Source organism: Cottoperca gobio, chromosome 8, assembly GCF_900634415.1.
Source record: "Cottoperca gobio chromosome 8, fCotGob3.1, whole genome shotgun sequence".
NCBI lineage: Eukaryota > Metazoa > Chordata > Actinopteri > Perciformes > Bovichtidae > Cottoperca > Cottoperca gobio.
In genome coordinates this window covers 6,182,297-6,323,369 of record NC_041362.1, presented here as the reverse complement: position 1 = coordinate 6,323,369, position 141,073 = coordinate 6,182,297, and the positions used below count along the sequence as shown (strand labels likewise).

The 141,073-nt window shown below is 41.0% G+C and overlaps 12 protein-coding genes and 2 long non-coding RNA genes across 23 annotated transcripts in view; 6 read left to right on the top strand and 8 right to left on the bottom strand.

Annotated features, from left to right (window-relative positions):
* The window catches only part of grna (granulin a), a 3,449-nt gene extending 2,940 nt beyond the window's left edge, over positions 1-509 (bottom strand). Inside the window, 1 exon segment of the mRNA XM_029436984.1 lies at positions 489-509. Coding sequence (XP_029292844.1) covers positions 489-509 — 21 coding nt within the window.
* Positions 510-635: 126 nt separating this feature from the next.
* On the top strand, positions 636-7,050 carry rundc1 (RUN domain containing 1). 3 transcript variants are annotated; one of them, XM_029438548.1, is made up of 6 exons: positions 636-1,166; positions 2,264-2,272; positions 2,757-2,915; positions 3,496-3,694; positions 3,832-3,927; positions 4,192-7,050. In XM_029438548.1, the coding sequence occupies exons 1-6, from the start codon at positions 780-782 to the stop codon at positions 5,049-5,051; spliced, it is 1,710 nt and encodes a 569-aa protein (XP_029294408.1). In that variant the 5' UTR covers positions 636-779; the 3' UTR covers positions 5,052-7,050. The 3 variants fall into 3 exon arrangements, with proteins under 3 accessions (XP_029294408.1, XP_029294407.1, XP_029294409.1); XM_029438547.1 differs by having other exon boundaries at positions 4,189-7,050; XM_029438549.1 differs by lacking the exon at positions 2,264-2,272 and having other exon boundaries at positions 4,189-7,050.
* Positions 7,051-7,786: 736 nt separating this feature from the next.
* Positions 7,787-10,656, top strand: rpl27 (ribosomal protein L27). Its single transcript, XM_029437705.1, has 5 exons — positions 7,787-7,862; positions 8,408-8,490; positions 9,021-9,190; positions 9,962-10,072; positions 10,571-10,656. The coding sequence occupies exons 2-5, from the start codon at positions 8,410-8,412 to the stop codon at positions 10,617-10,619; spliced, it is 411 nt and encodes a 136-aa protein (XP_029293565.1). The 5' UTR covers positions 7,787-7,862; positions 8,408-8,409; the 3' UTR covers positions 10,620-10,656.
* A 1,596-nt stretch (positions 10,657-12,252) lies between these two features.
* LOC115011621 (interferon-induced 35 kDa protein homolog) lies at positions 12,253-17,562 on the top strand. 2 transcript variants are annotated; one of them, XM_029436762.1, is made up of 10 exons: positions 12,253-12,378; positions 12,704-12,735; positions 13,164-13,244; positions 14,007-14,165; positions 15,271-15,387; positions 15,467-15,611; positions 15,914-16,023; positions 16,131-16,314; positions 16,715-16,830; positions 16,943-17,562. In XM_029436762.1, exons 2-10 carry the CDS (start codon positions 12,721-12,723, stop codon positions 17,147-17,149), a joined length of 1,134 nt encoding a protein of 377 aa, XP_029292622.1. In that variant the 5' UTR covers positions 12,253-12,378; positions 12,704-12,720; the 3' UTR covers positions 17,150-17,562. The 2 variants fall into 2 exon arrangements, with proteins under 2 accessions (XP_029292622.1, XP_029292623.1); XM_029436763.1 differs by lacking the exon at positions 12,704-12,735 and having other exon boundaries at positions 12,330-12,378.
* A 754-nt stretch (positions 17,563-18,316) lies between these two features.
* LOC115011757 (branched-chain-amino-acid aminotransferase, cytosolic-like) lies at positions 18,317-23,387 on the bottom strand. The gene is given in 9 exon segments (XM_029436982.1): positions 18,317-19,673; positions 19,889-19,963; positions 20,461-20,601; positions 20,887-20,972; positions 21,072-21,214; positions 22,830-22,993; positions 23,155-23,238; positions 23,240-23,275; positions 23,379-23,387. Coding segments are annotated over 9 exon segments (780 nt in total). The 3' UTR covers positions 18,317-19,631.
* Positions 23,388-31,010: 7,623 nt separating this feature from the next.
* On the top strand, positions 31,011-36,314 carry ifi35 (interferon-induced protein 35). 2 transcript variants are annotated; one of them, XM_029436781.1, is made up of 10 exons: positions 31,011-31,135; positions 31,460-31,491; positions 31,920-32,000; positions 32,763-32,921; positions 34,024-34,140; positions 34,220-34,364; positions 34,667-34,776; positions 34,884-35,067; positions 35,468-35,583; positions 35,696-36,314. In XM_029436781.1, the coding sequence occupies exons 2-10, from the start codon at positions 31,477-31,479 to the stop codon at positions 35,900-35,902; spliced, it is 1,134 nt and encodes a 377-aa protein (XP_029292641.1). In that variant the 5' UTR covers positions 31,011-31,135; positions 31,460-31,476; the 3' UTR covers positions 35,903-36,314. The 2 variants fall into 2 exon arrangements, with proteins under 2 accessions (XP_029292641.1, XP_029292642.1); XM_029436782.1 differs by lacking the exon at positions 31,460-31,491 and having other exon boundaries at positions 31,087-31,135.
* A 752-nt stretch (positions 36,315-37,066) lies between these two features.
* bcat2 (branched chain amino-acid transaminase 2, mitochondrial) lies at positions 37,067-46,104 on the bottom strand. Its single transcript, XM_029438276.1, has 11 exons — positions 45,837-46,104; positions 43,734-43,805; positions 43,122-43,322; positions 42,905-43,015; positions 41,894-42,013; positions 41,569-41,732; positions 39,817-39,959; positions 39,632-39,717; positions 39,206-39,346; positions 38,634-38,708; positions 37,067-38,418 (listed from the first exon to the last, which is right to left on the bottom strand). The coding sequence occupies exons 1-11, from the start codon at positions 45,852-45,854 to the stop codon at positions 38,377-38,379; spliced, it is 1,173 nt and encodes a 390-aa protein (XP_029294136.1). The 5' UTR covers positions 45,855-46,104; the 3' UTR covers positions 37,067-38,376.
* A 332-nt stretch (positions 46,105-46,436) lies between these two features.
* LOC115011834 (excitatory amino acid transporter 2-like) lies at positions 46,437-85,043 on the bottom strand. Of its 6 annotated transcripts, XM_029437069.1 has the most exons (19): positions 84,692-85,006; positions 80,037-80,164; positions 73,415-73,570; positions 72,589-72,741; positions 71,275-71,531; positions 69,181-69,286; positions 68,960-69,086; positions 67,219-67,452; positions 66,269-66,463; positions 63,340-63,474; positions 50,757-50,863; positions 50,629-50,667; positions 49,992-50,089; positions 49,658-49,724; positions 49,466-49,557; positions 48,963-49,067; positions 48,803-48,870; positions 48,060-48,156; positions 46,437-47,062 (listed from the first exon to the last, which is right to left on the bottom strand). In XM_029437069.1, exons 3-19 carry the CDS (start codon positions 73,563-73,565, stop codon positions 46,916-46,918), a joined length of 2,178 nt encoding a protein of 725 aa, XP_029292929.1. In that variant the 5' UTR covers positions 73,566-73,570; positions 80,037-80,164; positions 84,692-85,006; the 3' UTR covers positions 46,437-46,915. The 6 variants fall into 6 exon arrangements, with proteins under 6 accessions (XP_029292929.1, XP_029292931.1, XP_029292932.1 ...); XM_029437070.1 differs by lacking the exons at positions 46,437-47,062; positions 48,060-48,156; positions 48,803-48,870; ... (4 more) ...; positions 50,629-50,667; positions 50,757-50,863 and adding exons at positions 60,791-62,186; positions 62,723-63,158 and having other exon boundaries at positions 84,692-85,043; XM_029437071.1 differs by lacking the exons at positions 63,340-63,474; positions 66,269-66,463; positions 67,219-67,452; ... (5 more) ...; positions 80,037-80,164; positions 84,692-85,006 and adding exons at positions 54,119-54,253; positions 54,795-54,832.
* On the top strand, positions 52,386-53,588 carry LOC115011835 (uncharacterized). Its single transcript, XR_003832611.1, has 3 exons — positions 52,386-52,960; positions 53,162-53,196; positions 53,496-53,588. It is a non-coding gene; the product is annotated as an uncharacterized LOC115011835 (long non-coding RNA).
* Positions 85,044-85,079: 36 nt separating the features above from the next.
* LOC115011836 (uncharacterized) lies at positions 85,080-86,630 on the bottom strand. The gene is made up of 3 exons (XR_003832612.1): positions 86,556-86,630; positions 86,049-86,108; positions 85,080-85,198 (listed from the first exon to the last, which is right to left on the bottom strand). It is a non-coding gene; the product is annotated as an uncharacterized LOC115011836 (long non-coding RNA).
* Positions 86,631-86,757: 127 nt separating this feature from the next.
* Positions 86,758-95,939, top strand: ntf4 (neurotrophin 4). Its single transcript, XM_029438000.1, has 2 exons — positions 86,758-87,281; positions 93,767-95,939. Exon 2 carries the CDS (start codon positions 93,786-93,788, stop codon positions 95,175-95,177), a length of 1,392 nt encoding a protein of 463 aa, XP_029293860.1. The 5' UTR covers positions 86,758-87,281; positions 93,767-93,785; the 3' UTR covers positions 95,178-95,939.
* Positions 95,940-96,415: 476 nt separating this feature from the next.
* ppfia3 (PTPRF interacting protein alpha 3) lies at positions 96,416-121,375 on the bottom strand. The gene is made up of 31 exons (XM_029437692.1): positions 121,246-121,375; positions 119,446-120,167; positions 114,256-114,357; positions 113,806-114,045; positions 113,666-113,725; positions 113,126-113,254; positions 112,902-112,994; positions 112,287-112,339; positions 112,099-112,192; positions 111,760-111,896; positions 110,839-110,923; positions 110,451-110,582; positions 109,564-109,626; positions 109,367-109,446; positions 108,598-108,766; positions 107,965-108,158; positions 106,989-107,226; positions 105,728-105,861; positions 105,481-105,635; positions 105,234-105,333; positions 104,867-104,948; positions 104,559-104,759; positions 103,713-103,778; positions 103,222-103,248; positions 102,877-103,052; positions 102,543-102,640; positions 101,184-101,359; positions 100,178-100,246; positions 99,930-100,092; positions 98,998-99,059; positions 96,416-98,719 (listed from the first exon to the last, which is right to left on the bottom strand). The coding sequence occupies exons 2-30, from the start codon at positions 119,797-119,799 to the stop codon at positions 99,007-99,009; spliced, it is 3,723 nt and encodes a 1,240-aa protein (XP_029293552.1). The 5' UTR covers positions 119,800-120,167; positions 121,246-121,375; the 3' UTR covers positions 96,416-98,719; positions 98,998-99,006.
* Positions 121,376-125,103: 3,728 nt separating this feature from the next.
* On the bottom strand, positions 125,104-130,670 carry LOC115012224 (nucleobindin-2-like). Its single transcript, XM_029437709.1, is given in 14 exon segments — positions 125,104-125,494; positions 125,596-125,713; positions 125,894-126,064; positions 126,771-126,860; positions 126,955-127,047; positions 127,259-127,317; positions 127,398-127,488; positions 127,600-127,737; positions 127,739-127,786; positions 128,082-128,185; positions 128,749-128,881; positions 128,983-129,090; positions 129,178-129,301; positions 130,607-130,670. Coding segments are annotated over 14 exon segments (1,383 nt in total). The 5' UTR covers positions 130,627-130,670; the 3' UTR covers positions 125,104-125,408.
* Positions 130,671-131,470: 800 nt separating this feature from the next.
* LOC115012676 (G1/S-specific cyclin-D1-like) lies at positions 131,471-133,519 on the bottom strand. Its single transcript, XM_029438398.1, has 4 exons — positions 133,250-133,519; positions 132,931-133,146; positions 131,822-132,151; positions 131,471-131,599 (listed from the first exon to the last, which is right to left on the bottom strand). Exons 1-4 carry the CDS (start codon positions 133,517-133,519, stop codon positions 131,471-131,473), a joined length of 945 nt encoding a protein of 314 aa, XP_029294258.1.
* Positions 133,520-141,073: the final 7,554 nt, after the last annotated feature.

Genomic DNA, 141,073 nt, shown 5'->3' with positions numbered 1-141,073 from the left:
ATATTATATTTATATTATATATATAATATAAATATAATATATATATAATATATATAATATATTATATATATATATTAGACATATATATTATATATTATATATATATATATATATATATATATATATATATATATATAATATATAATATATATTATATATTATATATTATATATTTATATATATATTATATATATATTATGTATATATATATATATATATATATATATATATATATATATATATATATTATATATATATATATATATATATATTAGACATATATATTATATATAATATATAATATATATGTATAATATATATTATATAATATATTTATATATATATATATATAATATATATATTTATCATATATATATATATATATATATATATATATATAAATAAATATATTATACATATAATATATATATAGCACACATTCTTCGTGTTCAACATGTGTTATTTTAAATGTGGTATTGGTACTTTACATAAGGCGAGGATCTCAACATCGAGCTTCTCAACAGTTTAAATTATATTTTAAGTTGCACTTTTATGTAATAGGGAGGCTTTTATTGTGAAGTCGAAGTGCTCGACTTCCGGTATTTTCCAGTTAGTTTTGACATATGAATCATCCTTCCCAAGATGGCGTTACACCTGCTTCTCCGGTGGTAATCCTTGTTGTTGTCTGCGCAACGTAAGAAAACAACAGACATTAGAGACAGACTGTTAATAAGCTGGAGACGTAGATAAACAACTGGAGTAAATCTCCGTCATCTAAAATGTCGACAGAGGAGCTGTCAGCCTCGGACAGCGAGGCTCTCTTCGCCGTCGCAGGGGAGCGATGGGCACCGGTAGGCGCTGTGGCCAGCCCCGAGGATGAGAGCGGGAGCGCTGGCCAGCCGAAGCAGAGGGGCTCGTCCGCGGCCACCGAGGGGGAAATGGCCGTCAGGCTGGAGAAGCTGGAAGAGGAGCAGGACTTGCTGAACTCCTCTCTCCTCGCCCTCACCTCACACTTTGCCCAGGTTCAGTTCCGACTGAAGCAGATAGTTCACGCCCAGAGCGACGAGAAGGAGAGGATGCTGGCCGAGCTGGAGGAGTTCGCCTTCAGGGGCTGCCCGCATGTGGTGGGCTGCAGATCTCAGGATGCCAAACAGCTGGAGAACTCGGTGAGGCTCATTACTTCATACCACACGAAGTCTAACCACCATGGTGATGTTACACACTCTTTCACACACTCTGATTGCATGGCAGGAATATATGACAAAGACAGAAATAACAGAATATCCTAGATTTCCTATTTTAATGATCCTTATTACATATATTATGATTGATGCAGGCAGTGCAGTGTTTCCATCCATGACCACAGGTGTCTGCCAAGAAGCTGGCAAGTGTGTGTGTGTGTTTGTGTGTGTGTGTGTGTGTGTCAGGATTAGAGCTGAAAAGATTAATTAATTAAGTTAATTAATTAATGAGTGAATTTACAAAAACATAATAACAACTATTCTGATAATCGAATACTTGTTAAAGTTATGTTTGAGGAAAAAGTTCATAATAGTCCCTACGTCCAGCCTCTGCCTTTCTTTGTCTTACGTGACAGTTAACTGCATATGTTTGGGTTCAAGACTAATAGTTAGACAAAACCAGTAGTTTGCAAAGGTTACTTAGGGTTTTAGAAAAAAAATGGATTTATATGTTTGACTATTTAAAAAATAATTTAAACTAGTAATAATCAATGATTTGTGAAAATAATATATATTCAGACTCACAGAGATATTCATACACTTACTAATCTACAGTCAGACATGTAGACATATATGCCCAGATATAAATACAGCGTGAGTCTCTGTGCTGTTAAACGTGGTCACATTAACTGAAGTGATTCACCTCAGTGTTCGTGAGGTTTCTGATTAAAACTGATTAAATCGTGCTTGTTGCGTCACACTCGGGGCTGCTGCGCCACCTCTGCTGTGTTCCCATTGATCTCTTATCTCAGAGGGAAAATGTTGCTTTTGTGTTGACTCACAGCGCGGCTCAATTACAATGCCTCCAGCAGATCACTATCTGTTTAATAAAGGCTTTTGTGTACGGTACACAACCATGTTAAAGCAACCTGCTTCTTTCCCTGCAATTTTTTACGTTCAGTCTTAACTGATGTAAAGTCTCGGGCTCACATAATAATTGTTTGGACTTATTTCTCCACCATATTCCCCACCCTAAAGGTCTTTTCATGTAATTTCTCCCTTGTCGCATGCTTTACTTGCAGGGGGATCTGGTGAGTATAATACCTGATGTCTCTGTGAGAGTCTGCTTTCTATACTTTTGTGTAAATGTTGTGACATAAGTACTAAAAGAAGCAGCTGGGTATATGATGAACTGCTGCACAGACATACAGTAAACCCGTTTGTGCTCTCAGTGTTTTATCACCGTGTCCAACTTTATTATTAATAGTAACAAACTTTATTTGTATAACACCTTTCATATAAGAAATACAGCACCACATGCTTTACAATAAGGGAAAATAGACATAGAATGAACATAAACACCGGTGTAGAAAGCCATAATTAATGGAAACTAAAAGACACTTGATAAAATAAGGTAAACAATAAGATGAAATAGAATGCATACTATAAGATGTCAAATAAAACCCACTGAATAATAATAATATCACAATTAGTAGAGCATATTTGCAGCTTGCACACACATCACTCCGCTCTCTGTCTGTAGAAATTCAAATGATTGTGTTTTTCTCCCGTCAGAGTGAGCGGGAGAAGAGGGAGCGCCTGGAGGCTCAGAGGGAAAAACAGAAGGATCTCATTTTCCAACTGAAGACACAGCTGGATGACCTGGAGCGCTTCGCCTATCAGGAGGGCAGCTACGACTCGCTGCCGCAGTCTGTCGTCATGGAGAGACAGAAGGTGGGATTGTGAGAGTGTAACGATGCAAAACTCGCCACTGAAACTGGGTTCAATCCTGTCACGTGTTGATGTGTCAGACTGGCTGATCATACTTTAAACTTCATACTGAATATAATAATTACAGCATGTAGGAGGCCCAACTGATATAATCTGTAGTCTGGTGTTAAAACCAAATGATCACAACTTTCCTGTCAGACATAATAATGTGGTGTTTACCTGTTTCAGATCAGGTGTAACGAGTTGGTTCTTAAATTGCTTCAGGCTTTAATGTTTCTCATGTGGAAACCTGTCCAAATGCATTTGGTCCATTCACAACCTGCAGGTTTAATGTTTACCATATGTTCATCATCTTAATTTAGCGTGTTAACATTTGCTAATTGACACCAAACACAGTACAGCAAATACATTTTTGACCTGATAGTGTCGTCAGATAAAAATTCTGTCAAAGTTATTACAATTCATCTTGTGGAGAGCAGGAATGTTTGTACCAGATGTCATGGTGATCCATCCAATAGTTTCTCCACCTGTAGGAAACGGTGTACTCGCCTACAGTCCATTCAATCTTTCTTTTTTTTTTCAGGTCATCATTGACGAGTTGATCAAAAAGCTGGATGTGAATCTGAACGAGGACATCGGGAACTTGTCGCCCGAGGAGCTGAGACAGAGAGTGGACGCTGCCATTGCTCAGATCGTGAACCCAGCCAGGGTCAAAGAGCAGCTGGTGGATCAGCTCAAAACCCAGATCAGAGACCTGGAGATGTTCATCAACTTCATCCAGGGTACACGGTCTCATATAAAATGCAAACTATCATTCAAGTGGACATGAGTTTCTTGTTTTCTCTGCAGTTCCTGTTTGTTTTTTATATCATTTTGTTTTTTTTGGTTTAATGAATGACTTTGCTTTTCCTTCCAAAAGATGAGGTGGGGAATCCTCTTTTATCAGATGGTGCTCACAGCCAGCAGCCACAAGCAGCGGGGGCTAATGCCAGAACTCCAGGAGCGAAGAAGAAAGGTCAGTCAGTTCATATCAAACTCTAACTGCAGGTACCATTTAATGTTTGTAATAAGGAAACCGGTAGATTACTGTATAGTCGGCGACCAATTTGGGGTCTAATCTGCTTTACAGTGTTTAACTAATGACCTAAATGTTCGTCTTTAAAGATGTTGTAACGGTTAAACTTTAATAAGCCCTTTAATTACTTTCCACCACTCAGTGTCCTGTGTTGCTGTCCAGTGTAAGTCAATTCTTCTGGTTCTCCACCTCTCGCTGCAGTAGATCCAGAGCAGGCAGAGAAGATGCGAGAAACCGGCCTGCAGCTGATCCAGAAAGCCCTCGCCGTTCTGCAGATCTTCGCTGCGAGCCAGTTCGGCTGCGCCCCCGGCCACCTCCCTCAGAACATTTGGCCTCAGGATTCGGCGCTGCAGGACTACGGGCCCCTGCTGCAGCGTCTAGAGGTAGCTGTCGACAAGGTGCGGGTGCTGGGCTCGTGCAGGCAACCTTCCCTCGAACACGTCGTCAACTACACCAGCAACTCTGCGCTGGGACCTCGAGACGAGCTGACGTCGTCGGTGAGGAAGGAGCTGGCGATTGTTCTGAAAGATTTGTTGGCTCATGGCCTCTTCTCCCCCTCCCAGACGATGAGCCTGGTGCTGGCTCCCATCTCCTGCCTGCTTCCTTACACACCAGCCCCACAGACCGTGCACCCATGGGAACTCTTTGTTAAATACTACCAATCCAAAAACGGGAAGGCGTTTGTGGAGACGCCGGCCCGCCAGCTTTCACAGTCCTTCAGCCTGCCTTTAGGGGGCGGTCCGGTGACCGTCACCCCTAAACAATCTCTGCTGTGGGCCATTCACACGGTGCTGAAGGAGCACGGACGCTACAAACGAGGACCAGACACAGAGTTCAAAGCACTGGTGTGCATGGCTCTGAACGAGCAGCGGCTGGTGTCGTGGCTCAACCTGCTGTGCAAGTCTGGCACTCTGATACACCCGCACTACCAGCCCTGGAGCTACATGGCCCAGACCGGCTTCGAAGGCGCCCTGCGAATCCTGGGCCGCATCAGCCACCTCAAGTTCGACCTCCCAGTGGACCTGGCTGTGCGGCAGCTGAAAAACATTAAGGATGCTTTCTGAGGTGGCATCACAGCCATGAAAAGTAACGAAACATCAGTCTCAGAAATCCAGTATTTTATCAGCTAGACTACGCTGCTCTTACCTGGCATTCAGGACCAAAAGCATGTAACCTTTAAAGGTTATTTAAGTAGTTACTCATCAGTAAAGTGCAACTATGTGGTGTCTTCAGTACATGCATGAATGATTATGTCGTGTGAGCTTCAGCCAACCATAATCTGCATATCCCACTATGTTTAAGATGCCAAAATGTCAAGGTGATAATGCAATGTGTACTGTAAACATGCCTTAGAACGGAGATTGAGATTACCTCATGTTTAGAGAAGCCTTCCTGACCTGTGCTCATCTTACCGTTATCATTCCCCTGTGTACATGATAGTGTCCTAACCTATGCAGCGACGAGAGAGGTTGGATGTGTACAGTAATCAGTACTGTAATGTAATGAGCAAAAACCCGATACTGTGGCTTCTACACAGTAACAAGAGCTTGTGATGTGTCGTTCACAGTGAACTCAACTTTATACACCGTAGCACCTCTCATAAAAACATGCCGCCCAAAGTGCTTCACATGGCAAAATTACAACAAGACAAACACAAAATAAACAATAGATACAGTTTTGCAAGTAAAAAAATTAATATAGATAAACAGGATTTCAAAAAATATATATAAAAAACAATGAAAACTTAAAAACTAAAGTTATCACATGACCCCAAATTGAAAGCCGGATTAAAAAAAAATGTTTTAAATACAGAGAGCTTGCCCTTCTAATATCCAGAGGCAGTGAGTTCCACAGTTTAGGGGCATAACAACAGAAGGCACTCTTGTGGGACACATGAGGAACATTTAAAAGAGGAGGACCTTAGTTATATGGCTGGAACATAAAATGAAAGAAGATCTCTTATATCGGGTGGAGCAATGTCATATAAAGCTTCATAAGCAAGTAAAATGAAAAGTACAGTAACTTCTGCTATGGCATTTATTATTTTGGTGGTTAATCACTAGTAGCAGATGGTTGATCCTAAAGCACTCGGGTCAACTTGAAATGTAAAAATGTCTCCATCAATCGTGAAGTTAATGTGTTTCTAACATTGTCTACAAATATGCAGCTATCGATGACTCCATTTTAAACCTCGGAAGCTGTTATCACTTCTTTTTCACTTTGTGTTGCAGGTGTGTTAGACCCTGTATGAACTGCTGCTTTTCTCTTATCCCAGGTGTAGTTACATTTGAAATTACAGTGATATTGTATGATAAGAATGATGCAATGGCTTACGTTCCATATGTACATGATTGTAGGATATAAAAGGTTGAGTCTTGTTTCTTGTTTTGAAGAGAAATTTGTTTTTATCTTCCTGACACAGCGGAGTTGCACAAATCCTATCCTTAAATACTGAATGTACAAACCATAGATGCTATTAAACTGAGGTTTAGTTTGTGTCTGCTGTATGTTGCCCTGCTGTTTACGGGATTGAAACTTTCAGTGTTCCTGGGCCGACATGTATGTGTCAAAACCTGAGAGTAGACGTGTTAATAAAATATCACTACGTTTGTTTTTCCCAAGATAAAAACCTGTGCACTTTGTGACTTGAGTGCACCTGGAGACACATTTTTAGCATTCATTTTATGTTGCTGTCTAAATGGAAACTTTGCGGCCAGTTTGAGCTATCTGGATTAAATATAATGTTATATTTATATATATATTATATTTTCCCCATTTATGTTGTATTTGTTCAGCTGTTATGTTGTGATTTCTGTAAACAGACATTTATTTATTGCACAGCATGTTTTAACTCACCTCTGAAGTAGGCAACATATCAGAACACTTTGTTATAGACACACTGAGTCATTTAAATTGTGCTATTTATGTTGTTTTAATTTAATCGCTCTAATCACAAATAGTATATTGGGATATATGAAATGTGTTTATTTTCTGTTTGTTTTTATCATGTTTAATGCATACCCACAGCTGTAAAACAAATTAAACATAGTTAATGAACCACTGTGCTGCGTATGAGTCTGTATTCTTTCAGATTTTAAGAAATAGAGGAACAAAACTTTACACTATAGATTTTGTTTTATTTTATTTTAATGGCAAACTGGTTGTGGTTGTGCTAATGTTAACTCCTTTACATACTGTAGGTAGTTTAATCTACAGCAATGCATCATATTCTATAGACTTGTATGTTTGTAGCGTTGTAGTCCTATGAGAACAATGTATTTGTAAGAAGTGAATTTTTCCTCGGTTTTCAGCTTTGTGACTCCATTTTACAGTTGATCCAATAGGGTTTTTAAATAGTTTATTTAGCATAAGAAGTGGGAGAATTACCTCAATCCATATACATGGTTTTCACTGGACAGGAAGGGTATATACATATATAGTCTGAAAAATAACTCAAGCTGTCAGATGAATACAGTAAAAGTAAAAGTAAAGTCTATGAGATGTAGTGGAGTAAAAGTATAAAGTTGCATGAAACGGAAATACTAAAGTAAAGTACAACCTAATATGTGTACATGAATACAGTCCTTGAGTAAATATACTTAGCTAATTCCGCCACTGCTTTTAAAAAACATCTTTAAGCTACAAATTAAGCACATTTTATTTTTTATTTTATACAATCCTCAAAAAAAACTGTTCAGCATCCATGCGAAGTGTAATGCATTTTGTATATTTAAAATGAATAAATACTAATATTAAATAAAAAAAACGAACAAGACAATATACCCGGAAGTGACGTATGTCGATTTGAGGTGTCAAAGGTCACAAAATCCTTCTCGGCTTCCTTTCCTGTTAGCGGTGGCCGTTGAACAGCATCAGTGAGTGAAATTTCCTTTGAAACAATCTTCAACCATCGTCCCAAATCTGTCCAATTTAACAGTTTTTATTGTATCACACTTACGACAATCACTCATTTAGCTCAGATGAGTCTGTTATGTTCGTGTATTTATATTTTTAAAAGGGAGGAAATTAGGGTTTAGTGCAACGCTTCGTCTCCGTAGCGCAAATTTCAACATGGCAGTTTCATCAGAAGCGCCTGTTCAAGGAGCTAATGTTTCTATGTTCAGACTGTGTAGTGTCCTGTGTCGTCTCAGAATAATTTAGCTATCGGTTATAGTTTAATTTGCGTGTGTAGAAGTAAATTATATTATTTCAATCTCTGGAAATTGTGTGCGAGTCGTACCCTACCGGGATGCTAATGCTAACATAGCTAGCTAATCAGGCAGCAACAACGAGCCGGAAACTTAACATTTCCACAAGTTTCAGTGTTTGAGTTGGTCGTGTTCACGTCAGTAATGTCGCTTGTGAGGGTTTGTGTTTGCTGTTGTGATCCAGAGGTTTGACGATGTTTTCTGTGTGGCAGAAATGGGCAAGTTCATGAAGCCTGGGAAGGTGGTGATGGTCCTAGCTGGACGCTACGCCGGACGCAAAGCTGTCATCGTCAAGGTAATACACTGCTCTAGATGGATGTTATGTGCTGCTTATGTTTACCTGAATATGTACACGCTCAGCAGGGATGTAGTTGTTAATTCACTGGCAGGGCTTCCATCATCTCCTATAGCTTGACTCACTTTTTCAACGTTGTCATCAACTACGTGTATATATTGGAGCAACCTGTAACATTAATCCATTATTTTATAGGCTATGTTTTCTATACATAGCAATTAAATGTTTTCCTTTTAAGCTTTGTTGTCCTTGTTTTTAACTGTCTATTTCTGTATGAATAGATGAACAACAAACTAATCAAATTCGTTGTATGTGTACTAAGGCTGCACGATATTAGGAAAAAGTAACAATGCAATAACATTTTTCTGCGATATGATAAAACCAGAAGTTAAGCTTTAGTTAAATTCATTCTTTATGTCGCCACAATATTTTCATACAAGATGTCAAGTATATCAAATTGCAGGAATGATGTCAATGCAGCATCGTCTGTTTTTACGGTCAGTTTCACTAATTTCTTTGTCTCTTTGCAGAACATTGATGATGGCACAACAGACCGTCCTTACAGCCACGCTCTGGTCGCAGGCATCGACCGCTATCCCCGTAAGGTGACCACAACCATGGGCAAGAAGAAGATTGCCAAGAGGTCCAAGATCAAGGCTTTCGTCAAGGTGTTCAACTACAACCACCTCATGCCCACCAGGTCAGTATCTTTTCTTATGTGATGGGATAGTCCATTGTTTTACTGACATGAAGCAGCACATTTGTTTTGCTTTTGTTCTAACAAATGTTGATGTAAAATATGCCCTGTGGAATAATACTTATGATGATAGACATGAAGCGATCTTTGTGTAAAAGATTAGCTTTGTACATTTCCTCTTTTTTTTTTTTAAGACATTTTATTTAAAGAGGTTAAACAATTATTAGATTGAAATCCAATGTTTTTCCTATAGAAAAGGCAGCAAGCACTCTTTCAGAAACTGTTTGGAAGCACGTTAGTTCCCCAGGTGAAGAATCTGTTTAGCATAATTTCACATGTTCAACATTCACAATACAGCTGAACATCTTGTGGATCAAAGCTCAAGTACGTGTTTACACTAATAAGACGTAAGTTTAGAGTGGCTCTTAACTTAAATATGTTCCATGTTTAAAGTGTTTAGTTCCTAAAATGTTGCTCATTAATTGGCCGTATAACTTCTGAGTTTAATTCCTCTGGATGCACTGGAGTGAACTGAGACAGATTTGATGAGCAGTTTAATTATATCTGATCAGTGACAAAGTAACGCTGTTCTTCTCTCGGTACCTTCCAGCTGTTCTCGTGTGAGGCACTTTGAGGTTCTAATTTTAAAACTGCTCAGACGTATCGACAAGCTTCAGATGTAAAAACAGAATAAAGAGCCTTCTGCTCAATAAACCATCCTTGGATAAGTGGAGGAATTAAACAAACGTCCTCGCTGTGCTTCGTTTCCCTCAGATACTCTGTGGATATTCCTCTGGACAAAACCGTTGTCAACAAGGACGTCTTCAGGGATCCCGCTCTCAAGCACAAAGCCAGACGGGAGGCCAAGGTCAAGTTTGAGGAGAGGTGAGTTTGTGTAGTTATGTTTGATTCTCAAGTTCAGCGTGCATGTACCCTCAACTGAAATTTAAATTTAATTTTTGAAAGTGTTCTCTGGGCACAAATCTGAAGAAACTTTTACAATCGATCAGTTTGTTGTCGTAATAATAATGTATTTTTTTTGTAATGTAAGCAGTATTTCCATGTGCACGACGATATCTAGTATAAGAGATTGCCTTCACGGCATTACTTGTAGGGGGGGAAATGCCCGTCACTCATACAATCATGTCTTTTGTGAATGCATAATTTGTTTTTAGTGTAATAACCCTGATGACAAACATCATTAATTAAACCAAAAAGCCTTCCAGTTGCTGCAGTGTGGTTGTAGATTGTGAAATACTAGTTTTGATTAGTTGCCCTGATTGGAAGTAGTTAATTTTGCTCGCATATCAACAAGTTCACCTGTCAGTCCTGTGATGTCTCATCAGAGAAAATGTGCTTAACGTGTGTTTGTTCTGTTTTTAGGTACAAGACCGGCAAGAACAAGTGGTTCTTCCAGAAGCTCAGATTCTAACTTCACTCGCTTTCACAAATAAATGTTTAAAAATGGATTTTGACTGACTCTTTATTGACATTTTGTGTTATTTGAAGTATTTCTTTCCATCTCTGCCAAGTTCCCCAGTCTGGTTAAGATGAATGAAGGTCGTGGTGATCTGTAGATTCAGCTGGTTGGGTTCCTACAATATTTGTGAAAATCCTTTTCAAATGGATTATAACTTCCAAACTGTATAATGAAATTGTTTTCACATAATTACATGGTGACATTTAGTAGATTCTTAGTAGTTAATAATCGTTTATTTTATATGTGCAATACAATAAACTGGCTGCCAACTTAAATTTAATGTTGAGTAAAACATGTAAGTGCTACATTTGAAAAAAGCACTAATTGCGAAAGCTATTATTTAACCAATACCTTAAAGAAATGCTTTAAGTCCCTCCACATCATTTGTAAATGCACACAAGTGATTATGTTGAGGATTAACAACAAGTGGGCTAAACTTACTCTCCACTGCTGCTCATAAAATGAGTACAATTTAAGTTAATTTTTAGGTATCTACTTGACTGGAAGATTCATATTTTATACTTTATGCTTTTACTCTTATAACTTAAATTACTTTTAAAACTCATTTTAATTACTCATCTGAAGTTATCTCCACTTTGGTCCAGTACAACAGTAAACTACTGCTTGCATGAATGCATCAGTAATATTGGAAAATAAATGTAATTTAGCACTAATGCAGGCCTTTTTTTGGGAACTTTTGCTTTTTATACTAAAAGTACTTTTTAATGTTTACTTCAAAATCGGATTTTTAATGCAGGGCCTTCACTTGTAAATTGTACTTTTGTATATAATTATCAGCTTCACCTTTACCAGCTGCATCATTAAAGTGCTGAACCCATTAATGCATCAATAATTATATATATTGTATATTATAAAATATATATATTTATTTCTATTTATATATTTGGGTGATTCTTCAACTTCATCGTCAGTTTTGTGGCAGAAATAAGAAAAACAAAAACATATTGTTCATATTGTGTTCTTGCTGTATATCACTTGTCCCTGGGCCTGACTTTGAATATTCAAACCTGCTAAATTTTGAATTTAATGACATTAATTTTATCTACAAATGACACATAAATGGGCATTTTAATGAAATGTATCATGTGTTGTAAGATATATTAGTATTTCATGTCTTTTTTTTAAATAAAAAACATTTAAAAAAGGTTTTTAAACTTGGTGATCACAGCCACAGTCATGTGACAGGAGAGTACATGACTGCAGCACAGAGACAGCTCCATGGAACTGATATAAGATAACATCAAGATAAACATTTGGTAAATATCAGTGAAATTAATGTATATTAAATTAAATGTCAGTGCGGTAGCTGTTAGTGAGCTCCAAAAACATATCTGCAATTACCGACAAGGAACCACCAAAGAGAATGAATCAGGCACTAAATAGTAAGTGCAACATTTGCAACTTGCTTGTACGTTTCAGCACTTTTAAGCAATTTTAGGATATTTATGAGGCTTTATAGGTAAGTGGGCTCAAAGTTATGATTTTGATTTTGAGTGTACTTGCTAGTTTGAGGAGCTGATTGTCCCGCTGTTGTGATTTCTATCGCCATATTAAATTGTAAGTATAAGCTTTAGGTATTATAAATAGCAGCGCAACAGCGCCACGCGGATGGACGCGTTCAAGTTCTTCTGTGAAAATGAAACTGAAAGAAGAGCTCTAGTGTCTTCACAGCACACATCGTCGATTTAACGTAAGTTCCTATCCAATTGCTTTTTTAATAAAAAAATAAACTTAGTCACGTTTAGTTCAACACATCAATACCACGATAACGCGGAAGTTTTCAGATGTCTCTTTGAAAGTGACTTATTCAAAGTGATTCTCACGTATTGATTTACTAAGAGTTGTTGAGTCTGCGGATTGTTTATCTGAGAAGTAGGGCCTCAATGTTTCTATATAAGTTTATAGTTTGACTGTGTTTGTCCTCATTGACACAAAGTCTTCTTTAGGCAAATATTAATATGTTCATTTATTACACTGACTCCATGTAAAAGTTAATGTTTTGTGAATTATTTCAGATTACTTTCGTTTAGCTATGTCTTCAGATGAGGTAAGGCGTCATTTTGCTTCTTTATGATGTTGTTCTTCCTGCTTATGTTGTTACAAATTAAATATTACACAGAATAATTGACTAAATGTATCTTTAATAATGATAAACGCTATTCCTCTATGGCTTGTTGGATTTTAGTTTGTTTTTATCCCATAATTGTAATTTTTAAATAAATAAAAAAATTGTAAATAAAGCTTTAAAATAACTGTATTGATTTAGTGATGTAAACTTATAAAGTAAGACAAAATGAAAAAGAAACTTGTACTTGTACATTACTTCCACCACTGATTATAATACTACCTTATCTTGTAAGATTAGTCATTTATCCTCGTACAAATGTCTAAATAACTCACAATTTCTCTTGATGGATCATTAACATTAATATATAAAATCTGAGGTGTTTATTTATATATATGTTTGCGTTTCAGGATTTCTCTATGGTGTTGCCGGGCGCACAGCCGTCCGAGGAAACCTTGGAGGGCATCATGGTTTTAATCAACGATTACAAGGTGCACTGAATCTCATCGTTTATCAGACAGAAGTATATTCATGGTGTTTTAACACAGAGTAGATTATACTTTACTCTGTGGTTGAACGAGGAACAGGTTTGTAGGCACAGAGCGGCACATAAAAAAAATAGAAAGTACAGATTTAGATAAATATCTGTGACACTTAAATTAAATATGGGAAATAAGCATAGACGTTTACAACAATCGAAATGCTTGAGGGTCCTGCCTGTATGAACAATATAGTTGTCAAGTTTATTGTCATAAGGTTTTGTACAAAAGGGACTCTCAATATAAAAACATACAGTGAAATATCAATATAAAATGTACAGTATATGAAAGATGTCACTCGCATATAGCGTGGACTGTAAATACAAACCCACACAGTGTACATAATTAAACAGTAGACATTTAAATTGCTATTACACAGGTCAGGCAGGTTATTATTATCCTGTGATAGATTCCAGATGGTATTCTTTTTCTGTTGTCATGTTGACTCATGACTCATATTAACTAATATTTAACTTCTCATAGTTTCCAAAGATACCAAAGTTCTCATGTTGAACTACGAAGACTTATTTCCACTTAGTGAAGGGGAAATTTAAAATCTCATAATGCTAAAACATGTCAGGCTGAATTTGGGGAATGTGTATACATAGATGCACATGACTTTGCTTACCTGAGTAAAATATATTCATTTCTTATACATGGAAAAGAAAACAGAAAAGACAAAAGGTTTAGTGAACGCAGTTTGTGTGTCCACAGAAAAAATACGAGCAGCTGATCCAGGAGCAGGAGGATATGGTCACCAGCAGAGTCGGTCAGCGGGAGATGACTGAGAAGTTCAAACAGCGCACCGTCAAACTGACCCAGAGTCTGAAGGAGGACCAGCGCTTGCATCAAGAGAAGATTGGAATTGAAAAGGTATCTGTGCTTTGATGTTTGAGCGTCAGTGTGCAGAGTGGTGTTTATGCAGAGTTGTTCTCACATTCATCTGCTGGAGGGGTAAAAGTTTCTCTGTGCTCACCTTAGATCTCAGTTAAACACGAGTACGTAGAGATTACTTTTTAACTTGTCATGGTTCAACATGCAACTTAGACAATTGTGATGTGGAAACTCGAAACCTTCAGTGTACAAGAATGGACTTTACAGGGAAGTAGGAGACTTTTTGTATCTAATTTCAAAAAGGAAAAATATGCAAGTGAATTGAATATTTTTATGGAATTGGACACAATTTATTATTATAATTATCATTAATTATTATTGGGATCTTTAAGTTGGTCTGAATCATTGCAGGTAGTGTAAGTGTGGGATTTGACAACTTGTACAAATATATTATAGAATCAAAGTTGTGCTGCACTGCACTCTGGTGGTTGAACCTCTAAACCAAGCCACACTGTTGGCCCTGTCCCAGGTGTTTTCCCATCAGCTGTTTAAAGGTAAAACATGACTCTGATTAGGGTGCAATCAGAAGTGCATCGCACCGGAAGTTTCAACCAACAGAGAAAAGTACAAAAGCGGTACAGACATGAGCGTGGTATCATTCTTCTCATCTATAACCTGAACATATTAAATGTTCCTTAAAGGTTTACCATTCAAGTGTTTAATTCAGTGTAAGTATTCTTTCAAAAACTTTCTTTAAATACATTTAGGTTAAAACCTTCTCATAGACTTTAGTGTTTATCAATCCTATAATATGTAAACAATCAGCATGACTGCATCACTTTCATACTCTGACTCGAGAAGATCCTTTTTTTATGTCTGGAATTTTTCTTTTATCCAATTTTCCAAAAAGATAAGTACACAGTCTGAACAGTGTTTATGTTTATATTTTAATATTTAAACATGGTTAACAATTAAAAATGAAAAGAAAAAAAGGCTTTATAAGAAAAGCAGTAAATAGATGTAAAAACTAAAGAGACTAGAATAAAAACCAAAAGTCTTTTGCTTAAGAAATTATAATTTTCATTAACTGTACCGCTGAGTAGACGTAATAGGTTGCTTCTCCTGAAGTGTTTCTGTCTTGCAGGCTAAGGTGAAGTTGATGAAGGATGAGGAGTGTAAACTGATGAAGGACATCCTGAAAGTGGAGGAAGCACTGAAGGAGGAAGAATCCGAAAACAAGCATCTGACACAGCAGACAGAAGTACGTTTGTTAACTCAACGCGCCGCCGCCTGCAGTCAGTCCATCACACGTCCAGTAAACCTGCACCTTTTGATTTCAGGTGTTCACTGCTGTACCAGAGAGGAAGGTCGTATTCAAAGGCTCGACAGGAAAAGGAGTCGACTCGCAAACCTTCGACATGAAGCCACATATAGTTTACCCGATGGAGGACGGGACGGCACTCATTACATTTGCGGATGAAGTCGGTGAGTTTGTTCAGCAAGCTGCTGCAGGTGTGTTTTCATTCATCTGCATTTGTCGGAGGTTAGTGGTTGTAAGATTTTCCAATATGAGAATCATGGGATTCTGCCAAAAAATAAAGAAATGTCTTTGCTTGTAGTGTTTAAAAAACAAAACAAGCCACTGGTCACTTTGAAACAAACAAATACATTGAACCATTACTTTTGGGTGCAACACCCCAGTAAATGATCTCAATGAGAAACACTGCAATGTTTTATTACGCTCTTCTGGTCGTGCCGATATGACTCTGGAGTCATTCTGTCTTCAGTGGCCACTAAGATCCTGGAATTGGAGAAGCATCAGGTGGATCTGGGAGCAGAGTTCAGCATCACTGTGGAGGCCCGGCCAGTTAGGCTGATGCTGCCCAGCCTGGTGGAGGTACAACAAAGAGCCTTTAAAAACAAAAGTATCACTCCTTCTCGAGTCTGATCAGTATCCGTATTCATTTCCTGTGAGTGATCTGTGTCCGTCTGTCTGTCCCGCAGATAGACTCTGAGGTGAGTCCTCTGCACATATTAGTCTCCAACCTGCCCAAAATGGACATAGAGATGCTGCTGAGCAGGCTGGAGAACCACTTCTCTAAGACTAAACACGGAGGCGGAGAGGTGGATGATTGTGAATGGCTGCCTGACTCTGGGACTGTGGTCATCGCCTTCGTGAAGAATAACTGTGAGCAAGCTTCTCTTTTTATTTTATATTTAATACTGACATATTCATGGGATATTCATTTTATAGAGGTATTTATTCAGAATGCAGTAGTTATTGATTATTTTATCTTATTAACAGTTTTCCAAAAAAGAATGCACATACAAATAAATAAATAACAATAAAGCATTTACAAAAAAACAAAAGTTGGACCAAAAAGCTGTAGACTGAAGCGTATTATACTTCCCTTTTGACATAGCATATTCTAATATTCTATATACAACAGAAATACTATACACAATAATAATCAGTTTGCCAGATACAAATCTATCCTTTGTATTTGTCGCTACCTTTATGATTTTTTAAACTGGCTCTCTTTAATTACAAACAAATGATTTAATTCTATTGTCACCGTCACCGTCAGTTGCCAGAGGTTTGACAAATACAGAGTACCATGACGTGAAGCTGCAACACAATAAGCAGAAGATGGACAGAGTGAGGGTGACTCCCTTTCTCAACGGAAAGATTACAAACCTAAAGGTGAGCATTTGTTAGGAGAAACAAAGCTTTTCACTCTCAGATTCTCTGGGACGTTTTGTTGTTGCCACTTTCTATCAAAATGGAATAGTTTGGAGTACGTTTTCCCTTTCAGACCAAGATGTTGACGTGTCCTCGAACAGTGCTGCTGACGGGTATCCCTACCATCATGGAGCGGGAGAACCTGCAGGATCTGCTGGAAATCTACTTCCAGAAAATGAGCAACGGCGGAGGAGAGATTGAAGCAATCCTCTACAACCCGCTGGGTCAGCACACCTCGGCCCTGTTTGAGGGCGTCTCCACAGACGAAGAGCAGGAGTGAGATATGGCTTCATCACTGCTGCTCTTAAAGAGATTCAGCTTCAGGGTGAGATGTAACGAACAGGATCCACTCTCCATTTTTTTTCTTCGAACGAATCTATGACTCCGGTCAGAATTGTTGATATCAATTCTGAGAATTATAAAACCTCCTCTCTATTCATACATGAACAAAATATTTAATCTGTTTTGGGTTTTTTTCTGATTAGACATCAATGACGATGATAAATCGAGTGCACTTAGAATAACCTCATTAATCAACAAGGAATCTATACTTTCTTTTTATACACAAGAATGTAAACGGCTTGCTGTAACACTGTTGCTCAGTGAATGATGTGGTGTGACATGATGAAATGACAGACCTGCATGTATATATTGTCTTTAGAAATAAAAAAATATAACTCTTATATGAAATAACTTCACTGCTTTCTTGTGTCGTTAGACGAAGCTAACAAGCTAGCAGCCGGCTAGCTGGTTAGCTAGCAGCCGGCTAGCACACGCAGAAACAGCTAGTTCTGTCCGAAGGGTTTTAAAATCCATCCAGCGGCACCGATGAAGCTCACTTATTAAATCTCACTTATTAACTTGTTATATCTCTTTCATTTAGTTTTCACAAAAACAAAGTTTAAAACTGACATTTTTTGTAGGGTCATTCTTTGACTCCAGAAAGTTACTGCCTAGAAAGAGTCCAGTGTTGATGTCATTTTACACTTCTGTTTTTGCACGGAATAAACAAAGAAGATATAACATGTTAATTAATTAGCTTTAGAGGCGCTGGGAGATATATTTTGTTACCTTTGGAGCCAGGCTAGCTCTTCTTCTCACCCCCCCCCCGTTCCCAGTCTTTGTGCTAAGTGTCAATCTTAACATTTAACTGCTAACCCAACTCTAGAAACAAACATAATTTCCCAAAATGTTGAACAATTCCTTGAAATATTTTAATTTCAGGTGACAATTCTTTGGTTTATTTCAAAAAGTCAAAGTGTGGAATGCATTTTAGCGTTCACTTGGCAAATAAATGCCGAGATCATTTGCAAAAACAGACGAAAGTTAATCTTAAAATGAATAACCCAACTCCAGTTTGATTTTACCTCGACTGCACAATAACAATGAACACTAGTTCGATTGGCATTCTCTGGATTGCATACATGTAAAAAAACAAACAAACAACTGAACTTGGAGCAAGTTTATTGTAAAAACATTACAGCCGATTAAAAAGTAACAGCACATTTTAAACAACTAAACCGACAAAGAATCCAGCTACATCCCCTAGTGCACAAACTGGAAAGAATAAAAACAGCAGCTGAAGATCCACCAGACTGAGGTCAGGCACTTAGACAGAAGAGAGGGATAGCATGTGTGTAAAAGCAAAAATACATTCAAAGTGAGGAAAACTAGAGAGGAAGGACATAAAGGCCAGAAAACAGTCAAGTATTTTGGAAGACAGGCAGCCTAATTTCACATCAAGACAAAGAAAAATATAATTTAAAACCCTCTAAAACAACAACACTATGTTTTCATAATGATTACACACAAACTAGTGCAGGAGTAACCGTCCTCTTTCTTCTACAGCACGCCGTCTTATTACACCTTCTTAATCTCAAGATTTGTTTTTGTGCAGTCGTCGTCTTCACAAACAAAACCAACAAACATAAAAACCTCTCCAGGTTTGAAATCCAAACCTGACATTTAACAAGGTCTCAGTGCAAACTCTGGTGTCAAAGTGACGTGGCCCCATGAAAACTACCAGCGTTACTCTCCCGGATCATTATGTACACGACTGTAACAAAACATTATGCTATGATGCGTTTACAGGTTCTACTCACACGTAACAGTTAAAAGGTTTCGGGGGGGGGGGGGGGGGGGGAACACAGGTTGTAGTAAGTCGTACGGGTTATTGTTAGTAGAAGATTGCTAATGCCGAGAGGTAAACTGGCCTCACAGCCTTTTTTTTTGTTAATGCCAGAATACAATGTTTATGTTAATGAATGTTTGTGCTATGAACTGTAAGCCCCTCACAAGGAACTACTCCAGGTGAATGCGAGACAAATACTTGAATGGAGTGTTTTCTGTGTACAGATTTACTCAACTACATTAGTGTTTTGAATGTGGTTTAGTCTAATATACATTATACATCACCACCGCCCACCTCACATCTTTAAGTTTTAAGTTTTAATATTTGAACAGCAATTTGTCCTACTTTGTCTTACATACCTCGAGGTTAAGGGTCGGGGTCAGTCAATTCAAAACATTGCATATTGTTGTTAATATTGCTTTCCAAAGCTCCTGTGAGAGTCCACACAGAGAAGAAAGATGTAAAAGTTGCTTTCGAAGAGCGTCAGAGAGGCGTCCGTCTCCTCGGCAGGTAAGTATGCAGGAGTGCATTAGTGGGTTGAGAGTAGAGTAGAGTGGGGGGGGGCGGCTGCTGGTCGTCCAGACTGGAATCATGGGACTGTTGATACAATTGGCATGTGCAATACGGCCATTTAGACGACCAGTGGGGCCCATTCGCTTGATTTGCGTCCATACTGGGTGAAGCAAGGGAACAAGAGCAAAAAGGAAAACATTTTTATTTATTGCTTTTGTGAATGTAAAAGTTAAAGCTGCAATATAAAGTTAAATAAGGAACTATAGCTGCAACAGATGACTGATTGACAAGATATTTCAGAATCTTTCCAACAGTTCCCTTTTGTTGCCACTTGGAGCCGCCAATATGCAAGTTTGCCTGCAGCCGTACACTCACCTGAATATCAGTAAGCTCTTTGTAGAACCTCTTGGCCAGGTCCGGCCCGTTCTCCATAGTCGGGATCTGGTAAGTCTGAGAGAGAAACAGACATTTTGTCTTTTAGCCCAGCAGGTTTACAATCAATGCATTCAATTCTTAAACATCATGATCAGGTTGATCGCTGACCTGCTGCCAATACTGGAATTTAAGGTACTTGTACTTTACTTGTATTTGATGTCTTACTTTATACTTCTACAACACATCTCAGAGGGAAATATTGTACTTTTTACTACATTTGTCTGACAGCTTTTAGTTTTTAAATTACAGTTCCTTATCGCCTTCCTGTCCAGGTCAAAACCATTCATACATCGCACACACAATGAGTACTTAAAGTACATTTGAGTAAAACTTAAATACTTTCATGTAAGTGGGGTTTTGAATGCAGGAGCTTTACTTGTAGTGGAGTGTTTGAATACGTCCTGCACCACTGAGCATCTGTATGTATACTCAGATTTATAGTAACCAGGTGAAAATGAGCAAATCATAAGAATAAAGTGGACATTAGAAGGGAACAGAAGATGAACTCCTACCGTTCCTTTGTAGAGGAGGCTGCCGACAGGACACACGACGCAGGCCGTCCCCGCGCCGAACACCTCCAGGATCCTCCCAGACTCCAGAGCCTCCAGCAGCTCCTTCATGCCCATCGTGCGCTCGGTCACCTTGAACTCACCCTGACAGACGCACAGAAAGCAAATCATTTATTTTATATTAATCATTTTCAAAGATGGGATGCAACACACCAAGCGGACAAAGCTCGTTCCAAAACGGGAGTGAACCCGGGGTTGGCCTTTCACCCGCTTAACCCTCGTTGAGCTGGGGCCAAATTGTAACGTTGTGTTTAAAAACTAAAGATCAGAGGATAGATTTGACATAATTTATGGGAGATGTGAATGAAAACATCAGTGCTGTTGAGGTCTGTGAGAGTCTGGGTCTGGGCTCCTCTCTGGGGGTCTTACCCAGCTTCTGGACAGGTCCAGCAGGGACTGTCTGGTGACTCCTGGGAGAATGATGCCATCCAGAGAAGGAGTGAACAACTCTCTCTCTGCAGACACAGAAACATACAATTACAAGGTGTTTAAGTATCTCCACCCAGTACAGTAATGAACAGAACAACACTTCTCAAGACAGAAAGGAGTCTGACCTCCGTTATCATTGATCCAGTAGATGAAGAGGTTCATGGTGCCGACCTCAGTGATCTCCTCCTGCTCTCCGTACAGCCACAGGACCTGCTGACAGCCGCGCTTCACCGCCTCGTTCTGCACAGCTATTGTAGGACCGTAGTTACTGGAAAACACCGAAGACATGAGTGATGAATGATGAATTTAAAACAACATTTCCCTGAACTTCCTTGAACAAATAAAAAAGGAATCCAACTGCCATGATTTCTATAAACTTCATATCCTTGTGACGGCAAAGATTTCATCAAACAATGAACAATGAACAGTTGAGACTCACTTGCTGAGTCATACTTGGCTGTGCAGATTTATCATTTTGTCACTACGTTTAAAATGCACTATAACTAAATAAATCGCTATAAGATATTTCAAACTCTCAAACATCTATTTCGTATCAACAATTGCCACAAACGGCAAATATGGGTACTGATTTGAATATTTTTTTACTTTATTTGTATTATTATTCAGTGGGTTTTATTTTAAATCTTATGTTATGCATTCTATTTCATCTGATTTGAACAATTATCATCAAATGTATTTTGTTTTTCATTACATTTGTTCATTTTACGTCTATTTTTCCATATTTTAAAGCACTTTGTGGAGCAAAGCTGGCGTACAAATGAAGTTTATTATTATTATTATTATTATTAACAATATTTATCAGAACTTGTTGACAACCGCTGGAAGCAGAGCTGAAGAGAGCTCAGTTAATATCTTCTGATAAAAGAAACTCATGATATGGATCTAATGTTTGGGAACAGACTTTAGATTCAGTTCTTCGTCTCGCTTTCACACAAATGAAAGCCACATTAAATAAACATGGTAATATTATAATATAGAGCCATAGCGATTAAATATCCACCCTGCAGTCCCGTGACTGCTGCTGCTGCTAAATCCGGCTTGAGAGCAGATTTCGTTGGTTTAGTGAGTCGAGTGGCTGTTCGGCAGCGTTACATAATCCCACTGTAGCTGAGCAGACTCGTGTGGAAGCAGGCCTGTGATTAGAGGCTGTGTGGAATGAGCGGAGATTAGAAGCACTGATGGTATCTGTAGTACAAAATTGTAGGCACTCACGCTCTTTAACATTTACTCTGAGAGAGTCTTCTGCTGTGAGACAGCTGTAATACTGCCGTCTGTGAAGCTCATAAGTCAACTGTGTTACCATTTAGACTTGTCCTACGCAGCTGTGACTGTTGCCATTAATAACCTGTACTTTCCCTGCTATGACGAGACAAAAGGTCTGTCTTGAAGAAGGTTTATTGTTCCAACCATCTCAGATTTGAACCCAACACCAGTTGGCTCTGTGGTCTTCTCTACGCTTCATGAGCTAAGTGGAAAATCCAAATAGTTGTACTTCGTCCAGATCCACTGCTGAAGAAAACACAGCTGAGGTGCGAAAGTACTTTAGAGGCTTGGCCCAGAAAGGACAGCGTTATAAAGCTTGTGCTACAATCCAGACGTATTCATTGAGATCATTTCATTCTGCTAAAAACAAATATAAAACAGTTTTGTCTGTTTTTGGATTCTTCACAATGCAGTTTGGAAAATTACCAAATTACATTACATTAATTGGCATTTCTGGCCCTGCAGCTTAAACGAATCGGTAAGCAGCTCGCCGCTAAATGTAGCGACAGGATGAGCAGGAGGTCTTGAATCTCCCTAAACATTATCCCTTATACAATATATAAATAAATATCTTAAAGACACAGAGATACCAAACTCACCCGCCCATCTTATAGGACCCGACGCCTCCTTGCCAAGCCCTGACAAATGAAGGGTCCGCCAGCAAAGACACAGGATTGAATGACCCCGTAGCGAAGTACGGGCCCACTGGGCCGATGATGACGAAGATCATAGCTTCTCCTGCCCGAGACACGCCGAGGGACGGCTGGAGGAGGGATGAGGAAGAGGAGAGGATGGGTAATCATGAGCAGGAAGCAGTGCAACAGTAAGTATATTATATAACCACATTTAACACCAGCTCCTTTAATCACTTCATTTGAGATGGAAACCTGCACAAATATAATCAGTTCATCAGCTAAAGCTCACCTCAATTCCTATGAAGGTGGGTCTGATGTAGAGGCTAGCGTCCTGGGAGAAGGGAACCCACTCCTGGTCGACCTCCACCAGCTTTCTTGATGCACTCCAGAAGTTCAGTTTTGTCAAACGACTACAAAGAGAAAAAGACATTAAAACAATCGCTCCTCTTCACAGGATGAAGATGGAATGATATTAAGTTGTATAAATGAAAGCATTGACCTCTATAAAGTTACTGAAACCATAATGGTTGGCTGTTGCCTCTAAGAAAAGGTGAAGAGTTTCTCATTACACATGAAGAAAAAATACGAGAGAGCTGATCCAGGAGCAGGAGGATATGGTCACCAGCAGAGTCGGTCAGCGGGAGATGACTGAGAAGTTCAAACAGCGCACCGTCAAAAATGACCCAGAGTCTGAAGGAGGACCAGCGCTTGCATCAGAGAGATTGGAAATGAAAAGGTATCTGTGCTTTGATGTTTGAGCGTCAGTGTGCAGAGTGTGGTTTATGCAGAGTTGTTCTACATTCATCTGCTGGAGGGGTAAAAGTTTCTCTGTGGCTCACCTTAAGTTAAAACACGAGTACGTGAGAGATTACTTTTTAACTTGTCATGGTTCAAACTGCAACTTAGACAATGTGATGTGGAAACTCGAAACTTCAGTGTACAAGAATGGACTTTAAGGGAAGTAGGAGACTTTTTGTATCTAATTTCAAAAAGGAAAAATATGCAAGTGAATTGAATATTTTTATGGAATGGACACAATTTATTATTATAATTATCATTAATTATTATTGGGATCTTTAAGTTGGTCTGAATCATTGCAGGTAGTGTAAGTGTGGGATTTGACAACTTGTACAAATATATTATAGAATCAAAGTTGTGTGCTGCCTAGCACTTGGTGGTTGAACCTCTAAACCAGCCACACTGTTGGCCCTGTCCCAGGTGTTTCCCATCAGCTGTTTTAAAGTTAAACAGACTCGATTAGGGTTGCAATCAGAAGTGCATCGCACCGGAAGTTTCAACGCAACAGAGAAAGAGTACAAAAGGGTGTACAGACATGAGGCGTGGTATCATTCTTCTCATCTATACCTGAACATATTAAATGTTCCTTAACAGGTTTACCATCAAGTGTTTAATTCAGTGTAGTATTCTTTCAAAAACTTTCTTTAAATACAATTAGGTAAAACCTTCTATAGACTGTAGTGTTTATCAATTCTATAATATGTAACAATCAGCATGACTGCATCACTTTCATAACTCTGACTCGAGAAGATCCTTTTTTATGTCTGGAATTTTTCTTTTATCCAATTTTTCCAAAAGATAAGTACACAGTCTGAACAGTGTTTATGTTTATATTTTATATTTAACATGGTTAACAATTAAAAATGAAAAGAAAAAAGGCTTTATAAGAAAAACGTAAATAGATGTAAAAACTAAGAGACTAGAATAAAAACCAAAGTCTTGTGCTTAAGAAATTATAATTTTCATTAAGTGTACTGCTGAGTAGGACGTAATAGGTTGCTTCTCCTGAAATGTTCTGTCTGTGGCTAAGGTGAAGTTTTGATGAAGGATGAGGACTGTAAACTGATGAAGGACATCCTGAAAGTGGAGGAAGCACTGAAGGAAAGAATCCGAAAACAAGCATCTGACACAGCAGACTGAAGTACGGTTTGTTTAACTCAACGCGCCGCCGCCTGCAGTCAGTCCATCACACGTCCAGTAAACCTGCACCTTTGATTTCAGGTGTTCATGCTGTACCAGAGAGGAAGGTCGTCTTAAAGGCTCGACAGGAAAAGGAGTCGACTCGCAAACCTTCGACATGAAGCCACATATAGTTTACCGATGGAGGGCGGGACGGCACTCATTACATTGCGGATGAAGTCGGTGAGTTTGTTCCGCAAGCTGCTGCAAGTGTGTTTTCATTCATCTGCATTGTCGGAGGTTAGTGGTTGTAAGATTTCCAATATGAGAATCATGGGATTCTGCCAAAAAATAAAGAAATGTCTTTGCTTGTAGTGTTTAAAAACAAAACAAGCCACTGGTCACTTTGGAAACACAACAATACATTGTGAACCATTACTTTTGGGTGCAACCCCAGTAAATGATCTCAATGAGAAACACTGGCAATGTTTTATTACGCTCTTCTGGTGTGCGATATGATCTGGAGTCATTCTGTCTTCAGTGGCACTAAGATCCTGGAATGGAGAAGCATAGGTGGATCTGGGAGCAGAGTTCAGATCACTGTGGAGGCCCGGCCAGTTAGGCTGATCTGCCCAGCCTGGTGGAGGTACACAAAGAGCCTTTAAAAACAAAAGTATCACTCCTTCTCGAGTCTGATAGTATCCGTATTCATTTCGCTGTGAGTGATCTGTTCCGTCTGTCTGTCCCGCGATAGACTCTGAGTGAGTCCTCTGCACATATTAGTCTCCAACCTGCCCAAAATGGACATAGAGATGCTGCTGAGCAGGCTGGAGAACACTCTCTAGACTAAAACACGGAGGCGGAGAGGTGGATGATTGTGAATGGCTGCCTGACACTTGGGACTGTGGTCAATCCGCTTCGTGAAGAATAATGTGAGCAAGCTTCTCTTTTTATTTTATATTTAATACTGACATATTCATGGATGGATATTCATTTTATAGAGGTATTTATTCAGAATGCAGAGTTATAGTTATTGATTATTTTATCTTATTAACAGTTTCCAAAAAAAGATGCACATACAAATAAATAATACAATAAAGCATTTACAAAAAACAAAAGTTGGACCAAAAAGCTGTAGATGAAGCGTATTATACTTCCCTTTTGACATAGCATATTCTATATTCTATATACAAACAGAAATACTATACACATAATAATCAGTTTGCCAGATATCAAATCTATCCTTTGTATTTGTCGCTACCTTAGATGTTTTTTAAACTGGCTCTTTAATACAAACAAATGATTTAATTCTATTGTCACCGTCACCGTCAGTTGCCAGAGGTTTGACAAATACAGAGTACCATGACGTGAAGCTGAACACAATAAGCAGGAAGATGGAAGAGATGAGGGTGACTCCCTTTCTCAACGGAAAGATTACAAACCTAAAGGTGAGCATTTGTTAGGAGAAACAAAGCTTTCCACTCCAGATTCCTGGGACGTTTGTTGTTGCCACTTTCTATCAAAATGGGAATAGTTTGGGTAGTCGTTTTCCCTTTCAGACCAAGATGTTGACGTGTCCTCGAAACAGTGCTGCTGACGGGTATCCCTACCATCATGGAGAGGGAGAACCTGCAGGATTGGGAAATCTACTTCCAGAAAATGGACAACGGCGGAGGAGAGATTGAAGCAATCCTCTACAACCCGCTTGGGTCAGCACACCTCGGCCCTGTTTGAGGGCGTCTCCAGACGAGAGGAGAGAGAGGAGTGAGATATGGCTTCATCACTGCTGCTCTTAAAGAGATTCAGCTTCAGGGTGAGATGTAACGACAGGATCCACTCTCCATTTTTTTTCTTCGAACGAATCTATGACTCCGGTCAGAATGTTGATATCAATTCTGAGAATTATAAACCTCCTCTCTAATCATCATGAACAAAATATTTAATCTGTTTTGGGTTTTTTTCTGATTAGACATCAATGACGATGATAAATCGAGTGCACTTAGAATAAACTCATTAATCAACAAGGAATCTTACTTTCTTTTTATCACAAAGAATGTAAACGGCTTGCCTGTAACACTGTTGCTCAGTGATGATGTGTGGTGGACATGATGAAATGACAGACCTGCCTTGTATATATTGTCTTTAGAAATAAAAAAATATAACTCTTATATGAAATAACTTCACTGCTTTCTGTGTCGTTAGACGAAGCTAACAAGCTAGCAGCCGGCTAGCTGGTTAGCTAGCAGCCGGCTAGACACGCAGAAACAGTAGTTCTGTCCGAAGGGTTTAAATCCATCCAGCGGGACCGATGAAGCTCAACTTATTAAATCTCACTTATTAACTGTTATATCTCTTTCATTTAGTTTTCACAAAAACAAAGTTTAAAACTGACATTTTTTGTAGGGTCATTCTTTGACTCCAGAAAGTTATGCCTAGAAGAGTCCAGTGTTGATGTCATTTTACACTTCTGTTTTTGCACGGAATAAACAAAGAAGATATAACATGTTAATTAATTAGCTTTAGAGGCGCTGGAGATATATTTTGTACCTTTGGAGCAGGCTAGTCTTTCTTCACCACCCCCTTCCAGTCTTTGTGCTAAGTGTAATCTTAACATTTAACTGCTAACCCCAACTCTAGCAAACAACATAATTTCCCAAAATGTTGAACAATTCCTTGAAATATTTAATTTCAGGTGACAATTCTTGGTTTTTTATTTAAAAAGTCAAAGTGTGGAATGCATTTTAGCGTTCACTTGGCAAATAAATGCCGAGATCATTTGCAAAAACAGACGAAAGTTAATTTAAAAAATAATAACCCAACTCCAGTTTGATTTACTCGATGCCACACTAACAATGAACACTAGTTCGATTGCATTCTCTGGATTGCATACATGAAAAAAACAAACAACAACTGAACTTGGAGCAAGTTTATTGTAAAAACATTACAGCCGATTAAAAAAGTAACAGCACCTTTTAAACAACAACTAAACCGACAAAGAATCCGCTACATCCCCTAGTGCACAAACTGGAAAGAAAAAAACAGCAGCTGAAGATCCACCAGACTGAGGTACAGGCACTTAGACAGAGAGAGGGATAGCATGTGTGGTAAAAGCAAAAATACATTCAAGTGAGGAAACTAGAGAGGAGGACATAAGGCCAGAAAACAGTCAAGTATTTTGGAAGACAGGCGCCTAATTTCACATCAAGACAAAGAAAAATATAATTTAAAACCTCTAAACAACAACACTATGTTTTCATAATGATTACACACAAACTAGTGCAGGAGTAACCGTCCTCTTTCTTCTACAGCACGCCGTCCTTATTACACCTTCTTAATCTCAAGATTTGTTTTTGTGCAGTCGAGTCTTCAACAAACAAAACCAACAAACATAAACCTCTCCAGGTTTGAAAATCCAAACCTGACATTTAACAAGGTCTCAGTGCAAACTCTGGTGTCAAAGTGGACGTGGCCCCATGAAAACTACCAGCGTACTCTCCCGGATCATGTACACCACTGTAACAAACATTATGCTATGATGCGTTTACAGGTTCTACTCACACGTAACAGTTAAAGGGTTTCGGGGGGGGGGGGGGGGGGAACACAGGTTGTAGTAAGTCGTACGGGTTATTGTTAGTAGAAGATTGCTAATGCCGAGAGGTAATACTGGCCTCACAGCCTTTTTTTTTTGTTAAGCCAGAATACAATGTTTAGTTAATGAATGTTTGTGCTATGAACTGTAAGCCCCTCACAAAGGAACTAACTCCAGGTGAATGCGAGACAAATACTTGAATGGAGTGTTTTCTGTGTACAGATTTACTCAACTACATTGTGTTTGGAATGTGGTTTAGTCTAATAACTTATACATCACCACCGCCCACCTCACATCTTTAAGTTTAAGTTTTAATATTTGAACAGCAATTTGTCCTACTTTGTCTTACTACCGAGTTAAGGGTCGGGGTAGTCAATCTCAAACATGGCATATTGTTGTTAATATTGCTTTCCAAAGCTCCTGTGAGAGTCCACACAGAGAAGAAGATGTAAAAGTTGCTTTCGAGAGCGTCAGAGAGGCGTCCGTCTCCTCGGCGGTAAGTTGCAGGAGTGCATTAGTGGGTTGAGAGTAGAGTAGAGTGGGGGGGCGGCTGGGTCGTCCAGACTGAATCATGGGATGTTGATACAATTGCATGTGCAATACGGCCATTAGACGACCAGTGGGGCCCATTCGCTTGATTTGCGTCCATACTGGGTGATGAAGCAAGGGAACAAGAGCAAAAGAAAACATTTTTATTTATTGCTTTTGTGAATGTAAAAGTTAAAGCTGCAAATATTAAAATAGGAACTATAGCTGCAAACAGATGACTGATTGACAAGATATTTCAGAATCTTTCCAACAGTTTCCCTTTTGTTGCCACTTGGAGCCGCCAATATGCAAGTTTGCCTGCAGCCGTTACACTCACGAATATCAGTAAGCTCTTGTAGAACCTTGGCCAGGTCCGGCCCGTTCTCCATAGTCGGGGATCTGGTAAGTCTGAGAGAGAAACAGACATTTGTCTTTTAGCCCAGCAGGTTTACAATCAATGCATTCAATCTTAAACATCATGATCAGGTTGATCGATGACCTGCTGCCAATCGGAAGTTAAGGTACTTGTACTTTTACTTGTATTGTGATGTCTACTTTTACTTCTACAACACATTCAGAGGGAAATATTGTACTTTTTACTACATTTGTTGACAGCTTTTTAGTTTTTAAAGTACAGTTCCTTATCGCCTTCTGTCCAGGTCAAAACCATTCATACATCGCACACACAATGAGTACTTAAAGTACATGTGAGTAAAACTTAATACTTTCATGTAAGTGGGTTTTGAATGCAGGAGCTTTACTTGTAGTGGTGTTTGAATACGTCCTGCACCACTGAGCATCTGTATGTATACTCAGATTTATAGTAACCAGGTGAAAATGAGCAAATCATAAGAAATAAAGTGGACATTAGAAGGGAACAGTAAGATGAATCCTACCGTTCCTTTGTAGAGGAGGTGCGGACAGGACACACGACGCAGGCCGTCCCGCCAGCCGAACACCTCCAGGATCCTCCCAGACTCCAGAGCCTCCTTCAGCTCCTTCATGCCCATCGTGCGCTCCGTCACCCTTGAACTCACCCGACAGACGCACAGAAAGCAAATCATTTATTTATATTAATCATTTTCAAAGATGGGATGCAACACACCAAGCGGACAAAGCTCGTTCCAAAACGGGAGTGAAACCGGGGTTGGCCTTTCACACCGCTTAACCCTCGTTGAGTGGGGCCAAATTGTAACGTTGTGTTTAAAAACTAAAGATCAGGATAGATTTGACATAATTTATGGGAGATGTGAATGAAAACATCAGTGCTGTTGAGGTCTGTGGAGTCTAGGTCTGGGCTCCTCTCTGGGGTCTTACCCAGCTTCTGGACAGGTCCAGCAGGGACTGTCTGGTGACTCCTGGGAGAATGCGCATCAATAATTATATATATTGTATATTATAAAATATATATAATATATTTCTATTTATATATTTGGGTGATCTTCAACTTCATCGTCAGTTTTGTGGCAGAAATAGAAAACAAAAACATATTGTTCATATTGTGTTCTTGCTGTATATCACTTGTCCCTGGGCCTGACTTTGAATATTCAAACCTGCTAAATTTTGAATTTAATGACATTAATTTTATCTACAAATGACACATAAATGGGCATTTTAATGAAATGTATCATGTGTTGTAAGATATATTAGTATTTCATGTCTTTTTTTAAAATAAAAAACATTTAAAAAAAGGTTTTTAACTTGGTGATCACAGCCACAGTCATGTGACAGGAGAGTACATGACTGCAGCCCAGAGACAGCTCCATGGAACTGATATAAGATAACATCAAGATAAACATTTGGTAAATATCAGTGAAATTAATGTATATTAAATTAAATGTCAGTGCGGTAGCTGTTAGTGAGCTCCAAAAAACATATCTGCAATTACCGACAAGGAACCACCAAAGAGAATGAATCAGGCACTAAATAGTAAGTGCAACATTTGCAACTTGCTTGTACGTTTCAGCACTTTAAGCAATTTTAGGATATTTATGAGGCTTTATAGGTAAGTGGGCTCAAAGTTATGATTTTGATTTTGAGTGTACTTGCTAGTTTGAGGAGCTGATTGTCCCGCTGTTGTGATTTCTATCGCCATATTAAATTGTAAGTATAAGCTTTAGGTATTATAAATAGCAGCGCAACAGCGCCACGCGGATGGACGCGTTCAAGTTCTTCTGTGAAAATGAAACTGAAAGAAGAGCTCTAGTGTCTTCACAGCACACATCGTCGATTTAACGTAAGTTCCTATCCAATTGCTTTTTTAATAAAAAAATAAACTTAGTCACGTTTAGTTCAACACATCAATACCACGATAACGCGGAAGTTTGCAGATGTCTCTTTGAAAGTGACTTATTCAAAGTGATTCTCACGTATGATTTACTAAGAGTTGTTGAGTCTGCGGATTGTTTATCTGAGAAGTAGGGCCTCAATGTTTCTATATAAGTTTATAGTTTGACTGTGTTTGTCCTCATTGACACAAAGTCTTCTTTAGGCAAATATTAATATGTTCATTTATTACACTGACTCCATGTAAAAGTTAATGTTTTGTGAATTATTTCAGATTACTTTCGTTTAGCTATGTCTTCAGATGAGGTAAGGCGTCATTTTGCTTCTTTATGATGTTGTTCTTCCTGCTTATGTTGTTACAAATTAAATATTACACAGAATAATTGACTAAATGTATCTTTAATAATGATAAACGCTATTCCTCTATGGCTTGTTGGATTTTAGTTTGTTTTTATCCCATAATTGTAATTTTTAAATAAATAAAAAAATTGTAAATAAAGCTTTAAAATAACTGTATTGATTTAGTGATGTAAACTTATAAAGTAAGACAAAATGAAAAAGAAACTTGTACTTGTACATTACTTCCACCACTGATTATAATACTACCTTATCTTGTAAGATTAGTCATTTATCCTCGTACAAATGTCTAAATAACTCACAATTTCTCTTGATGGATCATTAACATTAATATATAAAATCTGAGGTGTTTATTTATATATATGTTTGCGTTTCAGGATTTCTCTATGGTGTTGCCGGGCGCACAGCCGTCCGAGGAAACCTTGGAGGGCATCATGGTTTTAATCAACGATTACAAGGTGCACTGAATCTCATCGTTTATCAGACAGAAGTATATTCATGGTGTTTTAACACAGAGTAGATTATACTTTACTCTGTGGTTGAACGAGGAACAGGTTTGTAGGCACAGAGCGGCACATAAAAAAAATAGAAAGTACAGATTTAGATAAATATCTGTGACACTTAAATTAAATATGGGAAATAAGCATAGACGTTTACAACAATCGAAATGCTTGAGGGTCCTGCCTGTATGAACAATATAGTTGTCAAGTTTATTGTCATAAGGTTTTGTACAAAAGGGACTCTCAATATAAAAACATACAGTGAAATATCAATATAAAATGTACAGTATATGAAAGATGTCACTCGCATATAGCGTGGACTGTAAATACAAACCCACACAATGTACATAATTAAACAGTAGACATTTAAATTGCTATTACACAGGTCAGGCAGGTTATTATTATCCTGTGATAGATTCCAGATGGTATTCTTTTTCTGTTGTCATGTTGACTCATGACTCATATTAACTAATATTTAACTTCTCATAGTTTCCAAAGATACCAAAGTTCTCATGTTGAACTACGAAGACTTATTTCCACTTAGTGAAGGGGAAATTTAAAATCTCATAATGCTAAAACATGTCAGGCTGAATTTGGGGAATGTGTATACATAGATGCACATGACTTTGCTTACCTGAGTAAAATATATTCATTTCTTATACATGGAAAAGAAAACAGAAAAGACAAAAGGTTTAGTGAACGCAGTTTGTGTGTCCACAGAAAAAATACGAGCAGCTGATCCAGGAGCAGGAGGATATGGTCACCAGCAGAGTCGGTCAGCGGGAGATGACTGAGAAGTTCAAACAGCGCACCGTCAAACTGACCCAGAGTCTGAAGGAGGACCAGCGCTTGCATCAAGAGAAGATTGGAATTGAAAAGGTATCTGTGCTTTGATGTTTGAGCGTCAGTGTGCAGAGTGGTGTTTATGCAGAGTTGTTCTCACATTCATCTGCTGGAGGGGTAAAAGTTTCTCTGTGCTCACCTTAAAGTTAAACACGAGTACGTAGAGATTACTTTTTAACTTGTCATGGTTCAACATGCAACTTAGACAATTGTGATGTGGAAACTCGAAACCTTCAGTGTACAAGAATGGACTTTACAGGGAAGTAGGAGACTTTTTGTATCTAATTTCAAAAAGGAAAAATATGCAAGTGAATTGAATATTTTTATGGAATTGGACACAATTTATTATTATAATTATCATTAATTATTATTGGGATCTTTAAGTTGGTCTGAATCATTGCAGGTAGTGTAAGTGTGGGATTTGACAACTTGTACAAATATATTATAGAATCAAAGTTGTGCTGCACTGCACTCTGGTGGTTGAACCTCTAAACCAAGCCACACTGTTGGCCCTGTCCCAGGTGTTTTCCCATCAGCTGTTTTAAAGGTAAAACATGACTCTGATTAGGGTGCAATCAGAAGTGCATCGCACCGGGAAGTTTCAACCAACAGAGAAAAGTACAAAAGCGGTACAGACATGAGCGTGGTATCATTCTTCTCATCTATAACCTGAACATATTAAATGTTCCTTAAAGGTTTACCATTCAAGTGTTTAATTCAGTGTAAGTATTCTTTCAAAAACTTTCTTTAAATACATTTAGGTTAAAACCTTCTCATAGACTTTAGTGTTTATCAATCCTATAATATGTAAACAATCAGCATGACTGCATCACTTTCATACTCTGACTCGAGAAGATCCTTTTTTTATGTCTGGAATTTTTCTTTTATCCAATTTTCCAAAAAGATAAGTACACAGTCTGAACAGTGTTTATGTTTATATTTTAATATTTAAACATGGTTAACAATTAAAAATGAAAAGAAAAAAAGGCTTTATAAGAAAAGCAGTAAATAGATGTAAAAACTAAAGAGACTAGAATAAAAACCAAAAGTCTTTTGCTTAAGAAATTATAATTTTCATTAAGTGTACTGCTGAGTAGACGTAATAGGTTGCTTCTCCTGAAATGTTTCTGTCTTGTAGGCTAAGGTGAAGTTGATGAAGGATGAGGACTGTAAACTGATGAAGGACATCCTGAAAGTGGAGGAAGCACTGAAGGAGGAAGAATCCGAAAACAAGCATCTGACACAGCAGACTGAAGTACGTTTGTTAACTCAACGCGCCGCCGCCTGCAGTCAGTCCATCACACGTCCAGTAAACCTGCACCTTTTGATTTCAGGTGTTCACTGCTGTACCAGAGAGGAAGGTCGTCTTCAAAGGCTCGACAGGAAAAGGAGTCGACTCGCAAACCTTCGACATGAAGCCACATATAGTTTACCCGATGGAGGGCGGGACGGCACTCATTACATTTGCGGATGAAGTCGGTGAGTTTGTTCAGCAAGCTGCTGCAGGTGTGTTTTCATTCATCTGCATTTGTCGGAGGTTAGTGGTTGTAAGATTTTCCAATATGAGAATCATGGGATTCTGCCAAAAAATAAAGAAATGTCTTTGCTTGTAGTGTTTAAAAAACAAAACAAGCCACTGGTCACTTTGAAACAAACAAATACATTGAACCATTACTTTTGGGTGCAACACCCCAGTAAATGATCTCAATGAGAAACACTGCAATGTTTTATTACGCTCTTCTGGTCGTGCCGATATGACTCTGGAGTCATTCTGTCTTCAGTGGCCACTAAGATCCTGGAATTGGAGAAGCATCAGGTGGATCTGGGAGCAGAGTTCAGCATCACTGTGGAGGCCCGGCCAGTTAGGCTGATGCTGCCCAGCCTGGTGGAGGTACAACAAAGAGCCTTTAAAAACAAAAGTATCACTCCTTCTCGAGTCTGATCAGTATCCGTATTCATTTCCTGTGAGTGATCTGTGTCCGTCTGTCTGTCCCGCAGATAGACTCTGAGGTGAGTCCTCTGCACATATTAGTCTCCAACCTGCCCAAAATGGACATAGAGATGCTGCTGAGCAGGCTGGAGAACCACTTCTCTAAGACTAAACACGGAGGCGGAGAGGTGGATGATTGTGAATGGCTGCCTGACTCTGGGACTGTGGTCATCGCCTTCGTGAAGAATAACTGTGAGCAAGCTTCTCTTTTTATTTTATATTTAATACTGACATATTCATGGGATATTCATTTTATAGAGGTATTTATTCAGAATGCAGTAGTTATTGATTATTTTATCTTATTAACAGTTTTCCAAAAAAGAATGCACATACAAATAAATAAATAACAATAAAGCATTTACAAAAAAACAAAAGTTGGACCAAAAAGCTGTAGACTGAAGCGTATTATACTTCCCTTTTGACATAGCATATTCTAATATTCTATATACAACAGAAATACTATACACAATAATAATCAGTTTGCCAGATACAAATCTATCCTTTGTATTTGTCGCTACCTTTATGATTTTTTAAACTGGCTCTCTTTAATTACAAACAAATGATTTAATTCTATTGTCACCGTCACCGTCAGTTGCCAGAGGTTTGACAAATACAGAGTACCATGACGTGAAGCTGCAACACAATAAGCAGAAGATGGACAGAGTGAGGGTGACTCCCTTTCTCAACGGAAAGATTACAAACCTAAAGGTGAGCATTTGTTAGGAGAAACAAAGCTTTCCACTCTCAGATTCTCTGGGACGTTTTGTTGTTGCCACTTTCTATCAAAATGGAATAGTTTGGAGTACGTTTTCCCTTTCAGACCAAGATGTTGACGTGTCCTCGAACAGTGCTGCTGACGGGTATCCCTACCATCATGGAGCGGGAGAACCTGCAGGATCTGCTGGAAATCTACTTCCAGAAAATGAGCAACGGCGGAGGAGAGATTGAAGCAATCCTCTACAACCCGCTGGGTCAGCACACCTCGGCCCTGTTTGAGGGCGTCTCCACAGACGAAGAGCAGGAGTGAGATATGGCTTCATCACTGCTGCTCTTAAAGAGATTCAGCTTCAGGGTGAGATGTAACGACAGGATCCACTCTCCATTTTTTTTCTTCGAACGAATCTATGACTCCGGTCAGAATTGTTGATATCAATTCTGAGAATTATAAAACCTCCTCTCTATTCATACATGAACAAAATATTTAATCTGTTTTGGGTTTTTTTCTGATTAGACATCAATGACGATGATAAATCGAGTGCACTTAGAATAACCTCATTAATCAACAAGGAATCTATACTTTCTTTTTATACACAAGAATGTAAACGGCTTGCTGTAACACTGTTGCTCAGTGAATGATGTGGTGTGACATGATGAAATGACAGACCTGCATGTATATATTGTCTTTAGAAATAAAAAAATATAACTCTTATATGAAATAACTTCACTGCTTTCTTGTGTCGTTAGACGAAGCTAACAAGCTAGCAGCCGGCTAGCTGGTTAGCTAGCAGCCGGCTAGCACACGCAGAAACAGCTAGTTCTGTCCGAAGGGTTTTAAAATCCATCCAGCGGCACCGATGAAGCTCACTTATTAAATCTCACTTATTAACTTGTTATATCTCTTTCATTTAGTTTTCACAAAAACAAAGTTTAAAACTGACATTTTTTGTAGGGTCATTCTTTGACTCCAGAAAGTTACTGCCTAGAAAGAGTCCAGTGTTGATGTCATTTTACACTTCTGTTTTTGCACGGAATAAACAAAGAAGATATAACATGTTAATTAATTAGCTTTAGAGGCGCTGGGAGATATATTTTGTTACCTTTGGAGCCAGGCTAGCTCTTCTTCTCACCCCCCCCCTTCCCAGTCTTTGTGCTAAGTGTCAATCTTAACATTTAACTGCTAACCCAACTCTAGCAACAAACATAATTTCCCAAAATGTTGAACAATTCCTTGAAATATTTTAATTTCAGGTGACAATTCTTTGGTTTATTTCAAAAAGTCAAAGTGTGGAATGCATTTTAGCGTTCACTTGGCAAATAAATGCCGAGATCATTTGCAAAAACAGACGAAAGTTAATCTTAAAATGAATAACCCAACTCCAGTTTGATTTTACCTCGACTGCACAATAACAATGAACACTAGTTCGATTGGCATTCTCTGGATTGCATACATGTAAAAAAACAAACAAACAACTGAACTTGGAGCAAGTTTATTGTAAAAACATTACAGCCGATTAAAAAGTAACAGCACATTTTAAACAACTAAACCGACAAAGAATCCAGCTACATCCCCTAGTGCACAAACTGGAAAGAATAAAAACAGCAGCTGAAGATCCACCAGACTGAGGTCAGGCACTTAGACAGAAGAGAGGGATAGCATGTGTGTAAAAGCAAAAATACATTCAAAGTGAGGAAAACTAGAGAGGAAGGACATAAAGGCCAGAAAACAGTCAAGTATTTTGGAAGACAGGCAGCCTAATTTCACATCAAGACAAAGAAAAATATAATTTAAAACCCTCTAAAACAACAACACTATGTTTTCATAATGATTACACACAAACTAGTGCAGGAGTAACCGTCCTCTTTCTTCTACAGCACGCCGTCTTATTACACCTTCTTAATCTCAAGATTTGTTTTTGTGCAGTCGTCGTCTTCACAAACAAAACCAACAAACATAAAAACCTCTCCAGGTTTGAAATCCAAACCTGACATTTAACAAGGTCTCAGTGCAAACTCTGGTGTCAAAGTGACGTGGCCCCATGAAAACTACCAGCGTTACTCTCCCGGATCATGTACACGACTGTAACAAAACATTATGCTATGATGCGTTTACAGGTTCTACTCACACGTAACAGTTAAAAGGTTTCGGGGGGGGGGGGGGGGGGAACACAGGTTGTAGTAAGTCGTACGGGTTATTGTTAGTAGAAGATTGCTAATGCCGAGAGGTAAACTGGCCTCACAGCCTTTTTTTTTTGTTAATGCCAGAATACAATGTTTATGTTAATGAATGTTTGTGCTATGAACTGTAAGCCCCTCACAAGGAACTACTCCAGGTGAATGCGAGACAAATACTTGAATGGAGTGTTTTCTGTGTACAGATTTACTCAACTACATTAGTGTTTTGAATGTGGTTTAGTCTAATATACATTATACATCACCACCGCCCACCTCACATCTTTAAGTTTTAAGTTTTAATATTTGAACAGCAATTTGTCCTACTTTGTCTTACATACCTCGAGGTTAAGGGTCGGGGTCAGTCAATTCAAAACATTGCATATTGTTGTTAATATTGCTTTCCAAAGCTCCTGTGAGAGTCCACACAGAGAAGAAAGATGTAAAAGTTGCTTTCGAAGAGCGTCAGAGAGGCGTCCGTCTCCTCGGCAGGTAAGTATGCAGGAGTGCATTAGTGGGTTGAGAGTAGAGTAGAGTGGGGGGGGCGGCTGCTGGTCGTCCAGACTGGAATCATGGGACTGTTGATACAATTGGCATGTGCAATACGGCCATTTAGACGACCAGTGGGGCCCATTCGCTTGATTTGCGTCCATACTGGGTGAAGCAAGGGAACAAGAGCAAAAAGGAAAACATTTTTATTTATTGCTTTTGTGAATGTAAAAGTTAAAGCTGCAATATAAAGTTAAATAAGGAACTATAGCTGCAACAGATGACTGATTGACAAGATATTTCAGAATCTTTCCAACAGTTCCCTTTTGTTGCCACTTGGAGCCGCCAATATGCAAGTTTGCCTGCAGCCGTACACTCACCTGAATATCAGTAAGCTCTTTGTAGAACCTCTTGGCCAGGTCCGGCCCGTTCTCCATAGTCGGGATCTGGTAAGTCTGAGAGAGAAACAGACATTTTGTCTTTTAGCCCAGCAGGTTTACAATCAATGCATTCAATTCTTAAACATCATGATCAGGTTGATCGCTGACCTGCTGCCAATACTGGAATTTAAGGTACTTGTACTTTACTTGTATTTGATGTCTTACTTTATACTTCTACAACACATCTCAGAGGGAAATATTGTACTTTTTACTACATTTGTCTGACAGCTTTTAGTTTTTAAATTACAGTTCCTTATCGCCTTCCTGTCCAGGTCAAAACCATTCATACATCGCACACACAATGAGTACTTAAAGTACATTTGAGTAAAACTTAAATACTTTCATGTAAGTGGGGTTTTGAATGCAGGAGCTTTACTTGTAGTGGAGTGTTTGAATACGTCCTGCACCACTGAGCATCTGTATGTATACTCAGATTTATAGTAACCAGGTGAAAATGAGCAAATCATAAGAATAAAGTGGACATTAGAAGGGAACAGAAGATGAACTCCTACCGTTCCTTTGTAGAGGAGGCTGCCGACAGGACACACGACGCAGGCCGTCCCCGCGCCGAACACCTCCAGGATCCTCCCAGACTCCAGAGCCTCCAGCAGCTCCTTCATGCCCATCGTGCGCTCGGTCACCTTGAACTCACCCTGACAGACGCACAGAAAGCAAATCATTTATTTTATATTAATCATTTTCAAAGATGGGATGCAACACACCAAGCGGACAAAGCTCGTTCCAAAACGGGAGTGAACCCGGGGTTGGCCTTTCACCCGCTTAACCCTCGTTGAGCTGGGGCCAAATTGTAACGTTGTGTTTAAAAACTAAAGATCAGAGGATAGATTTGACATAATTTATGGGAGATGTGAATGAAAACATCAGTGCTGTTGAGGTCTGTGAGAGTCTAGGTCTGGGCTCCTCTCTGGGGGTCTTACCCAGCTTCTGGACAGGTCCAGCAGGGACTGTCTGGTGACTCCTGGGAGAATGATGCCATCCAGAGAAGGAGTGAACAACTCTCTCTCTGCAGACACAGAAACATACAATTACAAGGTGTTTAAGTATCTCCACCCAGTACAGTAATGAACAGAACAACACTTCTCAAGACAGAAAGGAGTCTGACCTCCGTTATCATTGATCCAGTAGATGAAGAGGTTCATGGTGCCGACCTCAGTGATCTCCTCCTGCTCTCCGTACAGCCACAGGACCTGCTGACAGCCGCGCTTCACCGCCTCGTTCTGCACAGCTATTGTAGGACCGTAGTTACTGGAAAACACCGAAGACATGAGTGATGAATGATGAATTTAAAACAACATTTCCCTGAACTTCCTTGAACAAATAAAAAAGGAATCCAACTGCCATGATTTCTATAAACTTCATATCCTTGTGACGGCAAAGATTTCATCAAACAATGAACAGTTGAGACTCACTTGCTGAGTCATACTTGGCTGTGCAGATTTATCATTTTGTCACTACGTTTAAAATGCACTATAACTAAATAAATCGCTATAAGATATTTCAAACTCTCAAACATCTATTTCGTATCAACAATTGCCACAAACGGCAAATATGGGTACTGATTTGAATATTTTTTTACTTTATTTGTATTATTATTCAGTGGGTTTTATTTTAAATCTTATGTTATGCATTCTATTTCATCTGATTTGAACAATTATCATCAAATGTATTTTGTTTTTCATTACATTTGTTCATTTTACGTCTATTTTTCCATATTTTAAAGCACTTTGTGGAGCAAAGCTGGCGTACAAATGAAGTTTATTATTATTATTATTATTATTAACAATATTTATCAGAACTTGTTGACAACCGCTGGAAGCAGAGCTGAAGAGAGCTCAGTTAATATCTTCTGATAAAAGAAACTCATGATATGGATCTAATGTTTGGGAACAGACTTTAGATTCAGTTCTTCGTCTCGCTTTCACACAAATGAAAGCCACATTAAATAAACATGGTAATATTATAATATAGAGCCATAGCGATTAAATATCCACCCTGCAGTCCCGTGACTGCTGCTGCTGCTAAATCCGGCTTGAGAGCAGATTTCGTTGGTTTAGTGAGTCGAGTGGCTGTTCGGCAGCGTTACATAATCCCACTGTAGCTGAGCAGACTCGTGTGGAAGCAGGCCTGTGATTAGAGGCTGTGTGGAATGAGCGGAGATTAGAAGCACTGATGGTATCTGTAGTACAAAAATTGTAGGCACTCACGCTCTTTAACATTTACTCTGAGAGAGTCTTCTGCTGTGAGACAGCTGTAATACTGCCGTCTGTGAAGCTCATAAGTCAACTGTGTTACCATTTAGACTTGTCCTACGCAGCTGTGACTGTTGCCATTAATAACCTGTACTTTCCCTGCTATGACGAGACAAAAGGTCTGTCTTGAAGAAGGTTTATTGTTCCACCATCTCAGATTTGAACCCAACACCAGTTGGCTCTGTGGTCTTCTCTACGCTTCATGAGCTAAGTGGAAAATCCAAATAGTTGTACTTCGTCCAGATCCACTGCTGAAAGAAAACACAGCTGAGGTGCGAAAGTACTTTAGAGGCTTGGCCCAGAAAGGACAGCGTTATAAAGCTTGTGCTACAATCCAGACGTATTCATTGAGATCATTTCATTCTGCTAAAAACAAATATAAAACAGTTTTGTCTGTTTTTGGATTCTTCACAATGCAGTTTGGAAAATTACCAAATTACATTACATTAATTGGCATTTCTGGCCCTGCAGCTTAAACGAATCGGTAAGCAGCTCGCCGCTAAATGTAGCGACAGGATGAGCAGGAGGTCTTGAATCTCCCTAAACATTATCCCTTATACAATATATAAATAAATATCTTAAAGACACAGAGATACCAAACTCACCCTCCCATCTTATAGGACCCGACGCCTCCTTGCCAAGCCCTGACAAATGAAGGGTCCGCCAGCAAAGACACAGGATTGAATGACCCCGTAGCGAAGTACGGGCCCACTGGGCCGATGATGACGAAGATCATAGCTTCTCCTGCCCGAGACACGCCGAGGGACGGCTGGAGGAGGGATGAGGAAGAGGAGAGGATGGGTAATCATGAGCAGGAAGCAGTGCAACAGTAAGTATATTATATAACCACATTTAACACCAGCTCCTTTAATCACTTCATTTGAGATGGAAACCTGCACAAATATAATCAGTTCATCAGCTAAAGCTCACCTCAATTCCTATGAAGGTGGGTCTGATGTAGAGGCTAGCGTCCTGGGAGAAGGGAACCCACTCCTGGTCGACCTCCACCAGCTTCTTGATGCACTCCAGAAGTTCAGTTTTGTCAAACGACTACAAAGAGAAAAAGACATTAAAACAATCGCTCCTCTTCACAGGATGAAGATGGAATGATATTAAGTTGTATAAATGAAAGCATTGACCTCTATAAAGTTACTGAAACCATAATGGTTGGCTGTTGCCTCTAAGAAAAGGTGAAGAGTTTCTCATTACACATGTATACCATTGCACAATACATCTTCATTCATTCGTTGTGAAAGATGCAATATTTCTCTTCCTTGTAGCAAACAGCAAAGACGGCTGAACATCTGACAGAGGTTCATTATGTTCCATAGTTTCCATTGTGTTTTGAAACCTGATGAAGTTTCACTCATGCATTAGGGCGGTGTTGTTTTACGCAGTAAGCCGGCACTGGGAGTTCTGCCAGGGAGTTACATAACATTGCAGACGGTTGATTGTTGCACGGCCTCGGTCTGTAAAGAATCTGAAGTATTTAAGGCACATTGAGACCAACAGTCGCTGTGGGGAACAGAAGACATGTCCAGTTTAAAGGTTTATTTTTACCCCTCACACAGGATTGAACAACGTCGAGAAGTCCGTCAGAGCAGAAGTAAATAACACTATGCTGCAAGACCCTGTTATGTGCACCTGGTTGGCTGGTGCTGTGCGTTTGACTCCATCACGTGGCACTGCTCTACAGCAGAGCCAGGAGCAAAGCAGGAAGTTTTTTGCCACCAGTGACCTTTTAGTGTGGCTTTCCCAGTTTTGGCCGTTCAAACAGAAAATAATTCTGATCTAGTGGAAACATGTTGCTTCAGGTACGAGCGAGGCAAGGAAATAATTCAGAAATTCCACTGTGAGTAACATATGGAGGTGAGGGAACCAGTTAGACAGACACTAATCCTCACTGAGGGTTTCTGAGGACGAGGTTGTGTAAAAACTCACAGGAAGGCAGCTTCTGTCAGCGCTCTGATGCATCCTCGTCATGTTCAACATGGGTCTGAACAGGCGGATGTGGTTGTCCTCTCCACGAAACGCCTTCATGCCTTCGAACAGCTGGAGAGAAACACACAACACTTTACCTCAGCTTTTCATGTATGTTGCTCTCCAACTGATATGATGAGGGTTCCTGTCATTTTAGTACATTTGAAGCTCTACTCACCTCTATGGAGTAGTGCAGGGCAGAGCTGGCCGGGTGCAGCGACAGGTTCTGGAAAGGTTTGATCTGAGGAGCCTCCCAGCCGCCCTTCTCCGACCAGTTGATGGTCAACATGTGGTCGGAGAACTGTTTGCCGAACACCAAGGTGGAGGGGTCAGGCTTTGGCTTACAGGCTGTATTGTGTTCGATGACGAGATCTGCTGCCTGAGGGTGGAGACGGACAAGCGCGCCGGAGACGGGCGGAGAAAAAGAAGAAGTAGACGGGACAAGAGCAGAGCAGGCGACGAATACAGTGATTGTTTTTAAAGCAACATGATTGACAGAGCATGCTTTAAAAGGACAATTAGTTAAGTGTTGTACAGAGTCGGTTAAGATGCTGACTTATATGGTCAATTAGACACAATTAATTAAGTTAAACTGAATGAAACTGAATTAAGTGATAACAACAAGCAGACAGTGAGGGAGAGACAAAGAGGAAAAGAAACTTTAAGTTCTAGGCAAGTTGAATTTGAGGAGACAAATCCCTATTTTGTGAAATGTCACATGCCTTCTTCCCATAATGATCATGAGATAACACAGACCTCACCTGGTGGGAAACAACATTTCTCTCATTACCTTAAAGGAGCTGGCGGACCGCAGTGAGCCAAAGGAGAAGGGAAGGGTCTGAACAAGTCGTCCATGAAGTGCCTGCAAAATAAACCCAACAAAAACTCTTTATTATCTATACACAATACTCATACTTACAATCATAATTTACCAGACAACTTGATGCAATACTTTATAAGATCTATCGTCTTTTTGGGTAACAACAATTCATCCAGCCTTGGAAATACACAAGGACACCTTGTCTGACATTGTGTTTGTGGGTGTGTGTGATTTAGCACCAATCGTTATGCCCACAGTTCACAGTGTGCAGCTAGTAGCACATGCCTGCACAAGACAGCCAGTGCTAAGTACTGTGCTGTAATTAGAATCTGGCACTTATACAGGCTACTCTGCAAAATGATGATTGCGAGTTGAGAAACTTTTGAATTGAAAAAACAATATTTGTTCTAATAACCAAAACACCAAAGCAGCCACCAACAATAATGGCTTTCTATTGTAAATGTGCAGAACATAATCCACAACTTGTCACCTGAGCTAGGCACCTGACAACTAACAACACCACCTATGGCAAGTAAAGCAAGATAGTGGTGGTTCTGGTTTTACTGGCTTTCTAGTCTTGGGCATTGTGCCAATGTCAATAGTTCCAGTCATGCCAGGTAACACAGGCATAATGTATAATGTATAATGTATAATGTATAATAATAATAATAATAATAATAATAATAATAATAATAATAATAAGTACATTCTGCTGTTTTCCCAGTTAGTATGGCTGAATTGTCCAGGCAGTTGAGTGCTAGGTACAAGTTGTTCTTTTGGTAATACAATAATTAATCTGCAATGGTGGTCTTTCACAACATGGTGCTGATCTTAAGACTTTATCGTGGTTGTCATATGGTCTTATGGTCAGCGGTGGTGTAGAACAGTGTAATTGATGTTTTAGTAATTCCTACAAAAAGTTGCACAGCGACTCCGACGCAGGAGCCCATGTGTGTGCACTTTGTTAAATGGATGATGCAATAGCGAACATAGGTTTGTGCACTTTATATATATTTTTTTCTTCTGTGTACTTTGTGACATGCACGTGTAAATCGGATGCATGAAATCTGATCTTTTTTTTTTTTTTTTTGGACCCACAATCCACAGTATGGAATTAAAGAATAGAATTAGCAAATGCTAGTTAGCATTTGTGCATAGCGTTAACATTAAATTATGAGCCAGCAAGCTAATAACTTAATAACATACATATACACTTTAGCCTACATATTCTGTAGATATGCATCGTAGGCAAGCGACCTGGAGAGGTGATAGCTGCATTATAGCCTCAGGCCAAACTTTGTTTGAAAATCTGACAATTCAAAGCAAACTTGATTAAGGCCCCACTTACAAACTACATAGAAACAAACTCGTGACTACCACAGCATCAGACGGATATATTTTTCAATTCGGCATATTAACATACATATACAATTTACATATTATGTAGATATAAAGCTTAAACCACGTATTTACAAGATGCCTTCTAGCCTCAAGTCAAACTCTTGTTTACACATCTGACCGTTCAAAGATGACTTGATATAGCGTCGCTTACAAACTACATATTAAACAAGACTCGTGACATCTCCAACATCAGAATAGAAATTTCAATTCGGCATAGCCTACTATAATCTAACAATCGTCTAACTGGTTTGCCTACCACCAAACCCGTGCAAGGCGGTAGGATGTGCAACGTTAGGTAACTTTTTTTATTTCATAAATTAAGGTCTAACATTTTGACTGACTGTCTGCCAAATTTGATATTGCACCATGAAGATGTACAGAAGACATTGAGCTGTGTTTAGGAGGCGTTAGTTTTTTGCTGATAAACAAGACAATTTTTAATTTCCACATTTTTATCATGGAGTTTGGTTTGATGACCGCTACTGCATTGTTTTGTCAACCCCGGTGCTGGCGGGACAAACACATCAGTCTGTATACACCAGACTATTTAAAGGACTTGTTATCTTTCTCGGTCATTACCAGCCACCTTATCACCAATTTAAGTGAATCATTTACCTGACAGTCATTGTAAACAGATAATAACAGCACACAGACATCAGTCGATGAACTCACCGTTCGGAGGGCTGCCATCTCCGCTACGTTACAATGATAAACGCGATTATTTGTTCGTGTGGAAACAGACACTGAGCTCAAAGTCAACTTGGGTTCCGCTTTGAAATACGAGACGTTGTTCGCCAGAGTTGGTTGAAACCGTTGAAACCAGAAACCTCCCAGACATAAAATGCCCTTCGTTATAGTCCTTTAACGGAAACACTTATGAAACCATTTAAAGGGTTTGTGTCTATGTTGTTCTTGTTTTTTCCCCCCCTGTCAGTTCTGGGTTAATAATTAAACATCACCTGGAATGTTATGTTATAAGAGAAAATTATGTTAGAGGGGAAAAAAGAGCCATAAAATCAATTTAATAATAGTCTTGTAATTATAATGAACGGGTTTCATTCATGAAGTCATTGAGGGCGCGACGAAAGCGTAACATCGGATTGGCGGAAAGCAGCAGGCTCAAAAAGGGGAGGTTATTCGAGGGCAGACAGGTCGATGCCGATTGGTCGGTCGCTGGGGAGTGGTGCAGGTCTTCTTGTTACACAGACAGGATACCAAGATTTTTTTAGCTGACTGATCTCAGCCAGGCAATTTATAATAAATGAAAGTCCGTTTTTATTTGATTGAATGAAAATCCACCATTTATTTACAACCATTTAGTATTCATGTTAGTAATTTTACCAGCACACATACAAACATTAACATTGAGGTTTGGAATCAGCTGTTATATTGATGGTTTCAATAATGGCTATTTGAACAGATATAAAAAAAACATTATAATTCAGACACTAAATGTATCATTTACATTTCAAGAGTTTTGGCACCAAAAGAAGAAAAATGAATGAATAAATTAATTAATTCCATTTACTCGATATCACCACTGTGTTGCATTACAGGGGAAATACTGTTTGAATTAGTTTTTCAGTCAAAAAAAAGAGGTTTAAACTGTGATGAGTCAGTCCAGAGGTATGTACTAATGTTCTGTTTCTATTTTACTAAAGCAACCCACAAGATTCCACATCGTTATATCGTTATAATCTGCATTAAACAATTGCATCTGTTCCACGACCACAAGGACACTGTGGAGACAGTCAGGAAGGGATCTGACTCTTGAAGCCGTAGTTGAGTTCAGCTCCGCCGCTGAGCAGCAGGTCGATCCCGGTGCAGAAAGTAGCATCAGCAGCCAGATACAAGGCAGCCAGTCCACACTCAGTCTCAGTCCCCATACGACCCAGCAGCTGTAAGAAAAGACTACGTGTCAATTATATACGTGTCTCATTCACTTTCCAACAGCACATTTGTGGTTGCATCATGCAACTTTCTTGCTGTGTTTTATGCTCCTGCAGCTGTTCATACAGTTGCTACTGCTTTGTGTTATTTCACTGTAGAAAGCACACTTATCTATTTGCTAAGTAAAACAAGCGTTTTAAAATGTGTTGTCAAAATGTTTTTTTTTAGGAATTTACAAGTTCTTGCAGATTAAAAGATATGAATTTAGTCAACCCACAACTGGAAACTAGAGGAAAGAAAGTGTATAAAATAACAATTCCTCATCCTAGTCTCTATTAACACTGTAATAAATGACTAGAAAATAGTAAAGGATCAAGCGCAGAAACATGCAGATGTCATAGTCGAGTATGTCATATTATAGTTTGTTCATAAAGAATTCACAATATGAAATGTCATCAAAAAAAATCATAATGTCCAGCCAGATATTTCATATCCTTATGCTTCCACTCTTCTTTAGTGAGCACAGTCTGGTGTTTCCTCTTTATTGTTTCACCCTGTTAGCTTCAAATACCTTCAGTGGCTGGGATAAAAAGAAAGGTGCAATGTGTAAAAGCAGCGTGTTGCAGAAACTCTTTCTGTTTGGATCCAGGATTGAGGGAGTTCACCTTTACAACCCAATAAAGCGAAAAACAGTGCGTTTCAATTTGGATCATTAACACAACAATGTTGGAGGAACTGTAGGCTACCTCATAACGATCAGTTTTAGCTGCTGCATCTGTTTAGCAGAAGCCAAACGTTTCTCTGCAGCTGAAAAGAACTGAGGGGGGCCATTCTTTAATATTACTGTAATGCATTTTCCTTACAATTAAAGTTGGACCTGAGGATAGGATTTAAATTTAACAAGAGTTCCCAGATTTTTTATGCTTTTTCGGATTAAAGTCTTAATTTTCACACTTCTCTGTATAACTCTGTGTGGGAACCTTTAGCTCCACTGTGAGAACTTGCCTGAGAACCTTCTCCCTGTTTAATGGCTGCTGCAGCATCTGGTGTCTGTCCTGCTAATTCTTCCCACAGAGGTGTCAGCACATTACCTGGAGAGATGCTGCAATAAACAGTAGACAGTATTATTAGACAAGAGGGGGTACCGTTAGCTTTAAAGTCAGTAAAAAATTTTACATGTTAAAAAATATCAGTGGATGGTTTATGTTTATATATATATTTTTTATATAAAAAAAAACGTTCCTCTTCAGATTAAGAGTTTATGAATTACAATTTATTGTTAAAGATTAAGCCAGTGCTTCCCAACCTCTTTGTCTTGTGACACACACAAGACAAAGAGGTCAAATGATCAAGCTGTAAAGTAAGAGAAAATTCCAAAAATAAAAAACTTTCTTATCTTCCTTCCTGTCCCATGAATCATCTCACAACCTCTCAGCTTGATCTGATGACCCCTTTGAGGGGCTCGACCCCTATGTTGGGAGCCATTGAACTAAACTAGCTAACTGAATACAAAGTAGTGGGAGTACTTTTACTTTTACTAAGCTTTTGTTTCCATGACTTTCACTTATAATGGAGTAGTTTTACATTGTTTCTCAGGTTCAGTTAATAACTAACCTAAACAAAGAATTAAATTGATTACTTATTAAAGTAACTCTAACAGACCCTTTAAAAACAGACGTGAGGTCATGAAATCACACTGGAATTTTTTTGTGTGTAGTTAATCTGTATAAAACTGCAGTTCAGTTTACCAGTTCACGCGCACATTGTAGCGACTCTCATCCACAGCCATCGCCTTTGTCATGGAGATTATCGCGCCCTTGTGGAGAAAAGATCACATTACACATTATCTCTCTTCAGCTGAGGTTTAAGCAATAATAAAGACACTTGTTACCGGGAGGATGAACTCACCTTGGTGGCAACATACGGTGCAGCGTCTTTCTGTCCGATGGTTGCCACCAGACTGGAGACATTTATGATGTTTCCCTGACGCTGTCGTAGATACGGCAACACATACTGAAGAGAAAGTGAGACCTCCATCACTTCAAAAGATCTTGTCTATATACATATGTGTCTATGGGTGTGCGAGGGAGGTCATGGGAAGCAAAGAAAGAGTCATAATAAGTCTAATTTTATAAGGCTTCATTTGCGGACCAACATTTTTAAATGATCTGGTTTATAATGGCACTAACAGCTTGACAATATAGTTGCATTTCCTTTTGCACTACGTCCACCTCACTAGGTTTTACTTGGATACTACTGCACAGCATTACGTATGTATCTATCCATCTATCCATTCATCGTCTCTCTTGACATCTTTTTATTATTATTATTATTATTATTATTGGTTCTATCAGTCGTGATCCTTACAGCCATAGAAGTCAGCATTTATTTAGGAAAGATGGAAACATTACTTTTGAAGCCAAAAAGTAGCTGACGAGGTTCAGATTCAGCAGATCCCTGAACTCCTCTGCTGTGGTGTCATCAGTGGGTACATGAGGTGGGTCTGAAGAGGTAAAACAAAAATGATATGAATTACGTATTTTTTTACCAGAAGCATCCTCATCATCACATATGCTGGAGGAAGAAAGAAGTGTGAGACTTACGCCACCCTGCGTTGTTAACCAAGCAGTCAACATGTCCATAATGCTCCACTGTGACTGCAATCAATCTCTGCAGAGAAGAGACAATCACACAAGGTGTAGTTGAACTATAACCCAGTTACTAAGAAAACACAGAGAGAGTTTCTCCCAGTAGAGCAAACAAAAGCTCGATCCAACAGAACGAGAGACAAGTGAGAAGTTTTAAAAGCTCAACATAAGAGACACAAGCAGGTTTAAACACGTTGATTTTAGATAACACACACACACACACACACTCATGACTTTGTCCATTTCATAAGGGAACAGTATAACCGGAACAATAAAAGTTGTACATTACCTTAATGTCATCATCTTTGGAGATGTCACATGTCACAAATTTGCATGAGCCCGGCCCTGCTTTGTTTAACTGTGCCTCCAGAGCCTCACCTACTGCCCCTGTGGGATTATATATATATATATATATATATATATATATATTTTTTTTTATATATATATATATATATATATATATATATATATTTTATATATATATATATATATATATATATATATATATATATATATATATATATATATATATATATATATATATATATATATATATATATATATATATATATATATACATATATATATATATACACACATATACATATATACATACACACACATTTAGATTTAGCTAGTTCTGTCACGTGTTGTCCTGGCACATGGCCATCTTGGAGATGTTGTTATGGAAACACAAAATCACATGACCTGACCCATGACCCACCAGGAAGTTCAGTATTTGTCACTTATGGACTGTGCTTTACTTCCTGAGTTAAAATCAAGAGTAAAGCTGTATAGGGAACTTTCCAGAACATTTAAAGGTTGTGTGACATCTGTGTCACCGTGGGTTATTATGGGCTACAGTGCATTTTGCTGATACGTTTGTACTTTTTCCTAATTTAAATACCTTATACAATATTACTAACCTCCTCTTGCACAGAACACCACTTTGGCTCCATTCTCCACTTAAAAAAAAAGAGAAAAGATGCAACATGTTCAGTGCGCCACTTGCTCTGATCACAAACAAATCCACATTATTAATAACAATACTTACCAAACACTCTGACAATCCCTTTGCCAATCCCTTTGGATCCTCCAGTCACAATGACAACTTTGTTGTGGTATCGGAGGGACATTTCGGCTCTGACGATGAGGAAAAATCTGGTCGTAAAACGCCAAAGAGGTCTAATTATTCTCAGCACGTCTGTCTCTTCAGTTCATTCACTTTCTCAAATCATCACCGTTTATAAACGCAGCTTGTCTGTGAGGATCGAAGTTCACCCAAGTCATGGGGTTTGCTGTGCTGCCTTCAGGTGCTGTTGGTAGTATTGGTAAATCACAAAGTTCACTGAAAACACTGTCAATAAAGTGGGCGAATATAGTCGCATCAACTTATTGAAATCTAATAGTTGCCATGAAAATACCAAAGTGTGATAATTTATCTCATATTTAGCTTAATGTGTTTCAACAAATGCGTTTTAAATTAGACACTGAATAATCCAGTCTTAGGTCGTCATCAAAAGTTGCATTTGTGATTCTAAAAAGTCACAAAACGGAATTTACTCATAGTATATGAATGCAACATCTACTAAGTGCTTTCCGTTATGAGAGTTGTAGTTTTACTACACACAGACACAGTGTCACGGAGATACTTGAGTGTGGACTTAATTCATACCTGTCAACATTTGAATTTCAAAATAAGAGTTTTCTTTTGCCGGACTCCGCCCATATTTTAACAGCTCTCAGCCACCAATGTAAACGTAAACACATAAGGGACGGGTATACATTGTTATTTAAAGTATGTATTACTTGTACAGACATGTTTATAAGATTTATGTATTTTATTTATTAGTTATCATCAATTTATTTGAGTTGTGTGGCGTTTGTTTCCCCCGACGAGTAGCCTACTTCAGAGTCGCACAAGTTTGCCCGACTCTGCTTTTTATTAAATAAGAAAAGGTCTCCTCCCATTTGGTACTTACATAAAGTTTGAACTTGTTTGGCAGGTTAAACTGCGTCTCCATGTATCTCCCGTTCACTGTGACTCTCATCATATGTTCACTTCTTCTTCTGTGTTATTGTTCCTGTTTTCTTCTTCTGTGTGTTTAACGTCATAACGTTTTTCAGCTAAAGTTAAACATAACACTGCCACCTGCTCTACCGGAGGACACTTTACACTTTTTTTTTTATTTGGCCTATTTAGTTTTTTTGTATGGTTAAAAATACGGGATAATTACGGGAAAATATTTAAACGGGAGAAAAACGGGATAGAAGTAAAAATACAGGATAATCCCGGGAAAAACGGGAGGGTTGACAGGTATGACTTCATGGTGAGTCTAAAATAACCACAGACATCCAGGTTTATATTTAATATCAAGTGAAGGCCGGACTGGAAGGCCAAGTTTCATTTGCCATGTTTTAAATGTGTGGACACGTCTACACAAGCCACTATCAAGTAGACTGATGTAATCTAAAACACACGATGACAGCTGTTTGAGATGACAGAAACCAAAGAAAAATACTTCTTATTCAGTGTTCACAATTTGTCCATTTCTTCATCCTTTTTTTTAACCTAATAGTTTTGGCATTTGCTATGTGAAAAGTTCACATGCAACCATGTGCGCAAACATTTACAGTATGTTTAAGAAAGAGTGAGGGGTTAGGAGGTTGACATTTGGGGGCAGAGAAAAGTAGGGGGTGGGGACAGGCAGCGGTGCACTTGGAGGAGAGGTCGAAGATTGAATTTCGGCCCGACAGCATTCCCCACGGGCGCATTGAGCGTGAGAGAGTGCACAAGTGAAGACCGTGAGTGACCTACAAACAAGTTTAACCAACTTCACCCGAGCTGCAGATTAACGCCGAAGCAGTAGCCCTTGAAGGAGCCACGCTGCTCCCTCTGCCACCTCCCCTCCTCTCCCAAACATGACACATGAAGGTGGGACAACATGCAGGATGAGGAGGGGTTGTCTGGACACCATGATGAGGGAACTGATACACAAACTGTCTCAGAAGGAGGAAAAGGTGAGCCCAAAAGGCACCCCGAGGTGGAGGTACAGTAGCAGAGTTATGGTCGCTCTCTGGAGGATTGATTAGTTTGAATCCGCAGCTCTGGCAGGCAGACGGGCGAGAGGAAGTTTTCTACTGGGTGAACTGGACATGGTGATAAACTGGTGATGAGCATGAAGCTGACAGCATGTATGGACCCTTTTGCATGGAGGGTCTGCATGTTATTTACAGTACAGAATATGATTGACAAAGGTAAAGAAAATTGCATGAATCTACCAATTAATGTCAAAACATAAATTCTGCTATGTGTTTAATGGTATGGGCAGTGTTTTCATTATTATTGAATGAAATTCACTCACTGGTACCATCACACAATTCAGACTCATTCCTATACAATGTATTGTTATGTGATCTAAATAATAAAACTAAAACAACTTTTTGTCTGATATGCAGAACATTTCTCAGCTGAATTTACAAAGAAAACTGAGGTGAGATTTTGATTTTAATATCTTATTGATCAGTTCCAAGATATTCTGGAAACATATTCATGTTTATTCGTGAGGTTGTGTTACTGGTCGGTGGATTTTAAGACAAAATTCAACAACTAAGTGAAGTTATTTTCATATTAATAACCTTTATGTATTTTCAAGTAAGGAAGTAGTGATGAAAAAAATATTAAATATTATCCTGTGCTATTGTATTTACTTTCTTTTCGCTTTTATCTACCCATGTTTACTTGTTCTGTTGTTTCTGCTTTGCCAAGTTAACCTTGATTTGTTTTCACCAGAGTGAAGAGACAAGAAAAGTAAGACAAGAACCAGAAGCAAGAAAGAAACAAAGACGAAGAGATGGATAATCAAGACAGTGGGGGAGGTACAGGAGGAGGAGGAGGAGGAGGAGGAGGAGGAGGAGGAGGAGGAGGAGGGGTGCAGGAAAAAGAAAACACAAAAGCTGAGGAGGTCGGTGATGAAGAAAAGTGGACCAAAGACAAGCACAACAAGCTGGAGAAGGAAATCAGTGGGAAGGAGCCGAGTGAAGAGGCCAAGAAGGGGAAGCGTCGGTTGAGGAGCGGCTGGGCTCTGACCGAACGCCTGGCCATCAACGTGTCAGGGATGCGTTATGAGACCCAGCTCCGCACCCTTGCCCAGTTCCCCGACACCATGCTGGGTGACCCTCGACGTCGCCGCCGCTACTTTGACCCCCTGCGGAATGAACTCTTCCTGGACAGGAGCCGCGTCTGCTTCGATGCAATCCTGTACTTCTACCAGTCAGGCGGGAGGCTGCGGAAGCCCGCCAACGTCCCTCTGGACATGTTCCTGGAGGAGCTGCGCTTCTACGAGCTCGGAGAGGAGACCATCGAACGCTACAAAGCAGATGAAGGGTTCCCCAAGGAGGAGGAGAGGCCCTTACCCGCCAATGACTTGCAGCGTCGCCTCTGGATGCTGTTTGAGTATCCGGAGTCCTCCAGTGGAGCTCGCATCATCGCCATCATCAGCGTCATGGTCATTGTGATCTCCATTGTCATCTTCTGCCTGGAGACTCTGCCTGAGTTCAGGAACGAGAAGGAACAGAGAGAGGTGAGGATGGGTTACATGGTGGTGACACATACGAGTGAAACAGGGAGGATTCATAATGCTGATGGAGGTTATGTATGGAACTTATCTCCGCTCTCAACATCAAAGTTAAGAATCAAGATCGAGCGAAGGGAAAGCAAAGGCAGCAGATAGAGAAGAGAGGGCGGGGGTGAGGTTTTCCTGGGATTATTTTGGACAAGAGTAAGAAAAGACGAGGGCAGACAGAGCAGGTTGGATGTAGTTTTATGTTGTGGACATGATATGCCTTGTTGGCCTCTCAGGGACGAGTGCCAGAGCCAACAGCACATTCAGGTGGAGTGGATACTTCTAAAGTACTGAGAAGAGAGACAGAGAGAAATTGGAAGAAGTTAAAGCGGCAAGTGTGAAGTGAAGTGAAGGAAAAGAGATGGGCTTGTCTCACGTTACCCCTAGGAGATCTAAAGGGTTATATATAGACTAAGAGCACATCAACACATAAACAAATGTCTGTATTAATAAACGCTGTGACTCACCGGCTACACACTGAAAACAGCATGGCAAAGAGGCTCGCAGATCAACTTTTCTGATGAGCGCCGCAAAATGAAATTAGCCTTGCAAACGCTCCTGTAGCCTGGAGACCAGGCGGATTCTGGAGCTCCGGGCAGCCGAGGTGACACCGGTGTGGCGCACGTTGGATTTACGTTCCCAATCACCGCCAACACAGCTATACATAGACATAGATATTCTCATGTGATCAGAGCGTTTGACGCTTTTGGAACGCTACACAAACAAAACACAACCTGCGAGCACAGCTGTCCCCACGTGATCACTCACTCACCAGATAGTGCTGGAAATCTAAACAACCAAATTACTTTAGTTAGATTCTATTTTATAAGTTCTGTGTCTTTTGAATCACAAGGGTGTATAATCTCCCATGTGTTCAAGGCCCTTGTCCACTCCTTCGTCACCATCACTCCCTCCCAGAGCAACGTGTCCTCACACTAGTAGAACAAGCTTTAAATTGGACACAATGAGGGGCAGATGTTATTCACTTACCTAGTGGTATCAAACATGCAGATGTTTCATTTCAGATTTTGTCACATTGATCATCATCAGGATTGCGGCTGTTGACAGTACCATGATTTGCGCATCATTTGCAACCGCTATCTTCCCCGTCTCAAGGTCCGATACGCAAAATGATATTATAGTGCAAATGCGGCTATAAAGTTTTGCAGTGCAATTTGTCCTTTTTTTTTGCATCTGATTGCAATTATCCATGTGGCCGACGAAGTGCAGAGGTATTCCTCAATGCTTTGATCTAAACGGTAACTTCAGCGTGCTAACATACTGATGTTTACCTTCACCATCTTACACTAGTTAGCGCGGTGACATGCTAACATTTGTTAATTAGCACCAAACACAAAGTATAGATGAGGCTGATGGGAAGGACCATCGACTTCATGATCAGCTTTAGGAAAGCGAAACATAAATGTAGTCTACTTAACATTTACCATACCGCTAACACTCTCTGGCCACATTATTAGGTACATAATGTACACCCATACAATGTAATGAAATCCAATACAACAGATCTGTCACAAATTCTACTTTTAGGAATATTATAATGTTCAGTTTTTGTTGACACTGTCATAGAGGTTTGAGTTCAACTATGTTTATTATTGAGGTCATGTATTCTTTCTCCCTCATGTTTGTAAATATTGTGGGAAAAACATGAGAAATACCTCAATATCATGCAGACCAGTTCAACATCACTGCAAAATACAACCTCAATAATATACATACAGTTGAGTCACAATGAAACATGAGTATCTTCGTAAAGGTAGGATCTGTCGTAGATCTGTTTGCATTGCATTGGATTTCACTGAATACTGAGTGTAGAGATCTCAAAACCTCCACAAAGAAAAGTCTAATTATCATAACGGCTAGATTGCAATAACCATAAGTGAGAACTGACCCTTTAAAATGCCAACCTCGTCTTAGAATGAACTTTGTAAATATTGCTTGGTTGGTGTAAAGAGACATCACAGCATGAAGTTGATGGACAGTAAGAAACACATAAACATATAAATACATAAAGTGTTGGGGAAAGTATGTGCTGGGAGGCAACCAGAAGCTTAGAGTAACTCTATCTAACTTGTTAAAAGACACTAACGCCCAGCGATTTCAAAGCCGCACCTCCTTCTCAGAAAAAACAAGCAGCTGGGTTAAATGAAAGTGTCAGATGCCTCAGCCGTGCCGGTGTCTGGGTTGTAACGCAACCCAGCGTCACATGAACTTGATGTGTTTTGTGTGCGTTTAAATATAGAGAAACTGATTTATATAAAAGTCAGTGGGGAAAAATAAAGCCGGGGGAGTGAAAATGGAGAAGAGAGAAAAGTTAGCACAGTATCACAGATCTCACAGGCTCGATCAGTTCCTGATGACAGGAGTCATACTCCGAATTGTGCAAACTTTCTGAAGAATGGCTTCTTCTCACTTATCCTCTGTGTTTCCTGTAACATCGTCTCTATGGAGACATTTATTAAAGCCTTTCCTGTCCCCTTTAATCTCACATTTCTTCTTCCAGCGCTTGTTTGGTAAACTTCAAATGATAGAATATACCTGGTATCTGCTTTGACTTCTTTAATCTCTCAGTGCAACAGTGACCACTTTTCCTTCATCCTTTGTTTTACAGCAATTCACCATCATGGCTCACCCGACCATCGTGAACGAAACTATCTTGGTCGCACCTGGCTTCACTCCCTTCCAGGACCCCTTCTTCATCGTAGAGACGATCTGCATTATCTGGTTCTCCTTTGAACTCATCGTGCGCTTCCTCTGCGCTCCGAGCAAGGTGCACTTCTTCAAAGACGTCATGAACACCATCGACTTCTTTGCCATCATTCCCTATTTCGTCACCTTGGGCACGGAGATGGCTAAGGACAAAGGCGCGCAGCCGTCCGTGTCACTGGCCCTCATCAGGATCATCAGGCTGGTGAGGGTCTTCAGGATCTTCAAACTCTCACGTCACTCCAAGGGCCTCCAGATCCTGGGCCAGACGCTGAAGGCCAGCCTCAGAGAGCTGGCCCTGCTCATCTTCTTCCTCTTCATCGGAGTCATTCTCTTTTCTAGTGCCGTCTACTTTGCAGAGGTGGACAGTCCTAACACGTCGTTCACCAGCATCCCTGAGGCCTTCTGGTGGGCTGTGGTATCCATGACGACGGTCGGCTACGGGGACATGTACCCAGAGACGGTCGGGGGGAAGCTGGTGGGCTCCATGTGCGCCATCGCCGGCGTACTCACCATATCTTTGCCAGTTCCCGTCATCGTGTCTAACTTCAGCTATTTCTACCATCGCGGGATGGAGTGTGGGGACACGACCGAGTACAACCACGTCCCCACGTCGCTCTGGGAGGGAGAGGAAGGGGAAGAGGGGGAAGATGAGGAAGGACTTGACGAGGGGCACGAGGGGCACGAACACATGGGAGAATATGCACCCCTGTACGGGCAGTACGAGGGGGGTATCTGCCCTCCGCTCAATGGGACTCTAATGGCAGGGCTTTGTGCTGGACAGGAAGCTGGTGATCACAGAGGGTTACACTTCTACCTCAAAGAACCTCTGGTCACTCAGGTTTGAAAGAGAGAAGGATGGACTTTTAACACTGCTCCACGTCAAGAGAAGGAGCGTACCAGTGATAGGGGAGAAAACACACAACATGTACACAAAGACTTACACTGATATAAGCTCGACTGCGTTACATTTGAAAATGACAATATAAACTACAGACAGAACTAATGATCCTACTGAGACATACACCACGTATATAATAATGTTCTAATATACAATATATGTTGTTTACTCCCTGTAATGATTGTTTACTGAACGTCACTGTTGCTTTAATGTGACTGCAAGTGCTGCGTGCAAGAAATCTCTTCAGTGCACATTCATCTGATGGTGTTAGGTAAACCACAGTGCCATTAACTGCTGCTGTGCACATGCTTAAGAATAGCTACGTGTACAGTAAGGGTTGCAGGTGTTGATGCCCTGTACTTGTCAGCGTTATGGCAGAAATGCGGCGCTGTAATCGGGTGCTGACGTTGAAAACAAAGAGATCTCTCATTGGCTGGTGTTGGTGACACAGTTCGTGTAGTTGGTCCAAAGCCAGTTTGTATGTTACATGCTGCAGTGAAATATATATACAGTCTGGAGAGGTGTGTGTGGAGAAAGCTGATATCATGTCATCTGACATGTCTACTAACTCCCGTGGCTGATGCAACACTGTGACACTAGCAAGCTTCAAAGCGTTGTCCTCACATTAATGAGAACACATTTCCCTCAGTGAATTCTCCGTCTTACACTACGCAGTGTAGATTTAATAAACGTTAATAATAATAATATCAAACATTCACTATCTGTACATTTGAAAGATGGCTGTAAAAAAGTTTCCTTCTGCTGATTCACAATCATTCTTACCACCAATATACATTCATGCAGATGTACAGCGCAGCCTTATAACATCCCTAATACAGCTAAATAGCCGACTGCAGCCATTAAGAAACATTTTGCAAGAATAAAACATTTTTTATATAGTTTGACCTTAAAAAGCCGTAGTGAAAAATACTTAAATATGAAGGACAATCATTTGCATCATCTATTCCTTCAAATAAAATCATATTTTAAAGAGGAAACTACACTACACTATACTTTTTTAAATTGTTTTGACGTCTGTGGAAGTAGTGTGGGCTGCATATATTCTGAGGACAGATGTGACTGTGTATCTTTATATAGTATGTCTTACTTTATTTAATAAAGATCATATTTAACCACTCAGGTCATGAATTTCTGAATTCCTTCCACATGACTCGCTGTGCAGTGACTCGGGGAGAATGTGAGGATGTGTGCTCGAATGTAAACACATTTTAAAAGCATCATGAGGCTTTTCTAAAGTATAATTAGAGGGTGATGAATACTGGAGGCCGTACATCTCAGTTCCTGTCATTATAACAAGTCAGAGAAGATATTGTGGAGTACAGATTGTGCGGTAAGCCGTATACATACTGCCCTCTGCTTCATGTGATGAGTAATCCTGCCTCTAGATGTCAGTCTGCGTTTTAAAACCAGAACATCTGTCTCACTCCTGCTGCCACTGGATTTCATTTACAGTAATGTGACATGAAAGACTTCAGAGTTACCAAATATGACATTTCTCCTCTTGAAATGATCATATTAATTTATGCCAGATGGCTTACTTTATATTTTTCCATTACACGTTATCCAGAAAAAAAAACTTTGACTCAATTATATACTTATTGTACCAAACTAGTAGCAGATAAAAACACGTCATGTGATTGCATCGGGTATTTGACATCAAGTCTACACTATACGTTAAAAAATCTACTATTAATACTTTTCAATATACTAAATAAAGCAATAAATTCAAATTAAGCTCTAAAATGTGTAACTAAGTAAGAAATCAATAACATAATTCATTAAAGGCTGAAACTTTATCATACATCAGTTTATTAATTCATTAGTTTCTCAAGAGAAAATTAATTGGCAACTATTTTGATAATCGTTTTAATAAAAAATAAATCAGAAATGTCACATTTGATGGTTTTAGTTTCTCAAATCTGAGGATTTACTGCTTTTCCTTGATTTATATTGTTTAAAATTATTTATCTTTTCCCTATTTTTTCAGATATTTAAAAAATCAAAAGATAAACCGAGAAAAGTAATTGTCAGATTAATCAATAAAGGACATTGTAAGTATCGGCCGTAGATCAATTACACCGGGTGTTGGACCAGCACACACACTCACACTCACACACTCACACACACCCACGTGTCTCGATGCAGTGATTAAATTGCTGACCCCCTGCTGCCTCAGATGGTGTGATGTCCTCATGTCATGTGTGGGCGCGCTCTCATGCTACAGGACAGATTAGTGCTTTTGTTCCACTGATCAATCAGAACATCATCACAATTTTGAATTTCAGACGTTTTCACACAAACCTCCACATTGTCAGCTTTTCAGATCTCCGCTGACCTGCAGGGCTTCACCTTTACCCTCCTCTTAACACGGCTCTCCTCTCTGACGTGCAGGGACCCAAAGCTAACGTCAGCCCTGTTTGCAATTACCAACAGTGTCCTTATGCTGTCTGGGAAGAATGAAAAGGATTGACGTCTTTCTGGCCATCTGCCGCCCTCCGATTCCTCTCCCATCCCTCACTCTCTCCTGCCTCGCCCATCTCTAACTCTTCTTTGAGAGGATTAAGTGTGTTGGTCTCTCTGTGTGTCTCATCAACGTGTACTATAAGCGCAGCCTCGTGTGTAACGTGTCCATGTGTGTCTGTTGCAACTTTTACATCCAGTAATATCTTTGTTCCTGCGTCTTTAGTCACCAAACACTGACGCGTGTCCCCTTTCCACTGCAAATCCCTCCACAGATTGTACAAAGTTACTTAAGCAGCAGAGAAAACACAAAAGAATTGCAGCTATTTTAAATAAATCTCTAAGATTTTATTACATACAATATACACACGAGCTGGACCTGTGAATCTGAGTCAAGACGTAAGGATGGAGGGAGGCAGTTAATGAGGAGGAAGAGACCGATGACGTTATTTTACAGCAATTAAGAATCATGAAATGAGAGTAAAACTAAAAAATTTAAACATACAACAAAATTAAAACAGCATCTTGCCTATTACTCATCATTTCAGACACCAGACCACAACAAGTAAATACAAACCAAAGATGATATAGACAATATTAACATCAAGATGAGAGGTGATGAGCGCACTGAGGAATAAAATGTAAAGAGATGCAAGAAGGGAGAGATTTATAAAAAATAATGTCTGCTGGTTGTTTCATTTACACAAACCTGTTCTCAAAGTCATTTAAAGTAAAAGTTTGACATGTTGGGAGTTAAAGGAGAAACATTACCTCTCTCATATCGGGGGAAAGATGAAAATACAGCCAGCAGCTGGTTAGCCTAGCTTAGCATAAAGACTTGAAACAGGGGGGAAACTAAATCAGCCTACCCCCACATGTAAGGCTCACTAACTAACACAAGTTGTGGCTGTAGAGACATTCGTGTGTTGGACTATTACTCGTCTGGGACCAGTTGGCGGGTAACCAGTAGAGCCATCAGGAATTTACTGCTCGCAGGCAAGAAATATTCCGGCACTTAATATCCTTCTGTACAGATTACACACACAAGATTTAACGTTTAACTTAATGAGCTTTAGAGGTGATGGTAGGAGGATTATGTTACAGAGACTGCTGCTTTAAGTTTAATAATTTTCACTTCAACACAAGAGTTGAGCAAAGGTAAAAGGATCAACTAATCACTTGCGGATGTTTGTTAAGAGGCTGATAACACCAAGATACTTTTCTCATCAACTTTAGAGAAGTTCAGACACACAGGAGCATTTTAAGTTGGGTCATGAGATGACAAATCAAGACAGTGATGGAGACGTGAGTAAACTAGGGAAACAACTCTCCGTTTAAGCTCTGTTTTGCAAACCAAAGAGCAAAAGTCTCAGGCCTGGTTTTAATATATATGTATATTCAGCTCAAAGTGAGCTTAATGACCACTTTATCCAACAGTTCAAGAGCAGTGAACTCAAAATACATCTAAGAAGTAGCAACGTAAGCAGCCAGAAATCCACTGTGGACCTCGAAAAGCTGTCGTAAAGCAGAAACTAATCGACGGGGAAGCTTTTTGGTGGTAAAAATCCAATCATGGCAGGTCGCTCGTCGGCATGGCGTGCCTCCGATTGTAAGCAGTGTCATCGCTCTCCTCGCCGTCGCTTACTTCACCCAAAACCCTCTCTCTCTCCTCCTCCTCTTCAGTTTCACTCTCTCGCCTCAGACGCTCCCGTTCCCTGTCTCTCTCTCTGTGGGAGCGAGGCATTGTGGGAACCTGAGAGGGCAAAGAGACACAATGAGAACAGATTGTGACTAAAAAATGTACACGTGCTAAATGTTGAAGGAACACACCAGGGTCTGGGTATCTCTTTACCTGAGAACATACAAGGATACAGAAAAACCAAATGATCCATGTGTCTCTGGTGCTCCATGCTAAACCTTACAGTATGTGAAGCAGTACACTGATCGAGCACACATATCTGGTTGATATCAAGACGTAATGCTTCCTGTCTCCTACATTCCCACATTTTAAAGATAGAAGAATAAAGTATATACTTAATATAGCTTCATTTATTTGTGGAAGTGAGAAACCAAATATTTGTTATTTTGTAATTGATCTTTATGTAACTGTTACTATTTTATCTCCCACAAAACTTCCTCCCATTTATCTTTAGACTTTAGCGCTGTCATTACTGTTCGTTGTCATTACTTAGCAGAGAAATCTCCAAAAAGTATCTCTTGAATCAAATTGAATGTGTCATTGAATCATAGATGAACATGTATTCTGTAGAAGCAGTGGTGGGTAGTTACCTGGTTATCGTGGCTGGGCAGGGAGCAGTAGCCCGCCTCCGTCCTGCGGAGGAGGCGTGGTGAATGAGTACGGAAAGGTCGGGGGGAGTGGGAGCAGACGGAGCGCGGAGAGGGAGAGCGGATGGAGCGTGGTGATGGAGATCGGACAGAACGGGACGGAGAGTAAGTATTGGAGTGGGACTGGGAGATGCGGCTGTGGTGGTTTTGTTTGGGTGGGCGAGGGGAGCGGGGGGGCAGCTCGGGCGGTTTGAATGGGTCGATCAGGTCCATCTCCGTGAGGATGGGCGGCGGAGGGATGAAATCGAGCTCCTCCTCTTGATGGAGCATTTGCATTTCCGCCGCGTCAATTTCGGCAAGCTCCGCCTTCGACAAGTGGTCCACTATCCCGGCGCCGAACGAGTCGCCCACCACATTGATGGAGGTACGCATTCTGTCACTGGGTGGACAAACAGTAGCAGTGTCAGCGGTTGAAATAGAAGAGAGCCACCAAGAGCTGAATAACCAAAACCTTCATAACTCCTCTCACAAATGTTTCTGATGAAAGTGAGCAGAGCCTCCACATTCCCCGGTGCTCACACACACTCATACACTCTCCACTTTTCAGACACCTGACTCACAGCAGCCAGTCGACAGCGATGAGCAGACTGATGTCCTGAGTCGGCAGCCCCACAGCCGTCAGGATCAGCAGCATGGTAACCAGCCCAGCACTGGGAATACTGGCAGCTCCCACACTGGCCAGGGTGGCAGTCATACTGGGGAGGAAAAAAGAAGAAGAACACAGACCTTTTCAGAAAGATGTACTTACTTTACATGGCCTAAAACCGTTAGTTAAATGCTGCACTCGAACACACCACGAAGAACGAGAAATTCTTTGTTATACATTATCTTATATAATTCTAAAACTCACAAACTAGGCATTGCGCAAACACAAAACAAACCAGACTTAATAGTGGGAAACACTAATTCTCTAACTGCCTCTCACCAACTGCCTTCGCTGCTCATTCAACATTCGTAGTAAGCTGAATGTCTGCCAATAAACACAATTAGTCCAATTAACTTGATGCGTCCGAGCCCTCAGGGGATCTAAAAGGGTGAGTACTATAAATTTGTTGGATGATTAATGCGTTGTGCTCTCTAGTGACATCGCCAATCTGAACGCAGTTAATGACAGTGAAAGCACTGATATTTGGGTCGATAAAATGAGCTCGTGTAAATGTGGACGTTTTTCAGTCGCACAAAACAATAGTCTGAAACTAGTCATGACAGTTTTAGGAGATAAAACATTACATTTTCAAACCTCCCGTTTAGGATCTTAAAGTTGTGCGTAGTAATTAAACCCTGCTGGTAATATTTGTTATCGTTATAAGTGAAAAGATGTCAAAACTGGACTAATTCAGTTTAAAAACAAAGTGTTTTAGATCCATTTCCACGACCATATGTTCGACTTGTAACAGATTCTGCAGGATATCCCGCTCATACTTCTTAGAAAAAGCGTTTGCAAAATATAATCTTTATATATTACAGAGTTATTGCACAGGTTTCAAAGCAAGATGCCACCACAGTAATCATGTATAGGATTACTAAAGGGTAACATAGACTTAATATAGGGTTATTTTAACTTTCTCCAATAAAAAAATATATAAATAAATATATATATATAAATAAATACAAAATAAATAAATAAAACCTGAAAAGTCCAATCAATAAAAAAACTATAAATAAAAAAGAATATATATAAATAGAAAATAAATAAATAAATAAAACCTGAAAAGTCCAATCAATAACAAAATATATAAAAAAATATATATATATATAAATACAAAATAAATAAATAAAACCTGAAAAGCCCAATCAATAAAAATATATATAAATCAATAAATATATATAAATTAAATAAATAAAACCTGAAAAGTCCAATCAATTATTGAAGTTGAAAACCCTGTTTAGCACCCTGTGGAAGAGTAATCTTGTGGTCTTGTTGGTATTTACATTCATTTCATTGCATCGTACATGCAATGCTTGTATAAAAGTGGTATCTAAAGAAGAAAGTTTATTGTCAAACAAAACCAAATTTCCTAATGTTTTTTTGACTTCTTTTATGTCCTCAGACTTGAATCTGAAGAAAGCAGAAAGAATGCTGCTTTTCATGACTTGCAATTAGAGGAATTATCAGTTCGCGTTGGTCCCAGATGTGACTCCAGGCCACTTTGGATTCTGCTCTAAACCGTGATGTTTACTGTATCTGCGTCTCGGGTCTGAGTTACATCTTAATTGTTTCTGACAAACTGCAGCGCTAATTACCTCCGCGGTATGACTGGGACCTTAATTGGGACAATGAAAAGATTTACACACCACACATGGATCTGTTTCTAGAACGAATCCACCACAGATAGAACTTTTGAAAATGTCGTTTTGGAATTTGGTGGTTAACGGCCGTTGATGAAAGACGTACAATAAACAACTTCAAAGTGCTGAGCATCATTTGTAACCCACGGCCGCAACAAGCTGAGCCTGATCCAAGTCGAGACTGGTTCCAATCAGCATGAATGTTTTGCCTTAGAAACGGGAAATCTTTACTTCCTTTACTGCGTGAGTTTAAAGCGGTCTTTCATCTCTGCATATTGTTAAATTAAGTACACTGCCTTAAACTGATGTATGTCATGTGAAAATATCTTTGTAATGTTGTTTACACCATTACACAATGAATGCTGTTATGTAACTTGGATTACCACATCGTGTGGCTCTTTAAACTCAACAGAAAGCAATGTATAGACTTACACAAAAATAATCCCCCATAATCATCACTTACAAGTATGTACGTGTGGGCTCTGTATCTGCCCTGCCTGTATTTTATTATTCTGCTGTGTTCGGCACATTTCAGCATCAACCTCTGTACAAACGTAGAGACGAGGCGCCAGATTCAGAGGCGTCCACTCGCATCACATGACTTGGACTCAAGTTACCTGAATTCACAAATTTGATGACTTGACTTGACGAAACCAAAGAAAGACTTAAAACTTGACTTTAACAGTAATCCCTCGAGACTTCACGTGGACTTGAGCCTTTTGACTTGAAAATACTTGATAGCTTCCCCCGAGCCTAAAGATTAAAATGTATGCGTGCCACAAATCAAAACTGGAGTGAATCGGGGGTTGGCTTTCACCTGCTGGCGAGCAGCGTATCCCTAACCTCTGTCAGGGGTCGTGCGCTTTCGGTGTCGTTAAGCAGGGTAGGAGAGGCCAACTTTGAATGTTGCGTTTACAAACCACAATCTACAAATCCTATTCATTCTGCCTTTATTTTAATGTTTGCATATTGAAATGCTGTCATGTGACTTTCAGTTTGGTACTACTAGGACCTCCTCTAACACCACAAGTCAGCTGATGGTGTAAACAATATCAATATTAAGAGTATCTTCCTTTAAAACTCTTCTTAAGACTCCCTTTTATCTTGTTATTTGTTGCCACAATTAATATGTTATCTTGCTCAGATCTTAATTTCTGATCAGGAGGCATGTGTGTGGACGACATCCATCATGTGTCTCACCTGACAGTGATGATCTGTCCGGTATCTAGGGAGATGTCATTCATCTGGGCAATAAAGATGGCTGCCACGGCCTCATATAGCGCCGTGCCGTCCATGTTGATGGTGGCACCTATGGGCAGTACGAAGCGAGTCACACGCTTATCAATCTTCAGATTTTCCTCCAGGCAGCGGAAGGTGACGGGTAACGTTCCTGCACTGAGAGAAGAAGGCCACACAAGATGAGGTGCAGATGTACAAAGAACAGCAGCAAGGTGACTGCTGTAGGATATAAAATAGGTAGACAGGTGGTGAAAGACAGAAGTGCAGAGGTGAGGAGGGAGGTGAAGGGGTGAAGGGGTGACGTTGTGTAGAGACACAAGGTGGAAATTTGAGTCGGCTGACAGCCTCTTCCTGACAGCTGGTGGAGGCCACTGTTGCAATCCACCAGCATGTGAATTAAAGGAATTTGATTCCTGGCCCTGCTAAACTCGGGTCATAATATAATTACAGAAAACGTTGATAGGATTACCCATATTCACTAGAGCCTCAGTAATGTGCCAAAATGACAGTTGGTTTCAGCAGCCATGCAGACTCCCAGGCAGGCCGAGCCAAGCCGAGCCGGGCAGGATACAGCGGGGCCAGTTTAGCTGGTGACGACTAATCCGAAGGCTTAGACATTTACAACGCAGGATCTGTCTGACATGGACTTGACTATGATAGCCTGTGCTTACACACATTTGGCTGTCCTGATTTGTCTGCGTAAATACAACATTTTGTCTTTAGCCATTTCAGATTCAACCCAAATAGCAGAAAGCGAGTAGCGAGCTCTGCCAATCAATCACAGTTACTACGGCAGCTGCTCGAGGAATAGATGCTGTATAAGAAATATGTGACACACGTGTTGTTAACACATGCCTAAACAGAGGACTTCCACACATACTGGCACACACACTGGCTGCAGGCTGTCCTACCTGCTAGCAGTGCCCAGAGCTGTGATCCAAGCCTGGAAGATTCCAGAGTAGAAAGTAAAAGGGCTTTTTCTGGTAATGGCGAAGAATATAGCCGGTAGGATCAAGCCGCCGTGGATCATCAGGCCCACGATGACTGTCACCATGTACATGCCCAGCTGCCTGGCCACCACCTCCAGGTCTCCGATGGCCGCAATCTTCCCCGCAATCAGGGAGGCAATGCCGACAGGAGAGTACCTAAGCACAGCGAGGAAAACAAATCAGAGCTGAAATTACTAACTGGTGTTGGTTTATTCATCTTGAGAATGGCCTTCATCTGTCTTATTTTCATATACTTAAATGTATATTTTTCTTTCTATCTTTCTATTTGTCGCTGCACCAGAATATAAAATCAGCTGCGGACGTGATTTATTTATTGTGCTATATAAATAACCTTAAATAAAGGATTCTCAAGGAAAAAACACATTAATATTATTTATTCATTGATCGTTTGGTCTATAGAACATAAAACAATTGTGAAAAATATCCATAACATTTTCCCAAAAGGATATTCAACTCCAAATATATTCAATAACTTATTCAATTATTCAAATAACTGTTAGAACATCACATGGATGTATTCAATTATGTCAGGGTGAACTGTCAGACTAACACCTCATCCATCTCTATTCACTGTCACAGGAACACGCTGCACTGCGAGACGACTTGACACATTCTTGGATCTCTGGTTTCTAGCTTTAGACTGCAGTTGTTCCCCTTCATGAATACAGGCCGCTGTGGGACGCATGAATTAAAGCGGTGTCCCCCTTTAAGTCAAAGCAGGTCCCATCACAGCAGCGGCCTGCTCTCTCCCAGGTCAGCTGCGTGCTGAACCCCGAGCCTGGCATTCGGTGACAGTTGTTTGGTGGAGTATGCCGTGTATATGATTTGATGGATGTGTTCCTTGTATGATACGTGTTTTTGTATACACTGGACTCTGTGTTTGGCAAGCTCCATAGGCTTGTGAGTAATCTGTTTATAGTGTGTGAGTGATACGAAGAAGGACACAATTCCTTTGGTGTCCAGCTGCACATGTAGATGGCCTAGGAGAGCTGCAACACAAGCATCCTGCTGTTTCTCTTCCAAACGCCTACCCTGCACCCCCCTTCCCTTCCCTGCTCTAAGTGCCACTACACTCTCTTGCTCTGTGCAACTAGCCGGAGTCCTGCGAAGCCTCAAGGCGAGCGCTGCTCTCTGAAGACATGCTCTCACATGCATCTTTCCACGTCCCGCTGTTCCTCCCACCCGCATCTGCTTTCTGCTCTGCTGCCAAGTGGCTCCTCTACCGTCGGTGGATCCATTACATTTTGGACATCTTCCACCCCGCCTCCCCTGGGAGCCCACAACATTGTTCCGGGCGCCCGGCTCCTGCTACTCCCCAGCATACCATGGAATACAGCATGTGCCAGGGAAACCCTCTCTCCCTCTCTTTCCATCTGTCCGTGTCCTTCACTAACACTCTTTCCTCTTCCTTTCTCTCCTCTTCAGTCTTCAATGTCTGACACTGCCGCTTGTTCCCACAATACGTGTCATGCACACAGTCTCGCCTTATCCATCACTGTCACTGACCTCTGTGTGTGGTATCTCCAGAATGTCAAAGCAAAGCAGCCGTTGGCCCACAGGAACAAAAACAGAGACACATGTCGTGCATGCTTGCATATGGGCGCACACAAACACACAAGGGGGGGGGTAACAAGACACTGACCACATGATCATTGAAACCATCGTCATGATGATCTCGTTGAGGATGTTGAAGAAATCGCACATGACCTTCCCTCGCTCGCCCATCCTGCCCATGCAGACCCCAAAGGTGATGAAGAAGCCAATCAAGCCTGGAGGAAGACACAAAGCAGCAAACATCAGGAAAATGTAACACGATGAGCCTGAAACCATTCAAAGAAGAAAATAGCTCCGTCATCAACTCACCGAGAACGTTCATCCCCCATTTGTACTCCAGGTTCTTCCTGGTCTCTATGACCGGCTCAGTTTGGTTTGGGACTATAACCGACACTTTTTTCAGCACCGTCTGAACCTGGAGGGAGGACAGAAACACGCTTCAGATTGATCAGGGGGTTCAGACTGTAATCAAACATGATTCCAATTCACAACTCGCAGAACCCTAATCTTGTAACTCATATTGTGCGCGAGTAAACAAAAGCCTGGCAGCAGCACAACACACTCAGATCCGTGTTTAAAGAAAAGTCAAACAGGGAACAAGAGATTCTCACATAAAGACAACAAAGAGAAAGAAAAGAGACAAGAAGGTTAAAAGGGGAAGGACAATTCCTTCCTGCAAAAGCTATTATGCCTTTTATGACTTGAATGAATCCCAGATGAGCACAAACAAAAGAAGCAGTAAAACAGAGATGCAGACAGAAAAGAGAGAGATGTGAAGAATAAAGGAAAAGGGAGAAAACAGAAAATAAATCAGGGAGAGGGAAGTCTATAAGCCGGTGCTCAGCAGTGCTCCCTGTTCACCAGCAGATGTCTTACTGTGGTAAATAAAGACGTAGCATTACAGATGTAAAGAGATTAGCAGGAGCAGAAGGGCTGACCCTCACCCAGTCCAACACAGACAACTTCTAATCATTCAGACACACACGCAGAGCAGAGAGGGGGGGATGGGGGGGGGGGGGGACGACGACGACGACAGGATTTGGACAGAAGAAGTCGCATCATGATTGAGACTTGGATTATCACATAAAAATGATCAGCGTGGATGAAGCGTAGTCCCGTCGTAGTCTTTACTGTAACTGTAAGTATTTAGACGGAAAATCTAAATCATATTTTTCAGCCGGTGTTCAAAGTGGATTATTTCCGATAATTTACTTTTTGCATTTTTTTTTAAATATCCTTATCACCCAACAGTTTCAAGCAATGGTTGTGTTTGTTATTTAATAATATAGAAATTATTTATTTAATTAACAGTTGGAAATATAAAATGTAAATGTACCGGAACCTAACATATTATTTTAACAAAAACAACAGTAAAATAAAACCTATCAGATGAAAACTTCCTCCTGATTTCCCTTAAATCTGTCGTTTTATTTGAGGAGCTCCGCTTGTATTCGCACAATTTAAAAGTTCATCTTTAAACTGGATAACTACACTTCAAAAGGTTAAACTTCTGTACAGTGAACATGAACAGGAGGCAGCTTTAGCCTTGTTGGTCCGCAGTCGAAACCCTTTGGGTCAAATCATCCCGTCACTCATCCCTGACACATGCAGAACACATTGTGTCTGGAGTTTAGAGAACAACCAGACTCTCCAGTGAATAACGTGCATTTAACTCACTGAAGTTTGTTCATTCTGTCAGACTGCTCAGTTAATACCTTGTAAAGACCTTTGACTAAGCAAATAAGAAACAGAAAACACATATGAGGTCTTGGGATGATCAGAACATGTGCCTACTTTAAAATAAAATATTTCACACGGTAAACACAATAATTCTGAAAGATGTCACATTGTCTAAATAAACACAAACCAAATTATTTTTGGAGTTGTACGGAGTAGCTCATCGGTTCTAGAAGATGTAGGTGAGCAGTGTAATAACCTTTTAACTTGCTGCCAGCAAGATCTTTAGGAGGTAAGCATCATCTTCACTTAAACCGTAAGAAGTCTACGACAGAGGGATGTGAATGTTGAACTACTAAACCCAGGTTGGTTTTTTTTACTTCCTTCAAGAAAGTATGAATAGAGGGACAAGATAATACCTGTTGAATAAACTACTGGATGATACTTCTTTATCATTTTGCATTACTGCACACTAACAGTTGAAAGCCTCTCTAATTAATCGTTTTTTCAATGAAGTTCGGTTTGAAAGTCGAGTTATAAAAGATCCATTACAGTGTTTATAGCATGACACACCATTGTTGGCCAGTATTTGCCAAATAGTCATTTCTGTCCTTTATCCCATATCTGTTACATTTGTATTTTGATGCATACAACCGTGTAGTGTGCACAAATAAAGAGTCAGAGTAAGAAAACAGTCCCAGAAACCTATTCAGATGCTGAGGCTACCTGTTGGAAGCAGGACTGCACCAGGTTCTCAGGGAAGAGGTTTCTGAGCAGGTCGAGGAAGGCGTCCAGACTGCTGACCTCCTGGTTCTTCGGGGTTGAGTTCGTCGGGCCCTCCCCCCTCAGTTTGGGGTTCCCAGGGTGGATCCCCAACACCAGGACGACCCCGAGGATGGCGGCGATTACAGTGGTGGACATGTAGTACACCATGGCTCTACTACCCATCCTGCCACTGGAGCGGGCATCCAGACCAGCCAACCCTTGAAGAGACAGATGACCATCAGTGTTTGCACTCATCATGTAAACACCATGTACCGTGAACGTGGTTCAAAACTAACACTTGCTGTAATTAGCATGTAACACTTAGCATGCTAGTTTGATATCTTGTACACTTAGCCACGGTTAGTTAACGTTTAGCATGTTAGTGTAATATACTTAGTTACGTATTAGCGTGTGAGCATGGGCTCTTCCCTATTTTCCCAGGGTCCTATGTTCTTCATATCAACTAACATTGTAAAATATTTCGGTAAGGGATATCTTCGCAGTTCAAATTACTTCAGGAGATATCTCTGCAACACAGCGCATAGACGTCAACGTCTACAGTGTTACCTCTTCACATTCTGTTGATAATGTTAGTTCATTTTTTTTAATGTTTTGAATTTGAATTCTGGCATATTACACATTGAACATTTAAGCGTATAACATTTAGCATTTTTACAGTTAGCATGGTAATAGGCAAATGTTAGTATAATGTACGCATGTTAGCGTGTTAGCATGTTAGCTAAACGCATGTTAGCATTTAGCATGCACTGTTAGCATTACTCTCAAAGCACAGCTTGCAGCTCAGTCATTCGTTAGAAGTATTTTGTTAATGGCTTTTCAACCAGAACTGTGGGTAAAACACAAAATGATTGTCTCAATAAAGAAAAATAATTCTAAATAAATTAAGAAATGGATGTAGTCCTATTGCCAGTTGGTAGTACAAAAGTTACTCCTAAAATGCTAACCTATGTACAGTTAGCATGGTAATAATGCAAACATTAAGCCTGTTAGTGTAACATACTTACAGGGTGTAAGCATTCCACATGTAAAGTTAGCATTACTCTTAGTACAAACTGAAAGCCATTAGTTTAAAAGGGAATCTCATCGTCTACCAAAGAGCTAAAGGTCAGGATTCATGCTCTAGGGGTCCTTAAAGCCCGATATAACATATTACACTCTAAAAATGCTAAACTGACAAACCAACCAACTTTACCTCCATTGCTACTACACATTGGTTTGGGCTTACAGTGTTTCTATGGTTACAGTGTGACACACCTGTGATGAGACTGGAAATGATTAGAGGCAGGATGAGCATCTTCAGCATCCTCATGAGGATTTCTCCAGGGAAGGAAACCATAGTGAGGGCGGAGTAGTCCTTTACACTCATGTACCGCAACACCGTCCCAAACACCGCTCCCATGACAACACCTGAGGAGAGGATAAGAGGGGGGGGGGGGGGGGGGGAGAATGGGAAGAGAGGAGTGGATAGGAGAGGAAACAAATAGTGTTCTATTAAAGTTTTTCGAGTAGGGATAGATGTATTTGGACCAAAGTAAAGATAACGGCTACTGTATGTACTTGGTTAAATGTAAAGATAATGACAATTGGTACAAAATAACAGCCTAAATATGAGTGATATCTAAAACTCTTCACAAACCACATGCTAATAGACTCAGTCTCTAGGTTTTACGTGGACCCACTGAACTACTTCTCTTCCCCTCCACAAAAGTGTTCTTTACATTTGACATGTAAGAGACCGCTGACTAATGACAACCGTCTACTGTAATGTAAACAGGTTTAAATCGGGGTTTAAATCTGGATGACGAATAACAGACAGAAATAACACACTTCTTGAGTTTGCAGAGGCTTTTTTTTGTACAAAGAACACAACTATGCAGAAACATAGCAAAATGTTTACAGAGGCAGAATAAATACGAGCCAAAGATGTCTCGTGGGAAAATGATCACGGAGTCCGTACATCTAGTATGCGTGTTAATATATGCTGCAGCACAAATGGCAGTTTTTTAACATTAAAAACTGCGATTAAACACAGAATAATTTAACAATAGATAGATGGATAGATTTCCCAGGCCATGCATACCCAAAACAGTGAGTCCCAGCAGCAGGTTGTGGGTGTTGCGGCTGCAGTGGCCGGCATCTTTATACGCGACTTCTGTGTTGTCATCTCGCTCGCTTTCTTCTTTCTCCTTCTTGTTTGTGTTGGACTGGTTGGCTGTCGACTGGCTTGTCATCCTGCCTGTGGAGACAGTGGGAGAGACGGGTTTACTGATGGAAGAATACATGCTTCAACATCATTAGAAAAAAAACGCTGGCCTGCACCTGTGGCTCTTTAGCTGATTCATCAAATGTAAAGACGCTGTAATGTTTATAAACTATCTTATGTAGTATTCTTCTCCAGTGGCTAGTGAAGATTCACATTGTTGGCTGGCCGACAGAGCTACATACCACTCACTCACACAACAGGAATGTCCTCTGAGCATTTGGTTTGGCTTCCTAAAGGTAAGAAGCATGACTGCAGGCAATGCAGAAACAGCAGCCGATGGCTAAACAGGACTAGAAGAAACAGCTCAAGAGATGCAATCTGTCCTCTATATGGAAACTGCCAGAATCTAAATACTACACATTATGGACTTTGCTGATAAAGGAAGAGAGATAGCCGATGTTTGCGTTAAAGAATCAGTTAGGAGCTGTGAGATGCAGCCCCTGGCTGTCTGTCCATCTGTGACTGACAGGTCAGAGTGGAAGTTACTTATTGGATGAATCCATGCTGGAAGACTTCAGGAAAGAACAAGACTAATGCCTGGTTCAGACTACACACTATCATCCAGATTATAGCCCGACCATCGGCCGTGTTAGGGTGTCGGATCGTAAACAACTAAGCGCCATCTGCGTCTATTGATCATTTTATCCCTTGTAGTGTGTCATAGTGAACAAAAGAATATGCCTCATCTGGAAAGCCTCATGACGTCTCGACATGACATGAATTTATGTTGCCTTACACGACGTGTTCCCTCACGACCGCGACTTTGACCAATAGGAGCGCAGAACGCTCTTCAACCGTAAACATGGAGATGCAAAAGAGGAATGATGTGAAAGATAAAGATGTTCTTGGTGCTGCAGCTGGAACTGTGAAATAGAGGAAAGGTCAGTCAAACTTTCTTTCTTTTGTTATGACAACCAGCATCATACATGAACATGTACGTTCCTATTCCTGGAAGTCTTTCCCTAGCACCTCCTTCCTGATGACAGTGTGTGTCGTGGAAGATGGCGAGCTATGACTAGTTGTGGACCAACGTGTAGTCTGACTCTATAATCGTCTAATCTGACACAGTGACCATCGTAACATACACAATTATTGTGTTGTCTAAACCCAGAATAACCTGTGTGAAGCTGTAATAACTAACATGCTAACACGCTCAAGTTTAGCAGGTAAAGGAACCTCTTAGTTTTGAAGTGTTAGCACGCTATTGTTTGCTAATTAGCCCTGAACTCAAAGTTTTGCTGAGGCCGATGGTAATGTCATTCATTTGCAGGTATTGAGATATTTCAGTGTGGACTAAAGAGGTGGACCGCCATGCTTAAAGTCCACAGCACTGGCATTGCTAAAAGGATAATCTGGCATAGATGGAATTCAAGTATGATGTCTATCCAAATGCCATTCAGCAGCATGAATAATCAGAAATGATGCAGCTCAATGTAGAAAAGGCTATATAACATCAACACTATTGCCTATAGAAGTCCACATCCATCATCATCGTCACCCTAAAGCCACAAACAGCTCTACAATAAACAGCTGACAACTGTTAATAATTATCAGTCAAAGTCTATTTTTTGCTCCTGTGCTTCAACAGAAGATTGTTACAGACGCAATCACAAGTCATCACCTTCAACACGAAAGAAAGACTCAACCGGTAAGAATGTGTCCACTGTCCAACAACACTGCACATTTAAACTCCATGGAGACCCCACCGCCACCATCTCTGAACATTAATCGTACATAAACACATCTTGAGAGCAGCGCAGCCGTGCCAAATCCATGTCAGAAGTAAGAATGGCACATTTACAAACAGTCTGCCTCAGTGAGACAATTGCAATCAGACATGATTATAATCCATCATCTGAGCGGATGGCATTTTCTGCAGCGGTAAGAATACAGTTGCAAACAAAAGTATAGTAGACAAGGGGGAGTACAAAAGATGTTACCTACTAGTTTGTCTGCTCTCCCGCTTTCACCTCCACTCTCTGGCCATATCTCTGCCCCCTTTCTAGGCTCTGCAACAGTCGCCAGTCTGGGCACAAAGACGGATTGCCAGTATGATCTAAAATTGTATATTTTGGGGGCGGAGAATGTCCTGCTAAGTTTCAATTGCAAAGATATAATCCTCAGAGAACGAAGTACTGAGGAGAGGAGGGGGGAGGGTGTTCCACTGTTATAGTCTTCACAAATCCTCTTTTCAATCCTTGTGCCATTCTTAACATGAACATTCTTTGGTAACGTCAGTCGACCGCATACGCTTTAGTTATAAAGCTGTCTAATAGGGGGTGGGATGAGGAATATAATCATCATCCCAGCCTTTTTATATAACAATGAACTCATAGACCAGGTGGGAAGATTTCTTTTTTTATCATCATAACTCAAGGTTTGGTGATTTTTAAAACCACTAAAGGGATTAGACCCTTTCCATATTGGCAGACAAGTTAGATCCTGACAAAACCTGGTGGCTAAACTCAAAATGAAGAGGTCATCAAGCGAGGATAAAGGCTGGTTTGCTTTGTTTGGCAACTTTTGGCAATGCGGGTCAATCTGTGATGATATGTATATGGTCAAGAACTTCCAAATAATATATATATGTAGAAAGCAATTTAAGCCCCAGTCACGTGTTGCAGTAAGAATAAGGATGATTGTCGTCCTCTCCGGCATTGAAAGCTGGATATTAAACCTTTGTTTCCTGAGCAGGTCAGATTGAGGCCCTGAAATAATGAAGCAACAGCATGTGTCCTGCAAGGAGGGCGGCGCTGAGGAGTATTAGCTGCGAGGACATACTCAGGGACCTAAAACTGCTCTGCAAATCTGTCTTTCTTCCCCAACAGACAGATTATTTCCTGCTCCAGGAAATGTCAGAGCCGCCTCGAGACGAAACGTAGCTGGCCTCTAGGAACCAGCACCTACTGGGCTGTCCTGGTGGCTCTGTTCTGAGGAAAACCAAGTATTTACAACCTTCTAGGGTTGAATTTGACTCTTAAGTTTCTAATGTTTCCCTTGAGTTTATAGGTACACAGGAAACAGATGCTGATCAGCCTAAAGAGGGACAATTGGCAATAGACATGCCTGTTACATCATATTATAGCTTAGCATCCCTAATTAAACAGAGCAATACAAGTCAGCGGGTTCAGACTGTTTGTCCAGCAACATGACACAGGTGTTGTTCCTCTGCCAGGTAGGCTGCGGACCAGAAGGCTTTTTTCCCTTTGAAGGGAAGCCTGGTACTCTCAGAGAGAGCTTTGTAAACACATGTTAGTGATGCGAGCTGAAGGTAGAGGGACTTCAAAGTGAGTCAAAGAAACGAGGAAGTAACTCCTGCTGGTTTGCTAGTGGTGGCGTAGCTGTTTACACGCTCTCATGGACCAGATACAGCCGCGGACACAGTGACTCTCCAAGTGAAGCAGACTGGATAAACATCAGGGTCCTCAATGTAAATACTCTTGTAGTCCATCAGATGTGTGATGGTGACCTTCGCGGTGCGTGACAACCATCACAATCAGTCTCCACATGCAGTCATGTACTTACGACACATCTTCTTAATCGTCATGGTTTCCAGAGAGACGGGTCACTGATGACAGAATGAGTTAATCTCCCAGAAGAGCAGGCTTTGATTACAGCAAATGAGCCCAAGCTGCTGAAGTTGAAGGTGCACATACCATCAGAGCAGAACACGACTAACTAACCTCAGTACTTGCTTCAGTGCGGCTGACACAGGCTTGACAGTGTTAACCCCCCACCCGCCCCCCGCCCCCTTATATCCACATAAATGATCCAACCAGGTCACCAGCGAATCACTGATGTCGATTGAAGAGATAAAGCAGATGCACGTTGTCTATACATACAGCTATACCTCCCCCCTCCCTCGCCCTCCCGGCCTCTGATCTCAACTTAGATGTTACAGTAAGTTTCAATAGCTGTGATAGAGATCAACAGAGAATATATATATATATATATATATATATATATATATATATATATATATATATATATATAGTTACAGCGATTAATATACATTTGTGGTCTAATGTTCATCAAGCTTGAAGTATTTAATGCATGCTGCAGAATTATAGATCTACTTTTAACAAAAGCATGCAATTATTTTAGTCATTTCCCAAGAACAATAGTGGGAAGGGATGACTTGCTGCATGTCTTTGTGTCATATATCATCGTGAACTCACATTTAAAGACGTCACTTTGGGCTCTTGGGAGCTATGACGACCATTTTTCTCCATTTCTTGGCATTTCATAGACTAAATAATCAAACGATTAATGGAAAAAGTAAATTATTGTTAGAGTTAGAACCTAAATACAATGCTATGATTATAGAGAGTTTAGCCACTATTAGAGGACATGAAATTAGTGGAACTATTACAGTATACAAACCAATGGAGTGGTTTCCCTGAGGAGACGACACATGCAGATTCTCTCTAAGTCTACATGTGTGTGTATTGACACATATTGTTTCAAATTCATCCCTATTTGTGTATGTGTGTGTTTGTAACTGTGTGTCTCTGAGGATTATTTCCAAGGGTTGATTGTTTGGTGTGAGCTTTGCAAAGGGATGGAGATATAATCCCCCACCCCCCCTGATCCTCCCCTTGTTCAGCAGAGGGAGATGAGGATGGTCACTGCAGCTCGACATGTGAGAGTTCATGTGTGTGGTTATCCGTACCAAAACTGTATCAGTATGCAATACATTTAAATGAATGCATTGTGTGCAACAAATGAGGGGAGACGCCTACTTTTGAATCAATAATGCACTTTTTTATTTTAGCATGCATCCTGGCATTTACCAGCTGCTGCTGTCTCCAGTTCAGCGTGCTGTGTGGAGGGTTTAGTTCCTCTGCAGGTTTCTTACTCATCAGGTTCTACGTCGGTTAAATATTCTGAAATCTAAAAAAGTCTCTTAGCAAATGCTCTCGTTTTTTGTTACGCACGAGAAATCTCTCCTTGCAGAAACACACATATAAATATCAATATATCAAACGCACACGCACACACACACACACACACACACACACACACACACACACACACACACACACACACACACACACACACACTTCAAAGCAGAGCGGCACATAATTCCTTCAACATATGCACAACTGCCATCCAACACGTGTCTGGTGCATGGCTTTAGCAGATCACTGCAGCAGGGCGGTAAACTGTGTGTAATAACCCTCTTAGTGAAGGTCAGATGTGGAGTCCACTCGGTGCATCAGTGGTTGGATGTGACCACACGTGGGTCAGTACGTGTCCTCACTTGGCATGCTTTACCGCCTTACGAGGTATTTTTATAATTCAAATTCAGTATCAAACACAGATTTGATGAATGCTGTTAAACTCAACCCTTTCAGCGAACAAAGGTTTCTCACTCGTGTTTACAGACGACACAAATTGGTCTGGTCTGGATCACATCAGTCTGTCCTACCCTTTGGTTTTTATCACTGCAAGCTTCAAAGGATTTAGCTTTGCAATTAATTATTTTCATTATTGATCAATTAAAAAATGCTCATCACAACTTCAAGAGCTCAATGTGGCATCTTTAAAAAGGTCCTCTTTCCTCTCATTTCATTTCAAACAATCAATTATCAAAACCTTTTTGGTTCATATTAAATTGATCAACTAATCCTAACATGTAGCATTAAATACTGTACATGTGTGTATGATTGATGATATGAAACAGTGAAAAGCAGCAAATCACATCTGATCGTCAGTATTTGAGCGCGAATGAGAGAAAACACTTGTGCGCATGTTTGTGTGTGATTTTACTCTGCATGTGTGTGTCCACAAATTTCCAGCACACCCCCCCCCCCCTCTCGGACGATAATCTGAGTGTATTAATCTGTTGTTTGAACTCCTTAAGCACAGACTGTCTATCACATCTGCTCTCTTCACCCTCGCAAAGCTCTGCTATTTATAAACTTTCTCCTCTCGCTCCCCTTCTTTCTTCTTTCTTTCTTTCTTTCTTTCTTTCTTTCTTTCTTTCTTTCTTTCTCTATCACTCCTCTCTCCAGCAGGGATGAATTTCACACAGCTCATTTCCTCCGTACAGTAAATCCATCTTCTCATTTGGCCAACAGACGCCTTGGTAACTCCTTAAAGCAGACAGCGTGCTGAAACAAAGCTGATAACTAATAAGATATTACAGGCCCCCTCATGTTCACAGAGCAGATTTAAGTCAACAGGTAACTTTGCAAAGTCAACACCAATAACTTAACACATAATCAAAATCACTGCAAACTAAAATATTTCCAATAATCACAACTTATTGAGCCCCAAACAATCAAAGAGAGCCATTCAGAGACCAAACTAATCGAAACAGCGCTGTCAAAGGTGACGAATGATCCAAATCCTCTGCATGTATCAGCTGTGATGAATGAGCACGCTCAGAGGTGGGGGGGGGGGGGGGTGACCACCAGGAGGCAACTGGGCTTACCTGCTGTGTGTCGCTGTCTCCCATCCGACAAGAGCGAGGCATCGGGAGAGACACGCACGGAAGAGAGGAGGGATGTGGAGATGCAGAGGGAGAGGGGACGGGAGGCAAAGTCACAGTCTTTGCGTCATCTGAAAAAATGTGCAGATTAATACAACAGCTTGGTGTTCTGAGCCCCCCCAACCCCATCTCACCCTCACTCTCCTCCCATCCCTCCCCCCTTCCTTTTGTCCCTTATTCACTTCCTCTCCATCACAGGTCTCTCTGTATTGTCTTTAACTGTTTGTTGTCAGTGATGATCACGGCGAGCAGGACGGGAGAAAGACAAGAAAACGAGTCTAAAAGGATTCAAGAAATGTGTTTGTATGCAGAAAGTATCTCTCGACAGGGAGGGAGTTTGGGATATCCAGCAGACATGGTGGAGGGGGGGGGGTCATGATCAAACTCCCTTCCACAGGAGGGCGCTATGACTCTGCACTGAGTAGAGAAATCTGCACAGTAGCCTCCGTCTGAGGGATCCTTTGACAGATATCAGTGTCAGTCAGTGAGGCCTCGATGTCTACTGAGGCCCATGCTACATACTGTACATACATGGGTCGAGCTCTTTCCATGAAGCCAGACACCATCAATACACAGAATCTGAAAGAAATGTAGAAAGAAGTTGAGGAGTTTGTCATACTGGGGACACACTCTGCTGTCTCGGGAAGAATGCCAGCCTATGATTGGGCTTCATGAGGAAGCAGGGATTGATTTATGAGCGTAGCTTCTCAACTGTCACATACAGAGTTGTGTAACAACGTGACTTTGCTCTGACAACCGACAGTTGGACTCTCCTGAGGCCTTTTAATCCAAACTTAAAACTCATCTTTAACTTTCTATTGCTTATTCTTTCCTTATTTCAGGCTTTGTAGCTGTTGGCTCTCAGTCTCAAAGGATGCTCTGTCTCTGTGTCTCTCTCTCTCTCTCTCTCTCCCTCTCTCTCTGTGTGTGTGTGTGTCTCTCTCTCTCTCTCTCTCTCTCTCTCTCTCTCTCTCTCTCTCTCTCTCTCTCTCTCTCTCTCCTCTCTCTCCTCTCCTCTCTCTCCCTCTCTCTCCCTCTCTCTCTCTCCCTCTCTCTCCACGTTAAGTCTCCCTATTTAACAATAATAAAGCAGTATATAAACATTTTATAAATGGTTTATAACACACTTAAATGTATATTTGTTGGCAAATACATTAATTAACACTTTGACTCTGCTTATAACTACGTTTGGGTATCGTTTGGATTTTAACGATTACGACTGCGGTTCTTAATGATTCCGATTCTTTGAGGGGGTCACATTATGCTTCACATTCACATTTTTCTATTAGGTTTTAGTGAGAGAGTGGATGCATCAACAGCTGTTTGCTGTTGACTAAACAGAGCAGGAGTGATGGCGCACGGCCAGACCATAGACTGTGTGAAGTAGAGTTGTTTCTTAATGAATACTTTGGAATTTTGGAACTAGTTCTCAACACCCAACTCTACTTATAACTACACTATACTGGGCTGTGAACTACTTTTAACAATATTTTAAATACCGCTCATAAATGATAAATAGGGGGATTGAAAATAAGAAAAAGTTGGTTTATTATCGAGCACTAACAATGACAAACATACATGCACGCATACGTACAATTCAAACATACACTTCCATGCACATGCAGAGCCACACACACTGTAACACACACATAGTCCCAAAGGAGTGACAGATGGAGAGGGGCAGGACGGGAACAGGGGCTTGTACAATTGGGCCGGTGCCTCCATTGTGCAGTAGGTGCGCTGTAAGTCTATCCTCTACTAATTGCCAGAGCAGTTCAAACACAAAGTCTGCCTCTGAAATCCAATCCTGCGGGGTGTTGTACAGTGAGTAAAGTTTACAATGTGTAACATTTTTCCTCTGGAAATAAAAGGAACAAAACATGGCTTTTGGAGGAGGGGGGGGGGGGAGGTTAGGGGATGTGGAGGAGAGCGAGAGAGAGGACTGTGGGGTGGATAAGTGCAAAAACGCAGAGGGAGGTGAGGATTGTGTTGCCGAGAAGGAAGACGTAACTGTAAATAGATCATTCACTATCTAGGCTGCATGTCTAATACACGGGCATCCAGACTGCAAGTGGCAAGTGAATGAAAGTGTAGCCGCTGTAGGTGGATGGAGTCCCGTAACGAGACACCGAGGGGGGACAGATAAGGAGGCGAGGACGAGTGATTGAGAGGTGATCTGTGGAGGGAGAGAGCGAGGTGCTGTAAGAGGAGAGGGATCTGCGGGGCAGATGATGTAAACAAGACGAGCAGAGTGTGTGTGCAGGGCGACGGCTGCATGGCGGCATCTGAAGCAGTTTTTATAAACTAACAGTGACCCGGCTTCTGAACCAACAACACATGTAGAAAAAAATCTAAACAGACAGGCTTGGAAAGGGCAGACTGCCAGGTAATGCAACGCAACGCCCGTCTGCATTTTGCACCCATTCAAACCTGTTTCTCATTAAGCATTAAACAGAATTACCTAAATAAGTCCTCCATTCCCCTAATGAGGGTTTGCAGCTTCGATGCTCTCATATTCCCCCGCTCTCACAATCCATTTCTCGAAGGTAAACATTCCATACACTAATTTCACTTTTGCGCTGGATAGACTTGTAGGCGCATGTGTTTTGTTCCTCAGAGCGAACATGTGTGTGTGTGTGTGTGTGTGTGTGTGTGTGTGTGTGTGTGTGTGTGTGTGTGTGTGTGTGCATACTTTTCTCAGCGTGCATGTGTGTTGTTTGTGTGTTTACGTGTCGTCTGGCTCCAGACCATATCACTCGTCCTCTTTGACCTTTAGTAAACTGTGAAATTTAAATTTCAAGCTTGGGTTGCTTTTCCTGCACAATCCTACACCTGTGCCAAATATTTCCGTGGGAAGTTGGACAGCAACTAAAGCGCTGCAGCCAGCAGCCTCTAAGAGAGACTGTGAGCCACACAGACAGACAGACAGACAGACAGGAAGTGACACAATCATCAGAGTCTGACCCCCCATGTGAATGACCTCACCTTTGACCCTTTACCTCTTTACCACCATGGCTGCTGACTGGGGCATTTCCAGGAGGCTTTGGCTAATTGGGTCAGATTGGGCAGAGAGAAGCATTATGCCTGAAATTGGAAACATATGCAGCCGTACCCCAGTGTGTATGGTAATGGTAGCAATGGCGGTGCAGCAAAGAGAGGTTTGAATTTAGTGGAAAGAAGGAGGAGGGAGTGATGCGCAGTAGGTGATGTGAATGATGGAAGGAACGGCGGAAAGGATTGAAAATGAAAAACAAATCAGTTGCAATGAATGTGCGTGAAGATGGAAGAGGAGATGATGCAGGACAAACACCGGGTACCTTCGGGAGGTCGAGGATCAGTAATTGAGGTCTGACGTCTGACTCGGTGGCTCATTTGTGGACAGACAGACCGTAAGCCTCACCCTGACAGCTCAGCTCAGCTATTTGCAGTAATTGCCATAATAGCCACCTTCCAATTACGCTCAGATCCGAGTTTCAAAACGAAGGAGGACGTCCAACGCGAAAGCAATAAGTTGATGTGCGATGGCGTTGCATGTGGGAAAAAGACTTCCTCGGAGGAGTCGGAGGTAGTAAATGTGACATCTGGAAATGAGAATTGGTTTAAGATGTCAGGATTAAAAAAGGTGGATCACGAGCAGCAGAAAATGATTTGAGTGAAACTGATATCAGGATGTGAGACACGGTGTGTGGTGTTGCCAAAGGCTTTGCAAGTTCCTCAACAAAAAAAGCATCAGTTTTGTTTTAGTGAAAATCTGTTTGGGTCATGACAAGTGTTGTTTGTCGAAAACACGTAACCCCAAAGGAAACAAAGAGAACCGCCGTAGAGTATTAAGTTATTCCCTGTAATATATTGTGACTTAAAGGCTTTTGGTGACTTTAATGAGACATGTGAAAGTATGAAGAAAAAAACCTCTTACTCTGTCCTCGATTGTGAAATTGTTGCAGTTAGTTTTGCATGTCTGAATGCACGCATGTGCGTGTGTGTGTGTGTGTGTGTGTGTGTATAAAAGAGAAAAAAGCAAGCGAGCAAGAAGACGACATTTACACATCCCTGCCTTTTCAATCGTCATCTTTATTTGACCGCTCCTGTCCGCACTAAGCTAACAACTTTCTCTTGCTCTTTTTTCTCTGACTCCAACTCTCACTGATGCACCCTGAGGCGAAAATATCTAAGTGCATGCAGGACAAGTTCAGACAAAGAAGGAGATAGAGAGAATGGTGGGAGGGTAGCAGGGATTTCGAGTGACTGACACTAAATGCCAAGAGGGAGGAACACTGCGAGGGAGACACCAGGCACTGTGTTTATGTGTTGATGGTAAAGAGCATCTGCTGGAAGCTTCTCCCAAATCTAAATCGAGTGATGCGGTGCGGTGGGCATGGTTAAGAGAAACGGAAAGATTTGAAGTAGACAGAGTGTGTAAATGTGTGTGTGATCGTGTGTATTTGTGCAATCAGTCAATGGGTGCAAGTACATCAACGCTCCCCTCCATCTGAGGGTATTGACAGTGTTAAATGTCTCCGTCCCTGAGTGAAGACTGCACTTTAGTCTGCCTCTCTATACAGAAGTGACCCGTTTTAGCGGCTTTGAGTTTGAAAAACCTCTTTTCATGATCCTCTTCTCTTTCTGTGGTTCCTCTCCGGTCCCTATCTCTCCCATCCCCGAACTCTTTCATGAGCAGTCTCTCAGGGGCAGGGTTGTAACATAACCCTCTCCTCTTTTGTCTCCATTCTTTTCCTTATCCTTTCATCTTTTTAAACATTCAGGGGTAAAGGGGTTTGGTGAGATGGAAACCACTACTTGGTAAAGGAAAGAAAGAGATAGCATGTGAGAGAGGGGGAGGCGGGAGGAGGGAGAGGCAGAGTCTCCCCCCCACCCCCTCTGCTCATCCGACAATTTACGGCTCTCCTTTTCAACAAGGCCATTCAAGGTGGGGAGGCTCAGTGGACGCGCTGTTCTCGCGGGTCAATAGCAGTGAACCCTCGTCTGGTTTGTATGGGGACGACTTATCTGCTCAGAGGACCCGTTGAACTGTCTGTTGGCCTGCGCGTCCTCCATAGACCTCCATTGTGTCTCCGCTGGGCCTTCGCCGACTTTCCCCCAAAGACCTGTGAGTGGAGAGAGCAGCCAGTCAACAGCTCCTGTTTCCATCCTTTCAACTTTTAGAGGAGTCGAAGCCGCCTGCACTCATCTATCCAACATATACAAAACAAATAACTGTGTTTATGACTTTTAATTACACTGAATAACTGTAGCATATAACACTCATGAAAGTTTCATATAAGAAAGATCTAAGTGCACGCAGGGAAAGGTATTAAAACAAGGTATATGGAACTTACATTTACAAACAATATTACATCGACAGAACAAATCTGAAATCATCATCTAATTTTTAAATTGTTAAAATGTTAAACATTAAAGTAAATGTAGTTCACAGAAGAAATTACTGGTTTAAAAATGTAGGTGTTGCCATACTTAAAAGATATCCGGATTTGGAAGGACACCAAAGACTAATCTCTTGTTTCTTTGCCCGAGGCGTCAATAAATATTTTCTCTTTTTGGAAGCATGACCTTTCAGAATACGTAGAAGACCTAGAAGGGTTGTCTTGTCTGTAGCTTCAAACAAGAGGTTATTCTGGGATGCAGTACTTAATATAAGTACATAACAGTAAATAACAGCTGGTTGGCGTGAAGGGGATCAGGGCTGGGATAAGGGGGCCTAATGTTAACAATCGCCTCAGGCCCCCATATCAGTACGACCACCCCTGTTAAAATGTATGCACAGAATTAAGGATTTTTGCCTATTTCCATGTTGAAACATGTATCGGTGGTGCCATATGTATTTCTTTTTTTGTAAAACACTGGATGTGCCATGAAGGATGAAAGTAATAATTACAGAAGATGAGGTCATCAAGATTCCAATTATCCTGTCAAAGTGCTCCTCAGCAAGACACTCACCTGCCAAAGAGCCAGGCACATACACCAAAAAGGATCTGGTGCAAGCAAACAGGAAGCAATCTGAAAGAAGACTCGGATAGTTAATCCTCAGATTGAGCCAAATGAGATTATGTTGCACCCTGCATACGTTTGATGAATTGCGCCATCCAGCTTCACCACAACTTGTTTGTAATCATTTGCACTTTTACAATCCGTGCCAACACAACACTGCTGGTAATTCATCAAATTGTTTTCTGTTAACTGTGGGCGGGGATGAAAAGAAAAAAGTGGGGGAGGTAAAGCTAAAACAGTCACGCACATGTGAAGTCTGACTTTACAACTCACTCAATGAATGTTTGTTTGAATGCATCAAATCTAGCGAGCAAGAAATGTGACTTTTTGGCTAATTTTGCTCACTTAACGCTGGGTTATATTGTTTTATGTTATTACAACTCTTTGGATACATCTGCTCCCACATGTGTTACTCGTTGTAATGTTGTAGATCTCTTTTTTTTTTCATATACTAACCTTCTGAGGAAAAAAAAAACTTGGACTTGTCTTTGCGCTTCCCAGGAGAAACCGGAGTCATTGGTCGTGTCAATCTCGAAGCGGAGAAGAAGAAGTTGCGCCGGAAGTTGCTTTTATATCTCTTCAAAATAAAAGCGCGGTAGCGAGTCAAACGTTCAATCACAATACGGATATCTCAAAGCGGGTTTTACTTTGAAAGTCACAACCGGAAGTTGAAATTGTAACTCAAGCTAGTTTAACTGTTTGTCCGACTTTACGCGTTTCAGGCGGAGTTCAGTTCTTAAAACATTTGGCCAACTTATTTACCTCTTCACTTCTTCGTTCACATATTTGAACTGAGAAACATTTCCCCCGATCTGCCTTGGAGGAGTAACAACTCATGGAATATCTAAACGTTGTGGCACGTCTACATTTTTGACACTTTTCTGGGCTTATTAACTAGCCTTTTCCCCCCTTCAGTGGAAGCGCTCCCAGGACAGGAGAGTTTTCTGGTTTCTAACTTTCCTTTCCTTATTTTGTTTTTTTTGGTCTGATTTTTGGAGGGCACATGCGATGTCACGGACTATTAAAAGAAGAAAGAAATGTTCTGTCTTTAGTTTGGTAGTTTCCGCACGAAGGTGTTTGTTGATTTTATTTTTTTAAAACCAGTTGAGCAACTGGCGACAGGACTCTATAATCAATGTGGTGTCAGCTGGAAGGACGCGGGGTCCGGATCTCACCTAAACGGTATGTCTCCAAATCATACACGCTAGGCCTTAAATAAATAGTATTTTATTATTATACAGTGTACATATTTATTGATTTATAGTTATTGATGTATTCAGTCAGTTAGATACACGACTAGTTACATCATTTGAGTAAGAAACCCCAAGTTATTTAATTAGATCAGTTTATTTGGCTATGTTTTTCAGTATTTACTTATTTACCTACATTCATGCATGCAGACACAACTGTTTTTTTTTTTCAATTTCTTGAATTAAATGTTATATCTTACTTATTTTATCCATTCATTTCACTTGAACAGTCACTGTCCAATTCAACATCTTATTTTCTATGGCAGTCCTGCAGTTGTAGAGTACTTCACATTTTGTTTTCGTTGGCAGTCAGTCAGTCAGTCAGGTGAGAGCTACCGACTCACAATCCAAACCCGCAGGTAGATCAAATACAGATAATAATAAGAAAGAAACCTGCTGCAGATTTCTTTAAATTTATATTATCAAAAGATCAGGAGATGAAAGGGCTCCATGGGAGGTTTTTAGTGAAATATTGCTTAAGAATATATTAAAATTCACTATTACATCCTCTATACACTAAGTTTCAAAATGTTTCATCACACTGTACTATCTGATGCCAGGTAATCATTTTAAAAGATGAAGACACTTGTGTGCTATGTTATTGCATTACTGCAAATACAGTGGTGGAAGAAGTACAATGTAAATATACTCTTTTATTATAAGTCATGTGTTCAAATTTTGACTTGAGTAAAGGTACAAAAGAATTGGCATCTAAAAACAGTACCTATTTCAGAATAATGTATTGATGCACTAATATGTGCAGCTGGTAAAGGTGGGGCTTATTTTAATTACTTTAAATGCTTTAGCTGCTGGGTAGCTTGTGGATTTCCCCCTGGGATCAATAAAGTTTTATCTTAATGTAAAATATTACAACATAATGTATTTGTTGATTATCTGAATCTGCAAAGTAACAAGTAAGTTTTCACATACTGTCGGGTCTAAGGGGCTAATGTACTCTACATTTAGAGTAAAATAGTTCCCTCTAAAATGTATAAAGTAGCATACAATGGAAATACTTAAGTACAGGTACCTCAAAATTGTCCTTAATTACAGTACTTGAGTAAATGTACTTGGTTACATTCCACTACTGCACATCAGTCATCTTGTGAAAAAGAAAGACACATCTACATGACTTGAGAGAGATGTGACAGATTGCTGCTTCTTATGGCGCTACGGTTAGAGTGGAGCAGGCTGGATCTGTGCAGGCTGAGCGTGGTATGAAACGATCACAGACCTGGAATTAATGGGCTGTTTGCACAGTGGGACAGCAAGGCATTGTAAATGAGCACATGTGAGGCCAAGGCTTTTACTCTACCCTCCCAGGGAGAGAGAAGGGGAAAGGGAGAGGGAGGAAGGACAAACATTTACCTGCAGCCTCTCCTGTTGTCACTGTTTCTGACAGTCACACTCGGATGCATTTCAGACCGCTTAGTCAGACAAACAAAATCTGCTGAAAGATGTGAGGTGCAAACTGTCCTCCAATCAGCCGGCCTCCGCAGACATCTTCCACCCCCGTCGACTTCAAAGTAGGCAGGATTAGGTTAGGACGGGGCCTGGTCCTAACACTAACACAGAGTGCATTAACTCTCTGTCAGATGGACGTGTCTGACATTAGCCACGCATGAGGGGGGGGGGGCATTACTTTGTTAACAGGCTAACAGCACAGTAGCCACCGCCAGGTGTGGGGCTGCTTTATGCCATTTTTGTTTCCCGGGGAGGGTCTCACCGCCAGACGTCTCTGTACCATAATTCCCCCTGATTCCTCCTTCACTCATGCTGTCATGTGGATTAAACCCCCGTTGTTCACACTGGCAGCACTCAAAACAGAAGTCAGACCAATTTGCCAGTCGCCACATGTACTGAAGAAACACTTTCCTTCATTGTTTTTCTGCAAGTTCATGTTTGTCGTGTTTCAGAAGAGGAGGAGTAGCTGAGCGACAACGAGATGGTTGGATTCACGTGTTACTATGTAGGTGGCTCAGTAATAAAACAAAGTAGTCGTAATGATAATAATAGTTTTATTCAATTTAAGTCGTTTAATCAATTAGAAAAATAATCTGCAAGTGTTTGCATAATCGATTTATTGAAAACATTTGTTTAAATCTTTAATGCATTTTAATAATGTGAGTGTTTTCTGCTCTCCATCGTCTTACACATACATTATAGTAAATGTAATTGTTTCGGGTTTTGGACTGTTAATAAAATAAGAAATAAGAAAATCACTTTAGATTTAAGGAAATTGTGATTTATTTATTTATATGTGAAAAATTAAAACAATTGTTGCAGCCCTAATAATATTTATATAACTTATACCTTCAGTTATACAACATTGGTGTACAAAAAGGTGCTTTACAATTAGTAGAAACCAGAGAAGGGTGACATTAAACGTAAACAAGTACAATCAGTAATACTAGTAAAGAAATAAATACATCAGTAATATATAAAATGGTAATACTTAGTGGTTCAGAGGGAGAGAAACACTGCATGTTAAGAGACTAGTTAAAAGCAAAACGAAATAGATCCGTCTCAAGCTGTCACTTAAAAATGTCCTCTGAGCTCATATCCCTGATATCCTTATAGGAATGTTACTGTATTGCAAGAAGAGCAATGAGAAGAGTTCTTTCTGGCGGATCTGCGTGAACATGGAGGCACATAAAGCAAGAAGAAACAGGCCGCTTCTCAGCCGTTTAATTAATACACAGTCACAATCAATGCTAAATAATTCAGGGTGCCACTGAGGCAGTTAATGTCATAGTTTATTCTGTTTATTCTGTTTATTCGTGGAGTTTTGCTTGGTGACGTCGTTGCTTTCGGTCTGTTTGTTTAGGCCCTACTCCTGTGGTTTCTGGGTTTTCTTCCTGTGCTCATTTGGAAGTATTTCAAGATACGGAGATTAGGATTAACATAAATGTGTAGTCTTGAGTGGGGTTTTATTTACTAAGTGAGGTTTTTGATTTAGAGAGACTGGGATTTCCGTGTGTGTGTGTGTGTGTGTGTGTGTGTGTGTGTGTGTGTGTTCGTCTGGTGGGGGGGGGGATTCAGAGTGCTTGGGTCTGGTCCAGAGGGCGGAAGAACGTTGTGGTCCTCGTCTAGCCTTGCAGGGAGCGCAAATGATGCGTGTCATTGTAGCAAATGGAGCATGGTGATGAAGTGCTGCTGCTGCTGCTGCTGCTGCTGTTTTACAAAGAAACCACTTTGGAGAGTGTGCTTGTCGGCCTTTTGTGTTGTGCCGGAGTGCTCCAAGAATGCCCTTAAGAAGCATATAGCTCTCCTGCAACAGAAGACGCACTCACACATATACTACAGGCCTGTCACAATAATTACCTTATCGTCCTATCGTGAGATACATGGACATGATCTCAATAATGTTTAACTAACCGAACAAAGATCTATGAATTGTACATGTACACAGGAGTAAATACATCACATAATGCACAAATATCTCTGATTTGTACAACATACAATGCATTCATATGCATGGTGTTCAGCCTACACTCTCGTATTAATCTGTAATTGTACTGTATGATATATGGACGTGACCTCGATCATTCTTTGCTGACCTCAATATTGCCCGTTGTGTTTACATGCGTGTTTGTTTACTAGAGCTTGGCGACATGGAGAAAAATAGATATCACGATATTGTACGGTTGACTATTGGTGCTTTCACAAAATATTTACAAAATCATATTTTCGAAAAATTATAATATAAGATCAAATCTTTACTGCAATGCAGCCTTTAAAACCAGGAAGAGGCACTTATTATTATTATTGTTATTGTTATTATTATTATTATTGTTATTGATGTTATTATTATTATTGTTATTATTATTGTTATTATTATTATTATTGTTGTTATTATTATTATTGTTATTATTATCATTATTATTGTTATTGTTATTATTATTGTTATTGTTATTGTTATTATTGTTATTGTTATTATTATTATTGTTATTATTATTACGTTATCCAAAACATAAGTTGATATCTAGTTTCGTATCACCATTCCAATATAATATCTCTATACTGCCCAGCCTTATTGTTTGCATAAGAACATTTTAACATTTTAAACAGCAGGTTTTTCTCTACCACTATAAGACTCAGGTGTTGCACAGACGGAGCCAAGATCGGTATTATTTATTGTTTTGGTTGTGTGGTTTTATTTTATTAATGTTGCATTTATTTAGGATATTTCAATATTTTCTTGCCATATTAATTCCAAATGTCTGAATATTCTTAAGAATGAAAAACGCTCTTTGAAACGACAAACATATCGCTCATCGCCATCATTTCTGGGCCAATTTATCGTCCAACCAAAGCAGTTATCGCGTCAGGCGTGCTGTCACTAGAATGTGTGCTGTACACACTTTGTTTACCTGTTTAACTGCCGTTGGCTGGCCTCTCCGTGTTCGAGGGGTGTGTTTACAGCCCGGTTTACCATTCAACTTTCTTTCATCACCTGAAACACCTGGGTTTGTTGGCACGTCTGCTGCGTGGATCAGTAGCCTGAACAGACAGGAAGCTCAAAGCACTTTGATGGTATTTATCGTCCGCATGACAAGCACTTTGAGCACCCGCAGTGACTGCGTGAGTGATGTGTCGACCAAACCTTGTTGCTCCTCGCCGTCTGCTTTGTGTCCAGGGTGTGGCCCTGCTGAGTGCATGTCCTGTCACTGAAAAGGGCTCATTCAATTGTTCACACACACTCACTGATGATCACTGATAAGTCACCCACAAGCAAACACACACATACACACACGGTTGTGACTCCTTCGCACTTATTTTCTGTTGCCTTTACACGTTTTCTTTCTCTCTCTGCTGCCCGAGGATACCGTGAAGGAGCCTCGCCAGTAAAGCTGCATCTCTGACATTCTGATCATTCCACCTATTTTAACTCTTTCCAAGTGACCTCCCTGCTTTGAAACCAACGCCTACACTGACGCTCACCTCTTCTGAGTGCTGGTTGAATGCCATGCCGCTGTACATGCCACATGGACGGGTGACTGGAATATTACCCCAGTTAGTCACAGGTGAACCCCCCCCCCCCCCCCCTTTGAAATACAAATGAATCACCTCTACCCGACTTATGAGTCATGTTTCATCCAGATGATGTCAGACATGACAAACTACCTAAAAGGTCTCCTGCACGTCAGAAGTGTTTACATTTGGCTTACAAGAGGAAGTGTTTTATTTGACTTTCATGTGTCACCATGTAACATACCTTAATGTATCTTTGAGTTATAAATAACACAGATCTGATAACAAATGTGATCATCATTCGCTCTGAAACAAATGTCATAATTTGTATTTAATTGCGTAGCTTTAACCTTTTTTAATATATATTTTTAGTGAAACATTTCCTATTAAAATAATTCAGTTAAATATTTACTATAATTTAATTCCATTAATTTAAATTAATTAGATACACTAAGGCTGCAACTAATGATTATTTTCATTATCACTTAATCTGCTGATTATTGTCTCGATTAACCGATTATTTGTTTTCTCTATAGAACATCAGATAACATGTAATAAGCTGTAAATAAAATACACTTTTAATAATAATAATACATTTTATTTATAGAGCGCTTTTTAAAAGGTACTCAAAGACGCTTAAAATAACATTTTAATAACATGTTAGTAACATCCTCAACATCTGAGAGTGTAAATGTCACCTGCTGCTGGGTGACTTCAGCCCTAAGAGGATTTATTACAAAGATTCTGCAGTATTTGTTTCATATTTCTGCTTCACAAAGTCGACTGCCAATGCTTTTATGATAACAAGCTGCACAAAGCTTATTTAATGCAGGTTATTGCAGGCAGGGTGTTTATAATCGTGATCATTGCACATCACTTTATATAAAGTCTTTCAATCCAAGGCAGATGTTTTAGATCATATTCAGGCATCATCTTTTCAAATGAAAACAAACTCTCCCCACAGCGCAGGTGTCATACTTCAGCAGTACTGGAATGATTTGTTCTAATTTGATTAGATTAGCTCTGAGGTAAACCACGTGTTAAGGAGATTCCCAGATTCCTGGATCCTAGAAAAAGATTCAACAACAGAAAATAAAAGGAAAACATCATGCCCTTAAAGATTTGTCTTCTCGATTTTCCTTTTGCTGTAAAGTTTCTGACTTCCTCACATACCAGGTTGTCAGTGTCTCCCCTTTGAAGGTCATCTCTTTCAGAATCTACAGCGCTCTTAGCTGAGCTCCATCTTCCCACATGAAGACGCAGAGGGCGACCTTGCTGTACTTGGTCCTATTTTTCCAAAAGTTCTGCCAAGATTTTAAAGCCATACCTCAGAGTCGTAAAGCTGCAGGCCGCCAGTAAAACCTCTTAAATGAGGTACTTAGGTTAACTGTATAAGCCACAATTTGCATTGTATAAATTTACATTGTCTCTCTGTTTCATCAGCTGATACGTCTTGGGAGTGATGCACTGGCTTCCCCTGGTTGCCATGGTGATTGCCTCGGCCCTGCCCTTCCCTCACAACCCCGTGTCCAGGATCGCCGCAGCGACGACAGAGCATCGTCATGACCCGGCTGCTCGCCTCGCTGCTCCGCCTGTGGACTACAACTTCCATAGAAATGCCTCGCAAAAGGACTACAACATGGCTGCTGCTCTTAGCCAACACACCAACAGACAAAACCTCCAGAACCGTAAGGATTATGTGAAATCCTCCGCTGAAGAAAAGACTTCCACCTTCAAAGTGGAGACTCAAGGAACATATCAATCTAATAGCAACTCAGGCAGCGATGACAAAAGCCGTGTGGATGTTCCCACAGAAGAAGGAACGCTCAGGACCGAGGATATCTCCCAGGATAACTCTCTACCAAAGGACTACAAAGCTGACAGCAGCAGCAGGCGAGATTACGCCAGTTTTGTGGACTTCTCCAAGAAGGACAATCTTCAGGACTCTACAGAAAGACTGTTGTCGGTTTCTACTGCAGAAACCCATAATGCCGTCAGTCCTGCTGCTAATCTACCGGGTCAAAGAGTACCAGAACCAACTGTTCCCTCGGAGAAGCTGAGAGATGCACCTGCAGTCGGGACGGGAAGCTTGAACCTGGAGGCAGGGCTGGGTCTGGGGACCGGGCTGGACAATATCTTAGATGGAGGCCAGATGTTTCTGGATGCACATCCGCGAGTCCTGTTCTCTCCTTCCCCGTCGCCTCCAGAACACCCGCCTCTCCTGCTTATGTTGGAGACCGGCCTGCTGGAGGAGGACAGGGACGGAGAGGAGCAGGAGGACATGGACGGACACATTGAGGGTCACGGGGACCGGGCGATCGACAGGAGCACGACTCTGAGTTGGGCAGACTCTTCCGGAGTCACCGAGGTTGCCCATCCTGTGAAAAGGGATAAACGCTCACACGTGATCGACAGAAGGAGAGGGGAGAAGTCGGTGTGCGAGTCGGAAAATGTTTGGGTTAATAACAAGACGACCGCCATCGACTCCCACGGTCAGAAGGTCACCATCTTGCAGGAAATCCAGACCCAGACAGGACCACTCAAACAGTACTTTTTTGAGACTCGATGTCGCAAGGCCGAGCAGCTCAGCAATGCTGGCAGCTCGAGGGTCGGCGCGGCACCGAAATCTATCGGGACGGGCGTTGCCGGGGCCGGCTGCTTGGGCGTGGATAAAAAACAGTGGGTGAGTGAGTGCAAAGCCAAGCAGTCGTACGTCAGAGCGCTCACCAAAGACGCTAACAACAGAACCGGATGGAGGTGGATCCGCATCGACTCGTCCTGCGTCTGTGTGCTGCTTTCCAGAACCAATCAGGCAGTGGGGAGGGAGGTCTTGACGAGGAAGGGGAGAGGCTGAGAGAGAGCGAGAGAGAGCGAGAGAGAGAGAGAGAGAGAGAGGAGGGGGGGGAGTAGAAAGTGACACAGAGCAGAGCAGCTGTGTGACATCCTTCTGTGTGCACTTCCTTAAACATGATGGATTTGGTTATTTCTCTCTCTCTTCCATCCCTCCCTCCAAACGACTTTTGAATAAAACAAGGAGACCTCAATACTAGATCTTAGGGAAAATTGTCATATATAGAGATTTTTACTGTTTTTGTATGGTTTTATCTTTCATAATCTAAGTTATTTTTGATTAGTATGTAAGCATGTGTATGTCTTTGATATTAATATATTCCTTTATATGTGTACAATATGACACCAGTATACCTTTATGTATGCAGCTATGTATATCTGTGTGTATTTATAGAAGAAGTCTTCATGGAGTGGTAGGTCTCTCCAGTGTCTGATGATAATTCCAGCCTCTGGGCCGCTCGGGTTGTGAGAGGAAGGAGCGCCACCTACTGAGGCTCCATTTTACTACTCCCATATGGATTACCATGATTGTGACAGGACAAACTACAGCGTGGGCACTCTTTTTTTAGCATAGTTTCACTCAGGATGTGACAGTTTTATAGCAGGAAGCATCTCCGTGTGGAACTTGTTCAATGTGGTCCATGAATGTAAAAACCATGTGGTTTGTAAATGACATGACAAACAAACAAGCTAATTTTACCATCTGCTGGTTTGTTCAGTTTGCCTGCCAAAATGTGGTAATAAAGGATCTTTGTACTCAGCTCAATTATTGTCACGCCACTTAACTGATGTAAATATGCAGAATTTAATTCTCAGAGCACTCTGGGATTTATTTTGGAGAAGAAAATGCATCATAAATAGTTTCACTTCTGTAATCTGCTGAAGCTCGGAGGCAGTTTCATCAACTTTTTAAAATGCATTTAATAGTAGAAGTATTCTGCTCTGTTACTTATGTAAAACTATCAAATCCATCATTTAAAAATACTCCATTACAACATTTGTGTTCAAAATCTTACTCTGCAAAGTTATTAGGGAAGTAAGAAATGTAGGATGTATAAAGTGCAATATTTGGCGGAGTAAAGTGTACAAGTATTAAATTATAATTAAGCAGTTGAGTACTTAGTACCTGCAGAAGGGAAAGAATAAAACAAATCTACGGTGCAAAGAAAACTTGAGAATGAAGTTTGCGATGATCAGCAGATCCACCTGGACCGCTTTATTTTCTTTTTTCTTTTACATCACCATTTTCATCATCATCATCATCATCATCATCATCATCAGTTTATTTTCCAGATGATATTTCAATTTGTATTACTATCACTTTTATCATGGAAATCTGTTAAATCATTGCACAATTTGTTCTCAAAATGTGCACATACAGTAGCGTATTTGAATGACCATTTTCAATATTTCATATTTACTTTTAAAACTAGTTCAAATGAAGTCAAGAAGGAACCGAACATATACATACATTTATCCAATACATACCTAAAGAAAATAAATAGATATCGTAAAAAATAAAAAATACAACTGAAAAAAATACACACATTTTACAAATTGATCCCCAGGCTCCCAACCCCTGTAGGTTTATCATACAGATATATATATTTTTTTAAAGACACCTCATATCATCTTCACCACCAAAAAAACGTTTTTAGGTCATTGTCGTTTGTTTGACATGCATCGTAAACACAGAGGCTAAAGGTTTTGTTTCCTGGGCTTCCTCGGGCTCGCCCTCTCTCCCTGCCTCTCTCTGCTCTCACCCTCCAGAGAGCTCTTGGTTACTGTTATGGCTTGTGTGTGTGCAGTAAAATGACCGGCTTCTGTCCATCTTTTCAGTTTCTTTTCTCTCTCTCCTCCCTGTGAGTCGCTGTTTTGTCTCTCTGCCATCATCAGGAATACCCAAGACCCTGAGCTGATGATTACAAGTCATGAAGTGCGACATTGTGGAGGGCCAGTGAGGAGTCTGACCTCAATGTCATGCCTTCCTAAATATATGTAACGCTTTGGTACCACTTTCTAATAAGAATATACTTCAGGAAATATCTTTTATTAATGACTAAAGCTGCATTTTGGACCACAGATCTAACGTCTCATTATTAACGTGTGACTCTTTACATGAAGTTCCTCATACTTAGCTACTAAATTCTGCAGTTATAAATGTCAATATAATGTTGTGATATCGTGTTTTTTCCCCATAAGGTAAATTATGTGATACTTATCTAGAAAGTATTAATAAATGATGTATTAAATGATGTTGTAATCATGTTAGTATTGCACATGGAAAAAGTTGCGAGACTCCCAGATACGAAAAAGAAATTGGAGAAGATCAAAGAGGGCTGACTCACTTCCTTTTACTTCCTAGTAAAAAGCACCAAAAATGCTGGATCCTACATTTCCCATAATGCAACTAAGTAGTGTCTTAGAACTCCTCCAGCACCACAGAAGACATCATACAACTGTTTTTACAGGCTGAGAAGATCTACTCATGACAGGTAAACTGAACTTCATGTGAAAAAGAAATTGTCAGAGTTATTAACTCTTTGTCAAGTACGCCTTTTCAGAAAGTGGAACCAACACTAACTTTATGGATTTCCTGCCATCGACATCATGAACACGATGCCTCTGTGGCCTCGCTCCACCCTGTCCCATCCATCTCTGTGCCTTTGATCTCTATAATGGGGTCCCTTCAAAAGAGATTACTCAGCCTATCGGCTTTCAAGGTGCCAATAGACAAAGCATGAGGAGGGTCCCTGTGATGTGGTCGGAGACAAACAGTGGTCTGAACTCGGACGTGTTTTACTACACCACTCCGACCAAGTGGGGACACTCGGTCCCCTCTGACGGGCCCATAGAAGCCGACAATAGAGCCAACATGGCTGACACTGGACACCGTGAGCAGAAAGGAGAACACTGGTGTTGTTTGGAGTTGAAACCGGTTTATGTCCATCCGGCCATTTCCCCCAATCAGTTTACAATTTTAATTTAAATCTAAACTTTACGGTGAGGTTAACTTCTGCCCCGGCTCTTCTTTAAAAACACCTGTTGATGAGCAGAAGTTATAAGGCGACACGTTTAGTTGTTGTTTCAAACTGTAAGAGAACAAATGGCAGCAAGTAGTGGTTTCCTCTGAAGGTAGGAAAATGAGCCCTGATATTGCCAACTCTGCTGACTGTGTGCAGACTCCGACAGGAATGAAGAGAGGGGGAAACCTGCGCGACCGGCACAAACCGACCCAACATTGGTGTTGCACCTCCGTTATACATCAACCCCACAGCACAGTCACTCTGAGAGAGGAAGAGCAAAGACAGGACGACAGGAAGAGAGAGACAAAGAGAGAAAACAGCTGATCCCATTCAACCTTCTAAGTCTGGTCGGAAAATACATTCATACATTCTTCATGTCATTTTCCCCTTTATTCCTTTGCTTCTGTTATTGCAGAATGGTCAGACCGATAGATTTATTTTTAAGTTAAATGGTTATATTCATTGCTTCTTTCTCCGTGGACGAGCGAGAGGATCCTCTAGTCCCAATCCAGTCAGCGCCCTGAGGAGAGAAAGAGCATTATTCCCACATCATTGCTTCCGTGGCCTGAATTCAAGTCGGCCCAAATCCCCACAAACCAAACCCACTAATTAAAGATGTTAGGAGGACTGACACCTAAATTCCCACGCTCAAACCGATCCACCTCAACAAACAAATACATAAAACAATGAGGCTGAAAGAAATGTGCCAGGCATATGTGAAAGGCATTGCCTCACCACACAGATAAAACCCCATGGATTTAAACAGTACTCGACAGTTAAATTAAAGTGTGTTCTCACCTCAGCCCCTCAACAGGAGTACGTCCTCACTGAGGCAGATTCACCCCGGGCACCAGAGCTGGCTGTGTAGGAGAGCGGGAAACAGACACAGACGGGGTCATTATCGTTACTGCGTGCCTTAAACAACACTGACCTTCCACAGGCATTCCTATTAAGAAGTGGAATGAGGGATAATAGTCTTCCTCTGTACTTTGAAGCGTCTGTTTCTTGTTATTGCTTGTTCCTTTGCTAAAGGAAAGAGAAAATTCCTCGGCCAAACTAATGGCAGAGTAGCGCGAAAACAACCAACTGCTGTGTTGCGTGCGACTCTGGTTGTGCATTTGCAGCATCTTAAATAACATGGCTGAGAAAAAGTGTTTCTGTTCAAGGCTCATTTTGGTGATGAGGTTGATCCAACCTCGCAAACTCGAGCCATGTGGTTTCTTGACAACAACAAAAAAACAAGTTTTATTTCTCAGAAATGTGTGGCTTTAATCTCAGATTATCCTAAAAAAGGAATTCCACACATTTCATTTCAGAGAATATCCCAAAATAATTCAGGTTATCCTTCTGCCTCTTCCCCTCCTTGGTTTTCTTTTCTGTTGGTGGTTTTGAATCCTGCACACTAGTGTTTTATTTTTTTTATGTTCTTTTCGGGGACCATTAAAAAAAAAAAAAATCACAGTAAATATATACAAATATATGAATGATCTGTGTGTAGTTATATTAATTGCACTGTGGGTAATTAATTGTTCTAAGTGCTTGGTATTCAGCCCTGTAGGTTACATAGACCTTTTGCCCTGACTCCTGTCATGCTCTTCATGTGAGCGGCGCGATATAGAGTAACAGGTCTTCACACATCGTCTAAATTGAGACGCGCCTCGAGGGCTCGGAGGAGCCGCGCAAATGTGAATATGAGAGCGAAGGGGTCATAGGTCACGGTTCGTACTCACCATCACTCTGAACCTTTCTCAGGGTAACGGAGGGCGTGGAAATGGCTGAGGCACGGAAGTTAGCAGGCAGGGTCTCGGCGGAGTCGGAGGTCACGCCCCGTAGGTCTTTCTCTCTAAACATCTTCCTCCAGGAGGGCGAGCGGGTGAACGTCTTCACTCCATCCTGCCACAAAGACAAAGTGTGTGAACATCACTTCATCAAATCTGTATTTTCTTCTTATTTCTTTGGGCTGATTTAGCACGCTGACCTCATCAGGTCGTCTGTCGGTTCCCATGGAGAGGAGGGAGTTGTACTCTTGCTCCAGGAGCTGTCTGGCCTGCAGGAGAGAGGTGACGCAGAGCTTTGAGATTCGTTTGGACTTTGCAGATGACACATTTTCAGGACGGGTGTGCTTTGCTGCCATTCATTAGTTCATGTTTGAATATCATGCCTGCTTTAAACCAGCGCAGTTGGAACTGGAAAGGGTCAGAAGAGGCTTGTTACTGTTAAGTATTGTTCAGGAATTTAAAGCCTTTATTATAGACCGCAGGCTGGAGCCAGGAAATGATGCAGAGAAATACAACGAAGGTTCCTGGAAACATATCATACATATAAGATCAAAGGACATTTGACTTATGTATTCTTTATGACAAAACCCCCCACTTATTATCCCAAATATTATTAAAGCCTGACAAAAGTTAATCTGCCTTGCTGACATAAATAGAGGCTACAATTATAATTTAATGCTATTAAAGACGCTTTTTAAAGCATAAAAGAATAAAGTTAAGAAGATGTAAAGCCTTCGTTCGGCAAAGGAAATTGTCCTATATATTGTCCTCCTCCACTTGGATGTTTCATCACTGTGCAAAATAGTGTATGTGCAGAGTTTGTCTTTAATCTCAGTTTAACAATTGGATGTTTGATGATTTTACGCCGTCACAATTAGTTTGGAAGCCAATCATTGTCCAATAAGCAACTTAAGCTGAAAGAAAGTGTGAGTTTTTTTAACCAGGTAATTGAAGTCATTTCATATGTGGTCAAACTAAAGCTGGCGCTCCAATAGTCAAACGGTTAGTGTGTATACCATATAACCATAACGCTGATGATTCAATTCTGGCTTGGCACATCTCTCCATGTTTCTAGTCGACACTCAAATATATTAAAAAAAGAAAATGCCAAAAAAATACTAATCTAAAAAACATGCTTGGAGGTCTTTACGTGCGTAACACTCTCTTCTCTCCCCACTACAGCACTAACTCCACTTCATACAATACCTGTGTGTTCTGATTGGGGATCTGCAGCAGCAGGGCCAGGTCAGTGTAGTCAAAGGTGTCGTCTAAAGCCAGCAGAGACCCATGGACGCCGCTCTCGCGCAGGTTGTCGCCGTACTCCTTCAGACCGATATTCTGCACCCAGCACATCACACGCTCATTGGACCACACCATCACATCTGGGAGGGAAGAAGAAGAAGAAGAAGAAGAAGAAGACGGTGAAGAGGAGGCACCCATCTGCATACCGTTTTTAGAATCAGATCAGGTTTCCTAACGTTCTGCTCACTTCCTGAACTTCAAGATGGATGAAACATGCAGGCTCATTAATGGTCTTCTGAGAAGGTTAAATGACCTGTTAACGTCTGATGAGTGATCAAGAGAAACTGTGAAATCTTCCTGCTGCACTTATTTATTCTCTGACAGGTAAAGCTTATTATTCGAAAAGACCAAAACTCACACAATTCATCACTTAAGGAATTCTTCTGTGAGGCAATCAGCCAAGATAAACTCGCTGTAAATGTACAACATGTGTATTCCAAGGCACAGCGGTGGGAGAGGCAGACTTACGGGATCGTTTAATGACTGCGCCTGTTGACATTTATAACATTTCTAATCATTATCCAGCCAAATTGCACAGTTTATAATCTCTTCTAAGTATGAAGAGAGGGAGCATTAAATAAGGGGTGGTCCAAATCCTGAGAAAGTAAAAGAATGTTACGGTTTATTGAGTTTGGGAAACAATTTATTTTCTATTTTTATTGCCACGTACGTTTAAGAGATGTAGTACAGCAAGTGGCACTGCAGCTGCCACTATTAATACTTACATAAAATAAACAACAATCTGGTGGGAGGCCGGGCACCAATACTGTTCTCTATTAATGTTAATAAAGCAGCTCTTCAAATGAAACCTTGTAAACGTGAGGTTAAAGTACATGATCTGTATTCTACTTTGTGTACAGGACACTTTGTATTGTTTATTATATGATGATTGAAGGGATACACCTTTTAGTAACATGTCCCTCATTCCTGATGAGTTCTTCTGTATAGATGAAGCTTTTGTTTTTGTTTAGCTTGCAGCAGGAGACGAAATGATTAGTTTGCAGTGAAATGTTAAGACGTTACTTGTTTGTGCATGGAACAATACATAACATAACTAACTGACTAATAAGTCTAACAGATAAATACATAAAGTGACAAAGTAATACTGTGTAATAATAATATGCTTTGATAAAAAATGAATAATAGCAAAAATTGTGTAAATAATGAAACTGGATATAGCTGCATGGGTTTATATAGTTCAAAGTGAGGTTGACAGGGTCAGAGAAACATACTGAGATGATGGCCGAGAGAAAAGGGGCTCACCTTTGTTCTGATGAACACTCTCTTCTCTCCTCCTCTCCAGCTCCTTGCGATCATAGTTCAGACGCTTCAGGCACATGATGCCGTAATGCAAACTGACCCTGGGAGAAGTCAAAGAGGGTTGAAGCGGGTTAACGGAGGGTGTGTTTCCACTCATCTGGACTAAAAAGGCATCAACACAATCCAACACTTTTGACCCCGGGACTCTTTAAAAAGAAAACTTAAAAGAGGTCCTGGAGACACACACCTGAGCAGTGTCACAACAACAGGAAGTCTCCCTACACGTCATGTGACACCTAAATACAGAGAGTGAAAACACGCAAGAGCCGAGCTCTACCTGTGGAAGCTGTCCACCATTTTGAGCTGTCCTCTCAGCTCCTTCTTGGTCAGGTGGTCCAACATGCGGGCATCCACCAGGGACTCCATGAAATAGCTGCGGTATAGTGGCAGGCCCAGGCTGGGCAGCCAGTCGTTGCCCACCCACTCATGATTCATATCGCCATAGGCCAGTATCTGGAGGGGACAACCACAGATGATCAGCGCTGATTCACGCTCGGCTTCATATCTGATGCTAGTGCAGGTCAGCAGCTCATGACTCACTGCGGTTAGTCTTACTAGAGATATAACTAATGACAAATATGCATCACGTTGTGTTAATTCGGACTTGTCAGTTGATCCTTACCTGATCCCAGCTGAACTCTTTGAACTCCTGCAGTGCCGAGGGAAGAGAAGAGGCAGACAGACAGAGACAGAGCCAGAGAGAGTGATGTGGAGGTGGTAAGAGAAAGGGGACCAGGGGTCAAGAGCAGTGTGGAGAGATAAAGAGATGATGGAGGAGAAGCAGAGGATGGAGCAGCAGCAGCGGCAGCAGGAGAAGAGGACAAAAGGAAGGAATAGTGTGTTAGTGAACGGGTAATTAGTTGGAAGCAGTTCACACTGAAACAGCAACCAGAGGGAGTGAAGAAGATGCTCAACACTATGTCCTGGGCCCACAAAGAAAGAGATATAAAGTGGTAGAAATTCAAAAAGTGAAATAGAGAGAGACAGTGAGAGAAAAGGGAGAGAGGGGAGAGACTCATCAACATGATTCAGACCGGACGAGAAGCTTAAAATAATTCTAAATAATAACGAAACACATAGAAGAGACAGAGACAGGACAGCAGGGGCACTAACCGGAGGCTTGGTGGCTGCGTTCAGGGTCTCCATCTCTGCGTGGGTCATCCACACGTTACTGGTCGACTGTGAACGAGAGAAAAGTGAAGCAGTGAGATAAAAACCACATATTGCCTTGCCTGCCTAAAGAACCGACTCAACGCTTTTGTTGCAACAGAAAAAAGCCACATCACAAGACGTCGGCCGACCACCGCAGCAGACTGCTTTCTCATCGCCATGGTGATTTTGATGAACAAGCGGTTCAACCGGTTTACGTAAACTGAAATCTGTCGAGCAGAATTGTGTGAGTGAGTGAACACATTAATATGATTCCTGCTGTAAAGAAATACAAAAGCCAAGCGAAGGATTGGGAAAGCCAAGGCCATTTGTTCCAAAGTAGAAGATGGCTTTTGGATATTTGTGACTTTATCTTCCTTTTAACAGGAGACATAAAACGCAGAAGCACAAATGCATGTGCGTGCAACAGTTTTACTACATTTTTCAACATCTGGTTCGTCTTTGTCGCTGTGTGAGAAGGCAACATTTGTAGAAAATGTAGCCTCTATGCCAAGTTTTGTTTATCACCACCAGTGGAGTTTACTGTCATTCTCTGAGGGAAATACACTCATGACCATGTCCTGACATCATACCTATTTGATGTCAGTTTTTTATTTCTGAATGCTATTATTAGTTTCTGCTGCAAGTCTCCAAACAGGGATCATTAACATTTCAACTGACACCTGGTTGAACATGTACCTCATACTGCTTATCCGCCTGCTCTATGCTCTGCATGGAGAAGGCTTTACGACCTGAGAACGTTTGCGGTCATAATTTCACATGAGTGTGTTAAATGTGTGTGAGTCTCACAGAGCGGGTGCTGGCCGGAGCAGAGGGGCTGGTGAGTGAAACCATCTCCTGGATGGCCAGCCGCAGTTTGAGGCGGTGAAGCGGGTTACTGATGCCAATCTCCCTCTGGATCTCTGTGTCAGACAGGTTGGCCATGATGGCGCCACTCTTCACGTTGGAGCGACAGGCTGCAACGTACCACGCCGGCATTCCCACCCACAGCTGGAGGGAGTCAGACCACAGATTATATAGATAAATGGTATATGGTTTCAAATGACGTTCTTTAATTATTATCTCCCACTCTTTAGGTTTCTGTGATGGCACAGTACCTCCAACCAAGAAACAACGGTGGGTCCGTCCCAAGATGCAAAGGGAAGTCCTTGGCGACATGCTTCTTCCAGTAGCTCATGCCTGGTAAGAAGAGGAAGAGTTACATTTTGGCGCTATTCAAGAGAGAGATCAAAATATGTGGCAATAGACAATTTCTTTTGGTCAAACATATCCTTATGGAGGTAAATGAAATGCACAATGTAATGGCTGTAGAATGAGAGCATCAGCGTTTCCATTGGTTCCCTATAAGCCTCGCTTTCACTCTGCAATTCTGTCTGCCACCAGCTACGATCTCCTGGGAAAATGACGGCGCTCATTGCCACTTTATTCTGACAACCAACAAAAATAGGGACATAATTCACAAACTTCTTCTTGCTGCGACGGTCTTTATCTGCTGGACCCAGAGTCCCAGACTTGTTTATCCCCATCGGGTCTCCAGGGGCCATGTCTTCAGAGGGTGTAGATGCTGGAAGAGACACAGTGAGGTCAAAGGTCACAAGAATGAAAGATAATATAGATATGAATACTTCGCATCACTGAGTCAGTGATTAAAAGAAGATGCTGACAGTGTGGATTACTGATATACAGTCAGAGTTATCCTCCATCTGTTTACCAAGAGAAGATGATCCATCCCGCCCAGGTTGGCCCATCCTTCCTTTCTCCTTCTTCCCAAAAAGCCGACCGATGGAAGACTTGATGCTTTTCTTCTTACTGGACTTGTGGAGAGAGTCTTGGCTGCTGTTGGAGCTGCTGCCATCTGCCGAGAGACTGGAAGGGACAAAGGAAATCACTAAGGGGGGGAAAAGCCCGATGAGGATTAAACCGTTGTATTTGATGTATTTAATGTGCGGCTGCCTTACCTGCGAAACTCCCGGGGGTCATCGAGCATTGCTCCTGGATGGGTGAGGGTCATCCTTTCCAGTCGTAGTGCGCGAGGAGTGGACGGAGGCGTCGAGTCAAGAAGAGCGAGGGACCGGTCATCATCTTTGCTGTTCTGAATTACCAAACGTAAAAAGAGCAATTTATAAAAACATGGAGCGCTTGGAGACATTTCTCCAGCTGAATCATTAAAAACCTGGATGGCTTGAAATGATACTTTTACCACAAAGTAGACCAACTCTTTCAGGCTACAAACTAAACTAATCTTCCAACCAAAGTAATGTCTCTCTGAAGACAAACCACACACATAAAGATTTGTTCCACCACCTCCGCACATATTTTTGAGAGGCAATTATCGTGTATTATTTTACACAAACAAACATGGACGGTAAACCAGCAGCAGAAACAAAACAAGTATTAATAACCTGCACGCCAATGCAATCCAGTAGATTGTGAAATCCTTTGGTTATTAGTTGCCCGTTGATTAAATATGTGTTAGTGTTAACAACGTTTGGCACCCCAGTATAACTCCAGTGTACTGTAATGTTTATGCATTCACGTATTGACAGAATAATCAACTAATCCCGACTGGGAAATTCCCGTGAACGCCTCTTCAAGTCGGAACAAAAAAAGCTCCACCTCTCGTGTCAAGATGTCGACGGCCAAAAACTGTTATTACGCCTGGTAATTATCCGGGGTCCAACAATTATTGCTTTTACTCCCACTTTCAACCCTAAACATAGAAAGTGGGACAGGGTGTACCCATTGACCTTTGACTTCTGTCTCATTTTGGTCACTATAACTCAACGTTACCGTCACATTTGAGTTTTTGACGGGAGCTGTTGTTTTTAGCTCCATTACTGTCCTCAGCTGGTTTTTATCTTCCTCCTTCATAACTTGAACCATTCTGTTCTGAACTCCCACATGAGTATCATCACTTCCACCTCACCGCTGACTGCATGTTTGACGTTCATTTTTTGAAATCCGGCCATTTCGGAAATGCTGCAACCGCCGTGCCTGGCACCATCCATCATGCCATCCTACCAAGCACGTGAATCAATCTTACCCAATGTAACATGCTGCTGGTAAAGAATAACCAAACTTCTCTGACCCTGTCTGCATGATTTACTTGTGTTTTATTTACATGACTCACTGTCTGGAGGAGCTGCTTGCATAAACAGGGAGATGGGATAGAGAGGCATGATAAAAAAGGTTAACACAGGACAGGAATAGAAGCCGTACTTGTCTATCAGTCTCGCGAGCCGGGGAGTGAGGCAGGCGAGGGGTGGAGTGTCCAGAGCTGGGAGGGGAGGGAGAGGCCAGGGTGGAGGATGTGATGGACGAGGGGATGAAGCCCCGTCCTGTGCTGTCTCTCCCCAGGGAGGACGGAGGGATGGGCGGACTGTCCAAAGCCACGCTGACCCGGTTCTCAATCTCTTCGGCCCGCAACTCCGTGTTCTCCTTCTCCTCCTGGATTAGTCTGGGATTGAAAGTGGAAGGTGAGAAAAAGAGGACTGAAACATTTAGATTGTACTTAAGTAAAGATCATCCAACAATAAACAGATCAGGATAGACTTAAAGGAATAGTTCCACATTTTGGAAATGTTACAAATAGTTTATTTTGAAGCTTTTTAGTTGAGTCAACGGATCAACTGTTAGCTGTGTCTGTAGATAAACAGATTATCTATAGAACATGTGAACATACCTACATGTGCTCAGAATATTCTCAACTAAAAAGCTGTTGAAACGTTACAAATACTCAAGAAACTATTTGTAGGTGGACTACCCAAAGAAAGTGTTACCCTCATGTCTGTATGATAAATATGATGCTACAGCCAGCAGTCAGTTAGCTTAGCTTAGCATAAAGACTAGAAACGGGGGGAAACATCTAGCCTGGCTCTTTCCAAAGTCAACTAAATCTGCCTCAGCAGCCTATAAAATAGCTAGTAGTTCAAACTAACTCTGACTCCAACAGGAAAATGCTGCTCGAACAAGCACTTTTACCTTTGGTCAATTTTGCTGATGATGCTTTTACTTAAATAGAGGCTTGTAGTTACATCGCTACTGGTCCTTAAATACTTCTTCCACCACTGCAGTTTTTCTTCAGCGTGAGAGAAGTGCTAATATGTTTATATTTGAGGCTGTAGTATGTGTTGGTGTTGTATCAGACTGTATTATGTTGAGAGGTGTTTCATAACTTCCCTCCCAGCTTCCTTACTTGATCTCCTTATTGATGGCCTCCAGCTGTTCCTGCAGCATGATGGCGAGGGTCTGCACGTCCGTCTGTCCAGTGGGGGACATCAGCTCGGAGCCAAACAGAGTCTCCCCGTCGTCCTCGTCGTCTGAGCAGCCCACATCCAAACCCGGCTCGAACCCAGTCCCCAGCAGAGCCCCGCTCTCCCAGTCTGGGTACTGCACACAGAGAGCTGAACTGTAGTTCTTCCATGAAAAAAACAAGAATTTCAAATTATGTTATGTTCCTTTTATCATAAATGTAATATCAACCTACAAGTGACAGAAACTCGAAGTCATTCCTCATTCTTCTACCTCTTAGAGTTGATTATACAACCTCTCTCAGCCTTAACTAGCTTCCATCAGAAATGCAAGAAACGCTTATTTCTTTTGAGGTTGAAAGAACCACAGAACTGAATTTATTGCAGGAATGATCAGAGAGAAACAGAGGGAACACATTTCCTGATGTTAAGGACTAGATATTGTTGCATATTTGGACAGTTTTTGTTGTTTAACAGAAAAGCTACTGATATTTCTAAGGTTTAAAGTTCAGGAATATGCAGATGGGTGAGAATGAATCTGGGTTTTTATTATTGTGGGTCTTAGGAATGTTTCTCACCTTGGTAGAGTCCTCTCTAGCGGAGCTCCAACGGGGCCGATGACTTAGCCTGACCATGCTCCCAGTGGAGGCGTTTCCAAAGGGATCCAGGTGAGTGGTGGAGCCTGCTGGGAGCGACCCACACCCGTGGGAATACCTCAACTCCAGAGCACTACCTGGCAGAGAGCGACTGGGGAGACGGAGGAGGAAAAAAGATGATAAAAAGTACGACGAAATGGCAATTATCCCTACAGGGTGAATAAGATTGTGGCGGCTACTACAGTGAAACAGAAAAACACATAAACATAACACAGCTGACAATATAAAAACAAAAAAATGCACAGTAGAAATATTAAAGAATAAACTCAAAATGTCCACAAATAGTAGAATATGATAGTAAAAAGAACAATACATCCAATATAAAACAATACAAAGAATATAACATGTGCAGAAAACTGGTGATTTATTTTGATGTAATGTGTGAAGTGCATCATATTCCCATTAACAGGTTTACAGAAGGCTAGAAGTGTCAAAAAGTGCAGATGAGTGCAATTTGAAGTGTTGGATCATGTATGTGTGTTTGGGCACCCAGCCAATCAGTGTGTGTCCATATCAACACTGTGTCAGCCCTGTGAGTGCTGACAGTGTTAAACGCCTCCAACATGCAGTGATTTATCGACAATGTCTGACAAGATAAGAGACACAACACTGCCGTCTTTACAGTCAGGCATGGCTGACGGCGCTGGAGACTCTTTAGAGTTTCACTGTCTGTGTCTAAATGGTGACAAACCTGGAATAAGAGCCCCCCTGCCTCGCTCTCAGCTGATCCAACTCCAGCTGAATCCGCTCGAGCTCCACTATCAGCTGGTCCTGAGGGTGGCGAACAGACAGAGTTGGTGAAAAAAGGAAACATATGTCTACTCTACTTAACTTTACAGCTAAAGGAACTGTAATGTAGCTAAGAGTGAAGCCTAGAGGCGCGATCACCTTGTTTGCCAGGAGATCATCCTGGAGTTTCTTCATGTTGGATAGTTCCTCAGAAAGGGCATTCTGGAGGTGGAAGAATGAGAAACTTTATTACTGTAAAATAAGTATATTCTTAATAAGAAACTGGACAGCAGGGTCACTGAACAGGTCTTAATGTAGGATTGTGTTATTTAAAGCTGCACAGGAGAACTGGGAAACATCATCATGAACAGATCGTTTAAAAGAGGCAAAACCCACATTCTCTGTGCTCAGAAAGTGCTTCGGGTGAATAAAAATAAGGGAAAATGGTTGGAAAATGTAAATAAAGTGCTGATAATGCACTAAAGGGAAGACAGCGAAGAGTTTGTGCTCCAAATGGTGTTTTTATTCAAAATCTTCACTTACCAAAGCAGCTGCACAACACTGTAATAATATAATGTCTGGTTGTAAATGCTGCTGGGAAGTTTAATCTGTATCAATGCATTATATTAATGTGATAATATGTTTTGTATGTACAGTAAGTAGTAACTAGATAAATGCAGTGCAGTAAAGTACAATAGCTCCCTCTGAAATGTAGTGGAGTAGATTTATAAAGTACTCAAAATTAAAAATTGTACTTAAAGTAGCTGTAAAATAAACATTCCTTGCACCACTTTTCTGGATGTAGGATTCCTGGCTGTTTTGATTCAGCGGCTTTGAACTTGGAATTTATTCAAGTCTTAACCGATCACTTCCTGGAGGGCAGAGAGGTGCGTGAACATACCTGACACCAGGACTTTATTTGGGGAAAAGGGACACATCTTTAGGGTCTTGATTGGGGGATTGAGACATTTTCTGCTGCAGCTTTACGAGGTTCAGGTCAAAATGAAGAGCTGCTGTGAATTCTGGCTTATGTCTGAGCAGTTCACCTTTTCTTCCAGAGCGGCCATCCTCTCCTTCAGATGGAGCTGCAGCCTCTCGTTGGACTCAGACAGTAGCTTGTCCACCGTGTCGGAGAGACGCTTGTTGTGTTCATCGTTCATCCTCTCCCTCTGCCTCGCCTGAGGGGGAGAGAGCGAGACGGTTGAGAGCGAAATAAAAGAAAAAAGGAGTGCGAGGAGGGTGGGAGGAGACTTAATAACAAGCATTCTGCTTGACTGAGAGCAACAAAGATTTATATCTCAATGTGCTCGGTCAAATAGAGGGTTTGGAAAATGTGTGCGCCTTTGTGAAGGCTGACAAAAGGAACGGCATGAAAGAGGGGGAGGATGAAAACAGAGGAAGAGAAAGAGAGATGGAGAAGCAAGCATGACTCACCCTCTGTAGCTCCTGGTTCTTCTCCTCCAGTTGCGCCTCCATCTGTCGCAGTCGCTCCTCAAAGTTACCATGACGCTTCCTCCGCCTGGATGATTGGAGAGGGAGGAAGCGGGGTTAAAGCCTGAGCCGTGTTGCGACACTAATACAAATTAACACAAAGGAAACAGCTTGTTGACCGAGTCTACCAATTAGTTACATGCCTGTACAGATCGCAGCGTAACAGGAAACTTTGTTTGCTTGTATCTTACAGGGCATTCATCTTATCCTTCCAAGGAAGCCGTCTTGCCTGTACATGCAAGAAGTAAGCGTGGCTATTCAGGAGGTTTGGCTACCTGGAGAGGAGTTCTTTTGGCATGAATGCACGTTGTGTTTACAGGAATGCTGGAGGTTAACATACGAGCAATTAAATCGGTCAGTCATAAAGCATTTTATGTGGCATGAAGTACAGTTCCTGACGTGTTGAGCGCCCAAGGATCAAATAGCTGAGCTGAATCTGTGCCCTGAGCTGGCTTTCATCTCAAGATCGTTTGCTTATGACGTACTTGCACCACTAGATGAAGATATTTGGTTTTCATCTGTCATTTCACACACACGCACACGCACACACACGCACACACACACACACACACACACACACGCACACACACCACACACACACACACACACACACACTATCAAGCAATTGTGTCTGTGCACACATGCATGCACATATTGCTGCTGTCAGGTGAACGTATTGCTATTCTAAAACTGTATGGGGATAAAAAAATAAAATATGCAGTGACACAGTCTTCTAGGCTGTCAGATAACTCAAAAAGTGCACTAACAGGGCTGGTTTGGTTTGGTTGGTTACACACATACACATGCATGCACGCAACACACAAACACAAACACACACACACACACACACACACGCACACACACACCTTGTTGAGTGCTGCCACTCTCTGGGCGAGCTGGGCCTCGATCTCAGGCAGCGTCTCAGCCCTCTGCAGAGTTTGCTGCAGCTTCTGTTTGGCATCATCCAGACGCTCTTGAAGCTGACGGTTCTTCTCCTCGCTCTGCAAGTAAAACAGGATGAGAGGCAGTGGAGGTGAAACTCCGAGCACGACATTGCAGAGTTTAGCAGACATGATTAAAACCACCGGGAGGGGAAGAAGAAACTTTGATAGCACGCTCTGTGTGCCAACATGAAACATAGCCAAGCTGCCAATCAACAGCAGAAACATGGGCACACACGGGGATGAAAGAGACTTTCCCCACCTGTCTGTACAGAGAGTCTTTGCTGGCCAACTCATTCTCCAGTTTATCTTTTGTGTCGTGGAGAGACGTCGCCTCCCTCTGGGCGCTCAGGTACCTGCAAACCAGAACAAAGCGGCAGACAGACGGAGCAGTGAGCGGAGCGCGTTTTGGAGGAAGGCAAAGAAAGTTCACGGAGAGACAACACAAACCTGCGTTCTAATGTGGTGATTCTCTCCTCCATGTCTTCCCTTTGACAGAGTGCCTGGGAGAATTATAGTGAAGAAAAGTATGTTAAGATTCTGATGCAGAAACAGAAAGCAAAGAAGACGAGAGAGAGGAAGTGGGATAGGGCAAATGTCAAGTTTAAATCATCAAAGGGAATTCACTGGGCATGAACGGCTCGTACCTGAAGAATGATAATGACTAGTTAATAGTTGTTGACAGCTTTCAGAAGCTCCCACTTATGCGGTTGCACAAGTCAGAGACAGGGGGGGAGGGCAGGGGGGAGATAAAAGAGCAGCGAGCGAGGAGAAGCAGTTAGAGGTGAAGAAGGCTCGACTGCCCCTCCTCCCGAAAAATGCCCCACACACCTTCAATCAGCTACCGGCACATCAGCCGATTACCGATGGCACTGTCACCATGGCTACAGTGTAGAGGCTCTGGTGCGTACAATAACAGGCGCTGCTGCCAAGTAGGCAAATGGCTTTGTTACCATAGCAAACTGTTACATATTTCTGTGACTGAACAAAATAGACTCTTTGTGCCAATGCGACAGACACACATGGTGGCGGTTTATTGTCTGTCAACAGCTCGGCGAGTCTCACCTCTTTCACATCCCTCTGTAGTTTCTGGTTGGCCTCCTCCGATCGAGCCAGCTCCCTCCTGGCGGACGTCAGCTGCTCCTCGATCTCTCCAACCTGACGGGAAGTGAGAGTGTGGGGATACAAGGCTGAGTGAGCACACATCATTTTCTGTCCGTTAGCATCTCCTGGCTTGTGTTTGTTTTGGTGAAAGCATTAGACCATAAGAGCGTCTCCGAATCGAGTACCTGTCTGCACATGAGAGCCAGTCTCTCTTTCAGCTGTCCCAGTTCCGACCTCTGTCGCTCTATCTCGCCCTCTCGCTGCCGGTCGACGTCTGCGTCTTCCAAGATGGACGAAGGTCCGTTTGGAAGCCGCTGAATAAGAAAATTCACGTAATGATGTAGTGGTGTCAATACATCGCAAACATTGATCTCTTGTTATGGGTTACACTTCATGTGGTTACAGTTTTGGACCTGTTGGCATGACTGAAGACTCTCAGTCTTGTTACTTTTCAACGACTCTTATAGACGGTTGAGAAGTTCATCTTTCAGTTTGTATTTTCAGGTTTCGACCGTCCCTCTGAGAGCACTATAGGTCCATCAGGGATGTCATCAGTAACAGTAGGCTATAGGTGATTCATGCTGAAACATTACATCTAACAGATCTCTGCTTTAATTAACTGGATTCATCATATTTACTGGAGGAAGTGATTTCTTGGTGTGAACCACAAGCTTCTTTATGAGGCGTCTACTTTTCTGAAATTGTTTAAGAAGGCGTCCCATTACCTCTTTGCCGTTTTCTAGTCCTTGCTGCCGTCGCTTGATTTGTTCCCTTAAAGACAAAACCTTAAACAACACAGAGGAGAATCGTCACTCATCACTAATTCACTGAAACCTGTGAAACAGAAACAGAAACATGGACTCACCTCTTGAGACGAGGTCTGCAGCTCTTCCTCCAGGGACGCCACTCGCTCCAAAGCCACCCGTAGTCTTTCCCTCACCTTCTCATCCAGAGCTTTGTGGTGCTCGAACAGAGATTTGAGAGCTTTTAGGACCTCTACCTCGCTGGAGACCCCGGCTGGGGACTGGGCCTGCCTCTTCACCACGGTCATCCTCAGGCTTCGCTCGTGACGGGACACCAGGCACTCCAGATGTTCCAGCAGCAGCTGGAAACACATGTGGTTCACATACAATAAAACCTCAGTGCACTTCTTATCTGCTATAAACAGTCTCAGATGATTAGAGTTCATATTCCACTGTGAATTCTTTCAGAAGAATCAGACCAGAACTTTAATCAACCAAATAAATAAAGAAGATAATGTTAGTTAATGATGTTAACTAACAATAATGTTTAACAGACGTATAAGTGCACTGACTCGTGTGTTGTTCCTCTCCGCCTTCAGCTCTGCTATCTCCTCCTCTCTCTCCAACAGCTGTTCCCGGCAGAGGTTCAGCTCTTTGGTCAGCACTGCAAACTCCTGCAGGGTCACAAGAGGGAGCTGTTATTGACTGGATGCTGCTGAGGTCATGATCACAAACACTCATCAAACTGTATCCGCGCTGTACTTTCACACAATTCCCCAAACCTGCCCTGTCTGCTTTCGATTGGGGACTTCCTTAATTTCCCAGAATGCCTCCGGAGAGCGGGGGAAAACTTGGTTCAGCTGGCTGGTTTTACAGGTGGAGGGATTAGTAACAAGCTAGCAGGGGAGGGAAGGTTCCCAAGCCTTAAGTCTTCTTTTGTTTTGTTTTTACTTTTTAATTATGAGCATTTTCACATTATAAGGACAGTAAGCAAATAAGAAAATACAAAAGCAAACAAATATGAAGTCATGGAATGATCACTTGGGATTTAGAATATTGCACACGGTACACACAATTATTATGAAAGATCTGTCTCATAGGAGAAATAAATGCACCATTTCTTCAAGCGTTTTTCTCCAAATTCTTTTTGGAAGATCTGCTCTAGTGCCTTGAGATTGCTTTAGTGCCTTGAGATTGCTTTTAGCTTTGAAAGGCGCTTCATAAATACAATCTTTTATTATTATTATTATTATTATGTAAGTGTTCAACAACACTGACAAAGAGAAGGGCAGGGAGACTGTTGCACTTGATGCTCGCAAGATCTTTAGGAGGTTAGTATCATCTTTACTCAGCCGTCAGGGATAAGTCTAAGACAGAGGGATGTAAATGTTGAACTAATACTAACAGCCGGGTTTTTTTGAGGTGATTGTTTCCAGAAAGTCAAGTCTTATGTCTTATGGCTGCGCTGCATTAAATCTGCACTGTCAGTAAAACATTTTTATTTCCTCCGTTGCTTCCTTAATTGATTTCTTCCCTGTTTGATTGATACGTGTTGAGTCAGAAGGTCAGTAAAAAGGCTGTTACCAAACTACATGGCACCATCTCTGCATGAGGTAGGCCATTTCTCTGAAAGGATACTAAGCACACCAGTAAACACACACAAAGACTGCAGAATGTAACTTTTGCTGCCAGTATTTTCCGCTAACCCACACAGCGCAATTACCTACAGTGATTGTATTACATTAAACAAACATGCACAGACATGCAGCTACGTTTCAACTGAAAGAGGAAATCTCTCCACACAGCAGCTACAGTACAATCTTTGCCATATCCACCAGTGTTCACACTTAACGGCCAAAGGGAGTCTTAAACTAGGCCTCGATATAAAATCTAACAACCAGGTTTATTGCACGTGCTGCACCTGAAATTGGTTTAATTGCGCAATAACCAGGACTGGCTGTGCGTTTGCCCGTCATTAAAACAAACGCCTGGAGGTTAAACGAGCATGAGAGGAGCTGGAATGACGCCAGCACTAATGTCTTATATTTCCAATTGACAGCAGTCCAGTAAAATTGTTGTGATTTTGTGTAATTTAATCCAATTATGTATAATGTGACGTTAGCTACATGATCGTTATGATAAAGATCTATTGCTTTTAGTCAAATTAAATGGTGTCTATGGCAACAAATCAACAAAGAGAGGATGAGTGACATCATGGAGTACAAGTCTAACTTTGAGCAGAGATGATGTCTTTGTTTCTGTAACCGCAGCCCTCCACTGAACACGAGATCAGATGCACACATACTGTCGCACGATCGCTCGCCCATGCACTGATTGTCCTCTCTGCTCGTGTGTGATGGTGGCGTGATACACACATGACACAGTACACGACCGTCCTCCGCCACGTGTGTGCCCAATCATGTGTGTTTAAAGAAAATAAAAATAAATAACTGCTTATGCAAACGAGTCATTAAAGGGCACTGATGCACGGCGGTGCTGCTGTTATCTTTGCTCTGTGTTCAGTTTACCCACACAGGCGCTTAAACAGGCGCCTAAACCTCACACCCTCTCGCAGCCAAAATGCATTTTCAAAAGTACGGCATGTACAGTCTGTAACAAGCTTCTACACTCATGTGCTCACTGGGCTGACATAGGGGAGGATGGAGAAATACGTGAAAGGAAGAAGCTTATTTGAAAAATGGAAGTAGGGAGGATCAAGGAGGAAATTGCTGTGTACAGATGGCATGTTCTGGGCCCGGAGGATATCATAATTCTGGGATTAATTCATGTAAAAGATGGAGTGAGATGGACCTCCGGTACCAGACACTTTCTAGATTCCTCTCTCTTTCGGGCGGCGGCATTTTGGTCGATGCAAATCATTCTGTGCTGGCATTCACCTTTTTTCTACTCTCCCCCATCTCCCCCCTTCATCCATTTCAATCTCCCCCTGTCATGATACACCACATCTAAAACAGACTCTAGAAGCCACCTTATTAGTATGCAGCAATATGCAAATAGCCTTGATTTGTTAGTCTCTGTGTGTTTCATATCACCAGGTTTTTCTCTCTCTGTGTGCCATGCTGTCGCTCTCTCCATCCCTTTCTCCTATTTTTCTCTTTTGGCAACGTCTAACACACACAGACGAACCTGGTGAACTCATCTACTGTAGAATGTATCACAGCGCTCCATGTGTTCCTCTGTCAGTGTGTGTGTTTCTGCAGATGTGTGCACCGTATTGATCTCCTCTCGGTGAGGTAATGTGGCTCTTTAATGTCCAGTCAGTCTCCGTTAGAATGTGCAGCGCTGCTACGTCTGTTATTTCATTTTTGATTTTTCAGGCGTAACGACAGAGAAAAATAGGCACTAACAATGAGGGAGGCATTATCGCCGCCCGAGGCATCCAACAATGAGTCCTGCCTGAAAATAGAGATGGGGCCCTTGTATGTTGAGTGGAATTATAAAATGATTAGTTCTCGGGCGCTGGGATGTGGGATAATATGATAATTGGCTCCTGTGCTACAGGGGCAAATGCAACATTTTTCCATCAGCTCCAGGTTTTAGATGGTGCCAGTTTTACCTTTCCATTACATTCCAATCACAGAACTAGGCGTCCAAAAAGTGTAATCATCTTTGAAAAACCAAGAAGGTTGTTTAACAACTGTTACCGCTGCTCTAAAAATATTTTGAAGAACCCTCAGACTCTTCTAAGAATCGAGAAGAAAAAATATTCTGACATCTGCACGATAAAAAAAAGAAGATTCTTAGCTCGTATCTCGAGTTGCGACTGTATTTCCTTATTCAAACAACGAGGGTAGCTTGACACTACACATCTCCTTGCTCAATTTATATATATTATAAATATATTATAAATTATAAATAAATATATTATATATATATATATATATATATATATATATATATATATATATATATACATATATATATATATATATATATATATATATATATTATATATATATTAATATTTATATATATATTTATTTATATTTATATTTATATTTATATATATATATATATATAAATATTTATATATATTTATATTTATATATATATATTTATATATATATATTTATATATATACATATTTATATATATATATATATATATATATATATATATATAACTGGGGATACGTTTTAGGAAAGCTTTTGTCAATATACATTACTTGCAACTCAAAGACAACATACCAACAGCTACAAGCAGCAGTCCCTGAAGTAGCTCCTCCAGCATCATTAAATAAATCATTTGACTACAGTAAAGTACAGTTTTGAGGTATTTGTACATGAGTATTTCCATTTTGGGAGACATTGCTTGTAGTTACTTAAATTCAACATGTAATAAACGTTTAAATAATCTCTGTCATATCTCAGCCTTATTTTAGCTTCAAATTTGGAGCATCATCGAAAGCGTTTTAATGCGAGAAAAGAAAAGTGATGTTGATGTTGGAGATATGATGGTTTCCATCTGTGTTGCTGTACTTTAAAGTCCCCAGCAGAACAATAAAGGAGTCAGACTCAGCGCCACCTGGACCGGCTGCAACATTAAAACCCTGCTAACAGGTTAACACATCAATAATTCAACACTGTGAAAGGAACCATTTTCACTACGAGTACTTTGGATACAGAACAAGATTCTACTGATGATACTTGTTTACTTTTACTGAAGTCAGATTGAGAATACAATAGATCTATAGTTCTCTAATTTTCTTTCCATTTTGGATTTGATGCTTTTTTATACAGTAAGAAATTGATTCTAGTACTTCAGCACTAACACTGCTGCTCACAAGGATCAATCTGGAAGTGAATCTTGTGATCTGGTCTTCTTATGTTGCAGATGACAAAAAATATATATTTTGTGGGACTAGTGTGATTGTATACTTGTAAATATGATCGCTGTATATGTAGATGTGTGCAAAGGAAGTACTGTAAGTAAGAGATTTCAGATAACATGCTTAGCTTCATTAGACGTGATCGTGATGCCCAGCCTGAGCCACAGTTAAGACTTTATGCACGTCCTAAACTAGTATCTAGTGTCTGAACTTAAGCTAGCAGTTCACCTTAACTACACATCCAGGTGTCAGTCAACATATTAAACCACAAAACAAACAGAAAGTTATTACCAATACTTCCATCTCAACCTTCACCCAGACTATTAAAGCTAACAGCAAATATCTTATGGTCTTTTTCCTGCTCTAATAAAAGCATAAAATACAATCTTTCTATCAAAACAGCTTCTTAACAATACAAACGTCTCATCTCCCATATTTTAAGGAACGATAATGCTTCAGTCATGTGTGCAGTGCAACGTATCCCTGCATTATAGTGCACTCCTGAAGCCACACTTTAAGGAATACTTCACCCCCAGAAGGACCATTTGTTCATGCTGCGTTTAACAACAGCACCCCTATTTAAAAAACATCCATTTGTTAAGCGCGGCCCCCCCCCATTTATTTCTATTTATCAAGACTCCATTTTTGTATTCTTCGTTCACCGCAGAGGTCTGCGGGAAAGTTTTCTTCACAAATTCAAGGTAACAGAAGGTGAGTGATGTACAAATGGTCCTTTTGGGGGTGAAGTATTCCTTTAAGTATAATAATAATTCCCTCTCACAGACATAGAGGCTGGATTATAAGCAGTTGAGCTGACATTACAGTGTTAAAATATTAAAACAGCATTATGTGACGTCAAAACTTCGGGTGTTTCAGGTGTTTCAGCAGCTCCTGACCCCCTCAGTCCTCGTACCTGTGGCAGGGCGATGGACAGTTGCCTCTGGAGTGACTCCTTCTCATGGCCCAAGTCTCGCAGACGTAGGTGTGCCGTCCCCAGACAGTCCTGGGTCTCCCTCAGGCTATCAATCAGCCTCTCCCTCTCCGTCAGCATGTTCACCATCAGGGACTCCAGGTTGCCCGTGCTGCCCCCCTCATCGCTGCCACCACCCCCACTACCACTGCTGCCACTGCCGCGGGAATCCCTGCTGCCGTAGCCCCCTATGCCTCCCACCCCTCCAGTCCCTCCTCCGCTCCCCGCCGGGGAAGACGAGCCTCCTCCGCCACTGCGCCCGTCCTCCGAGATGGTGGGCATCACCTCGCACATCATCTTTAGGCCTGGGTGTGAGAGGCGTTATCTGAGAGGCTGTCTAGGACACTTGAGCGTAGCGTCTGGCGAACCACTGACTCGTCATCAAACGGCCAACAGTTACTCAGTTGGTTATAGAGTCTTTCCTGTCACGATGATTGGGTAGCAGGCAGGAGACACGTGCAGGGGGGGAGCTCTGTGAATGTGTCAGTGAGAGAAAAGTGTGGAGAAGAGGATGTGTGATAAGTTTTGGTGGATTGAGGGAAACAGTGAAGGGTCTGCTGGGGGTGGAGGGCTGGAGTGGGGGTGCAGGGGTAAGAGGGAGAAGTGCAGGTTTGGTGGATGACCTCTGACCCCCGGCCCAGGCTTCACTGAGATGTGAGACGAACCTGGAAAGAGAAGAAAAGGAAAGAGAGAGGACGTATTTTTAGGCAAATGTGTGAATAATGGGAGTTAAATCTGACGGAACAAAATGATGGAGGGAAACAAGATTTTATATATATATATATATATATATATATGTGATCTCTCATATCATCATACATGTGATTCATCCCTACACACACACACACACACACACACACACACACACACCTTTCTCAGGTGTTTCTTCAAACCTCATAGAAAGAATAACCATTGCTATTGCAGCAGAGCTCTCTCTTCCACTGACTGGCATCGCGATACTCAACGTCTGGAGTAATTCATCCATCAGTGCATGTCTCGGCTTTATGTATCCGAGTGTCCACATAGTCATAATGGGGAAAATGAATGCGGATGATGTACGGAAATGAGTCATGAATGGTAGCTTTACCTCAGCAGCCTACACAACGCTGTCAAGCAAATACAGAACAATTATCAGGCCTGTAGGTAGCAGAAAGATGCGGCGCTGTTTCATACACTCATGTGGAAAAAAAAGGGTGTCATCATGAATTGTAATTACGGGCTGTATCCAGGAGGAAATAGGCTTCTTTCTACGGCTCCGGAAACCCATCTGTAAAACCTTCTGGGTGAATCAGTAGGCTTATTATCCTCAGTGTGTCAGGGCGGGAAATTAATTGCTGTTTTGACAAATTAAATGGCTTAAATAGGGGGAAAACAGCCTATTTTTATGCATGTAGGGCTGTGCAGGATAGCCCCACACCGCTATAACATCATGGTAGGAGGTGCCAATCAAGCTGCAAATAATGAAGGCCTAATTAACACATTCAATCAGAAGATATCATGCAATTGGATTATTTTTAGTGATATGATTAACCTAAATGTCGGAAAACGGTGCGCCGCTTTGGCTTTATTCCGACTGCAAGGCGTCTATTTCCTATCAACACCCCACTGCCCCCCCCCCCCTCCCCACACCACCCTGCCTCCCCCCACCCATAAAAACAGCTGGACGGTCTAACGCACGGCTAGATCTGTGTACAGAGCATTACAGCGGATTTCAGCCTCCACCAAACGATGTGTGTGTCTTACCCTCTCCATGACCGACAGAGAAAGGAAGTGAAGGCGCATCGTTGCCCGGTTCACTCCATCAGAGCACCTGAGAGACGGAGGCTGCAGCTTATCCCCGTTACAGCCCGGTTACCAGCCTGCCCCATCCCCTCCCTCTCTCTCTGCTGTGGGAGCGACGGAGCTCCTCAGCTCCTGCGTCAAGCTACACTTAGGAAACACAGGGAACATCCGGTCTAGATTTTCAGAGTAAAATGTGCAAGTATGCAAACAGCTGGTCTGACCAAAATACCACAAATGTCAATGTGGCATGTATTAAGAAGACATGACGAAGCCAAGCATGTTTGAAAATGACCCAATTAACCTATATACTGTATTACACAACCCACCTATAGGCCTATATCGATTCAACATACGCATTAACATTTTAATTTCATTACATATATTTAAAATAGTATTATTATTTTTGCACTAGCTTGTTAACACAGAAAACAGAATTTAAAAAAAAATCTCTAATAAATATCAGATTAGATATTTCTTATCATATTAAAGCTGTTTGAGAGTTTGCTTTGTTTATGAAATGCCAACAGGACAGCTAACAGGAACAGTTGTAATGACACGTTGGTATATCAGGTCTGTATTGAGTCCTTGTGGGCATATTAATTTAGTTGAAAATGAGTAATGTAATGTAAAATATAATAGTAATGAGACACTTCCTTAAATTACCTTAAACAAGTTGAAACCTTATTCTGAAGAGGAATAAAAGGGCTTCCGGTATCTTTCCTGATGTTTCTGTGTAACTTGACGACCTCCTATCGTTTATCTTCCCTCATCTCTCCTCCTCGGTGAAGATGCTGGGTCTTAAAGAAACAAGCTCACACCGGCGAGCCCCACTTTAACTCCTCACATCATAATTCTCACTTCTAACTGCACTTTGTAATAGTTGTATACCTTTAGACATAAAACCAAGGGTCATTATGAGAGTAAGAATTACTTCCTTATTTTGTTCTCACTGTGTGGTCCATGAAACTTCCCCAAATAATTAAACAATTGTACCCTCTGGCGGTTCAATAAGGGAAATGCAATGTACTGCCACCATAAGGTTTGAGGCCAAATGAATGTAACTTATAGATTTTAAACAACCATCATGCATCCACTATTTTTGTGTGAAACTGAACAGTATGAGGAACTTTTTAAATGTCAGCAATAAACTTAAAAATGACCAGAACTTTGACTTACTCTGAACTGTTATTTGGAGATCTATGAGGTATTCTTTATGCAAATAAAATGTTGACAATTGTCTTCCTTATGATTAAATCACCCGCTATTTGTGACAGTAAAAATGTACCAGTAACTATCACAAGTCATGAAAAGCTTGGACTGTCAGCCAATCAGATCGTAGGGGAGGCGGGTCTTAAGGTAGAGCTGGAGGGAGGGGGGAGGAGGAGGTGACGTAATGTTCTCTTCAGAGAGGGTGATGAACATCAGAGCCAGCAGTGATATTCAAAGTGCATCCAAATATAAATATTTTGGGGAGAAAAACACAAGAAACAAAGATGAAAGTCTGGGATGATAAACAGCAGATCAGATATTAATACTCATAAACTGTTTTTTGGCAGTAGGTTAATAAAGTTTGCATTTTAAAAATGTGAATATTATTGAAGAAAGCAACTTGATACGTGAATCTCTTTATGAATCCGATCCTTTATAGTTGAGAGAAAAAAAGTTAATTAATACAATGAAAACACAATAACTGGAGACATTAAGAGCATTAAAGTCTGACACTGTAGAGCTCGTCACTCATGTCATTGACAGTGTTGCTACTATAAAATTGTAATGTCAGAATAAAAACACAACGAGACCAGGGAGGAACAAACAAACACAACTCGTGGTGATTTTGCAACAGCACCTGAATGTGGACTATTACTGAAACAGCTAAACGAGGACGCAGCATTCACAGAATGACACAGTTCCTCAGTTCCTCTTTGAGAAGTTGCACAAGTCACAGACTACAGACAATGATGAAGCACTAACTCTTACCCTTTATCTTAATAGTTCAAGTATTAACATCCCTATCATGGAATAATAGTTCAGTAAACTGAAGTGTTGCAGTAAAATCTGAAATATTCCTATTAGTGAAGTTTATTTCTTTCCACTGCATTAAGTTATTGTTTAGTGCAAGGACTTAATGGTGAACAGGGAAAACTAAAGTATAAAGCTGGATACTTTAAACTCCAACAGTGCATCAAATTGTGTGTTCATCTGCAAAATAACCAGTAATTTAAAGAATATGAACACGGGAGAAGAGGTGTAATAATTCATTCACGTATAGTCTAGTAGTAAATGTCTCATAACCCGGAAGGTCTCCAGTAAAGTATCAATATTTCTGATCAAAACTCCCCTGAGTGCACGATACTCACAAGATCACACTGCATCACGCCCTCCAGCCGCCACGTCTTCACAGAGCCGCTGACACTGTGTTGACAGCTTCAGTGCCACCTCTGGTCACAAACAGCTGGATGAAATGTCGGAGCCCCTGTTGTGACGATGCCCTCTGCAGACACAACACAAACCTGTTAAAGTTCCCACAGGGAGCTGAACCTCAAAGAAATCACATTTTAAAGGAAGCCGGTTGAGCTCGACAGATGTAATAAAGACAATCCAGCCACACGAATAAATAGAAAGTATAGCTTTTATTTAAGTATAAGTTTAAATATATTCTTCAACTCCAACTGCATTACAGACAAACTCATTTTGTATCTTGGTTATGTGTCAACTTCAGCTATAAAACACTATTTTGGTATCTTCCTGTTTTATTGTACTGCTGACAGATACTTTCTTTATCCCCGGCATGACATGTTCATGGGACAGCAGCAGAACACGATTAAACTGATTGGAGAATGTGCACTTTGTTCATTGGGAATATGCCCATTAATACAACACGTAACTGGAAACAGTATTTTATATATATTAAATACAAAAGACTGTATTTGCTTCTATATCCACAAGATAGATTTGTCTAAACTCTGGAGATTGCATCATAATAAACACTTGATGATCCAGGAAGCTTCCTGAAGACGTCTTTGGCCGACATGACGGCGGTGATTGACAGCAGGCAGCTGCTTGGACACCAGGAGAGGAGGGGCCCTGCGGGGTCACGAGAGGTCAGCGGGTTAGAGGAATGCAGAGAGGAATGCACGGCCATCTCCTCAGCAGCACAACCAGTATCAGCGCCATGACAACAGGCCCAGTGTCTGCAGAGACACGGAGACCCGGAGGAGGCTGGAGCACAACAACACATCAGGGTGACACACAGACGTCCACCTTCCACCGTCTGGATTGATCATTGAACATATATTACAATATATAAACTATTATTCTGTACTTTGTATGATATTTTATATATTATGCAATCAAAGGAATGTCAAACAGATATCTCAATTTTCTAATTTAATAAAGACAAGACATCATATGTACAGTATATCAGATACAATATCTCACAAACTGCTGACTCAGCGGCGACTCGGCCTGTTCGATAAGCCGACATGTTACAACTGACCCACAACATTTAGATTCTTCTCCTGTCTTTTAATTCATAGTAAGCATCCAATTCTCCAACAAGACAAATAAATAGGAGCGTAAGAATTGGCTCTTTATTTCATATTTAACATTTAAAAGATGCAGTTAATGAGAAACTTGAGTTTTAACGTCGCAGCTTTCTGACTGACCTGCATGGAGGAAGATTGCCGTTCTCCAGGAATACAATGTCTCTGGCATTTCTGTGGTACGAGGTAGCAGGGGGAGGAAGTTGTGTGTATACAGTTGTAGTAGCCCCCCCCCCCCCCCCCCCCCCTCAAAATAATTTGATTTCGAGAAGCTCGGTTAGAGTTGTTTTAAATTAAGACTTTATTTGAAGATGTTTATGAGTTTACACTGAGGACCCAGCTTTAATGAAAACTTCACTGAAACTGAAGATTTCTTAAATACATACATCGTTGTTTGGAGATCTTTAAATCTAATGTAGACCACAGAGATGAACACACAGTACAATATGTCTCACGTTTTACATACAATTCACGTATTTCAGTTGGTGGAACCCATCTGGATATCTGTGTCAGAGCAAATCGGAGTGTGTGTGTGTGTGCGTGTGCGTGTGCGTGTGTGTGTTAAGGCCGTCAGAGCGTGCATTAAGTGTGTATAGGCAGGTTCTGTGGAGGCTCTGCAGGCAGATTATTCGGGGCCTCGCCTTGGAGTTCAACTGGGACTTTTAACTCTGTGAGAGAGAAAGAGAGAAAATAAATATACTCAACGAAAACAATTACAACAGAAATCCATACCAACAATAACACACACATCAAATCACAGATCGTTTACCTTTATCTTCCACTTTTTGTGCCTCTGGTTGAAACTGTAGCTCTCCATTAGCACCCGCAGGAGGCTGCCCGTCTGCTGCCTGCTGATCCTTCTGTCTCTGGGACATCTCTAATACTGCCTGAAATTGAAACATTGCAACTGAATTATCATGTGTACATGCTTCGATGTTATTACAGGCAGAAAGCTGGTTGTTGTTGAGTTAATGTAATTCAAGTTTGACCCCGATATGCTTATGATCCACTCTTTTAATCCAGTTTGAGATGATATAAAGCCGTGACTGGCATGGCGGGACGGTCACCTGCTGGTACTCTCTCCTCTGGGCTTCCAGGGCTTTGCCTCGCTCCTTCAGCAGCTCCTGCTGCTGACGCAGATTCTCTGCTTTCCTCTTCAGCTCCTCCTCTTTGTCCCTGAGTTCAACCTCAAATCGCTGGAGCTCTTCTTCTGTGTACAGAGGGTTGGTTTCCAACGTCTACAGAGACAGCAGGGGAACCAACAAGGACATATTATGGATTTGTAAAGGCTAAACTTTCTTCATTCTCGTGCATGTGACCTCATCAGTTGGTCCTGCTTCTTTCTCCATCTTTACTTTCTGCTTTCTACCACACCCTTCAATGTGACCTGTATGAAGAGGAAGTTGCGCAAAATCTGATAAATGTCTTCACGTGTCGGTTTGGGCTGAAGACTACAAGCTTGAAATGTAAAATAATCTGGGTGTGTGCCATCAGAAAGAAGTGAGACCTCTGTAGCTGCACATCTTTGCGGCAGGCTCGAGACTACATGAGCCGTTATTAGCATGACACACTCAAATCTCTGACTAAACGGGAGCGTTGTATTGTGGGAATTGTAGGCGCCATGTTTTGAAAAGAAAGAGGAAGAGGAATGTGTGCTACGTTAATTTTGATCCTTTTTTTTTCTAAACTGTCCTGAGTCGACTGTTATAGCCGTGCAGTGCTAAATTGCTCTTTTAACTAAATGCAACATTACACTAGATCACTTCTATTCACAGCAGCCACTTCTGGGAACAGCTCCAAGTCTGCGAGTTGATGAGGGGAAGAATAGCATTACCCATTTAACTTCACCACCCACATTTCCCCAGCTTGTCCTGAGATTTGCGCCACAGACCCTCTGATCGCCCGCCCACTTCCCCGACCTTCAGGCCACCCCGGGCTCTTTACCTCCCACTCTCTGGGATTACTGAACTCCTTCTTCTCGGTGGATTTGAGGAACTCCTCCAGGCTGACGAGGCGATCTTGATTTGCGTCCACCTTTTAACACAGAAGCGTAAGCTGCATCAGTCGAAGTCAAAGCAGCGGCGTATGATGAAAACAAGAGAGATAAAAGTAAACAATTACGACTCACATTCTTCATGACATGCTCCCTCATCCTCAGCCTTTCTTCCTCCATCTCCATCATATCATCTTCCTCATTCTTTGCGTCGTAGACCTTCTCCAGCTGGAGGAGGCAAATGAACAGATGTTACAGGACTGCTGTGAATACCACGGCTGTCAGATTCAGAGCTTTCTGCAGGATCACAGACGAAACAGCTGCATTTTCACATCGATGATCATCCATTTTTGATGTCGTGTCAAAAGGGATTTTCATTGTGAAACCAAACAAGTAAAAGCTTGATTTTAAAGCCATGGTGTGCTGTAGTGTTCCTTACCTCTTTAGTGAAGAGAGCCTCCAATTCCTGCTCATCTAAAACACCGTCTTCATTTGTATCTGAACAGAGCAGAGAAGAAATGTAATGCTTTTCATATCAGAATAAAAGGACAGGGGTCTGAAGAAGAGGGCTCACTCACCATGCAGTTTAAAAAATGTTTTGGGGTTGAACTCTTTAGGGTCCAGTCCGTCCGTCTCCTCCCAAACTTCCCGCAGCTGAGCAACACTACCCTGAGTGTGGGGGGGGGGGGGGGAGCAACAGAAAGAGAAATGCATGTAAGAGAGCTTCATTCACTTTCGCTTGTTTTCACACAAAATCAAAATGTGTCCATGTGTGTGTACCGGCGCATTGACTTTAGGGTGCTGGTGGTGTTTGTCCTTTAGCTCCTGCATTCTCTTCTCCTCTCTCTCCCTCTTTTCCTGGTCCAGGCCCTTCAGGTACTCCCGCCTCTCGTGCTCCTTCAGCATCTCGTAGCGTTTTGAACTCCTCGTGTCTCTCGGCGTCGTAGTTCTCCAGGTCCTTGGTGGCCTAGACAAATAGCCAGACGGAGGATGTTATGTTGAAGTCAAAAAGTGGGGTCAGATATAATACAAACATTCTCGGAGTCTGGAACAATCAGTATCAGGTCTGCCATCTTGTTTTGACCTGTAATTGTAGCACCCTCGAGTCTGATCAGTGCACTTTGATTCTGCTGGACTGTGAGGGGATTCATCACTTCCCCACATTCCATTCAAATCTGGTCAGCACATATAAACCAGTCACTGATTTTTCAGCCTCGGGGGCAACAAACATCACATTTCTTATTATCTCTGGAGGATCTCACCGTCGAGATTAGCAGCTCGAGGTCTTTGGCCTCGAAGGTGTTTTGATTGTGAGGATCCAGATGTTCAAACTGCTTCAGCAGGGAGGCGTGGTCCATCTGCAGGCCTTCACAGCAGAGCAGACACATCAGTTAGCAAACACATGCTGGACTCTTGACACACGTGTTCCATTATGTCCTGTACACAGCGAACACATCTTTGTACCTCCTCTCTCAATACACACCGTACTAATCTGAATTCATGTGTATGTTTTACGAGTAATGGCAAACATTTGACAAGAACATTATTTTGTACATATGCTGCTTCCATCTGCTCTGCTTGGGAAATGTGTGATCAGCATCCATGCACATGAACTGATAATAACAAATAATGCACATTTGTTTGTTTTATATGATAATTGATAACAGTGAATTATCTGTTCATATCTGTTAATGAAAATGTGAATAGCTTATAGGGAACATTTGGATGTTTTCATGTATTTGAGTTGTTTATATCCTCATTTGCATACTTAAATTAAAATGAGCATTTGTGCAGTTGTAGCTATTTCTAACTGCAACTCTATCAATGAAGATTATGGATATTCATCTCTGCTTACAACCCATCTACACAGGTATATATAAGTATACAAACGCTCTCTCTCCATCACTACAGGAAAATGACTCAACTTACTCTGTGTATTGGTGCTGTCCAGTTTGGCCTTGAGCAGCATCCTGAGGCGAGAAACCTCCTGGCGCTTCAGCTCATCCAGACGAGTCCTCACATGGTGACTCACCAGGTCCAGCTCTTTACTGAGACGACCATTCTGAAGGACAACACAGGACATCCAATGGATTAAATTAAGACCTGTAAAAAGGTAAATAGGGAAGCTTTAAGAGTGAGAATGTGAAAGAAATGGACGCTGACCTTAATGTCCTCCGTGTTCGCTGTTTGCAGTTTCTCTCTGAAGTGAGGGTCTGTCTCCAAAACCTCAATCACCTCTCTGAGATACCTGTCGTAGTAAAGGCCAGTGTCCTGAAAGAGTATGTCGTACAGGACAGGTTATTCACGAGAAACTGATTCTCAAATACAGAACATGACTGAGACCACTGAGACCGTTACCGCGTTCTCCTCCGCCACTTCCTCTTTAGCTTCCTGGTTCTCTACATTGCGATCAATAGGCACTGACCAGACCCCAGCAGAGATGGATAGAAGCAGCAGCCAGCCAGGTTTTAAGTTCATCCTCCTTCAAAATAAACCACAATGAATGTTACTATATTGTCAAGGTCCAGGTCAAATTAATTTATAGAGCGCTTAAAAAACAACAACAAGTTTGTGCCAAAGTGCTTTACAACACTCAAAAATGAGAAAACGATTATCACAAGAACATAAGTACTTAAAAACATGCATAAACACACACACACACACACACACACACACACACACACACACACACACATTAATGCACAGAAGAATTCTAATTATGTCAAGAATCATATGGTACAATCTTAACAAAGACAGTAATAAGAGACATAGGTGTGTGAGAAATAGCCAAGATTAATGTCTTGTTGAATTAATAAATCAGGTTATTCATATCCATTATAATATTAGTTTTCTGGTCATTGCCTGTTGTCTGCACAGTCTTTTGTAACTGAATAGTTTCAGTATTGTACCAAATTTGGTTTATTGTTGCTTGAACACTGCTGCATTTTAACTCAGACTTTCATTTCAGAAGGTGCAGACAGTGTTTAATCCCAATATGTTCCTATTGTCACCAACTACAAGTACAAAGCTCACCAGGGAAGGTAGTAACACCGACCGTTACATATAACAATGTCATTGAGAATTATCATTTCATTTTAGTGTAATTGGTTGGTGATTGGTATGAACAATGCATGCCGAATTCAGAAGGAGAATTCATAGAATTGAAAAATGTCTGAAGGTTTTATTTCTTTAATATGTGTGCCTTTGCCGATAAGAGGAAACAATAATATCCGATTTCTTAAGTAGAGTTTGGCCGTCGTCGTAACGATCCATTTTGAGCAGGAAAACCTATTTTGGAGCTGAATTAACTGCATACATTTAGTTTAAGATGCCAGAACTGTTACTCAATGGAATACATGACACAATACAAATGTGATATTAGTATGATATCGTATTCGTATATTGTTTGGTAGCTAGTTAGCTAACTAGCTTAGATCAGGACAACACGGATGCGGATGAGGGGACGTCTTAACACAAAAACGTAGTCTTTCTATAGTTGTAATTACCTGTGAGATTAAACCTATAGCATGAGTGAATTAATGTTTGGTTTGTCAACATTTTAAACATTATTTGTTGTTTAAAATTTAAATGTTACAAGTGATATAACAGGTTCTGGTTATCCATCACCGTGAGTTAGCCGTGAGCTATTAAATCGGGTCTTCTAACTGCGTTGTCCTTCTTAAATGTCACGGTTTTCTATGACTTCTTCCTTAAAACTCCGCCAATATTAAAACCACAATTTAAAAATGTTATAAAACATAACGTCTTTAAATAGCTCGTCTCTTACCGCACGTATGTTTTTAACATCTGATCCGATGCTCAAAGCACGATCTGTATTCGCGTCGGATAAATTGACGTCATGTGTCTGAAAGGCTTGTCCAAGACGCTGCCTTCAGGTACTGTCGGAAATACTTTACAGACACGTCTATGTCGTTGTTAATGTATTTTATTTGGCAAATTAAGCCTAATATTATCTTTTAAATAGGTCAGAAACCCTAGATTTTAAAATAGAAATCAGCCACCAACACATTTGCTCTTGTCACTGTCTTTTAAGGGGGTAATTATGCCCCACCAAAAGTAGATGACTTGCATCACAAACTTACAACTGGGAAGTAATACCATATGAATAGTAAGTGAAGGCAGCATTATCACAAATATAAATAACAAAATAAACACACGGATGCAAAATATGTACACACGTTTTAAACGTTTAATTGCTTTAAAAAATAGATTTGTTGTATATTTAATTCAGTACACAACCAAAAAGTCATGGCAAGTTGAAATAAATTAACATTGAAAGAGCCAACAATTGCACGTGATAATAAATAAAATGTATAAATATTAAAATATCATCAAAATAACATATAAGCCTACAATTTTAAAAAAATGTAATAGAAATAGATAATAAAATATGGCACATGAAAAACACATAGTTGCAAAATGTTCACAAATAAATTAAATTAAAAATTAAATAAATTAACAGTCACTCAATAAAATTATTTTAAAATATCAAAACAAGTCAGAGCATTTCGAGGTTAAGATCAAAGTCTATCAGTTTAACTGATAGACTTTGATGAATGGTTTTTGATTGATTCACACTTTCTATACAAAAGTTGATCTAGTGTTTGTTTAGAAATCAATCTCTCTCATGTCAGTAGGTTGTCCCGGGTCTTTCGTTCTCCACCTCTTCATCTTTCTCCATGGGTCCCTGCTGTAGCGCGCTCCTTAGTCGCTGTCGGAGGGCATATTCGATCATGTCACTGTAGCACTGCAGCACTGCCTTTAATGCAAGACATAGAGAGAATTATTTTTTTTTTGTCATAGATGCAACCTGTATTTGGCATGACTTTAATACGAAACAGATCTCTCCAAACACAATTATTCTGAGTCAGTTTGCTTAAAAAATGTATTCTTGCAACTCTCATCCCTGCAAAAAAAAAACCGAAATGAGATCCAATCAGATAAATTGGCTTATGTGCCGCCTGACTGAAGGTGTACTCACCAGGTCAGCCTGGCAGAGCTCCGCCAGGACGTAACTCATTACAGCCAGTTGAGCGGGACCCTTGTTGCCCAGACCCCGCAGAGCACAGTTCAGTGATGCCGCAGCAACAAGTGACGGCGGTGCTCCCAGAAAGCGGGAGTCACACGCACACATGGCGGCTAGCGTGTCGCTGTGCCGCCGCAGGGTGGAGAGCAGCAGCCCCTCCTCAGAGTCACCGCTGTCTCCATCTTTCCTGTCCTCCACAGAGGCAAGGAAATGTGGGAGAAAGTCCTGCGGAGTCACTGCTGCTGTGTCCCATCGGAGGGTGGCGAGGATGACACGCTCCATCTCCTGATGGAGGGAAGATAGGTGCATTTAGAAAAAGATTGTGTAATGATAAAACTTGGAGTAATATTGTTATAGGCCTAATAAGTACAATACATTTTGAATTGTTCAGGTTCCAGCTTCTCAAATGAGAAGATTTGCTGCCCTTTCTTCATCATATATCCCAGTAAACAGCAATCCTTTGGGTTTTGGACTTTTTGTCAAACTAAACAGGACACCTTGGGAGATTTATTGATGATGAAACTAGTTATTAGTCACAGACAAAGTCGTTTGATAGAGTCATCCATATGCATATTTTTGGTAACTTGTGAGGCATCTTTAATATTTTAATCTAATTTACTTTTTTTTAGTGACAGAAAACCGTTAATTACAAAAAAAAGTTAGTTGTAGCCCTATTTGACGATACATTAAAGATTTAAGTGGGTTGTGATCCAGTTGATGGATATGCTAAGGCTCACAATCATAAACTGAGAAAAAAAGTTTCCCTTTGAGATCTTATCTCTGTCCGTCTAAGTTTGATACAGTACGGCTGTTACAACTATTAGAATAACAACACCATAAAAGGTGTAAAACTTGGTATTGTACATTAGAAATAATACAATTAAAAGTGGGATTAAAGATGGTGATGACATTAGAAAGTACCCCAACAACTCTTGATGGTAGTAACTAAAAAGAGAGGGACAGAGCAATATTTTTTAAGAATTAGCTCCTACACAGCCCTGACTGTGAGGTCTTAATCAACCACCTTTCTAAACATGTGTGTGTCTGCTGTGTGGCGGACTCACTCGCAGGTTTGAAGGCTGAAAGCTGTATTCAGCTGCAGCACAGAGAGTATCAGCGGTGACGTTGTCACACTCTGAGAGTTTGGAGGCGATGAGGATGCAGCCAGCAGCCAGGCAGTATGGTGAGACAGGCAGAGACAAAGAGGCAGACAGGAACCTATCCATCAGAGAGACAGACAGGGGGAACACTGCCTCATCACAGCCACACTCACAGCACACCTGTAGAGAAGAAAAAAGATGTGAGGCATCAGTTTCACAGCTGCCATGCTGACATAACTCATCCAGCATGAGGAGAAAACTGGAGCATGAGAGAGTTTAATACCTCCAGGGCCCATTTGGCGAGCTCCTCTCTGCGCTCTGGCTCCCGCTGGATGAGGGTGATGTAGAGCATGGAGGGCATGTACCTCTCCTCCACATGAAGCAGCCTCTGGATCACACGATGCCCCGACACAGTGGGGTCCCAGGCGGCTCGCAGCTGAGACGAGCCCAGGTTGTGGCCGCCCTGGGCTTGTGCCTCAGTCTGGCTCTGGTCCTGACTCTGGTTGTCCTCTACCTCCTCACACCACAGAGACACAGACATGCCTCTGTCCATCTGCACTGCCTGCTGGGTAAAATATGTACTTGTTTACGTCCAAATGGGAACGAAGGCAGCTGCTATAGTGTCCCGCTGTCACCAGAGGAAGCTGGGTGCTCTGCAGGTAAACAAGCTGGGAAATGTTTTCCTTGTTGAAGTGGTTTTGGCTTCCTGTGGTGCTCCTCTGAATATCACTTCTCAACTATCGTTTGACTTTTATATCCAACAGGGAGAGAGAGAGGGAGTGGCACAGAGGGGAGGAAAAAGAGCGTAGAAAAAGGGCGTGAAGCCGCGTGAGTGACATACAATAATAAGAAGACAACAATATGGTCTGTGCAACAATCGCTTCAACAGGTGGGGAAAGCGAGAACGAATGAGAGCAGGGGAGAGAGGGAGGCAGGGGGGGAGGAAAGAGGAGCAGGCAAGTGAGGGAGTGGCCCGCAGGGACAGAGCAACAGCTTGTCTTCGATAGTGAAAGAGAGAAGGGAGGATAAGAAAAGGCTACGAGGGTGAGAGACAGAGAGGGGAGAGAAAAGGTCATATCCAGACTCTGACAATGGGAATGGATGACAAAAGGAGGAGAGTGTTTGTTTACAACGTAAGCACGAGAGGAAATGTGTCAAAGTCCTAATGGATGTTAAATCCTGCTGCTGTTAGATGAAGATCCTCAAGTACTGATATGTATTAAATTCCCCATTTATTCAAATCACTTCATATTTTTTCTATAAGAGATATTCACCCTTACTTTGATAATTACAATTACAATACTTATATAATTAGTATGGTCTCAGTTGGGATTTTTTTAAAACAGTAATAATAAATATAAACTTTTGACATTTGAGGAATACTATGTACAATGTTGACTTTTTACTTGATTCTTTTACCTCTTTAGAGCAAATTATTATTAATTATTATTATAAGGTAAATAGGGCTGAAATAATTATTAATTTAATCAATTATTCAATCAACATAACATTATATTTCCTTTGTCATATATGAGTGTAAATTTACCATCTTTGGGTTTAAAATTCTGCGAGTAAAAGTAACGTTTTTGAAATATAAATGTGTTCATCAAAGTTTTGGCTTTGCCTCTTCTCCCCCTCGTTTCCCGGAGGTTTCTCATTGTCAAAGCAACCTGTGCCCCGCTGCCCCCCCCTCCCCTCCCGGCGCCTGGGGCAATCTGCTGCTCGTGTTTAAAGAGCAGCGAAGCCACCGGGGAGGGCTGGGCGAGGTATGTGCAACAGACAGTGGAGCCGGGCAGGTCAATGAGCCGTATTGTCTCCCTTTACAAATCAGTGTCAGACAACAGCCCCTGGCCTTCTGCCTGCTGCTGGCTCCCCTCTCTCTCTCTCACACACACACACTTTACACATTCATGGGGTAGACACACTTTTCACACACTCTCCGGGGACTCCTCTGACGGTCACAATGGGGTCGCACTCACCAGTGGAGAATACAGATTGTATTTGACAGTCATTACAGGTGGCTGTTCACACATTAAGGCTTCAATGGCAGCTCGTGTTTCAAATAGGAGTTAAATGGACGGCCACACTGACACCAGGACTTGATTTCAGCTGAGCATCAATAATTCATCCTATTCAAAGTAGTTTTCACGAACTATGAGGTGCATATACGCAGAGCAGAATGTTATTGCAACTTATTTGTGACAAAGATAAATACATTTTATTGGACATGGTATTTGAGCGGAACATGGTAAGAATTATACTAAAGTTAATAAAAGATTATCATGAATTTAATTACGTTACTTTGCTTTAAGCAGACTCATAGGACATCAGACATCTAGTGGTAGAGAAAGTATTCAGAATATAGCAATACTGAATTACAAGCAGAAGTCCTGCATTGAAAATGTCACTTTAGTAAAAGTATGCAAGTATTATTAGAAAAATAAATCAAAAGTAAAAGTTTTCATAATGCAGAAAAATGTCCCTCATGTCAGTACTATACTTATTACTTATTACATTATTGGATTATTATTTGATGCATACATTTGACTTTTTTTTCCATTCTTCATTCAGAACAGCCATCATATTAGTGTTATAGTTTTAAAAGTGCAGCATTTCCCTCTAAATTGTTGTAAAGTACAAAGAAAAAGTTGCACAAAATAGAAATATTGAAGTACAATACAAGTAGGTACTTAAACTGTGTACATAAGTACAGTACAAAACACATTTGGGTTAAGCAATATAAAAGACGGTGTGAAACGAGAGTGACAGTTAATAACGAAACCTGTAAAATCACCACACAAAAAAACACCTTGAGAAATATTGAGTGTCATACAAAAGGTTCAAATCTCAAGCTTAGAGGGCAGAGCTTGAGCCACATCATCGACTGCAGATAACGGCGTTAAACACCCGGCATAATGACAACATGAAGAGACCCTAATCCTCGAACACTTAGTCGATTGAAGCATTAGAGAGAGAATATGGGCTTTAAAGCTGTCGACAAGGCCTTCGCCTATAAAACAGGCTTTGAGAGGGGCTGAAAGCAGATTGAGTTTGAATGAAGGGCTGAGTAAGTTTGGCTCTGCCAGTCAAGTGAGGTCAGGTTGGGGTGGACGGAGGGAGGAGGGGGCAGGAGAAACAGGGTGACAGATCGTCGGCCTGTTTAAGCACCCTGTTAAATTCATACATCGCAGCTGTATTCAAAGAACACGGACAGAGGGGGAAAGAGACAGTGACGAGCTAACAGAGGTCCTGAGAAGGGGGTGTGGTTCCCCGCCCCTCATTTTCCAGCTCATTTCCCTGGACAGTGGAGAACAGAGCTCCTATTTTCCCCTCAGCCATTCACCTCACACAGACACCTGCTGGCCAGTGGGGGGGGGGGGGGGGGGGGGGGGGGGGGGGGGGGGGGGGGGGAGAGGCCATAGTTTAACCAGTTCACAAGTTAAGACACTACATGAACAAATGGTGTGTACTGTTACACTGGGGTAATTAAATTATTATTGTGTTTATCATCTAAGCAGTATACACACATATAATACATAGTTTAAAGCACATTATAATGTAGTAATAAGTTGATATAAGGACAATATCTCCTATGAAACATTTTAGATTACAGTTGCTTATATTAAACTCACACATAAATGTCTAAATAACCACTAAAGACTTTCTCTGGATGAGCTTTTCATTGAGTTTTATGGTCATTTTCTTGTGTTATTGTTTGTGTTTTGTGTAATTTCGTATAGATTTTTGCTGTTCTGTTTTCTTGGTGAGATTTATGCATTTGTATAAGATGGGTATTGCAAACTAGGTTTAACTCATTTGTTTTGCTGAAATCAAGGTGTTGATTCCACTTTATGATCCTTTTGGAGGCTGTAGTTTATGTTGCTGTTGAATTGTATTGCATTACACTGAGAGGTGTTTGTAATACTTTGTTCATCCCATTCATATCAATGCAGTGCTATGTCCTTGTACATAAATAAAAGAGATCCTAGCTGTGAGTAAACTTGTTGAGAGACTAACTGTGTGACATGTAAGGAAAAAATATAAATAACATGCTTCAGATTCAACCATTTATTTGAAAATAATCAGCGGATGGACATTTTGTAGATAATTACAAGGCTTAAAATATTACCACGCCACATGTGAAAACTATAAGGCATGCAATAAGGTTTGCATAGGGCTGGAATGGCATCATACAGTACGAACAAGGTGCTGCCAGTGAGTTTATCCTTCATCTTCTTCCCTTTTAAGGAGCAGTGTCGAGGGGACGCATAACAAAATGCACTGAAAGTATCACAAGTGACAAGCAGAGATGATTATTAAATAACTTGCGGAAAGGTAAAAGAGCAGCATCCAAAGGATGGAGAGTAGAAAGGACTCTTTAGCAGAGACACAGGACATGTAAACAAAAGACACGCTGTCATGGAAAAGGGGGAGGACACCATGCACAAAGAGCACTGCACGTACAGCTATAATGTTTAAACATGAACATTCATGGGTACTTTAAAAGAAAAAAGCCTCAACAACGCCCCCTGCCTCTGACATATAGTGACAACAGTCTTCACCAGACAGTTTTCGTTCCTTCTCATTTGATCATATACAATATATTTATATAGACTTTATTTTTTTCAATATATAAAGATCAGCCATACATTTCTTGACTATCAGTCCACCAGCTGACCTGCAGATTTAAGGATAGGTGGGACCGTGTGCTGAACCAGATGAAGCAGCTCCTGCCTGGGACTCGACGAGGAGACGTTGCGTCTCACTGGCCTGGGAGTCGGGGCTGTCCTCCTCAGAGCTGGAGGCGATGTAGAGTCCCAGAACCTGCTGCACCTTCAGGGGAAGCTCCTGGGCAGGGCAGAGGAGGACAGGAGGTCAGGAACTACTTGTGTAGACTATAAGTCTCACAGCTTCTATAAAAAAGTTATTATCTAGAATTTTCTGCAATCCATTAGCCTAATATAACAGTCGACTACTGTCATAGAGGTATAGGCCACATACAGTGTTGAGTTATATCCAATTATTATTATTATTATTAATATATATATATATATATATATATATATATATATATATATATATATATATATATATATATATATATATATATATATATATATATATATATATATACATACATACATACATACATACATACATACATACATACATACATACATACATACATATATATATAAATATATATATATAAATATAAATAAAATAAAAATATATATATATATATATAAATAAAATATAAATAAAAAATATATATATTAATATATATATAAATAAATATATAAATATACAATTATTTTTCCTAAAAGTATTTAATGTTTAAATAAAAAGAAGCAGCCGTATTGCATAACTGAGTCATGTTGTGGGCTACGTATTTCTTTCTTTAGGGGAGAAGAATATTTGTTCCACAGTTTTGTTTTTTTAGAGGCGTATAGGATAAGCAAAGTGCATCCATATAAATCTATTATTAACAGCTTATTTGTTTAAGGGAGGGAAAAAGACGGTATACCTAGATAGACTTTGCGCTTCATTATAACCTCTGAGACTGAGATACTCTATTGACTCCATGCTGAATCTTATTGGCCCATGAAGCGTGTCTCACCTTGCATTGAGTCAGCTGGAGGTAGATAGCCTCTGCTCCTCGCAGAACAGTCTGCAGGTCCAACTGCATCGTCAGCTCATTAATATGCTGAAGAGCATACACAATGTGGACAGAGTTGCACAGATGAGTGTACAGTTATAGACAAAGTAACTCAATTCCTGTCTTGCATACACACACACACACACACACACACACACACACACACACACACACACACACACACAGTACTCACCTTCAGAATAGTGTTAAAGTCGTGGTCTGAGCCAATCAGCTCTCCTCTCTGGGACTCCAGGATTGAACAGGCGATCAGCAGGTGGAAGTTGTCACATGGCAGACCAGACCAGAGGACCTGTGGAGGGGAGAGGAGGTTAAGAAACAATACTTGTAAATAGAGCTGCAACCATTAGTTGACTAATCGATTAGTTTATCAATAGAAAAGTAATTACCAACTATTTTGATAATTATTTTTTTTTAATGGAAAAGATGGAGATGTCCTGCTTTTCTGTTTTATATCATATGAACTGAATATCTTTGGGTTTTGGACTGAAAAAACAAGACATATAAAGACATCAGAAGAACTGGGATGGACATTTTTCACTATTTTCTGACATTTTATAGACGTGACACATAATCTACAAAACATTTGGCAGATTAATTGATAATGAAAATAATCGTAAATTGCAGCCCTACATGTCAACAGATTGTGCTAGATAAAATACACTATTACACTATTTATTGTTTTAAATACTATGAGAATATGAGATTTGTCCTCATGTTTCACAACATAAAACAAATTCAAGCTTTCAACATGAAGTGATGTCTATCGTCACACCACCAGGAGTACGTGGTACAGCAGTACAGGAGTACGTGGTACAGGAGTACAGGAGTACGTGGTACAGGAGTATGTGGTACAGCAGTACGTGGTACAGCAGTATGTGGTACAGCAGTATGTGGTACAGCAGTACAGCAGTACGTGGTACAGGAGTACGTGGTACAGCAGTACAGGAGTACGTGGTACAGCAGTACGTGGTACAGGAGTACAGCAGTACGTGGTACAGCAGTATGTGGTACAGCAGTATGTGGTACAGGAGTACAGCAGTGCGTGGTACAGGAGTACGTGGTACAGCAGTACAGGAGTACGTGGTACAGCAGTACGTGGTACAGGAGTACAGCAGTACGTGGTACAGGTGTACGTGGTACAGGAGTACAGGAGTACGTGGTACAGGAGTACGTGGTACAGGAGTATGTGGTACAGCAGTACGTGGTACAGCAGTATGTGGTACAGCAGTATGTGGTACAGCAGTACAGCAGTACGTGGTACAGCAGTACAGCAGTACGTGGTACAGGTGTACGTGGTACAGCAGTACAGGAGTACGTGGTACAGCAGTACAGGAGTACGTGGTACAGCAGTACGTGGTACAGGAGTACAGCAGTACGTGGTACAGGTGTACGTGGTACAGCAGTACAGGTGTACGTGGTACAGGTGTACGTGGTACAGCAGTACATGCCGCTGTGGTGCACTCACCTCCCACATGGTGAGGATGTCCTCGAAGGAAAACTCTCTCTTGAACCAGATGAGCAGCCAGCGGAAACAGAAGCAAAGAGAGCCGCTGTCCTGAGAGTCTGATGGAGAGAAAACATATGTTTTTCTTTTCCTAAGTTAGTTAAGTGAACAAAAGAAAGAAAGAAATAATAAGCTCCTTGTAAGTAATAATGAGAATTAGGTCTTAAGCACATGTTACACACTCTGTATCCTTGAAATTCATTGTTCCTGTCATTTAGCAACACAACAGAGTGTGCACCACATCTGCAGAAGCTGTAAATGTGTATAATTAATAGATTCTGATTTATATCCTTGAGGTTGCGTTTTCTATAATCTTGTTTCTGCCCTACTTTTCATTGCATTATCCTAATAACTTGTTTCTGTTCATGTAATCCATTCTGACTGCATGAGTATTATCTGACTAACCCAGGAAGTCACACAGCTCCGGGTCCAGAGCCTTCAGCAGGATACTGAGCTGAAGGAGCTGCTTCTTCATGGCCTCCTGAGACTCTTCAAAGTTTTGGTGCTGCAGAGGAAACAAGGAAAGACTTGTCAAGTCACTAACTGTCCACAGGAACGCAGCTGTACAGCCTGAATGACAGCACAGGAAGGAGCAACCAAAACTAAACTAGTTTCTGACTGAAGTTCAAAGGCCACAGAGAAAGAGAGATAAGTCTACTAACCACCAGCTCCATGAAGCCGGTCAGACACCAGAAGGACTCCACCTCGTTTTGGGTGACGAACAGGAGAGGAGAAAGAAGATCACTCATCCCCTGGACATAACCTGGAGAGATGGACAGAAAAGTGTCGCGGTGACACATGATCATTAGCAACTGAGATCGTGTAAAACATCACTTTAATGATCTAAAAGTCGATTGTAACGGACAAAAGAAACCAAACTAAGTTAAACTGAGTTTTACTGCAGGCGCTGCGGTGTAATGGAA

Excerpts from the sequence above, each read along its gene's own strand:
- LOC115011621 (XM_029436762.1), top strand. Across the intron at positions 14,166-15,270 it reads AGAAGATTGGAATTGAAAAG|GCTAAGGTGAAGTTGATGAA; the intron begins GTATCTGTGCTT and ends TCTGTCTTGCAG. Across the intron at positions 15,612-15,913 it reads TACATTTGCGGATGAAGTCG|TGGCCACTAAGATCCTGGAA; the intron begins GTGAGTTTGTTC and ends TTCTGTCTTCAG.
- rpl27 (XM_029437705.1), top strand. The coding sequence starts at position 8,410 with ATGGGCAAGTTCATGAAGCCTGGGAAGGTGGTGATGGTCCTAGCTGGA. Across the intron at positions 8,491-9,020 it reads GCAAAGCTGTCATCGTCAAG|AACATTGATGATGGCACAAC; the intron begins GTAATACACTGC and ends GTCTCTTTGCAG. Across the intron at positions 9,191-9,961 it reads AACCACCTCATGCCCACCAG|ATACTCTGTGGATATTCCTC; the intron begins GTCAGTATCTTT and ends CGTTTCCCTCAG.
- LOC115012676 (XM_029438398.1), bottom strand. The coding sequence starts at position 133,519 with ATGGACAGAGGCATGTCTGTGTCTCTGTGGTGTGAGGAGGTAGAGGAC. Across the intron at positions 133,147-133,249 it reads TCGCCAAATGGGCCCTGGAG|GTGTGCTGTGAGTGTGGCTG; the intron begins GTATTAAACTCT and ends TCTTCTCTACAG. Across the intron at positions 132,152-132,930 it reads TTCAGCCTTCAAACCTGCGA|GAGATGGAGCGTGTCATCCT; the intron begins GTGAGTCCGCCA and ends TCCCTCCATCAG.
- ppfia3 (XM_029437692.1), bottom strand. The coding sequence starts at position 119,799 with ATGATGTGCGAGGTGATGCCCACCATCTCGGAGGACGGGCGCAGTGGC. Across the intron at positions 100,247-101,183 it reads TCCCCAATCAGAACACACAG|GCCAGACAGCTCCTGGAGCA; the intron begins GTATTGTATGAA and ends TCTCTCCTGCAG. Across the intron at positions 100,093-100,177 it reads CCGACAGACGACCTGATGAG|GATGGAGTGAAGACGTTCAC; the intron begins GTCAGCGTGCTA and ends TCTTTGTGGCAG.
- LOC115011834 (XM_029437069.1), bottom strand. The coding sequence starts at position 73,565 with ATGACAAGCCAGTCGACAGCCAACCAGTCCAACACAAACAAGAAGGAG. Across the intron at positions 67,453-68,959 it reads ATGGTTTCAATGATCATGTG|GTACTCTCCTGTCGGCATTG; the intron begins GTCAGTGTCTTG and ends CGCTGTGCTTAG. Across the intron at positions 49,068-49,465 it reads GCTACTTTTTGGCTTCAAAA|TATGTGTTGCCGTATCTACG; the intron begins GTAATGTTTCCA and ends CTTTCTCTTCAG.
- rundc1 (XM_029438547.1), top strand. The coding sequence starts at position 780 with ATGTCGACAGAGGAGCTGTCAGCCTCGGACAGCGAGGCTCTCTTCGCC. Across the intron at positions 3,695-3,831 it reads GTTCATCAACTTCATCCAGG|ATGAGGTGGGGAATCCTCTT; the intron begins GTACACGGTCTC and ends TCCTTCCAAAAG. Across the intron at positions 3,928-4,188 it reads TCCAGGAGCGAAGAAGAAAG|TAGATCCAGAGCAGGCAGAG; the intron begins GTCAGTCAGTTC and ends CTCTCGCTGCAG.
- ifi35 (XM_029436781.1), top strand. Across the intron at positions 34,365-34,666 it reads TACATTTGCGGATGAAGTCG|TGGCCACTAAGATCCTGGAA; the intron begins GTGAGTTTGTTC and ends TTCTGTCTTCAG. Across the intron at positions 35,068-35,467 it reads CGCCTTCGTGAAGAATAACT|TTGCCAGAGGTTTGACAAAT; the intron begins GTGAGCAAGCTT and ends CGTCACCGTCAG.
- ntf4 (XM_029438000.1), top strand. The coding sequence starts at position 93,786 with ATGCACTGGCTTCCCCTGGTTGCCATGGTGATTGCCTCGGCCCTGCCC.
- bcat2 (XM_029438276.1), bottom strand. Across the intron at positions 43,016-43,121 it reads CCCTGCACTACTCCATAGAG|CTGTTCGAAGGCATGAAGGC; the intron begins GTGAGTAGAGCT and ends GTTTCTCTCCAG. Across the intron at positions 39,960-41,568 it reads GGGTCCTATAAGATGGGAGG|TAACTACGGTCCTACAATAG; the intron begins GTGAGTTTGGTA and ends GGTGTTTTCCAG.